The sequence below is a fragment of the Daldinia childiae genome (genome assembly GCF_008694065.1).
Source record: "Daldinia childiae strain JS-1345 chromosome Unknown Scaffold16, whole genome shotgun sequence".
In the NCBI taxonomy this organism is placed as follows: Eukaryota; Fungi; Ascomycota; class Sordariomycetes; order Xylariales; family Hypoxylaceae; genus Daldinia; species Daldinia childiae.
In genome coordinates this window covers 77,465-184,616 of record NW_022984657.1, presented here as the reverse complement: position 1 = coordinate 184,616, position 107,152 = coordinate 77,465, and the positions used below count along the sequence as shown (strand labels likewise).

Below are 107,152 nucleotides of genomic sequence, written 5' to 3'. Positions count from 1 at the left end.
AGTCGGTAATTACTGAAGGTCGAAGAGGGTTTATGTTACTACTTGTTGAGTCTCAAGGTCGGGGTCAAAGAGTGCAGGTGGTGCCTGTGGTGCCTGTGGTTCCAACCCCGTGTTACAAAACTTGAGGCGCGCCGTCTGTACCAATGATCGGGAGAGGATGGGGGGAACAGGGTCTCGAAGATGCGCGCCGGTACGAGTAGCGATCCTTGGCGTTACCGAATGGTGCACGGTTGATTCAAGATTGAAGATTGGTAGCTGGCGTTCCCATCGTCGGATTTTGTGATTGCGTGTGAGGGGTAAGGGTTAAGGGTTAAGTGTTAAGGGGAAGGAAATAAAATAAAATAACTCTTACCTTTAGATTCAGATTTAGTTACCGCACGATTGGAAAGCGGCAAGTGGAAGGCGTCGGTTGGGTTTAAAGTTGAATAAAAAAACGACAAGAGCTTTGGAACGAGCCCCGCCTTCTGAGATAGAAATAGAGGTTAGATACCTCCCTCGTAGGCAGTTTTAAGTACCTAGGTAGGTACTTTCAAGGTAGGTAGGGATTATTTCAGATTTATTACGTGATTCGTACCGAGTAGAAAAGAATAAAAATAAATAACTAACTAGTTAGTTAAAATAGAAACGAAACTGTTTAGTTACCCCAGGTGAGTTTCGTATAATAAACTAGTCGGGCAATAACAATAATAATAATAAGACGAGGCAATCGTATCAATAATACTATGAGGTATTGTATGTGGTAGAACCAACAATTTAGATGCTCAGAAAAACAAATAAAGTGAAGCGGGTGCGAGCGGGCAGGCAGGCCGGGCGGGGGGCAGAGATGATGGGCAAGAGATGTCAAAGAGCTCGAACCCAAACCCAAACCCAAAAAAGGAGCTGAGCCGTTACAATGGCAGTGGATAAACCCCTTCGGGCCCCCCTATATTGGTATGTATGGGTCGGTGATCTATTGAATAGAATCCCGCGCTGGGTGGACTGTGGGACCTCAATAATGCGACGGCGACAAGACACTAGGAAGTTCTAAACGGATGGGACGGCCTCTTAGAACTAGTACCAGATAATGAATCGTCGTTTAAGCAAGCGTGTGTGGGAACAGCAGCCGTAGAAGTGACCCGATGAAGGAGACTAGGAGATATGTATGTATGTATGTATGTATAACTAGAGAAGAAATGTTAATAAAAGACGAGATAAATGTTTGTGCAGTATTTATTTGTTATAACCAAATATGTCTAATAAGCCTCCTCTTTTCAATCTCTTCGTTTTCAAACTTCCTCCCCCCTAATGATCAATCATGTAGGTAACTTTTATCTATATTGATGTATCTAAGACAGGTACTTCCAAGCGCCCCTAAGACGTTAGTCCCGGGTAATTCTCCACGTGGGATCTAAAATCAGGTTTGCTCGGTATAAAAGGGGCAGGTCTAGTATAAGTTGACGATACCAAACTTACCTAGGTAGGTATGTACAAAAAATCCAGTTCAGTCCAGTCCCGAGGAATGTTTTAAGTTTAACTCAAGACGGGATGAGCGAAAGTGTGATATGTAAGGTAGGTATACATAGAAGCGCGATGGGCGAGGGGGGGGGCTTGGGAGCTAGGAGAGAACCTTAAATTGATAGGAGAGGATTGGCTAGTGGGGTCGGAGGGGTAAGGGGATGTTTGTGCATCGAGACACACTTTCTCGCGGGGTCTTCTTTTCTAGGTACCTATTATAGGTACCTATTATTAAGGCAGGTACCTAACTTGTTATCGTCACACGTCAACTATATCAATGTACATAAACATGTATATACATTATACATTATACATAATACATTATACATGAACCAATAAAATATCATCTCTACACCTTCATCTTCATCTTCATCTATAAACAGTCCTCTAGCCCATTCCCATCACGCCACAACAATATTCGACCGCCGATAGATTTCAACCACACACGCTAGGTCATCCAATAAGCGTCCACCGTAAGCGCCGCACACTGTAGCCCGGCGCGTGTGTTTTAAACCCCATCCCGACAGCCTCCCCTGTCCGTTTCATGACTGGTTGACACCAACCCCAAAGATATCACCAGGGATCTGAAGCACCCCCCTCGGCACCGGCTGCCTCCCGGCCACTCGCTATGCTGAAAATTCGTCCCGTCTCTTGCCCGCCTACCTTGCCTACCTACCTGCCACTTTTACTTTCCCTTACCAGAGACCCTGTAGAAGCAATGAGGAAAAAGGGAAAAAGGTCAAGCCAAGTTACCGCTCCAAATCCAGTCTTACATAGACCTAGGTTCGGCTCTGTCAAAAGAGCCGAGGCGCTTACGATATAACTACCTACCTACCTACCTACTTATCCGCCGCAGCGCCCAATGCCCAGATTGCCGGGTCCAACAATGATTTATGACTGGTTTGTGTACCGTGTCTTCGGAGAAATGAGGGTAACTTGCCCACACCATTCCCGCAATTTTCGGCTCCATCTGCCAACCGGGTCTGATCTAGTCGATCCGGGTGCTGCATCTACGGCCGATAGAATATCTTCCATATGCATGTATCACATGTATCTCATATCCTACGTTAGGTACTGTGGCATTGCCGCGCTACTTACTAGACCAGCGAGATCTTGTGAGACTGGTAAATCGGCAAAAACACTGGGCAGATGAATGGGCACGCATGTTGAATTGCTGACATATTAATGATACACGCGGACAATACCTGGCGGAATGTCGATCACCCGTATCACTAGCATCTCAAGACATCGGCTCGAGATTCCTTTTCACCAAACGGGATTGTAATTCGCTAGCGGAGCTTTGCTTTCTACATGATAAGGCACGTAACAGGTCCGCAGCCCACTCGGTCACGTATTAGACCTAATTCGGCCGTATGAAACGGATCTGAGAACAAAATCGACCCACTGACTTGAAATAAAGCCCGCTGTAAGGCTTATTAATGCTATTTTACTTAACACGATGTGAGGCGCTAGTTGACATGTCGCCAATTCCAAGTCAATGACTCGCTGGCGTTACTTCGATTTACTTCCTTTTTCTCCAAGGCCTTTTCATTTGTCGGTGAAGTGGTTGGAACTCGTCTTGCAAATCCTCAATGCAGTTTGAGGTAGTGGTGATACTACTGCACAACCTAAAATAAAAATAAGCATAAATGCTATGGGGAAAAATTAGGTCATCAAAGCTTTCTCAACTTACCTTTTCTCTCAGCGTTCCCATCCACTGACCAAAGCTCATCCCTTGGTCTGCCCGGTCTTCTACGAGCAGCGTCTGCGCCCAGAGCTTCAGGCTTGGTTCGCCATCTTCCCGTACGATATATAGATGTGGTACGATGATGCTACCAACTCCGCGTGATAGGTGGTCTCTACTCTTTTGAATCACGGCTCGGACGCGTTCGTTGAAGTCGTTGTCAAGCTCGGGAATCGAGCCTTTGCCGACACGTAGCTGAGTGCGATCCCCTACGCCGAATACATCCGTCAAGAGCTGGGGTACTGCATCCCTACCCACCCATAGGAACTGCGTTTGGCCGTCGTCGATCAAGTATAGCCCATAGGTGACGAATCGTTCCGACGACAAGTTTAATGGCGGTGGGAGAACAATCTGGCTCGTTTCTGGATCGGGAACTCCAGCATTATCGGGCATATCATGTAGCGAATATAATCGAGGGTAAATGTACTGCATTAGAAGCGGCAGAGGTAACGTAGATAGTAGGCACAGAGCCGCTGACCTGAGATCTGACGGGATTTGCGCTGACTTGCGGAGGCCGACGTGCTTGATCAAACCTAAGAAGAGCACTGGGAGGCCGCGCAGATTGGCAGGGAACTGTAACCCACCACCGCCCATGCTTCCACCCCCTAATTCCTTCTTGAAGGTCTGGAGGAGCTCAATAAGCTTGCTCTGGAGAGCATCGCGGGCGGCGTCTAAACCGCTACTGAGAGCTCTCTCGACAGCCTTGTGAGTGAAGTATGTCGTAATTGCACACTGGTCCGCCGAGGCATAGACGTCGGCGAGGTTGGTTGTTGTGGGGATTGCGAGCGTCATGACACGGATACGCCGTTCACCATTGCACGTAGTGTACAAGACACCGGCTTGTAAACAAACATAGTTCTTCTGCAGAGTCTCGTCGATAGCCACCTCGACCACGTAGCATTGATCGCGGGGGAAGGCCGGGAATGCGCAGAGATCCGAAGACCTATTGAAGAAATTCCCGTAAAACGTGCTCATGCGCAAGCCCGTCGTGGCTCGTACTCTAAGCACTGCTTCCAACCCAATTTCCGAAGATAGGAAGTCGCTAAACTCCGTTGCAAACTTGACTGCATCCTCAGCGCGACCCGCATTCCATCCGGGATAAAACCAGGTTTGGCCACCGGTATATCGGGGAAGGTTGCTAAGCGAGGCCACATCTTGGTATTGCGAAGAGAAAAGGAACATGTCGATGGAAACTTGATTCTTGGAGCACTCGACAGCAAACGACTTATAGAAACTGTTTGCGGTCTGGAGGAGACCGCTTTCTTTAGACGTACCCAGCAATTTTTTGTCCTCCCGCATCTCTAACTTTCCTACTCCCAGATTCGGCAACGAAGCGCTGAGCACCACGATCTTGCCACCTAATGGTGAGATGAGCTTGTGGCCAGCCCTCAGGGCAGATCCCATGCACGAGTTATTGCTCTGGTTATTCTGGAACATGTCGGGAAGCTTGGCTAAAAAGTTCTCAATGCTGCTTCGGCTTTCTATCAGGGGGACCAGGAGATCCTGGGGAACTGGTAGGAACGGCTCGTCTAGGTCGCTGATAACTAGCATAGATGTCTCCGCATTTTCGTCGTCATCCTTGGGCACAGAAAAATAGTGCAAGCTTGAGTCGACTGCGATGAATCCTAATCGGGTTCGTCGGTCGGCATTAGGTATCCTGTTGAGGCTGTCTAAGATAGTACGCGCGCTTGTAGCAAGAAGACCGGTAGAGACGGCAGCGTAGCTAACATCGAAAAGGAACAGATACACCAACGGTTGCGGAGGGCGCACCATATACTCCTGAGGCGCAACAAATTCGACAACGGAGTGGTTTAGTTCATACCTATCCCATCGGTTGACGCTCTTCTGAGCGGCAGCATCCCAGTCAAAGGCTTGCGGTACGTCGTTGGTAAGATTACACATATTACACCGCCATCTGTGACCTTGGTCGAGGAAGATCACGTAAGGGTTGATATAAGTCCTACATCTTCGGCATCTAGCTATCACCTGATCCTGAACAACGGGCACAGCATCGTCGATGTCGTGAAGGGCGGCATACGGCTGAATGACGAGGGCAAATGGCAATTTTGACTTCTTAAGCAAGGAATGCGTAGTAGGGACTGCATTCAAGGTCGACCGGATATATTTGGGAGGGCAGTTCGCATCGGGAGACTGGGTGACACTGGCCTATTACGAGAATTAGCCATAGATATAAATACGCGAAGAATATTTCCACGGAACTCACATTTGGTGGTAGAATACAAGGGGGAGGGGGTAAATCTAACTCTGACACGTTGAATGGTTGATTTAGCAAGTCGGTTGGGTAAAGCTGGTTTAAGGCGACTCGAGCTTGCTGAGCAGGTTGCTGAACGGCAGGCTGGGAACCAGGCCCCATGTTCATACCAGCCATTCCTTGAGTTATGCCGGCGACTCCCGGAGGTGGCTGTCCAACTCCCGGCTGGTAGTATGGGTCGGGAGCTTGGTAACCACCTAACCCTGGCTGAGGAGCACCTGTCTGCTGGGGAGCGCCGTATGGTGCTTGGCCGGGTGCGGGAGAGCCATAGCCACCCTGTTGAAAATCCGGGGGAGGATAGGCACTACCAGCCCCGTAACCCGGAGAGGGTTGAGGACCCGGAGCAGGACCTCCGTATCCTGGTGATATACCGCCGGGTGTTGGGCCAGTAGCGCCAGCGTTCGCGCCGCTTCCAAACTCGAATGCCTGGGTGGCATAACCTCTCTTCTTCTTTTTTCCATCATGGTGCGATGCGGCCTGAGGAGGGGGAGATGCCTGACCTTCGTAACCGGTAGGCTGCTGGTCGGAATATGGCGCCTCCTGGTCGTACTCCTGTGGTGGGTATTGGCCGTAGCCGTCATTGGGAGCAGCCATGTTGGCGCAATGGATCACTGATCAGTGATATTCTCGTTTATCGGCCTGTCCTAATCCTGTCTTCCTCCTACTTGCGTTCAAAGATTTTTTTTTCTTTCTGCGGACGTTCTAATGACCCAGTGCGCGCCAGATATAAATTACGTAGAAGGAATATGTCGTCGTGTCGAAACGTAGATGTGTTGGTGGTGAGACTAGATACCTAAGGGCTCGAACTTGTGGACACGAATCGATAGAGGATGGGGTGGTTCTCGGAGGCCACGTTTTTAAAAAAGCAGAAACGAAAAGGGATGGAGACTGCTAGCGGACGTGTATAGATGATGGAACGAAGTAGGATGGGGAAAAAAAGGGAAAGGTGAAAAAACACGAGGCGTAAATATTGTGGTTTACAAGATCATGATTTTGGACTATATCGGCGATGGGATAGATGTTACCCGAATTCAGCAACTTGTCAATTTCACAAGCCAAATGACGCTGTGATTCGACACTGTACAAAATGGTGGGTGAACCTGGTGGCGGGCTGGCTGGCTGGCTGGCTGGCAGGCCTTGCGGGTTAATGCTAACAATGGGGTTTGATGATATTCGAACTTGGTCCAAGCTTCTTTTTTCTATGCCAAGGTCAAAAGATGGGAAATAATATGGATTTATGCTTATGTAAAGATCTAAAGCTTATTTCCATAATAATTGCTATGTACCTATGTACCTTTCAATTCTAACGTCCATTTCAGAGGGGAGACCTACCTAACCCCGAGATCCCACTGTACCTAACCTAACCTAAGGTACCTCATAATACATGTATTCTGTAAGCACCAAACCCAATCCAAATCAAAACGTGCCGAACTTCCAGCTCGATCCTGCTATTTCCCTGTGAAATCAACCTCGATTAGGCAGGCTAGACTCTTCCCTTGTACTACCATATGGCGTATCTACGGTACATCTACCTAATTTTAGCATCTCATTTAGCGATTGCGTTACGATAGTAGCACGTTGGTTATGAGATGGTCCCTAAAAGAATAAATGATTGCTTTCAGCTGAGACTTCCATACCTACCTCCATACCTTAGGTACCTAACCTACCTATAATAATATATATAACATGCAACTCCCGTGTCCCGTGTTTAAACTTAAGGTTCCCTTTCCCATTCTATCTAGATCCCTTTTTTTAGATCCCGAGGGCCGTGATACTTGAAAACTTATAAGTCCTCTGCCGATCACTACATATATACCTACATATACCTACATATACCTACATATACGCTATACCTTCTTCCTAAGTAACCTAATAACTACTCCTCGTACTAACACAAGACTGTTCCCGCCACCGGTAAATTGGACGCTACTTTATTTTCATTGTAGTTTCTTTCTCGTTTTCTCTCTCTCTCTCCAAAAATTGCAAATCACCATATTCCATATAACCATCCAGGAACATCACCAATTCGACTCTTACAAGCAGAAATCATGGTTTGGAAGAATAAATCTCACATCCCAGTCGAGGCCAAGTCCTCGACTTTTAGGTACTAAGCCTTATCTCTACCATTGCCGTTATTATATACCTACCTACCTACCTCATAACGATCCCCGTTCTATTCGCTAACGTAAGCGCAATCGCTTCCTCCCGTCGCGCAGACAGTTACTACCTCTCCTAATCCTTCTCGTCGTTCTTGGCGGCGTCGCCTTCGTCGGCTACCAAGTATACCTCGGGGCGACCAAGATCCGCGACAGCACCGAGAAGCGCATGGCTCGGAAGAACCTCGTATTTACCAAAGACGGCCTGAAGGTCGGCGTCAAGCATGTCGAACAGGAGAAATACGTCGATGCGACTCAGAGCTGGGTCGTTAAGGCTTGGAATCTAGGGAATTCTACGCCCCCCGTCAAGAGGAGGTAGACGTTTGGAATCGAGATACTGCGCATTTCATGAGGCAGGTTCTGTTCGCCTAGCGTATATGATGTAGACGACTTCGCGATTCCCTAGAGGCGTCTAGTGGGCTTATACGATTTGACGGCTCTTTTCTTATTATATTTGTTTTACGTGTACTCGCTACTTACACGGATGAAATCGCGAGCTCCAAGAAAATGAATCAGCTGGATACGCATGGTCGATTCAAATCTACCACCTGCCATTGCGCATGGATGGGAGCGAAGGGAAACCTGTACGAGATATAATGATACCCTAGCCGATTAGTAGATGGCTTTATATAGGAATCGCGAAGACGAGAGAGTTTGGCGTTTGAATTCTTTATTCCAGCTTTTATTAACTATTCGAAAGATATTTGCAAGTTTATCGACTATATTTTTACAATCTCCATGAGACTGCGTTGCCCATACTCCTTCGAGTCCATCCTATCCCTTATTTTACGCAGTCCTACCGAGGGAGAAGCAAACTCAAGTTAATCTACACCCGACACATTTCTAAGAACCCATGCAGAAAGCCGTGCTTATACGAGTTGAAGTAATTCAAATTCCCCGTCCCTTACTTATCCCCATATCATTAAAGAAATACGACGTATTACCGTATCCGATAGGTAAAATAGCCTCGCGGTCATAGCTCCAGTAAACCCCCATAAACTGTTTTCCGCGTATAAAAAAGTACAAAAATACTAGAATGATATATAAACCCTTATTAATTCACCTAGAAACCTTATACATGGATATCTAAGTCCTAGAGTCCTAGAAGTGGATATGAATATATATCAATGAATATGTCGCTGGTTGCCGCAATCGAGGCCTCCTAATCCACCTTCACCCTTGTGAGCGCAGCGCTGATCAACGACCCCTGGTATCGACCATATGGGTTCGGTTAGAAGGATAGGATAGGATAGGATACCTAGGTATCATAGCGTTGCGGTACATATGTAGGCTTCGAAGTGTCAGTGCCAGTGCCGTCTCATCCGGCTTCGGATATCTATCCGTCTGACTATCTGCCAAGTCGTTTTTATCCTATCCGTCTGGTCTTAAGTAGATAGGTGGTCCCTAGACCGTGCTGTCTTACGGATTAGATTTTTATAGTAGGTAGCTTAAGTAGCTGTAAGTTGTGATCATGAAAGTCGAAAGTCGAAAGTTGACCCTCCCTATTAACCCAAACACCAATACCAACACCGATATCATCAATACCAATATCATTAACATCGACACCAACACCAACACCAACCCATCACACAACCAACCACCGCTGCGCAACCCACTTCTGACTCTCCCCCGCATCCTGCCCTCCAGCCGCATGCGCCAACAGCTCCGCGCGATGCTGCTCGAAGTGTTTCTTCCGCAGCGCCTCGATATACTGTAACGGGCCATCATTACCATTATTAAGACCGCTCTCATCATCACCCTCACCCTCATCAACACCACCATTATCACCACCACTCCCACTCCCACAACTCTCCCTCAACGCCGCCTGTCCAACAAACGCACCCGCCGACAACCCCGGCGGCAACGGCGGCGCAAACGAAGCAGACCGCAAGCATACATCCGCACTTAGACTCACACCCATCTGCCCCTGCCCCTGCGACCTCCCCACCACCACCCTCAAGTAATCCTGCTGCGCGCGCGCGCCGCTAGCCTGCTTCGCCATGAGCGCGTCCCGGCGGATCAGCATGCTGGGCATGCGGATCCGCAGCTGCCGCAGCACGTGCGCGTATTTGACGCCCAGCTCGTCCCCGATGAACCGCAGCCGCCCGTGGATCCACGCCCGCTGCGCGTCCGTCGTGTAGTCCTGGCTGTGCAGGCATATCAGCGGCCACGTGAGGAAGTAGCCCGCGAGCGCCTTGGGGGAGGATTCTGAGCCGCAGGGGAATCCGTTTTGGGGGGTTTGGTTTGGGGGTTGATTTGGAGGTTGGTAGTGGGGTTGGTAGTGGGAAGAGGGAAAGGAAGGGGAAGAGACAGGGGAAAGGGAAAGGGAAGACGGGGGGGAAAGGAGAGAAGGAGGCGTATAGTACTGCTGTCTGCCGTTTTTGTCGCCCGGACGCCACCCCAGCTGGTACGGCACCGACGCGATGATATCGGTGATCGTCTCGACGCAGGTGCGCGCCGCGGTCGCGTACTCGGGCGTCGTGCGGTAGTCAACCGGGCTGCAGATCCAAGCGGCGCAGCGCACGACGAGGGAGGCCAGGACCAGACGTGCGGTGCGCGAGGTATTCCACACGCTGGTGATCCAGAAGTCGTGGTAGACGTCGACGCGGCCGGGAAACACTTCTGCCTTGGAGTAGTCGCCGTTGGGGACGTGGTCCTCCCACGTCACGGTGCGGAAGCGCCATTCTTCGGGCACGTTGCGCATCCAGGCGACGACTTCTTGGTCCACCGTCTGTATGCGTCGGAGCATGTCCGTCATGATTTCGATGTTGGACGGGGTTCGCGCCATGCTGTTCATCAGCCGTGTTACTTCGGCTCGGCACTCTCCTAGTTTGATCATGAGCCGGTGACATGATGCTGCTGTTTTATCCCTGATCGCGTCGTCGATCCACCATTCTGCGCCCATTATAGGAGTTGTTCCCGCCGTGAGGCTGTGGATAATCTAGTTATATTTTTGTTAGTAGTCATAGGTAAGTTAGTTGTATGCCGAATAGAAAGTAAACATACCATTTGGGTCCGAACGGCGATGAAGAGACCTAGGCCGATTTTAGTCTTTAACTGCTTTTTGCCTCGAGCTTTGACGAGTTGTATAGCCCCTTCGGTATGTGAACCCCAGTTTAGCATGCCGATTTGTTTGGCTGTAATACTCTATATATATAAATATATGCCATATTAGAACTCCATCGTAATAATACACGACACTCTAATGGAAGATAGACATACCTCGAATAAGCCCAGCAGTAAAACAGCAGCCAGTGTCGTATCCGCCAGCTGCGTCTTTGGATTCCTCAAAGCGGCATTTGTCCCATTAAGCGCCTTCGTATATTCATACAGTGCTCTGTCCGAAAACCTATTACACACGCCTCCTCGGTTGTTTAGAAAAGCGATTGAGCACGCATTAAAGGCGTTTTGTAAGTGGCCTTGCGGATGCTCCTTCAGCAGCGGGATAATAAAGTCCATGAAAGCTCGCCCGCTTCCTTCTCCGGGCATTAGGATGAAATTAGAGACGAAGCTACAACTAGCTTGTTGTTCTATGGGGATGTTGAGCGGACGAATGACCGCTTGCTTTATGGATGGTATGGCGGTGTTACCAAATACCAGGGACACCTTCATGTCTCTAGGCGTAGAGTCTGGTTTCCCTGTGCTTATCGCCAGCCCCTTTTTGCTAGCCTTCCGCGCTCGCCGCTCCGTAGCTTGCGTCTCGTTACGGAAGATTAGATCAAACTCGTCCTTATATCCAGGACATTGTCTGCGTGATTTGGTGCATTGAGTACACGTTGGTTTTGTCTCGTCGCACTATTGCTTGGAGAAGAGCGCTGGTTAGTCTGCGAGGGAATATAAGGGGATATGTTGCCTGTATGGCAGCCTACCTTTATTCTCCTCGTCCTACACATCTGACAGCCCTTTGAGGGTTTCCCGCAGTAGACCATATTCGCGAAGTTAGATAGCAATGTTTTGTCGTCGCACCTTTGAAGCAATTGCGGATTGGTCAAGTTATATAAGTTAAACAAACCACCGCCAAGATCAGTACCTCCTAAGAAAGCCGATCTTTGATAGTCCCTCCTATTGTTTCAAAGATTATCGTCGAACCACTAGGACCCGAAAGAGTGGCGAGCCTTAGAAAGCTATTGAGCCTTAGGTCAACCGAAGTACGATACCGAAGTATCAAGCTCTAAGGTTGAATAATGTAGTATCTTGTTAACAGGCTCTCATTTAAGAAGGTAATACTTAAAAAGAGGGCGTATGCGTTAAGATCCATGAGAAGTTCCAGGTTGACAATGAGCGGGGAGGAATTGGAGAATTCGGGTTCTAAATGGTCGAATACGAGGTTATTCTCATAACTTGCAGCTTAAATCAACCACAGTAGCCAGCCTCAAAGATAATAGATATCTTCTTTTACGAACACATTGACATGTGGCGTGTTTCGTACTAAAAGAGGCCAGTGATGTAAGGTTATTTGAACGCCTTATATGCAGGCTGTGTATCAGCAAAGCCGGATTCTGATTATTGCCGACGTCTCCGTTTCAGGTGTGTACGTGCCGTGCGTGGCCCAGATAAAACTATTTCGCCCGAGGATAGATGGGATTCGTTGATCTGGGGGTAGCCCTGGCTGACCGAGAAACGTGATTGGTTGAGAAACCCCTGAAAAAGCTACAATTGGTAACTCGGATTGTTTCCGTGTCCCTCGTCATACGATCGTCTTTAATTCTTCACCGCGGACGTTATGTATTCCAATAAATAGATAGGTGAGTAGAAAAAGAAAGAGAGGTCAACGAGATAGTCAAGCATAGAAGAATATCAGAAACCCGATGTGATTAATAAATAACCCCAGGGCCAAGGATGAGCCAAGTGGAGAATGAAAACGCGTCGGTAGCTGGTAGAAGCTTGTAACGACATTCAAAGCAGGGGAACAGGGGAACAGGGGAGACGACCAGGACGACTAGCCTCGAGAGGTATAGTAAAGCCATTAGTCTCACCAAAATCCGCCATAAAGACACTTCATTAAGGCGTCACTATTGGGGGGGTCTGGAGAATTCCGCCTTCCCGAGATACTATATACTATATGTTATGTTCTCTACAAAAATAACATATCATTTTTTATGATTTATCTTTCTATCATCTAACCAGGTGAAGATACCAGCTCATAAATTCGACGACAATAATACCGCAAGTAGGCAGAATGTCAAATAAAAGACACCCGTCATACTATCTTAACTATACGAGTTCTAATAGCTAACTTAGGTAGTTATCTAGATATGAACTTTTGATAAGTAGGTATCGAGTCAGTTGACAAGTTGATCTTCCATAAAGCCGCCGGATGTTGAGCCGTTAGCTCCAAAAAAGCTAAGCTAAGCTAACAACAACCAGAGAGGAGGAGGAGAAAAAATCTTCCCGAAAGACTCGAGCCAGCCTTAACCATAGGATGAAAGTGTAGCCTCACGGATAAATAAAGCTGGCTAATGAAAAAAAAAAAAACTAGCTACGTGGAGAGTTCGCCGATCCCGCCTCATTTTTAACGAGGAAGTTAACCAACCGTTAGTGTTCGGAAGTGTTGATAGTTACTATTTTAGCAATAGCTTATTAGTCTAGTCGTGTAGGATATCTGCAGTAGTTCGGCCACGATAGGCACTAAGACTCAAGAGAAAAGAAAACAAATCCACAACGGGCGCCGTCGCGTAGATCATTGAGATCTTAAGGGTCCCAAATAACGACCCTAACTATTAAAGTACTTATACTATGTACATAATAGGGCGACCTAGGCTAGCTATCTTGCTTAATATCGTATAGCTGAAGTAGGAATATTTCGATCGGTGGTTCTCGGGAGACATCCTATTGGAGCAGTACGGCCTGGTGCGAAGATAGATTATAACGGATCGTATGGGATGCGACGATACATGGCCTCGGGGTCTATCTGTCGGATAGTAGTATACCGATAGTAGCCTTGGCTATGAGACCCGAGGACTTGGGGCGCCTCGCGATGAAGCCTTGGCATCGAGCTAATCTCACCCTTGTTCCTTTCACGTGAAAGACCTATTACGTCTTTATACATGGTAAAAATAGGAGACATCAGTGTTTTAGCCTTGTCTACGCATACCTAATGATTCGATCGGTCAGGATAAACTCTAAAGATGAATATATACGTAATTATACTAACGTACCAAGAGATTCGATGTTCGACTATGCTCCTTTTGCCAACTTCCTATAACTAGAGTAATAAGCCTCACCCAAATCCTGGACCACCTCTAGTCAGAGACCATAAGCAAGCTTCATAGATCACAGAAATACCTCCGTCTCAGAATCTCCTCTTCGCCAACGGCATATACCGCAATACTAAAAGACAATACCCCATAACCAACCACTCCTATCTATATATCTCCTCTGCCGACCTCAACTCCCGAACAACCACGGAGCTATACGGAGCTACCCGGGCTAACGGAGTAGTTCGACACCGGGGCACCCGACACGCAGACTAGCTATAAACTAAAAAAAAGAGAAAAAAAGAGAGAGGAATGAGCAAAAAGAAAATGTTAAAAAATTAAATAAATAAAAAAGCAAAAAAACATACAACACCGGGGATTCGCTGGTCGTCACCGACCCAACTACTGGTCCGGCGGTATCGGGTTTATCAAGGGGAGAGCGGACGGGATCCCGAGTTTTCCAGATCCTATGGTCGTATGTGATTGAATAGGGAGTTATTACAACCTATATACCCAAGTACCTACCAACCTTAGGCAGACTAAGTACCTAACATAGGTCACTCGCTCATAACTTGTTACCCCCTTGAATTCCAATATCTCCAACTATACGACTACACAAGGCATAAGACATAAAGAACCGTTCTTGGATATATCCATCTTAGAACAAAGGTATTCAGCTCACCCTCAAGCATCATATCGTGCCCATCCTAACCTAAAAGTACCTGAGGTATCCAACCCCACAGTCATACACACATAACGACAATCTCATGTCCTGGGTTTACAATAGAATCACATTTTATATTGGACTGCCATGGCAATCCTCTCAGCAAAAGCTGTCATCCTACCGGAACGCCATGCTCATGCAATGCCCCAACAGCCGCACATAGCTGTTCCTCCCCGTCGCTCTACATTATTTCCACATGCTCTTCATATGCGGCCTGTTCGTTCCGCGTGACCATGTCCATGTCCAATGTCCAATCCTCCTCCGCCAATTCGATAAGATACCTAGGGAGCCTCTTAGTATTTAAGCGACTTCTGACCCTTGTCCCTACCAATGGGATCCAGTGTCGAAAAAGCACAGTGCTGATCCTTAATAGCTACCACCTCGTACGTGCCCTCCAAGTTTGCCGTGATCACCTTGCTATGCTCATAGCTGATATCATGTCGCGTCTCTAATATCTGGCTCTTCTGTCCCTTCCGAGCGTTGGTACTACGAGTATATGTGAACTCGAAAGGCGGCGTACCCCAGAATTCAAACAAGATCTCGACCTCGCTTCCTTCGTGGATATCGACTTGGATGACACGCCCCTTGCTAATCCTGACGCTCGGCATGGGGTGAATAGACTTAGTTAGATTAACGGCTGCCCGGCACTCGCTTCCCTTATCGCTAATACTATTGATCGTGAAGTCACCAGGCGATTCGGCAATACGACGGAAGCTGGTGGTTTGGGATTTGGCCTTCATCTGTTTGCCGGAAAATTCGTAGTGTACTTCAAAAGGAGGTGTGCCCGAAAGCGTGTAGGCGATGCGCTCACCGACGCAATAATCGGATCGCTGCTCGAGAGGGTAGATAGATGGCGCTTCATAAAGCTGAATATGAACCACTCCACCACCGCCTTCCGTCTTCTGCTGGCAACCACGGGCATCGCGTACCTTGCGGATTCTAATCTGCTGGCCACCAAGCTTTAGGTACTGCCTGGGGATTTCGATGGCGTAATTGTTGGTCTGGATGTTAGGAATCCTGAATATCTCGGGTAAATTCCCAGAATGCTGTTTAATTTCGACTTCGACATAGAATGGTGCTTTGCCTTCTAGCCTAATGGGAATCGATTCTTGCGGGCTGTAATCAGACATGCACATCTTGAATGTTTGACCGGGTTTGACAAAGGAAGCGAACGGCTTCGGGTTAATCGTCTGCTCCAGTGTGAGAGGCTGGGATTTTTGCTTGTCGTTGTAGAGATTGTCCGACAGGCCAGAAAACGTGTAAGTGTATAGTCCGGCCTTAGCTGTGTCTAGGGCGATGGATGCCTTCCCGAGAGCAGCGTCGAACTCTTTTCGGGCCACCGAGCCCGAACCTGCCCTCGGCTTATGTTTGATTTCGTATTCCACATGATACGGAGGCGAGCCTAAGATCCACGTTAGCATAATTCAGGGGTTATAGAAACATAAAAGTAGCTTACCTTTAAGTGAAACTTCAAATCCATCCACGTCGCCCTCGCAGACGTCTCTTTTGATGAATTTATTTTCCTTATCTGCGGGCTGGATCGATTCGCTGGGCGAAAACGACAGCTCGGGACGCGGATACCACTTAACTTCAAAACTACTAGCTTGGGGATTAATGATACCACTGCACCCATGATCCCTCACATCAATAATTTCGTAGATGCCTCGTTCCTTAGCTTCGATGAAGTCGTTGCCAGTCTTCGCAATGCGGACTCCGGGTTCCTCAGAAGTACTGTTAAGATTGCGATAGCTCACTATCCATGGCCCATCACCGGACAACTTCAAGGGAAGACGGGCCGCAGCGGCTTCAACAACCGTAGTTGTCCTCTTACCATCAAGAACACCAAATGCTGCCCGCGGTCGCTGGCGTCGCACGGAGATCTTGGCCTCTTCCTTGAGGAATATGCGGCATCCTGTCTTATCTCGGATACTCTTAAGAGCCAAGGTGTACTCGCCACCGGTCGATAACGGAGCAGTTTCGATGGTGAAGGTATCGCTTTCGATGCCAGTCGCTTTCTCAGACCTTCTTTTACCTTCGTGTACGAGCTCCCACTCGAGCGTGAAAGGACCGTCTCCGAGAAGAGCCACGTCAAGTTTGACTGGCTGATCCAGACAAGCATTGATGCTACGGCGGTCTGACTTGAAATACGCTGTCGCAGGCGGCTTGACGTTCTGCTCCAAATAATATTCATCCGACAAAGGTAGGGGAACAGTGTAAATAGCATCTTCGATTCTCCTAAAGCGATATTGGTAGCGCCCGGCGTTCCTAGGCAGAAGGTCGATCTGTTGTCTGAGGCCTCTGATCTCAACCGTCTCCCTCCTATTCTGTCCAGAATCGCTAGTCACGGTATATGCAACTCTAAAGGGAGGAGTTCCGATCATATCCAGATTCACCCGAAGTCCGATAGAGTTACCAGCACACTTGTCTGGAATCTCCTCGGCCTGTATCGATAATGTAGGTTCAAGAGGGTTGAGCAGTAAGCAAGATGAGGGTTCCTCAATCTCTCCCTCACAAGAGTCACAAGACACAGATTTTAGAGTATACAAACCCGGCGCACTGATCTTGGGTTGATCGTCCACACTCTTGGCAGTAAAAGTACCTACCTCGACAACGTCGCCATGATCACCACTCTTAGTAAGCGTGTTAATTGGCGAGAAATGCCAGGTCAGAGTGTGGGAAACACTATCCGGAGTTTGACCCGGGCGCCCAATCTTGACAGGAAGCTTCGTCGTCTTTCCCTTAGCAACCTTGAGGGGGTTACTAGTGTCGCAGCCCTGGATAGTAGCTCTGGGGCGTTCTCGCACGACGAAATTCTGAAATAGGTGCTTGGGTTTAGGCTTCGCGTCGGGATCCTCAGGTTGAGGATACTGGATAACGTTGCCAAAAACGTCGTGAACTTCGTCAATGGAGTACTGCCACTCCCCTGCGGAATTCATCGACTCGTTCAGGCCTACCTCGACGGTCTGTAACCTGGCCCAGGTATAGTCCTCTTCTCCTAAGGGCATTATAGTCGATCTCTGAGTAAGCAGGGGAGATACGAACCCGTCGGGCTGAAGACTTTGAAAATGGAAACTGTGATCTTTTCCATTGATGGTACGGCTATAGACGATCTTTAAGGGCGGCGTTCCGTAAACATCCAGAGATAAGTTGGATAGATCACCGATACACTTCGTTGCCGACTGCGCCGTACGAACCCGGGCTCTCGGACAAGGAACAATGTATGTAGGCTCAGTAAGTCTTTGAACCTCAAGCTTATACTCATCAAGGACCTTGTTTAGCTGATAAACACCTGGCTTCTTTATAGCAATGTCGTATCTATAAATCCCCAATGCTCCATCTTCGATAGATTTCGCTGACTGCTTGCCGATTTCCCTAATCTCTTTACGGTTGAGTTTCAATACCTCCTGAGAATCTGATTCCAGATCGAAACGAAGAAGTTCGACCTCGACGGGAACTGTAGCGTTGAAGTAGATGGGTACAGTCGCTACATTCTGGCCTTGGCCGAGACAGTAAGGATTCTTTTCAGGATTAAGAAGGGCAGAGCTATCATAACGAGTTAGAAACGATCTACTATACGTACGTAGCACGGTTACCAAGACTTACCCTTCAGGAAGGATATTAATGATCTGCTTTCCCATGATAAGAGAGGAGTTATGCAGAATGCTCGAGACTTTGACATTGTGCTCAGAGATAGCGAGTTCCTTGTCATAGAAGACCTTAACCAGACCGAGAAGCCAGGAATGCCAAGGCACGGGAATGTTAAACATTAGAAGCCAGTTAAATACTAGATGGCCAAAGAAAATCATAGAAACTGTCGGTGCGGCCAGCTCCAACCAAGGTATACGCATCGAAGGTAAAGAGAAGAAGAAAATAAAGTCAAAGATGACCCATTTACAGAAAAAGTAGAATGAGCCGCCATTATCCTCTAATATCTGTATCCAGTCATAGAAGCGCCACCCTAGAAGGGCTACGTAGATGGCGAAGGCATAGAATCGCTGGGTCGGTGCGTCGATAATGGTAGTAGGGATTACCGGTTGACTATTCGGAGCGGAAGTAGGTTGGCTTTCGGGAGCAGTTGGTAAAGAAGTTCGAGGCTTAGCATCTTGTGCCTGACGTGATCTTTGAGTTCTAGCAGCCGGTGTTTGAGGGAAACCTCCAGCGCCCACGCGCGGCGTCCCAGGATTCATTGCATACCGCGATGGTGACGAACCATCAGGAGCGGAAGAAAATATCGACCAAGTTGGTAAATTGGTTGATCGATTGATTGGGCAAATGGAATTTTTTTTGGTTGGGAGAATAGACAAAGTGTCAAGATATATTGACTTAAATTCTACCAGTAAAGGTGTTTAATTAAGTCAAATATATGTTGTTTTTAACTTTGTCTATGTTGTCGAGCCAGCGCAAAAGAGTGAGGTATGTAAATACCTTGTTGAGCTCGTCGAATAGGCGAGTGGGCAAGAGTGGGCGGAAATTTTAGGGTTGATCTGGCAATAAATACAAGCAACATCACGACGCGGGCGCGTTTAGAAATTCAGAAATTCTAAATTTTTGAATGGTGCCAAGATTTTTTAACTGTCACATGCAGCTGTTTGCCAACCGTTAGCATTTCTCGGAAGCTCCTTTTTTCCTTATCTGGAGCTATGACCTTCTGTCAATTGAAGGTAGCAGTTATAGTGTAGCACTATTATAGCGTGGGGCAGGTGGGATAGGTATCCAAGTAAAGTAATCCGTACAGACGGAAAAGTTTAGACGTTTTAGAGCTTTGTAGGTACATCCACTAGTTAAAAGTGGGTACATAACGTTGGTAGGGAACGGGTAGCTACATCATAAGCTATAGCTACAGGTACATGCAACCAATCTTAGGTACTCCTATACCTATTACTCCAGTGTTGCATTAAGTACTAGCACATATAAACAATCAATTACACAGTCAAAAGACTGCTATGGACATCATCCATCAATTCCCTTTAATCCAGATGTATTCCAACAGTAAAAGTGTAATCAATTGATAATATGAAACTGTTTAAAATATAATATTATCAATAGATAGTCGGAAATTATTCCGTTACATCAGCTTCATCCCCTCAATTTGATCACATCACAGGTGACATCGACACAGCTCAACCATATCTCAACCTCTCCTAGCCGAGCCAACCTCAACAGATACAAAGAGAACAATGACTAAAACAGGTACCTATTAATCTATACGGTGAATACGAGCAGAGCTTGTATTATAAATGAATTAAAAAGAAATAAGAAGGAAAGACGCAGGGCATGCCACGTATCAGGCATGTGTTCGTAGAGGTATATCAAACCACTGCCTTTGTGTTTCCCAACCTTTAAAACCCCTGAGTCATTTATGCAAAGAATACCTAATTAACATATCCAGCTCACAGCCGGTATAAAAATACAGCAGGATGGGGAACATAATCCCTGATAAAAACTCATACTGTTCTTATAGCCTTACTTGAGCCTCAACTATCCTTGGAGCCAGTGGATGTAAGTCAATGTTTATTTTTTTTAACCAAGAAATATAGGTATACATACCTTATCTATATGCATACATAGGTATATATCTTACTGATAAATTAAGTACAGGTCTGCATAAATAAATAAATATTTTTGCGGTTGTCGTTTCCTAGATTGTTTTAGTGAGGCTTAAATTATCGTCCACAACATCTCCGCCATCTACATTTATATCTAACATCTCACTGCCACGCCTTATTGCCAATTAATATCCACACTTTACACTTTCCTCAACACAAATATCTACCTCTTAATCTTATCGGTTTAGGAATAAGATCCCCGGAATTTATTTCGTTTGAGAAAATTCCTAAAATCCATACTCAATTCCTACAAGGCATTTTTTGACGGCTTGCCTTATCCAGTCTTCTCATTACACCACTACCAAGCACATCGCAGTGCCATCTACCATCTTTGCTCTTGTGTTACATAACACTACTTTATCAAAAGTGAGGGCTCGGGTTGGATTATTTTACTATATTAATGGCAGAACCTGAGCAAGTTGGGACACCTCCCGTGTCTCCAGACAGCGTGCATAGCAATGAAGCCAAGAATACCGACACGCCCAATAACGGCACGCGTCGTTCAGGTAGAGCGACAAAGGCACCTACCAAGTATGATGAGGAGTATGTCATTCCTGCTTATAAAACACCTATCCAGCCTGCTATTCCATCAGCCCGCCCAAAGCGCAAAGCAGCTCTCATTGCGAAAGAGAACATCATTCCCGAAGATCCTCGTCCACTCCTAGAAGCAGCCCTAGATCGAATGTCCCAGAACGAGCGGAAGGAATATGGAGGTTGGGTAGAACTTGAATCTGAGCCTGTAAGTTGTGTAGCCAATAGATTCGTCCCTACTTGTTTAGTTGACCTATCTAGGGATTCTTCAATGCCATTCTACAAGAACTCGAAGCTAAGGACTTCAAAGTTCAAGAAGTGTACAGTCTGGATCCAGATATACTAGAATTCCTACCGTAAGATTGGTACCCCATATCATCGAGATGGCAATGCTAACCAGAGCAGTAAACCCGTTCATGGTCTCATTTTCTTATTCCAATATGATGGATCTGATGAGCCAAGAAATGAGGTGAACCGTCAGGAGTGTCCTGACTATCTCTGGTTTACTAATCAGGTATGTATTTCTCCTTAAGCCTTTGGACTATATGTCAACTAACAGACTTATAGACGACGGCAAATGCTTGCGCTACCGTAGCGCTCATGAACATCATAATGAATGCTCAAGACGTCACCCTCGGTATGGAACTCCAGAAGTTTAGGGAGTCGACAAAAGAACTACCACCTCCCCATCGAGGCAGCTCCCTCGACAAGAATGACTTTATCCGAAGTGTCCATAATTCCGTTGCAAGGTACAACTACACCTCCTGTTTTTTCTTAAAAGTTATCTAACCTAATCTAACCTAATCCAACAGACGAATTGATCTCCTCTCCGAGGATCTATGTCTTGATAACAAGTATGAGGAGTCAGTAACGGTGAAAAAAAGAAGAACGCAAAAGAAGTCTACCCGTGCTGCACGCAAAGGGCTTGTCGAGACAAACTATCACTACATCGCCTATGTTCCCGTAAACGGCCAGGTGTGGGAACTCGACGGCTTTGAAATGAAGCCATTGTGTCTTGGTATGTCCTCTTGTTAGGAATAAAACATCTCAACTTTTTACTAATTAATGATAACCATAGGTCCTATTTCGGATTCATGGATCGACACCGCAAGCACGGCGATTAAAGAGCGTATGACGCGCAATTCAGAGATCCCAGATTTCAGCCTCTTAGCCATCTGCCAATCTCCTCTCCAGACTCTAGCCAAGGAGTTTGCTACCAGCCTAGCCTGCTCCCATGCTTTACACGAGCTCTACAGCGGAAATACCAACTGGACCGTCCAGGACCCCTTCAAAGCTTTCCCCGCCTCTCATCTCGCCCAGCGAAACCTGACACGTGAATATATCACATCTCAAGAGCTTCCGGATTTGTACAAGATCAGGACAAGCCACCCGGATTTCAACTCAGATGAGGCGTCAAAGCTAGGGAAAGAACTAAGAACGGAGCAGGATTCGCTCGACGCCCAGTACGTTGCTGAGTTGGCGACGGTTGATGAGGCGGTGGATATAATACGTGGACGGCAGCGGGATTACACTCCTGCGATACACCATTGGGTGCGGGCTCTTGCTGAGAAGGGTGTGCTAAGGGGGCTGATCCAGGATATGGGGTCATGATAGTTAGTTGAATAGGATTTGGTATGCAACGATTCGTTGCTAATACGGACGAAGGGGGGACATATGAGACTCGGTCCGTTCTTAGATTACTAGCCCGATGATACTACGACTATGAACGCCAGCATTATGACCAATACATACTTAATACAGGAAACGTAGGGATTTATTATGGAAGATAGGAACATTAATTCAGAGACTACGTATCTCGTCACGAATTCACAATGTCCTCCACCGTAGGACTAAGACATATATGCAGCTTTAGTGAAGAAGACGATAAATGCCATCCCAATATTGAGCTATGACTTGCTCCGAACGGGCGTGTTCTTTAGATAGGGGGTAGGTAAGATCGGTTGAAGAGATCAGGTACTCGAGTCGCATAGATAATAAAGCAGATATAGGGGGTAGCTATGTTAGATGGCAAGATTACGAATACCGAACCTGCAAGTTGTGCCATATACCCCTTTATTCTTCTTTTTTACGTATGCTTGGTTTTATCCAGAGGCGGTATATCTCAGTGCATATGCCCAAGTAACAGGTACCTAAAACAAATGCAGTTATATCTAACCTAGATATATTTCCTTAGCTGAAATTATCTTGTATGGGTGCCTAGTATAGAGGATATTTATTCTCTTGTATTTACCTACCCAAGGTATATCCAAACAATATCGAGCCAATCAAGCAAGCAATCACATCGTCAAAATACACCAATTATCATAAAACAAACGCACTCTTATGTTATATTCTGCTCTGCCGTCTACCATCATCGTTTCTATACGTATGCTCGTCTGCCTATGCGTAATAAATATATGCGTGATATCTCCTATCTTCCCCTCCCCCTCCCCACTCTCCTCTTCCTCGTGAAGCAGTAGTTATGTTTCCTTTCTCCCCCTCCCCCCTTTTCCCCGCTAGCCTCATGGCAAAACACCTCATCGATTAACAAATAAGTAGTAGAGTAGGTATCTATCCTCCCCCGACACTCCGAGCCGAACCGGAAGAAAAAAAAAAAGAAATCTAACCACACGAATTTACCCTTTGCCGTCTACCTGCTAGTACAAGGTAGAGAGGGAGAGAGAGATAAGTGATAGACGGTTATTAGGGCTTAGGTACGTGTAGAGTCTTACTGCACATCAGGCACCCGTGGATCAGGAACATGGCGACAATGGGGTGGACTTCGAAGTTGGTGCCCGCGAACAGCGTGCCGCCGGGGACCTGGTCAAGAACCCAGCCCTTGCTCACCCACCACGCCATCAGTGCGTCGATACCCAGTGTCGTGGGAATAGGAGTGCCCTCGAAGTAGCTGGCCTTTCCGCTTGCGTCCTTGGGGATATCACCGCTGTTCGCTGTGACGTTGAAGCGTGCTAGTCGCGTTAAACCACATAATACGAATGCGGCCAAGAGCACCTGGTCGAGTGTTGTTCGCAGACCGATGCTAAACGCTACGCAAGCTGGGGCGAGACCGAAGGAGATCTGTAGGCACTCAAGTTAGTCAACTGGTTCAGACACTATTGTTTTTCTATAGCTTAGAGTAACTGCTGTAGTAGATAAAGCAGGATCAAGAAGTCTCCGTAAAGTAGGGGGGTAGACAAAACATAACAATATAGGGTAGAACAGGGTATAGAAACGTACCAAATCTGCTAGCGAATCCAACTCCTGACCCATCATACTGCTCTTCTTCCGCCACCTTGCAACCCGACCATCCATGAAATCGAAGAATAGCCCCAGAGGCAGGAACGCAAGCGCAAGGTATACATTTGTCTTGTCCGCGGGGTCGCCAAGGCAGTAGCGCAGGGAAGAGAAGACGGATAGGATACCGCAAGCACCTATATAGTGAAAATAACGATACTCGTTAGTAACGATTCTCTGCTAGCATTATAATATCGTTTGGTTTTATTATAAAGGGGGGGGAAATACCATTCAGCTCAGTAATGTAGTCCGCCATATGCAAAGCCTTTAGCAGGGAGAAATGGCCCGTAGACGAGAGAAGGTCTTTCTGCTTTTTATATGCTATGCAATGACAGTGTTAGTATCAACATAATCCGATAACACACCCTAGAACCGGGTAGATAACATACAAGGCTCATCCGCAACGCTCGCCTGGTTGACCTTGGCCGCAGCGCCATTGCTCGCACCGCCCGATCGTTTCGACATGCTTTCGTCTGTATCCTTTTATTCTAGCAGCACAAAGTCCCTTATCTCCGCTTCCCTATCCAGTATAGGTACCTAGGTATAAAAGCCCGTGGAAGCTTTTATTCTCCTATTGCGAAACCGCCTATCTATCTATCTTTATCTTCTTTTCTTCACCGAATCTTCGTTGCGAGAAGTCGACAGCGTGGAAAAAAAAAGTTCTCGATAGCTCGGAAATAAAGCTATAAAGTACGGCAAGTATCGATTTACGTGGGTATCGACAGCGGCGAGGTGATGACTATTTGAGAGGAAATAGTAAATAGAGATTGTCGAAAATCTTGGCAGTAGAAAATGGGAAACTTTTGAATCATATGGGCTTTATTTTATTTTATTTTTTTGCTTCGGCAGGCGCAGCATCATTGATGCCGTCATTTGGACACGTTCAGGTCCCGCTAGTCTTTCTTGGGACAAGTGGTTTCCGCCGCGGGGAGGAATAGCGAGCTCTTTGTTGAGGTATCTTTTGTGCTACATTTACATACATGGAGTTACATAAACCAAGGTAACACTAGACCGACATCACTTAATCATCTACTGTTATACATTAGTACCTTATATGTATATAGGCCTCCTGCTAGGTACGTACCTACAATATCTAAATGTAGCATAGGACAAAACATGATCAAGATCTAAAGTCGTCATATTCAATATCTTAGGTTAGTGAAAAGCAAGTTAGGATTCATCAAGTTTCAAGTATTTCCAAGACTAACAATTACCAGGTCGTTTACTATTGACTCGTTTTGAAAAGGAGATAGCTATGTAATTGTTAATTGGCCATGTAACCTCCACCATTCACGACCCAACACGACGCATCTTTCGAATGGCTCTCTTAGAAGCAGAGCACTTTATTAGTTCCTAGGGTTGCTGACTGCCTACTCTATGTACAATGATTCGGACAGTAGCCCCGTCATATCCGTCTCCGTCTCCGTCTTCGACCCTTTACCCAGCTTGACTAATGAAGGCTCTTGTATAAACACTTATTATTTCGCGAGACAACGGCCCCTGCGTGTCTCTCACCTTTGTATGCCTGGAATTGTCCAAATAACTAGCTCAGCCATGGTCCATAAACCCAACCGTCTTGCTTACACCAGAATGATACTGGATAACCCGTCCGTCTTGCTATGCTCACTGAATCAGGTCCAGTCCTCGCCTTGGACGCAGTAATTATGTATGTTTAATGCGAAACGAAGAAACAAAAAGGCCAAGTCGCAAATCCTGTATGCCCGGGGATATAATGCTACGACAAAACGAATATGCAGATGTGGGAATCCGTCCAACCTACCATAGGGGGATTCCCATAGCGATAGGCTGGTATTCTATCTCTAGCGAACACAGCCTCTTCTGTGCTATCACCTTCTGATATCTGAGAAGGTCCTGTATTAAGTATTGTGGTTACCGAGCGATAATAACCGAGAAGCCGTCGATCCATGCTGCGCATGATCCAGAAACGCCACAGACCGTGTAGCCGCGCGGCGGGAGGAGAGTATGACTGATTATTATTGTCAGCAATCTTAATTAGACGTTAAAGAGGGTTATATATAACGTACGGAGAGCCACCGTGCGCATTGCCGTAAATTGGCGATTTTCTTCCAAGACTTGTAAGGATCTGGATGCCGTCTATCCACTGTCCCGACCGTACGAAGAAGCCAGTAATATACTCGCCACGGCGAATGTCTAGGAGAAGTCAGAATTAAGAGTCAACGGTGAAGAACTGTACTAGAACCTACCCATTTCGAACGTATCGCCGCCAGGTTTACCTCCACGTTTCCCAAACAACTGGCTGGATTCATCGTCGTAGAAAAATTCAATACCATCTAAAGCAAACCCGTGATAGACCACGACGCGGGATAGCACTCGCGTTTTTTGTGTTGCACTTGTAAAAACTAATTCTTGCGGTTGACTTCCCTCCATTTGTGAAAAGCCGAGTTTGTCACCACGATAGGCTGATTTGCCGAAAGACAGCTTTAGAGAAGATGCTTTCGAGCACAGGCTATGAAAGTCGTTGATATCGAGGTTTCCGCCGCCATGCGATTTGATGCAGACCTTCATCTTCGAGCGTCGCTTATTCTCGGGTAGTCTGTCGCGGAGCTCTTGTTCTGTAAGAGTTAGGTTACGCTGTACGGAACCGTTCTCTATCGGATATTCGATCCACGTATGGCATAAGTCATCGCCCTCCGGGTAGATTTCTATAAATGAAACTCCTGTAGCTGCTGTGATTTGAACATGTCCATTCTCAACCGGCCAGGCCTGGACACTTGCGTCGGAGTTCAAGATGGGATCATTAGGTAGCTTAAAGCAAGGGTGACTGCGGAATCGAAGGCAATCAAGACGGTGCCAGGTACATTCGTCAGCCTGAGATACTGGCCCTCCCTTCGACTTAGTCCGAGTAGAGTAAGCCTCACGAGATATGAATGAACGGTTCAACTTGACATAGTCTCTTAGCATGACCCCGCTCTCCTGATGCGGACATCCGAAAAGGTGGCCGGTTTCGTGGAGGTGGGCGCCGATGCCAATATTGGCAGCTTCCCAGGAGCTTCCAGACTCGTTACAGTCGTTTGCAACAAATTTGGTGTCAGTAGGTGTGCAGTCGGTAAACGCTGGTACGACCTCTTCGAAACTTGTAGGGTAACTCTGTAGACAGTGAGAGCCAAAAATGGCCATGTGCAAGTCGCCAGCATTCCCTCCTAAAGCTGCATGACCCGTGACGACCTTCGAATTCGTATCCCAATGAGCGTCTAGAAGTAACACTGAAACATGTTGAGTTTGTCCTGGGAGAGGCTTGAAGTAATTCTTAAGCGCGTCAGCGGCAATGCCATAAAGGTCACCTTTTTTAGTCGCCTTAGAATTCTGTTGTGCCAAGTTAAGGTCCCTGATTTCGGCTAGGGTCTTATCTGATCGAATAACGTGAATACGTGCTTCTGATCGCATCGCGCCCGTTTCTCTATCTCGATAGTTGCAGGTGCCTGTTGTCCATTCCTCTTCGAACCTGAACACCCGTCGGCCGAATTTATTTCTCCACATCTGCTCGGCAGTAAATGCTTGCCAGAGGTAAGCAGCCATACGGAATTTACGAACGGCTGCATCGATATCATTTCCTTCCTTTTCAATCCGAGCAGGGACAGCATCAAATGTACCGGGAGAGTCTTTCGCGAGTAAGATGGCAAGCTGTAACGGCGGCGAGTTCATAGGAGGGACCATGTGCACGGTGATATAAGAGGAATGTATCGGGTTTGAAGAGCCGCTGTTTGCGAGTTTTGGGCTCGAGAAGTCGAGACGTAATCTGTTTGCGCCGGGCATGAGATATACCAACGCTTTAAACTGCGACTCACAAACCGGCCAATACGTGGGTGGGAATCCATCGTCTAGTCTGCAAACTGTAACAGTCCCTTCCGGTACCCGTTGACCTGCTTCTCCGATCATACCGTTGATAAGAAGGATTTTCTGCGAGACCTGCTTTTTAATTAGCATAAATAGGTATATAAAACAACATCCGAACTAGAAATCTGCTTGATTCTGCTAATTGATGAGTTCGAAAACGCTCAAGGGCATTTTAATTTTAAATAAATGAAATTTCACCATACCCAGGTATTTTCCCCAATGTTAGTAATTCGAGGGGCATACTGCGATACGGGGAGTGAAGATTTGCCGTTGAGCACAGGAGATCCCAACCCAGCCATTCCTGATACACTATATCGGTTGAAATTGGGCTGAGGTGGTGGCCTATTAGGTGGAATTGGAGGAGGTTGCTGCTGGTCTTTTGGTTGCGTGGGAAATCCTGGATCGGATTGAGCTGTTATCGAAGGGGGAGTGACAGAACCGTTGGTGGGAGTTGTATTCTGACTCTGGTGTTCCTCGTAGCTTGAACCGTCAGTAGAACGATCGGTACGGAAACTAGCTCGCGATCGTCTTCGAAATTCCTTGAAGGTTAAGAAAGAGGGCGCCATGACTGGCAGCTTAACCTCAGTGACCGCCGTATAAGACAATCAGGAGATGCCAATTGGTATAGGACAAATTTTGGTAACAGAGCTTTATCTCGTCGGTCGGTATAGCTCGTTAAACTGCCAAGGTAGCCTCGTCGGAGCTATTTTAGGAAAGGGGAAGCAGACAGACGCAATTAGTCTAACTAACGAAGGCTAGTGAGCTTTCCTAGAGCGAACGAATAAACTAGTCAAGTTGATTAAAGTAGAGAAGAAAAAAAGAAGGTAGGTCAAATATTCACTCGGAGGTAATGAAGCGAACGTTGCGTGGCTGGGCGAGATAAAAACGATAGTGGAATGTAGATAGATCATCAAGGATAGGCTATTGTGAAGGACATTAGGAGCTTGGACTTTTGATGATCAAAGAAGTTAGAAGTTACATTAGCCAGGCTCTATTAGAACTATTCTTTTCAAACGTCGATGGGTATAAAAAAAATAAGTTGAGTTAAAACGTATCGTATCTTCTGCCAACTCTTATGACAGAAAATAAGTTGTTTCTAAGTTGTAGGGCCGATTACTTGGGCCAACCGTATCCTGGTGGTAGAACAACAGGCGGGTTGGTTGTGTACAGAAGTTTTGGGTTATGTTAAATGTAGGTAGTCAGGTAGTCAGCTAGATTGGATAGGCGATCATTTAGCGATCATTAGCGATCATAGCTTTTGTAGATTGTAGATTGTGGATTGACATGTGTGTGGTCCGCGGGAGGGACACGGGCGGGATGTTGACGAATTGACGAATGATGATGACGTCGCGGCTGATAAGTGGGTAAGTTTGGGTAAGTTTAATACTGGTTTGGTACAGATTAAAGTGGATTATGAAACTAGTGGGATTCTTTTGACTCCCTGCATGTTGGAATTGCATTGAATTTGCATCGGTCCATACCTTCCAAGGAAGGCCGCTTGGCCTATTTGGAAGTTGAAAAACTTGGATACGAGAAGTTGCTAACCAAGAACCACTGAATCAACCCGTAACTTCCATGTACCGGTAGTCATAATGTTACATTTTATATGTTTATGTCAGATACGTATTTCATACATAGTTACATAAACCTACACTCATCCGTATCAATGATAGACAACTTTATAGGTACCTAACGTTAGGTACACAAACAACAACAAAAAAAAATGAGAAACGTTGAGATGGCATAAGCTGACACGCGTACTTACACCTCCGAATATTGATATATATGAGCAGCCACGATGCATACTTCGGGCTAGAAGAAGAGGTTTTCGGAACCCTTCGGACTGTGCTACCCGTAGATAGGTAAGTGGCACAGTACACTAATGCGCATGTTGGTGAACAAGGTCTACTTAGAAGAGCCGGGCCAAGGTTGTAGTGCATTACAAGGATGTCGATATAAATATATTCTACTAGTTTTTATTTGGTGATAGGGCAAGTGTTGATGATTTTGTCTAATCTATCATCACGAACGATGAACGAGACCTCTAAATCATTACAAGACATTTATATGAAAGCGATAGATTTAATCAATTAGTTGTCGGATGTTTTTGATATATGGTCAAGTATTACAGATCTCCAGATCGAAATGCGAACTACAGCGATTGATGGAATGATTATCTTGTGCGCAGTAACACTTAGAATAACACTTTATAGCGTAGTTTTTATACTATTAGAAGATGCAGCCAGCCGGTGATAGATTTTGACGGGCTGCAGCTGCAAAATGCACATCGTATAAGATGAGGCAGGCCGGTTAGCTGTTACGAAGGCAGGAAACCGTTTAATATAAGAATTATACAACTTTACTAATTGCTTGACCCATCGTTTTGATTTGCATTGATTCGCAATAATTCTACTATCATAGTGGAGAGCCTTTATTTGAAACCCAACATATAAATTGATCTGTAGTTGATATCGCGAAGCCAAGAGGTTATCAGAATAAGAGCATGTTAAGAGATTATAGGCTTTAAAAGGTGGTGGTTGGTATGCAATAATCGGATATTCGACCCCCAGCAGCCCAGCAGCCCAGTAAGCAGTATCAATTAAAAGCTTCGGTGTTCCGCATCTGCTTGTCCGGCCCGGCCCGGCATAACTCAATCTTGTAAAGTTGCCTTTCACATGGCGTCTCATATCTGTATGTCAATTCTCAAAATACTATAGATACGAGTATAGTCTTTAATTTCTCACTGCACTTTTAAGTTGATACTTATTGAAAGTAGAAACTCGGATGCTCTCTCTCCAAAGATAGGCACCCAATATTTTGGGCTCTAAACGGAGTATACCCATATGTTCCCCATGATCTCCGTGATCAACATCGCTGCATGTCCGTGGCATGTTTACATGCCGACCTTACAATGTAACCAATTAGTCGAGTTGGAGATGAATGCGTTTCATCCGACAAAACTCGTATTCTCTATTCTACCGTCCCAGCCCACGGCGAATTCGCACTAGTTATCGTGTCAAGACTCAAGACTTCGTATCACGCGTTTGCTATTCAAATTGACAATGCAAGATACGAAGTTTTCGATTTTCTCGAATACTTAAAAGTCTACACGGTATCTTTATGTGCAGGCTTTGAAGAATTTAGTAAGTAGATAGATTGCGATTGCTCCATTATATACTTACTGTATCCCATATATTGATCTTCAATAATCAATCATTTATAAGACTCCTTATAGCACAAGCGCAAAACTAAGACTATTCAACAACTTAGCCAAGTGTTTGATCAATAGAAAGATTATTTGAGTTGATGATTTGTGAAACAAGAGAGAGCAGACCGTTTTGTGCTTTGAGACGCTTTAAGTGCTTGCAGCAAAATGCGGGTTTGGCACGTTTTCGTAGCATTTAGCCTCGCTTTTGTCTGACAGGGGTTTAAATTGGCTGCCATTTTTGGATGAGCGGTCGCATGCCACGAAGCTCTCCATCTCCTATGTTCGATGAGATCAGACCATGATAAAAGCTCGGCCATTATCTTAGAAACTTTCTTCTTAATTTTTTCCCTCCTTGAAACCTAGGCACGGAAGTTTTCATATGGGTCTTTGATAAGAATAGGAGAGCCCTATGACATCGACATACCTAAACAAAAAAGGGGTCTCGAAATCTCACATAAAATCCTTTTTTACTAAGACAGTGTTGTAAATCCCACCATATCGAGTCTATATATGTTTTATTTCCAAATATCAAGGTAACCCGGCAACTGACCGTACCTATTGTACAAAATAGGGATGTTATTAAGAAATGCGATGTCTAGAGAACGTTACTATATTCGTCCTCACCTTGTCTAATAGGATATGTGAACTTGCTATCTCATTCCGATCAGCTTATAGCAAAGTTGTCCATATGAAGCTTCTCTTGTTTGTTAGCCTTGAACGTTTTCTACCGTCCCCTTTTTAAGCTTCGCCTGTTTAAACCCAATCAAAAGTGAGAAGACAAAAAGGGCGGACAAACGCTGGTAAGCTTGTCTATACATAGGCTTACAGCATAAACGCCAGCCTATATACTTGTTCGCAGACCATCTGCAGCCTACCAGGTTGTCGCAGAAATAATTGGTTGTAAAAGATATATATCCTAGTTGCTTAAAAGTAATTATATTGGCTTATGATATCTAACCGGTAGATTAGTGGTCACAATAAAACCCCTAAAGACGTAGCTTACCGTGTAGTGGGCGCTGCATCAGTGCATCGGTGCATCTGGCCCTATGAGATTCCGGATTTGCGCTGAAAGTTAGTGACCTAACAGTGAGCTCATCCCAAGGCAGCCATGGGGTATCCTAGCTCCTTTCACTTGGAAATCAAGGGAAGCTGAGCTCGGGCTTTAAGACTTCCTAATTTCCAATATTGCATCAGCCGGTTTCCACGGGGAAGGAATGCCATAAGTTAGCCCAAGTTAGCCCTGTCCAGGTTAGCCTAGCTAGCATAATTGGCTTAGTCAAGCACTTTAAGCAACAAAGTACCGTTACTTTGTACCTTATGTAGACGGAACTAATTGCTCTTTCCTAACTTTTAGTGCAATTGCCTATTTTCCTTGCGGGTATCCAAGATCGTTCGTACCTCCGCCAACATGAACTAATTAACTTTTTTTCCCCTACACACTTCATACGTACTTACCTCACTGTTGTCGTTCATTACACCTATTACCACAGTATACAAACTATACTTTTTTAGTTCTTCTTCGTCACCCCAGACTTTTCATTGCACATATCGACTTCGAGAGCTATCTTAATAAAATTTTGAGACTCAGACGAATCGGTATACTAATAATACCTAATTCCATTCGTTCACGTTCATCTAAACCGTACATACCTATCAACATCCTCGATCCTTCCGAAGCAACCATCAACCCCCCTTCGCTTACACCAGCAAGCGCCTGGCCTACAAGTCGACCCAATCATCCTTACTCCCCGCAATATTTTCTCTACAATCACTTGACAAACGTCACTTACCACTCAGGGGGGAAAATCCAGAGAGAAAAAAAAAGAAAGCTTACGTCTGGTCCAAGCAAAATAGCATGTCGTCGCCGTTGAAGAAACAGCCTGAGGCTGTAGCAGATAAAGTACTCAAGCGAGTGGAAGTTAGCAAGGTATGTTCATAGACTTGGTTCACCTACTGGATGAGCGAAGAGAAATCATGACCTAACAGATTTTTTTTTTTCACATTGATAGATCGCCCGAAGATTACAGGGTCGGTTGGCTCTAGCACAGTTTAAGACGAAGCATGGATGGGAGGACTTGACACTCGATACGATCGAGCCCAAGATCGAAGAGGAAATTCGACGCAGACGCCTTGTCGACGGCGATGTACTCTCCGACTCCTCGTCCAGCACATCAGAACTGCCTTACCCTAGCAGCAGAACTACACTGATGAGCTCCCCGCTCAAGGCCCCTCTCTTCTCAGATGCCATTGGATCTAGCAACGGCAGCACCGGTCATCGAAAACGCACATACAACATGGCTTCGTTTGATATAACCATGTCGAGTCCAGCCAAACGATTTCGTACCTCGCCTACCGCATACAAATCTTTCGAGCCTCCGCATAAGTCATGGAAAGCACATCGTCAACTCACCCAATCTTCTCCTATCAAGCCACGAAGGCAACAGCACTTTACAACTTCTACGGGGCCTGATGTGTCATTTTTCCAAGGTTCTCGCCGCCCCTCTGTGGATTTTACTGCACAAAATTTTGCAGCACATTCAGACGATGACGACGACCTATTACCCACACATTCATTTATGATTAACCATGGCCATGGTCATGACCACAATCGGACATCACCTCCTCGAACACCGCCTATGCGTAGTAGATCGATAAATCGCCGAAATAAGGATAGGGGTATGGTAAACGGTGAGAAGCCGGAAGATGGCGCAGATCTGTTGCTATATCTAGCAGCATCTCCCTCACCGGCAGTACATTCGACAAGGACTCGAATGGAGCCTCCCTCTACGCCACCTCAGAAGAAAGACCTCGCATTGCCGTCTTCGATGATGACAACGCCTGGAGGTGGTACCCTCTTCCCCACAACACCAGGCCAACCCTTTGACATGTCAGATTTTGTCAATATCACACCCAGCCCTGCGCAGAAGCCATGGAAGACACCGCTGTCGCTTAAGACGCCTACAGCGAAGACGCCACTGAGCGGGGCACGACGACGCTTAACGTTTGATGACCCAGCACTCGGGCTATAAAGCTGCCTCAGCTAAATATATGCCCAATCACTTGCAATTTACGTCGGGATAAATATGTACCTACGAACGACGCTACATTCCTTTTTCACTTCTACATCTACACCTTTTCTTCTCACCTTGATGTGCACACGCACACATGACAATACCCGGCTTTCGCCATGATCACTTAGTATGTTTCCCAAGAGGTATGGATGGATGGACAGCAAGGGCTGGTATGCTTGTACAACACATACAGGACACGGACTACGTTTTTTTTTTTCTTTTCTCCATATTGTTGTCTTTTAATCCCGAGGTCAGCAACGTGGAATGCGTGGAGTCTATTGGTCACGGCACCCATTGTTTTTTCGGTAATGCTTCGCACGATATTGCGCTTCACACACCCCGCGTACGGGTATTTTTGTTGTTGTTTTTGTTTTTTTCTCCTGCGAGATAAAGGAAGCTATTGCGTATGCGTAGTTTTCGACGATAGTTTGATGGTATGGTATGGATGGACGGCATGGAAGGACGAACGGGCAAATGAAACTACGTAGCAAGCTGGTGTAGTGTGGTATAGGTAACTCACTCACAGACAGACAAATAAACAAACAATGCGAGTCTTTTTTTGTTTCTGCAAATCCGATCCGGGGAGAGTAAACAATAGAAAACAAAACAGTAGCCATTCAATTGATCAAGTAATTGGTCATTGAAAGTAAAAAAACATAAGACTAATTCGTTCTGTTGCAGTAGTGCTGGTGAATTGTTCGAGTCATGTAGGTTGGGAGGTAGGTAGGTATGTGATGTTATGGAAGGGATGCATGTGACGACAGTAGGATGCCTTTTTTTGTACGGGGCAGACGCGTATTGATGTTAATTGCGCGGCGGGAATTTTCGCGTTTTCGCGTAAGGGAGGGGAGGGAAGGGCCAATGAGATTGGGAATTGGGATGGGGAGGGTACTTAGGTGAGGTACTTTGTGTACCTAATGTACATTTGGGAGTTCTAAGTGGTGTGGTGGGGTAAGTTGGATGAATGGATGGATGGATGGGTGGGAGGGTTGGTGGATGTGTGTGGTGAGAGATGGAGAGCGGGGTATACGTATTGAGGTAAGTAGGTGGATAGGTAAATAAGGTACCTATGCTTAAGAGATCCTTTTATGAGATGAGATGAGATGAGATGAACGGTAGAAGGAGAGAGATAGAGGGTTACTTTGAGTTGGGAATTCTCCGTTTGGGATGGGGAAGCTTTGAGATTGGCTTGTATTATATATAGGTGCTTATATGAGGTACCTATTATGTTTATATGTAGGTAGGTAGTTAAGTAGTTGATGAAGATGTCGAAAGCTTGATGTATTATTTGTATTGTATTTATATAGATGTATCTACGGTTTAATGAACAAATAGTAGGTACCTAAGTAAATATATCAGAGGTATATACCTATAAAGAACAGTGGTTAGTAGAGGTTTAAGGCGTTAGATACAAGATGAACTACATAAATATAACCAATTCTTCCTTACAATCAATAGCATATGTACAATTATTGCTGGCATCAATAAAAAGTACTAAGAAGTACCTCTTATATCTAAATACAGCTGTGTTACATAATACCAACCCATAGGGTCTTCTTTAAGGAGACCTGACTAAAAGCTCTTCATCTCATCCCTATAATAAACAATAAAAGAACGAATATTAAAGCAATTATGAATTATCTAGTTTACCATCTCGGATACCTCATATGAGAAGCAAAGCTAAAAGACTATTATCATATAGTATCCCATACTCATGTTTAAATACCTACTAACCTCACCCTTCCACCTACTACAACAGCAGAAACAAAACCTCATTACACAGCACCATCCTCAAGCCAAGCGTCTAACGTCAAAACTTTTGATTCGGCTACGCTATATATTCTCATCAACACAATATACCCAGGTACGTACTCCATCCAACTAGCTATATATCGAGCCGTACGTGTAGGCAGGCCTTGTAGTAATGTACACTCATCATCTCTTAATTCCCTCGCTTGGGTATATGGGACGGGGAACAAGGATCCCCATGTCGAATAGCAATAACAATAAAAAAAAAGAAAACAGATTCTCTCTCTCTCTATATATATAGGGGTTAAGTAGGGAACACGCCATTTCCTTATCCCTTCCCTATGGTATCATAAGTGAGTGTGTGGTTGCTGGGTATCATGGATCCCAACAGGAAAAAAAAAAAAAAAAAGAGCAATGCACCGTCAAACTCCGAGCTACCCTTTTCGATAACTATGCTATAAGGTGATCAAGCTGCAGCGCTTGCTTCATGGATCGTCATCTAACCCTCTCCCCGTTCTATGCTATACGCTATGTTTACTGCGTCTTTTATGTTTTAGGTAAAGGTATGCTGCTATAGGGCCTTGCCTACGCTACCCTGGCTCTTCCCGCTTTTTGTATCGGAATCCCGCCGCTCTAGTTGGCTATTATTTGGGCTTAGCGTATATCGCCCAACTACCGGACCAATATCTGGCCCCGGTTCGCTCCAGCCTATGTTGCTCACGCCGCTGGAGTACTTCGATGTAAAGCTTGGGTTCCTCACATGGGCTTGTTGCGGAGCATTAGGCGCGCTCCCGATATCAGTGCTACTGCGGCTGGCTCTGCTGGCCCATCCCGCGGTAGCATCCATACTAGAGTTGGCGCTCCGTAGAAAATCCGGGCGATCCAAATCAAAGGGGTCGGAGCGGAACCTGTTGCGGCGAGTACCGACGGTGCCCACGCTCGTGCGGTAGCTAGCGTTGCTCGTCTGGCGGCTGATGCTACCATTCACGCTGTGACTGTGGGAGTGCTGGGAATGCTGCACGTAGGTTGCGATCCCTCCATTTACGGCAGCCGTTGGGGCCCTAATAGCGTGAGAGTCCGAAAACGGATTATTGACGGCGGAAACTACTAGAGGCGTAGCCTTGGCCGTATTGTTGCCTATAGCGTTTACATCGGAAAAGGGGTCAGCTGAATCGAAATCTAATGCTAGGCCGCCGAGGAAATGTTGTTCGTTGCCCATGGATGTTGAGCGGCGTCGATTGCCGTTTGCACTTCCTTGCCCCTTTTCTAATTCCCGACCGGGTTGTAAGCCCAATGTAGGCCCAGTGTTCTCCGACTCGCGACGTAGTTGCCAGTTAGAATTCTCATCCTCCGTTAACCGACTCCACCAATCCACGGGACGGCCCTTGTCAGTCGGTGGTACTGTGTTCGAATTATTTCGGCTATGTGCTGGCTCGGGTAGACCAAATTGGGAATTCCCGCGGTCAAGGTTAACGCTTGGGCTCGGACTACTGCTACGCGCCACAATATTGCCAACCCGTCCACGCAGTCTTCTATACCTAGCCTCGACGGTCGCCCAGAGCTTCTGGGGAAGCGGTGTCGGACCTAAGGACGTCCGGCTTATGAGATAAGGACCCTTCTCATTACCGCGGAATGTTGCCCTCGGGGACATAGGCGACAACATACTATTCCTCCGTTCTTGCCTCCTCTTCCGCCAGAACCACATAATGAATGCTATGAACGAAATTGCCATGACCCCACCAGCCACCCCAGCAGCTATAGCTATCGTCTGCTGCGTAGTGATAGCATTGCCAGTTGCTGCCTTTTGGGTGCTTGGTAGCCCTGTCCCTTTTGTCCCCGTCTCTGCTGAGGAACTGGAAGCTTGCGTTATCCCTATCGTCGGTAATGAGGTATCTTCAACAGAACTAATTAATGAGGAAGAGTCTACCGGCTGTTCAAATAACGAGGATGTCGGTTGTGCAGGATCATCATCCTGTCCCGCTGAACTCGACACTTGCGTATCTAGTTGAGTAGGGGATGGAGTAGTAGCCGTGTCGATAAGGAGAGTAGCTGAAGAAGAGGTTTCATCGGCGCCTGTTATGGCTGGCGCGGGAGGCGCTGCTGGAATAGCCGGGTCTGCCGACGGCTGCGCTGCTATGGTACTTGTTGGGCTTGAGAAGATTTCCGAAGGGAGCGGAGTTTCCTGTTGGACCGGGTTCGCAATTGCGGGTGGAGTATTGATCACATTCGAACTGGATATGGAAGAGGATGGTAAGGATGATGATGATGATGATGATGAAATTGTAGTTGAAGTTGAAGTTAAAGTTGAACTCGATGAAGATGTTTCCGATGTTGACGTTGATGTCGATGTCGATATCGATGTCGAACTAGGAGCTCCAGGTACTGCTTCGATATGTACTAATTTCGGCACTGCCGTACACCTCCTGCCCTTACGAGTCGTAATGGACGCCATGATCGTGAACTATGAAAAGGCGATACCAGTCGCAAACCGATCACGAAATAATTAGCGCCGCTTTGGGCAAATGAGGTATAGATAAAATGAGGCTGTGAGAATGAGAATGAGAAAAAAAAAGGAGACGGCCGTAGCGGCCGGGCTACGATGATCAGATCATCAATAACGAGTTGAAAAGAATAGAAAAATCCCGTCTTTTCCCCTAGGGAAAACAGAGTGAATTTGGATTAAACGCTCTACGTAATAGTGATGTCTAAGAATGAAGTTCGGAAAGAAAAGCACCACGCCTTGTCGGAAGAAAGCGAGAGAATAGCAAGATGGATGGGGACTACGGCTCACCTGTAACGACCAGGTCACTGAGAATACTATGACCCCCCCTGGATTTTTACCAGCTCCGAGATAACCACATCGCGGACGTGCACTACTACTGTGCTAAGGGTTTGCACGTCCATTAGATTCTGTTGCAAAGGTCATGTCCCTGTATAATATGTTTGGTGGTAAGGATATGGGGAGACAAGATTGGCTGATGTCGACGTTGAAGAAACAAAAACGGTGGAGATGGGTTGGACAAGTTAGACAGGGGTAAACCCCAAAGCGCCGTGTAAAGCAGCGTAGAGGCTCCAATAAGTCGCTTAAGGAGAGTTGATAGCCGTTGATAGCCTCAGAATTCCCTCTTGAGGATGTGGGGTAAAACGCTTGAACCCCTGACTTGTAACAAATCTGAAGCAGCGAGGGGTTTACCCTTCAGCCGCATCGATAAGCCACACCATATTATAATACATAATACATACATGTATCTTATAATACTATTATATAGGAGGTACCTATTTAGAAGATATTAGTAAATTTTGAACGAATATTGAGGTTTTACTTAACATTATTTTTTTAGGTACATTATATTAACGACTTGGATATATTAGTACTAGTGGGGGTTAAGGACTTGTCTCATCGATAATAACCAAGTAGTATTTTAAATATATGTGGATATCCGGGGCCGGAGGCGAGTGAGCTTGGCACGGGTTGAATTGTTAGGGAGTTATAACGTTTAAACACACTAGTGAACCGAGGGTAAAAGATAAATGTCTCCTTTTTCGTTTGTTTGAGAAGCAAATTGGAAGAAAAGAAAACATATCGAACGACTCCGAGTTTCAAGGTAAGTATGATGATATTAGTCGAGTCCCGACAAACGAGTAATAGGATCGGATCTGATGTCCTCCCGAGCTGCCGAAGGGGGATTGTGTAGCGATGTAGTAGTATTCTTTGCATGGAATCCACTTAGACAACTGGATCTACCGAGTATCAAACTTGATAGATTACTGTTTGTTTGTCGATATCGATAGGTAGTTATACTTAATTCCCAACTTTTACTCAAATGTGTATGGCATTTCTTTCGTTTACACGGTAATTAATATGAGGTAGGTATATGTAATGTAAGAAGGGATAAGCTGGTCCACTTTAAAATAACCAACGAAAAGATAATACCCCAATTGATGCCCCAAATTACCTTACCTAATAGAACTATATACAGACAATCAGCCAATAAAAATCCACACCAGTAGTCAACTATTGGTAGTATACATACATATTAATTGATTTGCTCCAACACAATCTTGATGCTTGTCAGGAAGGTACAGTTACAAAGCACATGCTCAATTTGCATAAGGTAAAATGTAACATTAAAAAACCCTTGGAAGCTACACCTCCCTATGTATGCAAGCTATGCACTATGCAAGTTATGCAAGTAAAAAAGAAATGCACAGACCAGATTTGACTAAGAAAATGATCAAGTCAGGTTAATTAACTAGAGCCAAAAAAAAAAAAAAAAAAAAGAAAGAAAAAGAAAACTAAAACTAAACTACGAAACTCCGCGCTCTAAATCTCAACCGATTACAACAGGGTCTTTCCCATCATGTCTTTCCGGCTCTAGTAAGCGTCACGAGCAACCACACCTTTCTCGATTCCTTTTCGGGAAACCTGTCGTAAACTTTAGCGGAAAACGGAAAACGGAGAACTTAGCTCTATTAGTTTTAGTTCTTAGGTTCGAATAACATCTGAAACAATCACATCGATTGATTGACTGGTCAAGCTACCGCCAGCTTTTTTGGAGAGTTGTGTCACCCATAAGCCCATAAGCATCATTCTGGACCTACTTACTGAACCTCTTATTGTCTTATTGGGACAGTGTACGTACTATTATTACTATAGTTGATCTTGTACACGCCTACCTCTTTATATACGACAACCTATCCAAAAAAAAAAAAATGTTGGGTTCTATAGTCAGTTTCGGTAAGTCAACTCTTAGCGTCTATTTTCTCATTTATTATCGTCAAGTATGCCGTGGAACCAGCTGAGATACAATGTATATGCAGCCAACAATGCATTTTAAATTATAAAGCTGAAAGTCTTGTATGAATATTCTTCTCTCTTAATAGTTAACTTATGAAAATCTTGGAAAAAAAAAGAAAAAGAAAGAAAAAGAAAAACATAGTTCATCTTCATCTATCTCTCTGTTCATCATCTCATCTATTTATTAGTGCCAAACGCGCACGAAATCGGTCCGCCACCTAAGGATGTTCCGCCAGCTACTCCTATCAGATTGCCGCAATACAAGCCTCAATCATCTGACGCAAATTCTCACCCATCCCTTGTCCGTTTTCTGCAACAGCTGCAACGTCCTAATGAGCTTAACGAGTCTCACTTCGCCGCTCTTGGCGTTCAGTTACATTCTGATGCCCCGCCCGAGGACGTTGTTCCGGACCCATCCTTCTTGCCTATAGCCTCCGAATGGGTCGGCATCGACTTAGACGAGGCCCGGCGTAGGGATCCAACTTTCCGACGTACCTTATCTAATGGAAGGCTTTCTCCTGAGGCCCGTGTCTTCATGGACCGCCGTACTGAGCTTTCTATATCAAATCAGGCCGCTTTTCGGACCATTCGTCGTATCAAGCCCGAACCAGGGATTCAAGCGCCGCGACTCGGGAATTGCTATGAATTCTATAGGCAGATGGAGTTGATGGCGCAGTACTGGGATGACACCTCCTTACCACCACTCTCCACTGATAGTCAAGAGGAGTCACCACCCACTGACCCAAATTCTGAGCCACCAGCTACTGGTGCTTCGTCCGAGAACTCAGAAGCCCAACCAAAGGCCCCTGAACGAGTTACTTACCGCACCAATAGTGGCTCTAGCATGCCGGCCGAATTCCGTCATAATCTAATCTCGTCTTTCGTCAAACTTGTAGCCTACGACTTCGGCTGCAATGTGGTCCCGCCGAGAGCTGAGCCTCGTTTACAGCTGTTTTCGCCTCCGTGCAAAGTGATTTCAAAATCAAAGGTGCAATACTACCCTCAAGTAGCATCTTACTTTCCATCCGGATGCGTGTTTCTATGTAAGGCGCCGATGACCCGCGAAGCCGCTCGTGCGGGTATCGTCGAAGGCCCCATAGCAGCGGTGTCGGCGCGTAACACGACCAGTTTTCCCACTTCAGCGGAGGCGAATTTAGACTTCGGGCGGGAGCTTGTCGCGGCATTGATTACTGCACAACACCGCTCTCGCGAAGGTCAGCCTGAAAAACGGTTCGGCGAGGGCAAATGGTGGGCCACGCAGAAGCGCTGGGGTGGAGGCGAAGGTGGTCCCATAGGACGGGAGATCGACGGCGACTCCATCGTAGGCGATAAGGATTCCACTAGATCCAACCCCGAGGAGTCCGACGGTGTGAAGCCGGTGCCGGTGCCGGAAACCACTAGCGCTACCAGAGAGGTAAAGGTAGGAGGAAAGACGGTGCTCATCCCCATGCGCGGGCAGCCCGTGAGCAAGAAGCCACGGAAGAACCTCAGCATCTACGATAGCTACCGCATGGTGCGGCTACCGTCTTCGAACTGGGACAAAAAGACCAAGTACACAGCTGTCGGTAAGATTAAGGGCGTCGACTTCGACGACGTATTCGTGCTTAGCAGCCTGTACCACCACCTATGCGTGATCCGCGTGCGCGTACCCAACGCCCTGCTCGAGGTGTTTTCTGGCGCACCGGACGGGAATGTCAAAATCGAAGCGGGAGGAGAGAAGTTAAAGAGCTGGGGCAAACTAGAGGTGTGGCGCAGCAAATGGTACGATTTATTCATCGTCGACGAGCGGCTCGAGGCCATGCGCCTGCTCTGGGGGATGATGGGATGGGTTATGCGCACGGAAGATGAAAGCGGGAGCGCAAACGCGGGCGAGGATGTTGCCATGAAGAATGCTTAAAGTCTAAACTCTTTAATTAAGTTTGGAACACTCTGGATGAGTTACTCGAGCGCCATCCTAGGTATGGTATGGTATGGTATGATATGGTATGGGAGTCACAAGCTCGAGTTTACGAAGTCAGTTGACTAGTTACTTATTGGATCTAGAGTATGAGGTGGGCTACCTACGATGTCTAGCACCCGCCCATTCTGATAGACATGAATGAAGCATATGATGAATAGTAATAGTACGAAGACTACGTTCCTTTGTTTTAGCCTTCTTTATAAAAACATAGTTACATATAATTAAAACAATTGCTTGGGTACCTACCTACTTAGGTACAAGTACTGACATGAACATCTGATGTTCTCAGTAAAAAAGTAGTTCTACACAATTCGATAGTTACTTACCTCATATGTTATTGGTTTCTGCAATCTTACACCGCTAATACATTACATTTAATAGTTGACGAACAAGTGAATCAATTAACTAAGCTGTAAAGCGAGTATACGTTTGCAGATCTGACGTGAAATGTAGACTTACTTTAGGTACTTATGTAGTTCCATACCCTCGGCTACCTTTAGGTATATTAGGTAGGTAATAAAAACCATCAGGTGACCTTTCGCATATATCATGTAGATATAGGTAGGTACCTATGTAGGTACCTAGGTAATAAGTGATATCGGGCAGCAAGTAAGCAAGCAAGCAAAGCACACATGATACGCGCAGCCCCATTCATTCATTCATTTGCTTCGTCAAAATTTATATCTTTATACTTTATACTACCTATCTTAGGTTGCTAACATCAGATATAAGATAATCAAAAAGCTGTATAGAGGTTTGAAGTATGTGTCGGTGTATAAGGGGCTGACCGCCTCCCGTCATCCGCAGCGTGTATGGATGTATGTAATCTGCTTAGCTAACTATGCGTAGGTATGTATGTATGTATGTCTGAGGTAGGGACATATCGGTAGGTAGGCATATTTTACCTGCTTATTACGCACATAATGTTCTGACATAATGCATACATACATACATGCATGCATACAATTCGTGTTGTAGTTGTGAGAATTTGGGGGAGGAATGGCGGTAAGGGGCAGGGGGAAGTATGTGCCGATATGTTTTATTTCTGTAGATAAGTACTACCTATGATTAATAAATAGGTAGACAGCTTTTGTGTATGTCAATACGCATACCATAAGTGTGTGATAATTGTATTAGTGAGTACCTAAAGTACTCGGTAAGTAGGCTAGAAGCAGACAACGGACCGAAGAGGTCGAAGGGGCCGGAAACCTAGGTGTATTAATAAGTCGGGGGGCATTGTAAATACCTATGATTAATAATTCGTCAGTTTAGCTATTAGGTGGTATTCTTTTACTATGGCATGCTTCAGGGGTTTCGGTGAACTGGTATACTTCGGTTATCAAGCAAGCCTACGCCGAGGGAAAGGAGTTGTAAACTATTGTGCATAGCCTTCTGTATCCAAGGGTTATGTTTACAGTTAGTTAGTAGTTATGCTTGATAGGACATGCTGAATAGTTCTATCTTCACGATCATCCCTTATATTTGCCTTCACGAAACACTAGACTGCATACGGCGTATTATATACGTCTAAATACGTGTGTATGCATATCCGGCTCCGCAAAGTAGATGCCGCGGGCAGTATCACGGCCCCCAATATCAGCACTTACATGTCTGTTGCCGTTTATTCTATATTGCGAGTCAGCTAGCCCCCCTAGGTAACCGAAATAAGGTAGACGAGGTGAGGTAACCAGAGGTTAAGCGACAGAGGTGAGAATTGAGTTATGAGGATGGCTTCAGAGTCTCGTTCCTATAGGCCTGAAGCAAGCGTATTGAGCAGGCTTAGCTTAGCGATATTGAAGAGCTCGGCTATCTATTCGGTAGAATAGTCGTGGCAACGTACGACTTAGACGCGCTAGGCGGGTGTTGTGGCTCGCTCTTCGATATCATTGATCCAAATGCGAGCGGCTTAATGAAACGTCCGGCTATAAATATACGGCAACGTCGGCGCTAATCCATCCCCAGGTTTTATCGAACAGTGCGTCTGTGATGCGGAGTTTTGCCGCCAGCCTTGGGCACGCGTACGTCGCGTTCCGAGTGGCGATGCTGTCTCCTTTCGAGTAGCGTCCGTTTTAATCCTTGATATGATATTCCAGCCTGCATGTATGCTATGTATGTTATCTCGTATCTGTACGAGATACTTTGAATCTAGTTCGCAATAGTTCCATGATCGTCTTAACTTTACCTTTGGCTGCCTCACCAGCAGAACGACTTGGATCACGAATATGGAATATGACGTAGTGAGATCGAAGACCACGGACCACTTCTACACAACCCGAAACCTCTCCGTGCCCTAACGTAAGACATGCAGACCTTGGCGTAGATTAGGTCTTAGATGAATTCGACGTTGTTGATCTAACGTCCTCGGAATCACGGGAGGACCCGTAACTCCACGCTTCGCGCCTCATGGCCTAGCACTGATTAGACGGGGTTTGAGTCGAACACGTTGAAAAGGCTTAGTATCTAAGATACGTAGCAAGGAAGATACAACGTTGCTTTCACATAGAAAAGTCTTTTTCTACCAATGAGATAGAGACTTCTTGGGCTGAGATGTAAACAACTCTAAAAAGGAAGATGAGGCTCGAAATATGTAACTCGGAGCTAAAGATAGCTACAGCAGCTGTATCGCCTCAATCGCCTCGTTTTGGTAGCTGAGCCGCCTTAAGCTAAGGTAGGGCGACGGCTTCGACCTATGCGGAAGGTAGAAGAAAAAAAAGATAGAAAAGATAGAAAGGGTATAGCGTAAGACCCTTCTTGCGTATTGTCAAGCTGAAGCGAGCTTGATTTAGGTGTGAATTAGGTGAATTAGAGTAAAAAGTGTTGTCATCCCGACGCACAACTAATCGATATAGTATTAGCATAGCCTCTAAGAGGGTTACATGCAGTAACTCCCGGCGGTAAATAGCTGCATGCGTGTGAGTGGATGAGGTGGCTGGATGGCACTGTTAACCGATACAACCGATACAACCGACAAGCTACACGCTATACCTTACTTGAACATTGACAGCACGTTATCAGACCGTTGATTCGCAGAGACAAAAAAGTCCCGAGTAGGTATGGCGGTATGATATCTATCAAGATAGGGCTGGTATTTCCTGGTCCATGCTGTCCCGAAAAAATTTTGGACCTTGCAGAAGACGTGGTAGAATATTGCGGCTGTGCTGCTCGGCTTCACCTCGATTGGTTCCTCCACACATTCTTTTATCCCAAGGACCTGGGAAGTGTCTAGGGACGATGCATGTGGCGTCTGTATGAAAGATGAGACGAAATTCTCTGACACCTTGACACCTTGATACCTTGTACCTGAACCTTGTACCTGGATGATCTACGGTAATGATTTTTGTTTGGTATTGTTTAACTATTTGTTAGTAGGAAACGAAACTTTGATATTCGGTGATTGTGTACGTAAACTGTCTTTGATTCCGTTGGTTACCTCTAGTCTTCTAGTCTCTGGTTACCTCTGATTATTAAATTGAGGAACGTGTCAAATTTGACTAGCGGAGATCCCCGTTACTGTTACCAAGACTTTTACATACGAGTAAAATAGGTAGTCTTCCAAAAATCAAGACCGAGAATTATTATTCTGAATATCCGCGGAACTGAATTGTTGATGGATGCATCTCCGGTAGATATTCGGAATTCCGGGTATGATGGCATTTTTTTACATTGAAGTCATAGCCTCATAGCCACGATGATTCTGCAGTTTTGCAGTTGCTTGCATTCGTTTGCATTTGTTTGCATTTGTTACGTTGTAGTAGATATGCAGGCTAGGTAACGCATGCGATGCGTGGTGTAAGGAAGCGAAACTCGGTCCAGATAACCGTCTAATAAGATCCCCACGTATTGCAGAATCTGCGGTGTCCATGCATTAGGTACCTACCTAGGTATGTACTTTACAACCTACGTAAGGTTAGGTAGGTACAGGTAGGTAAGTATAGGTATGTATGCATATGGCAGCCACACTAGGAAAGTATAGGCGCGGTTAAACTCTGGGCCGGAGAAGCTGGAAGTTCTAGGTTCGGAGCTGCTGCACGTCAGCCACCATGTTCGGGTATCCCGAGCAGTTCCCATGTTGCAGGTGCATATCCTAAAATCGCGGTCGGCTTGTAAGGTCCGGATAATTCATAATTCCCTTGCCGTTCCGTATTCTCAAGACCCGTCACTGATAATCAGATAACCTAACATACATCATACCTCATACATCATACATCATACATCATACCAAGATATATGTACAACGTAATGTACAAGGTAATCTTCATGCATGCCATGTATGTATTGACTTTCGAGGCGGCTTACGGCGTTCGACGCTGGTAGCATGGAATTCGCTTAATGTTTTGATATGTAGGTAGGTTATGTAGGTACCTAACTTAACCCAACCTATACTTACACTTACACCTACACCAATATGCAACGCGGCTGATGAACTTTAGTAATATGACGGACATCGTCGTAGTGCCATATAACGCCATACAAGACGGATTTCGCCGGTGAAGAGCTTGTTGTATAATCCTGATTAAAGACATAATTGTAACTAGACTTATGACAAATGTATAACTAGAATAGTGAAATGTTTGGGTATTTGAGCTTATTAGGTCGCCGATTGGGTTTGCGGTAACAAGGTAGCCCAGGATTCTCATTCGCCCGAGGAAGACGCTCTAAAGAAATTGCGTTGTAACAGTACTGACGTGTTCCACTGTACCGAGTGCGTTTAAGAGCCGCAAAGGCTATAGTTGCTATGTTAATGCCCAGACACATTGCCCAGACATATTCTATTGTATAACGGAAGACGGCGATGCAATCTTGGACTGTCTTCAGCTCCGAGCTTGAACGTCGAGGATTATTTTCACCTGATGGCCTATAAGTGTCGATCATATAGCAGGTATCAAGGGTTTTTTTTACGCTGCTGAATAGTAAATAGGTAAAAAGAAAAGTCTAATCCTTGATGAAATCCTTGGTGCTGTGAATCCATTGTTAAACTATTGGATTTTGTTGGCTATAATGTTGGCTTAAAGGACGAGGGGTACGGAATATACGAAAGTACGAAGATAAATTGATGCTGTGGATGGAGCTATGAAAAAGAAGAGAGAAAAAAAAAAGAGAGAGAAGCCGCGGTTCAATCGCCGAATTGCTTTTTTCCTGTCCATTCGGTTTCTGTTTGTTCTTTCGAATCCCTGCGATAGCCTATTTAGGGTTAGATCTTACGATTATAATATACTACCCGCGTATGTAAGTAAGTATATTATGATGTATTTCCATGTGGCTAGACCCTTGATGACGATAGCTTATTACTCCTTACGGTTACTTCGCTAAGTACCTAACTTATACCAAAATACACTATGTAGAAGAAGTTTGACACAAAAATCAACAACGACCAAGAAAACCCCACACTTATCGGCATGTCGGAGTTGGAACAAGCGCCAAAGTTTCCCCAAGCAGTCTAAAGCTAAACCATCTAAACCACTAAATCAAGCCAAAAGCCTATGACCGCACTTGAGTAATCGTTATATCGTTATCCTATGGTCCATATCCTTATCTACTAAACTCCGCACATCTTTAGGGTCGCTTTCGTCCGTCTCCTTGTTGCATTCAAGACCCAACTTTTCTCAAGCCCACGCCATTTCTACGCTTCTACCTTCCCCCTGCCTCTCTTTTTCTCTTACACGGCTACTCGGGAAGGTTACTTGGAAGACTTATCATTTGCGACATCTCCGATTATTTAAGTACATACCTTATATTTGGTATATTTTTGGAGAATATTAAGCTACCTTAATACCTAATCCCTGCTTGCAGGTGAGTGTGTCTGTGTGTGATGCGCACTTGGCTGCTTGATCAAGGTGATCAAGGTTCCCTGCGCCGCAACGCTTGACCGCTGTGCTGGTATGTATATTTTCTTTCCCTTGCTAGTGTGTAAGTGTACACATATTAATGTATATGGACATTTATAACTCAACTTGGTAGTTCTTGGCATTACCTATAATTCTTTTTGAAAAAAAAAAAAAAAAAAAAAAAACAACGAGGTCATAGTAGTATCTAAGTTACATGGGGCTGCGCTTACATCCTTACATTCATCCACAATAGATACATAACTACTTTCTACATAACTACTTTCTACTTTCTACACTAACCAGCTCCGATCAATAGGTACATACATCATACCCAATTATCCATACGCGAGACGATATACAAACGATATAACATCGTGAACACATCCCGTTCCTCTCTTCATGAGATTGAGGTCTTGCCTATAAGAACCTACTACCTTGTCCACCCCCCTCCAACGGCAAAATCCTTCACCTGCCTATACTCGCCTATATACACTCCCCCCACGAGTTCATATCACGAATTCCTTATTACGAACCTAGCCTACCAACTCGCAACCCGCAACTCGTAACTCGTTCGCTCATCTCGCTAACTACTCGACCCGACATTACGGATAGTTATACACACAGCAGCTTAGCTTTTTGATATGTCAGGTTACGGTTACCCGGGAGGATACGGTCCGCCGCAGCAACAGTATCACGGCAATTATTATCAACCGTATGATAGCTCACCAATTTCTCATATCCTACGGTCACGAGCATCGCGACGGCTGCTGACATGGCCCTAGTCCACCCCAGCCATATAACGGATATCCTCCTGCCCAAGGAGTTCCTCCCGTTCCCTACGGATACCCACAGCAACAACAACAACAACAACAACAAACCCCTCCTCAACCTTACGGATACAACCAGGTGAATTTATATATTATATGAGTTATAGGCTCGTTTATAGAGCCCCATGCTGACATAGCATCGTCAGGGCCCACCGCAACATGGCGGCTACGGCCAACCTCCGAGTCAATATGGTAGACCTGGTAAGACAGCTTCTAGGCTTGCCTTTCTTAGGTGTGACTTTAACAAAGAGGTTTAGGACTACCTACGGCGAACTCGAATTCTTACAACCATGGAAATTATAGCGCTCCTCCTCCCCCGCCCTCTGGGCCCCAACATTTCGGTCACGGTGCCCCTCAAAACTACGCGTTTCAGTATAGTAACTGTACCGGTCGAAGGAAAGCTTTACTAGTTGGCATAAACTACTTTGGCCAGCGCGGCCAACTTCGGGGATGTATCAATGATGTCAGAAACATGTCGCAATACTTAGTTGAACACTTTGGCTATAAGCGAGAAGATATGGTCATCCTTACTGACGACCAACAAAACCCAATGAGCCAGCCGTCAAAGCAAAACATTCTACGAGCCATGCATTGGCTCGTGAAGGATGCGCGGCCCAATGACTCGTTATTCTTCCATTATTCGGGTATGATGACGCTCGGGTTAGCTGTGTGGTGATATCTAACAGTTTCTTAGGACATGGCGGTCAAACCAAGGATCTGGATGGCGACGAACCTGATGGCTACGACGAAGTTATATACCCTGTCGATTTCCGGCACACTGGTCACATTACCGACGATGAGATGCACCGTATCATGGTTAAGCCGCTGCAATCGGGAGTACGGTTAACGGCCATTTTCGATTCATGCCATTCCGGTACTGCGCTCGACCTCCCGTATATTTACTCCACTCAAGGTATTCTCAAGGAACCAAACTTGGCCAAGGAAGCTGGCCAGGGCCTTCTGGGTGTCATATCTTCCTACAGTCAAGGCGATCTCGGAGGCGTTGCGAACAACATCATGGGTTTCTTCAAAAAGGCTACCAGCGGAGAGGACGCGCACCACAGGGCCATGGCGACCAAGACCTCGGCAGCAGACGTTATTATGCTTTCCGGAAGCAAAGATGACCAAACTTCGTTCGTCTACCACTTTATTTAGATTATCCCTTCTTTTTGTTTCGCAATTGATGGGCAATGTATCATGGAATTGCCTAGTGGCATGAAATATGTACACTTTATCATGTATTTTTTTAATGACGGCTTGGTTGTTGGTGGGGTATGAGATTTATACATTGGGGTCTGAGTCTAGAGGAGGGGCTATTTGTATATTATTTTTTCCTTTTTTTTTTTTTTGAACGCTCTAGATCAAAGCACAGCTATTAGTGCTGTGGCTTTGCATCTGGGGCGGCGGGTTACGTTCGATCGGCTTATGAACACCCCCTCCCCCCCCTTTTTATATACTACCAGTCTGTTATTATAGTAGTATATGGGTTACTAACTAAGCTTATAGGGCCGATGCAACAATTGCTTCTCAAGCTACCGGTGCCATGTCGTGGGCCTTTATTACCGCCCTGAAGAAGAATCCTCAGCAAAGCTATGTACAACTGCTCAACAGCATCCGGGATGAATTATCTACACGGTACACCCAGAAACCTCAGCTCTCGTGCAGCCACCCTCTGAGTACGTCTGGATTTTTGGTCTCCTCTTTTCCCAGGCGATGACCACCGCTATCTGCTAACATACTAAACTCTTATATAGATACTAACCTGCTATTTGTGATGTGACAAGACGGAACGGGACGTTGACGGGCGTCTCCTAGGCAGACACCGAAATGAAATGAAATTATGCATGGGGGTTTTCTGACGTGTAACTACGATTGCGTTTGCGTTGCGTTGCGTTATTTTATCTATTACTACTACTACTACTATGTAGTTACCGCGTTTACGGTTCTGGTACAGCATCCTAGGCTCTTGGGGGAAAGGGCCGTTTCTTCTTACTCGTTCTTCGAATTTTTTTTTATGACATAAGGCTCTACAAAAAGAGGGAGAACTGAATTGGGTTACGTGGGTGTTCTTGGTTGCCTATCCTTTTTTTTTTTAATGAAGTTGCCGAAATATGTTCTATCGCTTAGGTACTTAGCTGAATTGATACCTGCGGCTGTATGTACATCTCTGTTGGGATTTTGTGACGTCTGCGGTGCGGGTTGGAATATGGGTTTAATGGTTAACCTATCCTATTTCTTGGATCGTGAGATTTTTATGTGATACGGATGATAGGGGTTCGGTGATGGGGAAAGAAAAAGAATAGTTTTTACTGACTGGTTCATAGTGGTTAAATTGAGTCTGGTGATTGGTTATGGTTAGGAGTTATGCAGATAATAGTATAGAATGTGTAGAATGTGTTAAATATATCAATCTAACGAGTTAATAGCCCTTTTGACTCACGTCCTTTTTACTAGTTCCGTGTATTCTTAGAAACTGAAGAGTTACCTAACCTACCATCTTAGATATACGTACATCAGGGGTTACTTACCTACTCTACTCTCAAGCTAAAGATATATCGAGAAATCTACTCGTACTATTCAAGGATAAATTATACGGTAAATTATACTAGTTCGACTACTTCATCTATACGGATTAGGAACGTATATATATAACTGAGTGTTTCTCTACTCGAGAATAGATATAAATATAGATATAGATCCCTTTATTATGTGTGAGTATAAATACAACCCGGACAGGACTTTAAATGCCCATCCAACCTTCTCGCCCGATATGTATCTCACGTCAAAGCTTTTCTGGGCTATGGATTTACTTCCTGTGGAACTAGGGAGAATACTATACCTACCTAACTATAGCAGGATGTGTTTAATATAGGTACCTAACCTATGATTACTCGTATCGGCTGATACGAGGAATAGTCCTGTTGGAAGTTACTTCTGTATCCTTCCTATGTAATAACTAAGATTAGGTAGTTATCTACCTAGGTATCTAGGTAAGAAGTACGACCCCTTACCATAGTATTCGTGTGGATCGAGTGTATACACTCTTGGCTCTTCCCTATTACTTCAACTGATATACGATCGCTGGATAGACCACATTCGCAAACATAAGGGTATCAACACACCCCGTAAACACTAGCATGGCTAATGTAACAGTCCTCAAAGACATCTCACACAACACTCACAAATCACACAGATAAACATACAACAGACAAGACACAAGGAACGTAAATTCCATTTCATTCATTCCACTCTCCGTCCCCTCGCTTGCTCATAAAGCTTCACTTTCTTTTATCTAGACAACCACTCCATTCAAAACGATCAGAAAACCAACCAATCGCACATATCATATCCTTAGAAAGGTGCCTGCCTAGGTATTCAGGACCGTCCCTCCCTCCCTATGCCATATAACCTTCCCCCCTCCCCGGCTCCTTAGCCCCTATCCCAGAAAAAAAAAACACACAGAAAGGCAGATGATAGGTATCAACGCGCAAACGCCCAACCCGTGCGTACACGAGCTATGCTAGCTAAACGTAACACAACGTCTAGTCCAATCCCACGAGAAAGAGGAATATGCATAAAATTTGGAGCCAACATCAACGAAAGCGGGTATAAAGCTTATATCAGCTCGACCTCCTCCTCTTCTCTCCTCTTACTCTCCTCCCACGCATTAACCAGCTTCTTGCGCGTCTGCTCGTGCTGGCCCCATTGCTTAGCGCCGATCCGCATGCGCGCCACGGCTCGGAATACGCTGGCAAAAACCTTTAGTTTGCTTGGTTCCTTCTTGGCCGATTGCTCGCGTTTTCGGGACGAGAGCAGTGCGTCTGGTGATTTGATGCCCAGCTGCTTGTGGATGTTGCTCAGGATGCGTAGGTCTGCCTTGTTGCTATGGGATTGTTAGTTGTTTTATTCATTTTTAATATGGGGGTAAAGGGGTAAAAGGGATAAATAAACTTACCAAGCCTCAGCAATCTCTAGTTGTAGTGCTACGAACTTCTTGGCGAATGCGGCGTCATTTCGTAGCTTGGCCTCGCGCTCCCATCTTGCCTGCATCCACTGCATTTGCAATGCTAGGCCACGGATCTCCTTGGCATGTCGTTTCTCTGCCGCGTCCGCTGCGCGGATCACGGCCTCGTGGTCCCGTTGGTCGACCACGTCCATCACGATGTCGCCGTACCGGAAGCTGGCTTTCGTGCCCCTCTTGTTTATATGCGGTGTGTAAGATATAGAAGAGCCATTAGGCTCAGAGTTCTTCGCCTCGATCCAAGCGAGTGCTTCCTTTGCGCCCTCCTGCAGCCGCTCGCAGTCGGCCCGGAGCTTTTCGGTCGACGCTTTATAAGCGGCACGTTCGTTTCGTGCTCGGTCGAGCTTTTGGCGGAGTTCTTTGCATAGCGGGCTAGCGTAGTCTAGATCCTGCTTTGCTAGTTCAAGTTGTTCGCGTAACTCCTCGCACAAACGATTCGCCTTCTCTGACTCCCTGGTTGCTCGGTTCAGATCTCGCCTGAGCCCTTCGGCAACACGATTGGCCTGCTCTACTTTCTGGTCCGACTGTTTAGACTCGTGTCGAGTAGCACGCTCCGCTTGCTGCTTTAGACGTTCGCATTGGCGTTCGACGTCGCGCAGCTTTCGATTCGCGTCTTGGAGTTGATGTCTAAGGTCTTCAGAGATCCGATTCGCTTCTTCCAGCTGTTCCCCGAGATCCTCGGCTCTCTCTGACTGATTACGTCTCGCTAGTTCAAGCTGCCGTCTGAGGTCTTGACAAACTTGGTCAGCTTCGTTCAGCTTTTGGGCAGCGTCTTCCGATTCCTCGTCCAGAGTAGCTTGAAGAACTTCAACCTCATCCTCTAAGGCCTCGACCTTTTCAGCCTGTGCTTGATAGTCCAGCTGACTCTGCCGAAGGTCCTCGCGAACAGCAGCAACCTCGTTTCGTAGTGCCGTTAGAGATGATTGCCGTGTTTCTAAGTCTTGTCGTAGATCGTCTATCTGGCGGCTGAGTGCGGCCTCCTCGTTCTTATGGCGCTGCGCTTCGCTGTTCAAAGCGTCTTGTAGCTTCATCTCTTTGCTAGAGAGCGTGCCCTCGGCGTCGCGTAACCGGTCGATAGTCCTTTCAAGTCCAGTGGCCCGCTCCTCGAGGCGATCTCTTTGCGCCTCCAGGTTACGCCTCTCAGACTCCCACTTTTCGCTGTCGTTGTTATAGAGATTATCCTTTTCGCGAATAGCGGCGTGAAGTTCGGAAATATCATCGTTGAGACGGTCAATTTCAGATTTAAGCTGGTTGCGGACATCCCGCTCAATCTGACGACCATGACTCCTTTCTTGATCTAGATTGAGTTCTAGATCGCCAACTTGGCTCCGTAAACGAGTGATCTCTCGTTGTAATGAAGTGGATTCATCTCCAGAAGTGGATTGTCGAACTCGAGCATTCGCCTTTTCGTGATCAAGATTTGTCTCAAGTTCTTTGACGCGCTTCTGCAGACGCTCCATTTCTCGCTCCAACGATGCAGACGCTGATTGACCTCCCGTGGCTTCCCTACGGACCCGGGTGATCTCATCCTGAAGGTCGGCAATGTCTTCGTTAAGGCGGTCTACTTCTTCTTTATGCTTCGTATTGGCTTCGTATAGATTCTGTAGGGCACGGGCTTTCTCTTGGCTTAAATCCGTCTCTAGTTCGCTTATGCGTTTTTGCAATCGTGAAACTTCTCGCTCCAAAGAAGCCGAAGCTGACTGACCACCGGATGCTTCGTCACGGACTCGTTGAATCTCATCTTGAAGGTCTGCGATATCGTCGTTCAGCCGGTCAACTTCGGCTTGGTGCTTGCGGTTCAAGTCGCGTTCAATCTGTGACCCGTGCGTCCTCTCCTGATCCAAGCTGAACTCAAGCTCGTCAACCTGCTTTTGGAGTCGTGCCATATCCCTTTTTAGAGAAGTCGATTCGTCTCCTAGAGCATCATGACGCAGCTGTAGAAGGTTTTTCTCATCCGTGCGCATATCCAAGTCTTGCTGCGCGGCTTCTAGTTTCGACATGAGAAGTTTCCGTTCGTGGTCCCAGGACTCCCGTTGTTGCAGTAGTTGTTCAGCCCTGGATTTTACTTCTGTGCTGAACCTATCCTTCTCAGCTACACCCTGCTCAAGAGCTTCATACTTCTCCTGCCAACGGTTCACTTCGATCTGCAGGCGGGTAACCTTCTCTTCAACTTGACGAGAGAGCCCTTTAGTGACGAGCGACTTGTTAGACATTTCTTCCTGGAGTTCCTCGAGGTCTGCTTCGGCTCGGTCTTTATCTGACACTGCAGCTTCAAGTTGTTCTTTCATGTCGTTGAGTTGCTGCTCGAACTGCCGGACGTCAGATTCGAGGTCTCTGATGGTGCCTCTCGCTTCGTCGAGCTCCTCGCTCGACTGGGCATTCTCCTGAAGCTCAACTACTCTTTCTTGGGCAGACTTCCATTTCTCTTCTGCCTGCCCTAGCTTCTCTTCTAAGTCGTTCAATTCTTCGTCACGATCGTTGATTTCCATATCCTTTTCTCGTAAGTCTGCTTCTAAGTCGCGAATCTTGTCCTGTAATTCTTCCAACTTTCCTAGGTCTTCAGGGGACTGCGCCTGCGCCTCAAGGTCGGCAACCTTGTTTTGTGCAGACCTCCAGTTCTCTTCCACCTCTTCTAGCCTATTTTTTAATCCATCCACCTCCTCTTCGCGTTCGTTAATTTCTCGGTCCTTTTGACGTATATCCGCCTCGAGGTCGCCGATCTCGTCGTGTAACTGATCAATTGTACCTTGATCCTTACTTCCTCTTTGCAGTTGTCGTTGTAGGTTCTCGATCTCTGCATCCTTGTCCTCTAGACTTCGCCGTAATGCTTCGATCTCGGCTCTCTGGTTCTGATCCGCATATTTCTTTTTGGCCTTCTCCTGAACTTCCAATATTTGTTGCTGATAGGTCTCGAGGTCCTTTTCTGCTGCGGCAAGGTGTTTCTTGTACTTGTGAAGGTCCCTCTGCATCGTGACTTTATCGACTTTGAGTTCTGTGTTTTCCTTTAAGGCGGCCTCACTAAAACCTGGTCCAGTTTTCCTCAATGCTTCCTCGAGAAAGTGAATTTTCAGCTTCAGTCCAAAGTTTTCCTTCTCGATCCTATCGATCACGTTCTCTTGCTCTCGAAGCGACAATTGGTTCCCATCCTGCAAGGGACCCTTGTTTCCACCGCGTCGCGGTAATACGGCTAGTGGTGTGGATGCTGCGCTGCTATTTTCTACCTGAGGTAGAGGCGTGGACTCGACGTAGGATTCTCCTCTCGAAGGACCATATAAGGAGGTCTCGACAGGAATGTTAGTCATGTCTATGTCCTCGTTTATCTTGCTTAAGGTGGGCGTAGATACGCCATTCGTATTCTCCTTGCCGAACCGACGTGCACTATTTCGCGTCGCAGACTTAAGCATAGGTGTGAACTCTGCGCCCGCTATTCCAGCTGGTAGGTTTCTCTTGTCACCTAAAGGCGCACGACTGTTCCCACGTGGTGTTCGCAAGTTGACGCCGCGGCCATTTCGTAATTGTTGTACAAGATTATTATCTTTAGTTGGAGAATGAAAAGAAGATTCCTGTGTCATATCGAAGTCGGGAGGTGCCCGACTTAGGTAAGTGGCATCACCTAAGTTGGTTCGGGGAGTATCCATCTCGACGGCGCGAGAGGTGGGATGAGTATAATAGTGCCGTACAAGTGGGATCGAATATCGTTATGTGCCGACTTGCAAATTTGATTAATCATGAGATAGTAAATAATAGTTAATCAGGTATGATATCTGGAAGAGAGCATTTGAATTGAGAGTGGAAGTCGAATGTTGTATTGTTGTATAGTACAAGATTTCTTTAAAAAGAAAGGTTGATACTTTCCCTTCAACACGGTAGTTTTCCTTAACGACGCGTTTTGGCCGTGTTTACTTTCGTAGTAAGGTTCAAAGTGGTTCGGAGCTTAAACAGTCAAAGAGCTTAAAAAAATACTTAGGTACCTGAGGTACTATGCTAAATGTACCAAGATTCTCTGATGAAAAATGAAAAGATTAAAATACACTAAACTATAACCGCGTTAGCCTCATGCATTATTGTGTGATAACCTTCTTTTGGACTAGCGCATTCTACGAGAACCCTGAGGGACCAGTGACTAAAGGTGGGGGATTGAGACATGGATTCCGTAAATGTACTAGCGTCACGTGTTCCACTAGAATTACCGCCTCTTGCTTGTTATTGACGTATCAGACCCATTGAAATTCACATTACATCTTTCTCTCATCGCAGTTGGTTCGTCGCATTAAGACTCGCATTACTTTCCTTTTGTCTATAAGTCTACACAAATTCCAACTCGGCGCAAACTTGTTAGCTTCCCCTCCGTAATAACATATGCGCCACTATTTAACTATATTTTCTCCTCTCGAAGACTTGAACAAGTTAACTTTCTGCTTGGACGGGATCAGACCAGACTCATAGTAAAACATGGCGTCTATTAATTCTTTACCGGACGAAATCGTCCACCATATTTTACTTTACGTACCTCCGGAAGAGACTTTATCTAACATCGCACACTTATCAAAGCGTTTCAACCGAGTCGCGCATGAACCTCTTCTTTGGAGATGCTATTGCGAGCATAATTTCAAATACTGGGAAGCCAGTCATCACTTTAAAGAGAGGTTGAAAGGCTACTTACACGATACTGACTGGCGCCGACTATTCCTGTTGAGACTTGGACGTAATGCCTATATCGCACGCCTCCTTGATGGGATTGTCGCATCTCGCGTCTCCCGACTGCAGAAGATGGAACAGATCTGTCTATACGGTTACGATGCAAAAGATTATCTTTTAAGTCAGTGCCAAGCTCCAGATTCGGTTGAAGATGTTTTGGCGCGAAGGTATGCTCGTTTAATCTACAATGCATATATTGAATTGTTGAGTCTAATAGAGTCGCGTTTAACCCAAATTATAGATATTATTCGTGCTCTGTTCTGGATAGCATACATCGGAGCCTTGCGATAGAAGAATGGGCTAAGTATCAAAAGTTTGCAGCACGTCGCATTGACGAAGATACTCCGTATAGCGAAAGATTAAACTGCGGCATGCGCCTCGAGCGCGCTCTTGGCGCCTTTGATATGTTCATGCTTCACGATAATGAGGGTGATTTGGATGAGGTTTGTTTAACTATCCTATCTTATTTAAGTATGTGACTGACCCTGTATACTTGTAAGATTACCGAATTGCTAGATGATATTGCAGACCGGTTTCGAAGTGCACACCCTTACTTTGACGAGTTGACCACCCGTCAAAAGGCTATCGCTTTGACTCGATGGTTGCGCTCGAACAATATGACGGGCTTGAACGATCCCACAGAGCAAACGTATCGTTATCTCCGTAACTGCTTAATCGGCAGGGCTCTTCGAGATGAGCACCACCCATCATTGCCAATCATCTCTGCTGCCATCTACTCCGCTTTAGCATCACGACTCGGATTAGAGGCGTATCCCTGTGCTTTGCCTAGTCACGTCCATGCTACAGTTTTGTCACGACCGGGCATGACACTAGATGATCAACCCCTCGTCGAAGAGCTGTCCCAAGTTCAAGATAACATGTTCCTAGATCCTTATACTGTAGAAGATGAAGTGCCTATGGATCGAATAATCGACTTCCTATATAGGCTCGGCATCCATACAGGCCATGATAATTTACTAAACCCTACGGCCACGGACCTCATCGTGATGCGCACGGCGCAAAACATACGGGCGTCATTCACTAGTTTTCGAACCCACGAGAGACCTTTCGCCCAGATCATCCCCATGATTGAACTTAACCGCGGCGACTGGGCCCGTAATCTGCAGCCGGCCTTGTACAGCATGATTTGGGCGAGCATCATGATGGTCCCCGTGCTGCCGGAGAGCGACGAGATCCGTTGGGACTGGCAACAAGACGTGCGCGACCTGCTCTCGGCCTTCTACGAACATTTCCCCGAGGATGCGTGGCTCGTGGAGAAGTACGTGTGTCCCATGTACGACACCTTTGCGGCTCCGTCGCGTCGCCGGAACAACTGGGATCTTCCCTCTAAGAGCGTCCGGGATCAGATTAAGAGTATGAGACGCGTGGATGCAGCAGTGATGCCCGCCCGACGGCGCAGCGAACTCGCCAAGGGTGTGGAGGTCAAGTATCGCGTCGGCCAGGTGTTTAAGCATAAGCGCTACGAGTATCACGGCTTGATCCTGGGCTGGACCCTCGAGGGTTCTTCTCTCGACGATCCCTTGTCCCCAACCCAGAGGCCATGGTGTTATTACACCCAGCCGTATTACCGGTGCATGTGAGTTTATTCTTTATTTAATTTCTACTATACTATGTCTATCTTTATCCTAACACAAACGCAGGTCTGGCACCGATGGGTTAGACCAACACCTCATCGCAGAAGACAACATTGAGATAGTCGATTTCCGTGGCGGCCCTGAGATGCTGCCGCCGGAGATCAAAGATTTGATGCCCATGGCAGGCAAATTCTTCAAGCGCTGGGATGGCGAGCGGGGCGTCTTCGTCAGCAACATGAAGGAGATGTACCCCGAAGACTAACGGATGATGACTTACTATTACTTACGTTTTCGATCGGCTGCTGCTGACTTCGTATATTCCTAATCCTGGCTATCGCCTATTCCCCACAGTATTGGGGCACGGCATCTCCAGACGCTTTTACATATTTCTTTTTTTACGACTTAAACTCTAATAATGCTCAAGCCCTCAACGATACGGCTTCGAAGATACTCCCCCATTTTGCGTTCGAATTACTACTACTCTCACCTCAATACTAATATGTACCGATACGTTGGAATGATAACTACCTAGTCTGCTTGGCTTGCCGTAAACGTGCGGGCGTTTTACGGGAATGCTGGTATGGATTGAAACAATAGTTATGATGTACGATAGGAATGATTTTTATTATACGAATGAGTTTGTGAGCATTTACTACTTATATTTAATGCGTTTTCTGATGGTTGGTGATATATGATGATGTGAGTTTACCTAGGATGTGTCTAGGCTAGGCTGGGCTTTGCTAATTCCGAGTTTGTCGGCGCCGAATTACATATCGGGCTCGGCCGTCGATTTCGAGGTTATTGGGGCCTGGACGTTTGGGTTATTGCCTACGTAAACTACATGTAGGGAACTGATCTTACCAGCTAGTCGTATTCCTATGTACTGTCATGTGCCGAGGTAGTTGTAATATGATGTCTAATCTTGACTGACTGACTGACTGACCGACCGCATACATAGACGGAACCTAAGAGTATATAAAGGCCTATAGCTAATTGATTTTCTGACGTGACCAGACGAATATCCCAATCTACCTCCCTTCTTATATTAGTTCCGTTACTTAAAACTAGTGTATCGGTAATAGAGGTATGTAATTCAAAGTCATTAATAGTGGGAGACATACCGTTAAACAAGCAACATAAATCAAACTCATCTCCTTCTCTTTCCCTCTACCACTTAATGTAAAAGCACTATTAATAATCCACAACTTCCCACGTAGAAACCTATGAAAAAAAAAATACAATCACCGTCAAATACATCAAATCAACAAAGCGCATGCATGCATGCATGTAAAACCTATCCAGACACTCCTGGTATCATCCATCAGCATTAACGCCCATCTATATGAGTTACCTAATTTCTATATGCAAACCATACCTAACCTAACTCTCCCGCCACTTCACCTTTTTACAACAATGCATAGGCTAGGTTAGGTACCTAGTTATAGTATATGTCAACTACCTAGGCTAGGTGTCCAAGTTACAAGCCAGCTAACTATTCCCTAACCACCTCAATCTTCTCAATAACATCTCCCCCCACCCGCGCGACCTCCGCAAGAATAGCATTCCTGTTAACCTCGTACATCACGTTGCTATCCCCATCAGCATCGCCAGACGGCATAAGCGAACACGGCATATGCGCCGTAAACGCGCGCGCATGCAGCTGCGGGTTCCACAGCCCCCCAATCACCGTGTCGTCCGGGCCGCCGTGGAAAAATAGCAGTGGGCTGGAGTACATCGCGTTGAGCTGTCTGAGAAGACTCTGAGTAGGCGGTTCTAGCAGTGGGAGCGCTCTCGTCCCTGTCTCCCCGTCGAGGTTCTTGTATTGCGAGCGCCTGGATGCGTCGCCTCGAGAGATGTTCTTAAGTGCTTTCGAGGACAGATGCAGTAGGACGTCGTAGTCGCGTAGCGGGGATTGGAAGAGGCTTCGCATGCCGAGGTCGACTCCCTTCTCCTTGACGGCCTTGCACGCGGACCGCGCTAGGCTGGTCATTCGTGTAGCAACGACCTTGGTCGGGCCGTCGTGAGTATATGCGACGCCGCTTACATCGTGAGACGTAGCCACGAAGAGGATTGTGCGGTTCATATTGGGATCGATTTTTCGCCATGCCTTTAGCCGAGTACCGATTTCTAATCGTTGCGAGGTAGAAAGGGATCCTGCCGAGTCGACAACAAGGGGTTCGTCACGCCAATCCCATCTCGATAGCAACAAGAGCGTTCGTAGAAACCCGGTTATCGCGCTGGAAGGGGATTGCCAAGGATATGGCTTAAGGAATGCTTGTAGAACAAACAGCTCTATTACCTCTTCGTTAAAGTGGCATGATAGCTTGTGAGAGTTAAACCAGTGCTTGGTGAGGCGTATGGATGAGGATAATGCAGGGAATCTAGTGCAGAATGTAGATACGGTTTGATTGTGGAGTGGTAAGTTGGTATACATCCGTTTGTACAAGGCGAGAAGCTCGGCAGCTTCAGTACGAACGTGACGCTCAATTGCTTGATCCTTCGTGCGCCTGTCAAGCAGGGCCTCCTCGAGATCGCTGAATACGCGGAGTCTAAAAGAGGCGCCATCTTCGTAGACTATGTCCAAGAATGCTAAGTTTTCGTCGTCGCGGATTGTATTCTCTAACCCGAGATGTGTCTTGACATCTTCCTTGACTTCTTCTAAGGAACTGGCAATTTTCAACAAGAACGCAATCTTGGCTCTCTGAATAGCCGCTAAGTTTTCAGGCCATTTGCCGGATACCTCAAAAGAAACCACAACCTCCATTGGCTGTAGTAAAGGCTTTCTGAAGTTGAATTCTGGTGCGGATAGTGATGTGCGCCGTAAAGCTGTGCTGATAGGTGCTACTTGCTTCACATGCAATGGCAAATCCTCCAGATTGCGAATATCTCGCTCAAGATTCTCGAACGCTTGCTTAGCGGTATCGAAGGCCACCTTCTCCGAGGGCGCAAACGATATGACTTTGGGCATATCTTGTCCGTAGAACTCAAGATCGCCATCGCCTACCTGGAGCCGTAGCTTCAGGATGTATCGTATAATAGCCTCGCATATTCCGGGGAAGCCCAGGTAGCTATATTCTGTCCAGTCAAGGCTCTCAACAATATTTCCATCAGGAAATTGCCAAAGATCTGCCTTTTCACCCCAGAACTCACGGAATTTAGTCGATTCTTTCTTCTGTTCATACGGTGGACCATAATCACGACCCTGAGATGCCTTCAGGGGATCTATGATAACCCCAACGAGGAGGCTTGCCTTTTTCGTCTTCGGCATACTTGCCGAAACTGGCCACGTCGCCGTCTCTGGTATGCTAACGTGAATCAACTGTGCTCGCTCGCCTAACGCCTTTTTTATCGTGTTATATAATTTCGTGCTGAAATCACAAACAAACCCTTTACGATCGACCGATTCAACCCCTTCCTTCGAGGTAGGGAGTTTGACGCTCAGAAGTATATCGAATGTCTGCAAAGGTTGGTCGGCTTTAACAATGAACAAGGGATCGAACTGGTCATTTGGGGTGTCGTTTATTGCAGATAGTGACCACTTGGCTTGTTCGGTTAGCATGGCTATAGACCATGGTGTCATTTTGTAGAGGATGTTTATTCCACGAGCTGTATCATGTAGGACCGGCATCGCCTGACGAAGAGAGTCTGTATCGATAGGATCCTTGCCAATAACCAAAGCCTTTTTCTGCAAGTTCGCCGAAACGATGTATTGCAGAGTCGCTTTGAATAGCTGCGTGCTATGTAACGAAGGAGAAAGTACTGCTTCTCCTTTTCGGCCTCCGCCCTGCAAGAGAAGAGCCATCAAGACTGCCCATTCGAAATGACCAAACCCGCCACTGCTGATATTACCGTTGAATCCGCGCTGCTGGAGCCATATACGCCCTAGAACGCATGCATCTTTAAACGTAGAACAAGACTTCACGGTTCGATATAGTAACCGCAAATAAGAGGGGAATAGGCCCTCGGCTTTGAGAGTTGTGTTATAAAAAGGTGTAGGCGTCTTCTTCTCCTCATTTCCTTCGGATTTTCCTGGCCGTATAGCATTGCTGACTGCCGTGAGTTTCCCTGCTGGGAAGTAATCTTCTGGAGCGCATGGGATTATACGAATCGCCGGGATCGATTTTCGACGGGAATTTGACTTCTCTGAACCATCATCTTTGCTCGTAGTGTTTTTTGGTCGAGCAACCAGTATAGGTAATAACATGTTCCCATGCATGTGATCGAAAGTAAATTCAATAGCGGTACCCAACTCTTCGCGAAGATCAGCGGCAATATAAGCCAAATAATACGCCCTTTTATAGAAATATCTCATGTTCAAGTAGTCTTTCTCCTGGAATATGGAGGAAGGCATAACGACGATCATATCAACTGCCATATCCGGTTGGGATTTTATGTTGGTCTTCAGAATCCAGCTGCCGGCTACGTTGACCTCAGCTGGTTTGTCGAAGGATAGCTTATACGGGGCATCTTTCGCTGGTTGCGGATTGGGATACGGAATGGTAATTCGATTTGTCTTTTCAAAATTCGCTGACGCCTCACTAATCTAGAGGAGTGAAATAGGCATAGAAGTTAGATATGCACGATTTAGCTAGATGGTCTCTGTAAGGGATTGGACTTACGGGAAGGGGCTCGTGAGGTTCTGAAGCTTCAATGACATCTTTAAGCTGTCGCAAGATATCCTCGACATTAGAAGATGTTTTGCTATAATCAAATTTCACTTCCTTTAGTAATTCTTCCGTCTCTAAGACGAATGCGCTTGCGCCAGAAGCACCCATGGTTGAAGCTGTCGCATTTACGGCTTCAAAAGTTGGACCACCGTCTGCATGTTCCAGTTTGCGTCGCTTTGCTGTATTGGGCTCCATTTCGTATTCAAAAGGGTCCGAGATCCGAGAAGTGAAAGCGCACGGATCTTGTCGTCGAAGTTAATTCTTCGTATCCCCTGACCAATTTTTGAGATTTTGACAGCACTGGCCCATTTTCATGTTCAAGTTCCCATCCCAAACTTCAAAAAAATTACTATAATTTCCGTATCGATAAAGACCCACGTTGTGGCTTATTTAGGTATTACCTATTGATTGTGGCTAAATATATTTGATAGGTACCTATGTACATGTACCTATCCATAGATCCTACGGTTGACCAAACAGCTTGTCTCGAAAAGTAATGGCGCAGTCTTGGCATTTTTTTCCAAAAACAACACCATATAATATATGTAAAAAAAAGCACAAAAGAAGATAATGAAAAATAGAAAAAAATACCTATTGACTTTTTAGCTTTTATTGTTATTATAAGTATTTTTTATAATTTTATTGTTTTAAAAATAATGGAATTATAAATATATTTATATGGTATATTAAAACGTTATTAAAAATATATTTTTAAAGTTATTTTTAATGTATTATTATTTTAATAAAAAAATTAAAATGATAAAAAAGTATAATAGCCTTTTGTAAATAAAACGATATATATTATAATTTTATTATTATTTATTTTATTTATATAATTAATGGTTTTTTAAAAAAAATTAAATGTTAAAACCGCGCTATTATTTTTCGTTTTAAATTGCCAAATAAGTTATTATATTAAAATGAAAAAAAAAATCGCACATTAAATTAAAATAAGTAAAAAGTCACGGGCCACAATTTAATATATACTTTTAAACTTTATACGGTTATTTTTATAATATAAATATTTAATTAATTAAAAATAAACGTATTTACATATATTTATTTTTATATCCATATATAAATTTAAAAATAACTTTATAAATATTAATTTAAAAATAACATGATATATATCGTTAAATAGCTTAAATTAATGCGAAAATAATGATATTAATTGTAATATTATATAATACAAATTAAATATTAAAAATTGTTTTATTAAAAAATATCACGTGTTTATTTACGAAATAACATAATTTAATTATATTTTATTTTTATAAAAGTTTAAATAACATGTATTTTAAGTTATTAAATAACATGTATTTTAAATTATTATTTTTACATTAATTAAAATTATTTATTAATAGTAATTATATTATTTAAAATTAAATAATAATAAAATTATTTAAATTTATATATATTTATTTAAAATTTTTTAATAAAGTTAAAAAAATTACGTGTAATATGTTAAAAATTAATCATTTTATTAATATTTTATATTTTATATATACATTTATATGTAAAAATATTTATTAATTATATTTAATTAAACAACTTTATTTAACATATTTAATCACCCTTAAAATAGTCACGTGATACCTTTTGTTAAGACAATTTTTAACATAATATTATTAAATAAATTATATAATATTTAATTTGTACCATATAATATTTGATTCGTACCATATAATATTGCAACTAATTTATTTTAATGTGTTAAAACTAAAGATTTAAAAAACGGCAAACTTTGTTTACCTCCGTTTTTTGCCATAAAACTTATGGTCCGTGTGTTTATATTTGTAAATTATAAAAAAAACGTTTTTTAAATTTTAATCTTAATTAGTTTTATATAATATAAAACAAATTAATAAACGTTTAAATTTTTATTAAAATTTTTAATAAAACTATATTAACAATAATATAATAAATAACAACAACATATAAAAAATATTTTATTTTAATTATTTGGGGTTAATCTTTTGTTTTTATTACCTTTTTATTTTTTTTATATGTTTATATGATATCGCGTTATAATATTATAAGTTTTAATGTTTAAATAACCTTAAAACGTTATATTTACGCGTTTACATTTACAATTACCTATAATTTATCTCAGTTAATTTAAATTAAAAATTTAAAAATAATTTGAAAGTTATTTTAATATATTAAAACTAAAGATTTGAAAAGCGGTAAGTTTTACCCGCTTTCGCCTCTTTCATTAACGCCATAAGCGTTATAAAACCTTTAGTTTATATATTTATATTTGTAAGTTATAAAAGAAACGTTTTTTAAATTCTAATTTTAACTATTATTTAATATTTTAACCATACCTAATATACATTTTAAAAGTTTAATAAAATTATATTAACAATAATATAATAAACAATAATAACGTTTAAAATACCTTTTATTTTAATTATTTGAAACTAATTTTTTACTTTTACTACCTTTTTATTTTTTTTATATATTTATATAATATTACGTTATAATATTGTAAACCTTAACATTTAAATAGCTTTAAAACGCTATATTCACGCACTTACACTTACACGTTTATACTTATACACTTATACCTACGCGTTTATACTTATAACTATTTATAACCATATTTAAAATACCTTATATTCTAATTATTTAAGGTTAATCTTTTACTTTTACTACTTTCTCGTTTTTTTTATATATTTATATAATATTACGTTATAATATTATAAATTTTAACGTTTATTACGATTATTACGTTACAACCGGCGTTACAACCGGCATTACAACCGATATTATAATTAATCTCGACTTTAAAACGTATACGTTTTATATATAATAACCTATTTAAATAATTAAATTAATATTTATTTCTTATATAAAAATTTTATTTACTTAAAATTAATATTTTTAATTAATTTAATTATTAATATTTTTAATTAATTTAATTATTACTATACTAAATAAAAAAAAAATATTTAAAATCACCTTAAACTAAAAATTAAAAAATGGTTTAAAAGGGTATACCAAAATGTAATTAATTGGGAAAAAATATGGTTAAAAAAGGTATTTCCCTTTAAACCATTTTTAATTTCTAGTTTAAACTCGCTAAAATAATTTGAAAAAAAGTACCTTTTTTAACCACAACCCTCCCCAACCAATCACACCTTAACACACCCCCCCAAAAACATTTTTCAATCTTTAATCTAAAACAACTTTAAACATTTTCCCCACACATAATATTAATAATAATTAAATCAATTAAAAACATAGTAAATAAAATCTTTATATATAAAACAAATATTAATTTAATTATTTAAATAAATTATTATATATAAAACATATATGTTTTAAATTAAAATTAATTATAATACCAATCGCAACATTAATCGTAACATAATAACCGTAATAAACATTGCAATAAACGTTAAAACCTATAACATTACAACATAATATCGTATAAACATATAAAAAAAACAAAAAAGTAATAAAAACAAAAGATTAACCTTAAATAATTAAAATATAAAATATTTTAAACGTAATTATAAATAGTTATAAATATAAACGCATAAATATAAACGCGTAAATATAAACGCATAAATATAACGTTTTAAAATTATTACATATTTTTAAAATTATTACGTATTTTTAAACGTTAAAGTTTATAATATTATAACATAATATCGTATAAACATATAAAAAAAACAAAAAAATAACTAAAGCAAAAAACTAACCCCAAATAATTAAAATAAAAAATATTTTAAATATTATTATTACTTATTATATTATTATCGATATAATCTTATTAAAAATATACCAAATACGGTTAAAAACCCTAAACGTCCTTAAGACTAAAATTCGAAAAACGCCTCCCCCACGCCTTACAAATACAAACACACAAACCAAAGGTTTCGTGGCGCTTGTAACGCCAACGAAAAAAGAGGCAAAAAACGAAGCCCGCTTTTTAAATTCTAGTTTTAACACATTAAAATAACCCATAACCACCCACAACCATTTATAACTACGTTTAAAATACCTTCTATTTTAATCACTCGAGGTTAACTTTTTACTTTCGTTACCTTTTTGTTTTTTTTACATGTTTATATAATATTACGTTATAATATTATAAACTTTAATGTTTATTATAATATTTATTACGGCTATTACGTTACGACCGGCGTTACGACCGGTGTTATAATTAATCTTAATTTAAAATATATACATCTTTATTTAAATAATTAAATTAATATTTATTTTTTATATAAAAATTTTACTTACTTAAAATTAATGTTTTTAATTAATTTAATTATTATAATTATTATTATATAACCGTTTAAATAAAAAATATTTAAAATCACTTTAAATTAAAAATTAAAAAATAGTTTAAAAAAGTATGCTAAAATATAATTAATTAAAAAATCATATAGTTAAAAAAAATACTTCTTTTTAAACCATTTTTAAATTTTTAGTTTAAAATCATTAAAATAACAATTAATATCATTATTTTCGCATTAATTTAAACTATTTAACGATATATATTATGTTACTTTTAAACCAATATTTATAAAATTATTTTTAAATTTATATAAATATAAATATATATAAATATAAATATAAGATTTTTAAATACAATTATATATATTACGTATAAAATTATAAAATATGTATGTAAAGGGTATAAGGCTTTTTGCCACCTTAAATTATAAAGTACCGAGCTAAATGGATAAATCCGTGTTTAACTACCCGTTTAAACTTAATTTTCATATTTTTTTCATTTTGGCACAGTACCCTGTCTGGTCAACCGTAGATCCCTCAATTCTTACATGATCTTCTAACGTCATCTACCGAATTACTGCTGTACCCTGTGTTTACATAATCCTTAAATAGCAATTGTTTGCCGCTGTTTTCCGAGCTGAAAATAAGCATCGTAAAGCCGCAGAACCTAGTTTCTCCAGTCGATTTTCTTAGGTATAATATAACGATACTAATATAACGAAGCTAATATAACAATGCTAATATAACGATGCGATGCGCGTAGATCCAACCGGTTTCCCCACGCTCCGCATTGCCCGCATTGCCCGCTTTGACCTTGAACTGCCGCTGGTTACCTCCGGCGCATACAATCGCGGAATCTTATTTACCCCATCGGAATACGCCTCTTTTTCTTCATAACTAACCGTAAGCGCATACAAAGATGATTAGCCCGTGGATAATATCGAGTAAACCGTGTAACTATCTCTGTTAGTCGTGAGCGGCGTAGTTGAGTTCATCCCTAGCCGAGCACTGCCGAGCGTGGAGACCAAGTAAAATACAAGGGGCGTGCCTTTTCCGCTTAGAATAGAATATTCTTTTAATTCTTTCGTTTAATTTATTATAAAATACTATTAGCGAGTTCGGCGATTTTGTTGCTATATGTACCTCTCATTCTGAGCCGTGTTCGACGTTGCCCGTTGTTCATATCGCTGTCACGTAGACGATCATACTGAATACTTGTTGCAATGCCTTCCGCAGCTATGTGCATGAGAACGTTGAGAGCATATTCTCGCTACGGCTCGAATGTTAGTGAAGCAACTTATCCAATATCTTATAAAAACATCGATTAATTGGTCTCTTAGCATGCTAGGATACTCGCTAGGACCTTCTCGGCGACGTCTAGACGCGCCGAGATTAACAAGGTGTATCCGTCTGTCACTGAAGCTTTAAAAGATATGAAACCGGATTCTACATTATTATGTGGAGGGTTTGGTCTTTGCGGTGTTCCAGATACATTAATCAATGAGGTTTTAAATAAACCCGAAATCACAGGCATTACAGCAGTCTCAAATAATGCCGGAACTGATTCTTCTGGATTAGGTAAACTCTTAAAGACTAAACAGATTAAGAAGATGATCGCCAGTTATATAGGCGAGAACAAGACGTTCGAGCAGATGTACCTTACAGGTGAAGTTGAACTGGAACTCACGCCTCAAGGTACTTTGGCCGAACGATGTGCCGCTGGCGGTAAAGGTATCCCGGCTTTCTACACTCCTGCAGCTTTCGGCACCGTAGTACAAACTGGCGAACTACCCTTGAAGAACAAGAGCGACGGAACTCCCGACGTGTTCTCGTACCCGAAAGATGTGAAAGTTTTCAACGGCAAGTCTTATCTTCTGGAACACGCTATTGCCGGAGACTACGCCTTCGTGAAGGCTTACAAGGCAGACAAGCTCGGAAATTGTCAGTTCCGCCTTGCTGCTAACAACTTCAACGGTGCTATGGGCCGAAATGCCAAGATGACCATTGTTGAAGCCGAACATATCGTCGAGCCTGGCGAGATCCCGCCCGAGGCTGTCCACTTACCGGGTATCTACGTCAAGAGAGTTATCCAAAGCACCGCGGAGAAGAACATCGAAAAATTCACCTGGACGAAGGATGAAAACGACGCAGATGCTAAGAAGGCGCTGGGCACAGGTGACACGGCAGCTAAGAGGGAGAGGATTGTTCGCAGGGCAGCTAAGGAGTTCAAGAATGGAATGTACGCAAACCTAGGAATAGGTATGCCTATGCTTGCGCCCGGATTCGTGGGCCCCGAAGTCGAGGTGCAACTCCAGTCCGAAAATGGTATTTTGGGTCTTGGACCATACCCAAGGCCAGGCGAGGAGGATGCCGACCTTATCAATGCCGGGAAGGAGACCGTAACACTAAAGCCAGGTGCTGCCGTCTTCGGTAGCGAGGAAAGCTTTGGTATGATCCGTAGCGGTCGTATCAACTTGACGATATTAGGAGCTATGCAAGTTAGCGCTACGGGTGATCTTGCAAACTGGATGCTGCCCGGAAAGGTCAAGGGCTTCGGTGGAGCGATGGACTTGGTTAGCAACCCAAGCGCAACGAAAGTTGTTGTCACAATGGAACACACAGATAAGAAGGGTAACCCGAAGATTGTTAAGCAGTGTGCTTTTCCCTTGACGGGTCGGGCTTGCGTGTCTAGGATTATTACGGAATTGGTAAGTAACTGGTTTACATCCCTAATTCAGGCTGTATGGTTTTGCTAACGTTTTTATTAGGGAGTATTTGATGTTGATTTTGCACATGGCCTTACGTTGATCGAGATCGCGGATGGCGTGACGGTGGATGAGATAAAGAGCAAGACTGAGGCGCCATTCCACGTTGCGGAGGATCTTAAACCGATGCTATGAAATACGGGGATACATGTATAAGTGTAAATATTAGTGCAAAATGTATACCATGGATTTCTGCAGAATATCTCTAGATTAAGTACCTCTGAATAAATGATGGAAGTAACGATTTGGGCTTAGAAGGTGGGGGCGACGTGAACTTTACTATATATACGAAGTAGGTACCTCTTAAAACGCGTATGCAATTGCATCCACAAACCTTTAGGAGGTAGGTACCTAACCTAAACAAAACAACAATATTCATTTCAATAGCCAGTTTACATTATGGCCATATATGTGTTAGGTACGCAACTACGGCTTTAATAAAATATTGGTATACAATACCAAATTCTTGTCATTGAATTAGATACATATTCGGTATCTGATTACGTTATCATTGCTGCACCGGTAAACACTTCATCAACATCAACATGTCTCAACTTACAGGGTCTGGTCCTGCGTATACCTACGACAACCAGGCTGGGGTGGGATTTCGTCATTGGGAAATACGTCCACTAAAGCATGTTGGTATCGAATGGCACCGCCGTCCTCCTGGCTCAAGGTTGATTGGAACGACATCAACTAGAACGAGGTCAGACAGTAGTACAAGTAAAAAGGGGATCCGCAGTTTTCTTGATATGATAATCAGAGTCGTCGCGGACAATGCCGCTGCTCTCGAGATAGGACAATTAGATGACATCCCTTTTCGAATAATATGCCGCATTTGGGACCTCCTTGTTCGAGACCGCCGGTAAGTCTACTAAGTTCGGTACCTAGTTATGTTACGCTTCTCTAGTTAATGCTAACTACTCATTACCCTAGGCCTATACCGTTGCAATCATATATAGTCCTCGCAACCTGTCTTGCTAAGCAACACCGGGAGGACGATATATCTCGGTCAATGCCGGGAAGTGTTTTTCGCTTCAATCATGCCGTGTCATCTCCGTTTGAGTCCTTTCACTCCTACTTAAAACCACTTACGTCCAACTCTTTCGACTTCATCGTACATCTTACTTTTTCCCATTGTAACACCTCGTTCTCTGAACATGATTTCCTATCGCTGACACTTCTTAAAAATCTGGGCGTGCTGGAAATATTGCAGCCAAACCTTTCGAGTATCCAAATATTCCCTCGTATAACTGACTCCATAATCAGACACTGGTCCGAGGTGCCAAACCCGTTCCCCGTCCTTCGGGTCTTAAGAATCTGGGGGTATGATTTCACCACGTTTAGATCGTTAACTTACCTCTCAAAGTTCCCCTCTCTTGTCGTTTACGACGTCGCCGGTTGGCGTAGAGACTGGGGCCGACAACTTCAACTTCCAAACTTTGATTGGCACTGTTATAGAAATTGGTACACTGCCGAGCCACGCGATTACGTTTTTAAATACTTGAATGCGCATTACCCAAGCCCCATCCCACTCAGAGAGCTTCATGATGATCCCGAAACGGGAGGTTCTGTACTAGATCATGAGGTGGGAAGTTATGGGATGCTAGACGACGACGACGACGACGACGACAAGAGGGTTGAGGTTTTAAAAAGGGATCATATACCGTCTCGACCCGATACTCTGGTATCAGGAACGCATAACCTAGGCCCAAATATTTGTCTTCACTATTTAGCATACGTGCTTTATTGCCAGATTGGCCGATTATGGTCGGATAGGGACTTGGCTGCACAGGGCGTGAGCGATACTGATAAGGCCTTTGTTATAGATAACTTTCGTCTTATTCCACCCAGGCCTTACATCTCGATAAAATTTGATTCGTGCTGCAGTCATATGAGTAGGCAATTAGGGGAGGGGCCCTATCCTAGCCTGGATACATCATGCCGTTGCGAGTGCGATGTCTCTTTATTTCAGGCACACTACACTTTTATACGAAAGAAGGATGACATGGGGAAAAGCGAGCATCAGTCTAGCTCAAGCCACGAACTATCCGGTAACGACGGCCCATCTGGTAAGCCAGCTTCCAATCCAAGGCTACGAAAGAAACGGAAGATATTTTCTATGGAGGATCTTTAGGTTAAGGTACGCCTAGACCGAAGTAATCCCAAAGATCAATGAACAGAGCTCTAGCATTATTTGATGATATTCCCAAGAGATGGAAACTATACGGCTAAGATGGGGCTTAAGAAGCTATTAGCTATATGCATTAATGCCACTAGATAGGCTATAGATATATAGTGCTATTGTACTAGGTATTTATAAAATTTAGGAAAACGCATGCACTCGCAAGCTCGCGCAAGCGTTTTCACGTGCTCGCAGGCTCGCACGGTAGAATCTGTCGGAAACATCTAAATATCTTGATGAATTTCAACCAATTATTTTCTTTATTAGCTTATCAATTTCTTATCATTTATTGAAGAATTACTTATCAATTACTTATCAATTACTTATCAATTACTTATTAGTTTCCCATAATAATTTCCAAAAGTTTGAGCGTAAAAAATGTCTCCGACGGATAATGAAGCCGGTGGGTTATAGCTATTGTGCTATCAGAAGAATACATTCATAGTCCAGCATGTGAACTAATGGAATGTATTAAACAACCACAACTGAGGACTTTTATCACTATTTCCCTGTGCTACTCTTTCATCTCATCGTATTTTTGCCCTTCTTAGTGTCTTCGTTTCTAACCTTTTTAACGGCTACCTAAGTTTTGGCAAGAAGAGACTGGAAACATGTATTATACTAGTTATGCTTCATTTACTCAAGTACATATTATCTTCATATACACACATAAGTCAGGTCAGGTATGATATCCCATATCAAGAACCAGCATACTCAATCATCAGCCCAACACTCGTACAATTCCACCCGTCCACAACCGCCGTCCCGTCCCCGTCGCTCGTGATATCAAGCCCTAACCCGCAGCCAACCCAGTACTCCTTGGCTCCTTGCGCACAGGCCAGCGTCGAAGTCCCGTTAGACGCAGACGCAGACGCGGACGCGGACGTGGAATTCGTCGTGGTTATGCACTCGAGAGGCGCGTACCATCCCTGTCGGTCGTTGTCTATCTCCGCGAGCACGTGCGGCTCGACGAAGTATACGGCGCTGCCGGAGAGGTCGGGGCGCGCTTCGGCGATGGCGATGGCGATGACGGCGGTGGTGGTGGCGTTGGAGGATGTGTTTGTTATTTCGGCTGGGGTGTCTGTTTCACTGCTGCTGGGTGTTGAGCAGAGGTATTGGTGGTGTTGGCTAGAGGATGAATTCGTATTGGAGCTGGAAGAGGAGAAGGAGAATCGAGAGGCGAGGCTTGATGTAGGGGTGAAGAGAACTCCTGTCCCGCTGATTTGGAGGTACCAGCTGTCGTATATGCTGCCGGGTTGGGAGACGCGGATGGTGAAGGGGGAGGTGGGGGAGGAGCAGAGGGGGGGTTGAGATGGGGTGGGTGTTGGTGTGGATAGGGATGTGGGAGAGGTGGTGGTTGTGTTGGCGAAGAGGATGGAACTGGTGGCATTGAGGAAACGTGGGGGAGCGGTGGTGCTGTTGGTGCTGTTGATAAAGGGGATGATGCGCGTGGAGTTGAGGAATAATGGAGCGAGAGTGGTGGTGTTTAGGGTGGGGGAAGGGGTGCTTGTTATATTCATAGACGGAGCTGAGATGGTGGCGTTGGATAGCTTTGTTGGGCCGGCTGTTATGTTGGCGGCTGCGGTGTGGGTTGAGTTTAGGAATGGCGCTGAAGCGGCGGTGATGTTCGGGAGGGTGTTGATTGTGCCGGCTGTGCCGCTGTGGAAACCCGTTACGCTTGCTGCGGTAGGTCGAGGTACGGTATTGGTTGAGTTTAGGAATTTACCGATGCTTGTTGTTGTATTGGAAATAGATGAGAAGTTTGTTGTCTTATTGAGTCCGATAGTGCTGTTGATAGCAGCGAGTGAGCTTAATGCGGCTGATGATGTGATGGATGCAGCATTGACTCCGGTTTTAGTACTTGACGTATCTTCCGTTACGGATGGTCTCTTTAGTCTGTGTTTGTCGGTAGATGTCGTCGAGTCGATAGATATAGACGAAGAAGCGGTGATAGGTAGTGAGATGCTCGAGCTCGGAAGCAACCCTGAGCTTGTCACGTTTAGAAAAGGTGCCGTTGAGTTTCCAAACTTTACACTTGTTGAATTTCCATGCAACGATGAGCTATTGACGTATCTTGTAACGTTGTAGATAGCCGTAGCCGTTGCGGTCTTCACGATCCGGACTACATGTGTAGTACTTGGTGTTGGTACAGTCGTCGTGACGGGAGTGACACCAAGACACGAGCACGCTGACTCGTAGGCTGCGGACGAAGCGCATAGAGAAGCGTATTTTGGGATTGAAGTAGCCTTGGTTGTACTTGGACCCTTGTTGCTTACGGCTCTACCGAGTAGCACATCGACTACTTCGTGTCGTTCCAGCCATCGTTTTGACGGCTCTGCGGAACTAGTTATAGTTTGCGTAGCTGTCCTAGTTGTAGTCCCAGTTGTCGTGACTACGACAGTACTGGAGATAGTACTATTTCCATCGTTAGTCCTCAGCTACATAGCTTACATCTCCTTTGGGTTGGTAATAACTACCTAATAGCTGGAGTTACTGTAACTCGTATGAATGACTTGCAATCATCTTCTTGCAGCGATGGAACTGCCTCCTGAACAGCTAAATTGTTAGTGTTAGTTAATATGATATAAGTTGAGGGCATCTAAAACACTTAAGACGTACCTTGGAGACAATCGTCAACTGTACATTTTGCAGTAGCTCCCGTTACTAACGCCACCGCGACGAAAACATCCAAGACACGCATCTTCTATCATTTATCTACCTAGATTTTGGTCATCAATCCATGTTCGCGTTATACATACATACACGAGAAGAACGTCGATCATTGTGACTTTAGCTAAGACCCGCATGACAGCAGCTATTCCTCTTTTTATGTAAGGTACCTAAAGTTCTCAAACTTCGAAAAAACTTGGAAGACAGCGTCGCATTTGAAATTGGACTTTCATGCGGAATGACGGTCTCGCTAGCTTCCCCGGGGCCAATGGTGTGAAAGTCTTACCCCTAGTCTAGGCTTAGACCCTTGCGACTTATAAGTGATATGTTATTAATGAGACTCGATCTGTTATTGAGATCGGAACTCATCGCAGCACTCGTCATTCTCATTTGAGATATCTAACATGGGCAGTTTTATGAATTCTGTAGAACACCAAAAACTATTGAGTCTTTGATTTTGCGGAATAAAAAGTAATTAGCGGCTTATAACAACTTACCATAATTTATTACGATATTGAATAATAGTTAAAGCCCTGCTATACTCTTTTATAAGAGAATGCTTATACTAAAAACACCACAACGATATCAAAATTGTTTCCATCAGAAAATCATATAGGTACTTATATTATAAAGATTTATAAATGAACATATCTACAAGAACTTGACCTAACATAAACAAGGTATCGGCCTAAGTCTCACAACGAGACTCATCATCATCATATATACCGTATCTCCATCTACCATATATCACTTCCTCATCTTCTACCTATACCTCTCCTCGTAGTACTTCACACACACACACACACACACACACACACAGAGACATCACACCTACCATTTATATCTTACCTTACCTTACCTTACCTTAGCGAAAACAGTCCAACCCCTAAATCTTAGTCCTCCACCCCGTCCCCATCCTCCTCATCCTCGCAAACCGCGCACCAGACAACAACATGGCGCCCACAAGCAGACTCGCCCCCGTGAACCCCTGCGCGCCCGCGTACCTCCCACCCATGCTCCCGATGATCGCCCCCGCGATCGGATTCCCCGTGAGAACGGCAAAGCTCACGATCGTAAACGCCATCCCCATGCGCGTGCCCTGCTTGCGCAGGTCCGTCGTCAGGCTGCCCAGGCCCGCGGGGAACAGGCTCTGTATCGCGCCGGCCACGATCCCGTACGCGACCGCCCACCCGTACAGCTGCGACGGCGTGCGCACCGCCATCCACCCCAGCACCGTGATCCCGCACCCCACGCACGCCGGGACCATGAGGTTGAGCGGCCCGAAGCGGTCCGCGAGATGGTTCGGCAGGAGGCGGCCTAGGATGCCCACGCCGTTCAGGATGAGCAGCAGGTTGAGCGAGTCCGTGTAGTCCAGCGTAGGTGTGATTTCGGACCGGCTGAAGGCCGCCAGGTAGTAGAAGCCGAAGTACACGCCCCAGAAGTTGAAGAACATGCCGATGGCGTAGAGCGTGTACTCGGGTTCGCGGAACGCCGCCCATTCGACCAAGCTACCCGTGCGCCGCGGCGGCAGCCGTGACTTCATGAAAGACACGGCGAAGATCAGCGTGGTCAGCTGTACGAACCCGATGGCGCGGACGGCCCATCCGAAGCCGACGGTCGGGAGCAGCTGGCGTGCCATGGCTGGGAAGACCAAACCACCGGTCACAGAGCCGCTGGCCGCGAGACCGATAGCAAGGGAGCGCTTCTTGCTAAAGTAAGTCGACACGGTGGAAATGAACGGACAAAATACGCACCCGCTGCCGATACCCATGCATAAGCCTTGCGAAAGGATGAGCTGCCAGTACTGCGTCGCGACGGAAGTGGTGAAGATGCCGAGGGTCATGAAGACGATGCCGCAGATAGACACGGGGCGGAAGAACCCAGCGTCGGTGAAGCGGCCGGTGAAGGTACCGATGAAGAAGGTTAAGAATACTTGGATAGAGCCGATCCACGATATATCTGATGGTGGGCGCCCGAGCTGCGCTACGTAGTACGCTTGGAACACGCCGAACGAGTTGATGAAGCCCCAAGTGTTCATGATGGCGAAGTGCCCGCAGAGACCTGATTATAGTTGACGTTAGAAGATCAATCCCAAGCAATTAGATACTCTAGTAGCTTAAAGGTGAGAAATAAATAGCAAAGGAGGCTTACATGCGAGCCACGCGACTTTACCACCATCCGGCGGCGGCCCAGGATTCCAGCTCGATTTCGTCGACATCCTACTAAGAACTCGACCTACGGCTCCGGCCATGCCATCGGCATCCGGGTTAAGAATATCGGGCTCGGGCTGTATCTGCCAGTCCTCCACCCCCTCGGCAGGACTATCAATATTTATTTCTTCATCCTTGTTGTTCTGACTAGGACCTTCAATTCCCGCAGGAATAGGCATCGCCTGCTTCTCGACATCTACCGGGAGCTCGCCCTCGCTGGAACTAGGCGACAAAGAAGGCGCCATTATCGCGAGCGGGCTAATTGACGTATCGATCGGTATGAACTAGGATTTACTTTGTCTTGCTGTAAAGTCCTTATATGCAGAACTCATCTTAAGACGAATAAATATATTAAATAGAACCCTTAAGTTACCTCATGAATAGATACCGTATATATTTACTTTCCTAGATCGCTAGCTAGGTACTTTATGTATAACATAGCAGCAGCCCGCGATGAGTCAACCGATATCGAAACAAGAATCAGAAGATCAGAGGGCACCAATCGCACTGAAATCTCGGTAAAATCTACTTAACAAGAAGACCTTGTTCACCCGGGCGCCGCCGGCTATCGGTCTTACACCGCTCGGGTAGAGGAGTGAGTCTTATACGACGGGGTCTAAAGCGGAGATGGCAAAAACATTGCGCGCCTGTAGACGGCGTAAAATTAAAATTTTAAACTAGGCCTCGCCCTTGGGTCGGCAAGGGAGCGGCGGCGGAGAACGGGAGAGCCACCGAAATATAGCTTCTTTAAGATAAGCTTCAAGTAGAGTCCCGAGCTTTGGTTCTCTATGACTACAACATATATATTTCCGCGGCGCGCGGATACGCTCGACTCAAAATCCTTCAAATAGTATTTATAATCCAACTTTATTCTCCCCTACAATTTTACGTGTATCACTTACGATAGAGCCGGCCTCCCGAATTCCTTACAGTGTCCAATTATCCTGGTAGTCGTATATGGAAATAGTCTACCATCTCGTCCAAGATTGTGAATTATTCCCGAAAAGTCTATCTCACCCGCCCCGCACTCAATTTCCCTCCACTTAAATAACTATAGGTACCTCTCGGTATGTCATGGAAATGGCCTGAGACCCGAGAGTAAGCTAATGGTTAGTGTAGAGGCTCAAACGATCATGAACATAACGTGGGTCTATTACCCTATTTTCCTTCGTACTACCTACTACGTAAATATTTACATATCATTATACACATATTTTTCCGATGTCGCTGGTGATTCGGCTATACGCGTACCGAGGTAGCTTTGAGTCTATGGCTACGTCTTCTATCATTCTAACAAGGCACGATGTTCTCATCTAAATCGAGGTTGGGCATCACATCATGCTCAAAGGAATAGCTCATTCACTACATAAGATAAGCGAGCAAAGATGGATAGCGACTGAGCACATGAAACTGCATTTGTTAGCCTCGTATCTAGGCGAATATGTCTAGTGACATTCCTCCCATCTAATGTAAATGATTAAGTCATGATAGTACATGAGGACAAAGAACCGACCAAAAATGCCACCACGTTGGACTTCATCTCTTCCATCTCCTCCCACATACCTATTATCCCATAGACTAGGGCAATAACCCCATCTACAACTGGGCTCCTGTTACATCTCAAGAAACCCTCCTGGCAAGTAGCAAACTAGGACGAATATTTAAAGGGGTGCCCACCTGTGGCACCATAGTGCGGCGATTCAACCACGGAACAAAGCAAAGTCTAATAGCCTCGATCTTGGTTTTCGACTACTAGAAAATCCGTCACGTTTGCCAATAGAATCGCGGACTTTCGATCGGCAGATGGCCTTGTCGCACTGGTTATCGGACCATCCAAGGGCGAGATCATCTGCCCACCAGACCTTGGCCTTCTCATCCTCCTTGAGGGCGACTTGGACTGATGTCAAGTTGTCAAATCCCTTGAACACAACTGGAACAAGTTCGCAATGGTCTGTGCTAGTACATGCTGGGACATCGACCGTCAACCAAGACACTTCCTTCTCCTGCTGGGACTCTTGGTCGAATCGCAGTCCCGTGAAGTTGAAAACGCAAGGAGAATCCTTGGAGTCGCAACCAAGACTGAAGCCGTTAAGATTGAATGAGAAGCAGGCGGACGAGGCTTGGGGTCCAACACTAATCTTCGCTGTGTCTCGGGGCACACCGGGGTCAGACAGGTTCGACATGGACGATGGTGTAAATTGGAGCATCAGATTTCCAGAAGATGGTACAAACGGAGTGGGAGGTGGGGGGAGGACGCTGAATCCTTGCGAGAAGTAGAACCGATGGTGTGGGCTCAACATTGGCATCGGGCTAACATCATGAGGGTCTACACCAGATCCGACTCCAAGGGGTGGGAGATCATCAAACTAGTTACAGTGTTAGTCATTATGTGACACCATTTGAAGATAGGATACTCGCGACTTACATTGAGCGTAAAGTCTCCCACATCAGCTTTGTTCCCGCAAGCAGTTGACGAAGGAGCCTCACTGCCAGCGGTCGATCTGGGGGCTAGGCTAGGCGACCTCACAATGACTGTTGACAACGTAGAGGGGACAGGAAGTTCAAAGTTATCTCGGGCAGAAAAGGCGTAGCCTCCAGAATTGGGAGTCTGGGTAGGGGCCGCGTTTGGCTCTATTGTTGCGACCTGAGCACACCATGAGAATGTCCTCGAAGACATCGTCAGCGTAGTCATTGATATGCATTCGACAGTAGCACCGGTAGGGAGCTCTGATGCAACCTCAGAAGCTGTCGCGGCGGGAAATGACTCCGGTGGTGCGGAAACAGGCGGTGGTAGATTGGGCATGGGCGAAAGGGACACCGTAGGGACGGACTCCGACTCGGTGCATGACGTCGAAATGGCTACAGGAGAGTCAGCGCTAGATGCAGTTGCGTTCCACCCATTGGTTGGCACGATGGACCATGGGGTTCGTGAAGAGGTGAACGTGCCAGTTGGAAGATCTCCCGACCTACCAGTGCCAGAAGTCTCATCGCATGGAATGGAGCCGCTATGGGCCAGAGGAGTCCCGGTTTCTATAAGTAACATATTCAGCCGTCATTCTATTTTCTGTCCCCAGGGGAGCTTGAGAGTACGAAAAGAAATATGGGCATGATCTTACCTGTTGCTGATTGTTCGGGAAGTGTCACAGTGTGGGTTAGGACGCCTGGTTTGGTTGATACCTTGGTGATAGTCTCCGAAGGACTTGCCCCTGCGCCAGTGTTCGAAACCCCTTGTCCTCCGGCTCCAGCCCCAGCTGATCCGCTAGCTTGAGGCGTAGGATGGCCAGCTCCGTATCCCCCAGGCGGAACTGAGTCAGTGAGTGTAGCAGTACCAGAACCTTGACCGGCACCTTGACCAGCACCCTGACCGGCACCAGAACCCTGACCGGAACCAGGATTGACCGAAGATGCACCAGAACCTGCGGGTGGCTGTGCTGAAGGGTTTCCTCCATAGCCTCCTGGGTTTGTAACAGTAACAGTAACTTCACCAGACCCGACAGGAGTGGCATATGACAAAGACGGCGAGTTAGAAAGACCTTGGCCCCCCGCACCACCATTCGGTCCTGCTGATGGGGCGGTCACGGTAATTGTAGGCGGAAAGCCACTGGCTCCATTACCTCCATTGCTGCCGCCGCCGGCTGCAGAGGACTGCGGCGATGAGCCACTACCACCATTGCCACTACCAGATCCCTCCGATGGACTTCCAGGTGCTGTCACAGTGATAGTTTGGGGAATACCCTGGCCACCCGCACCTCCTGATGGACTTGCGGGAACAGTGACGGTGATTGCTGTTGGTGAAGAGCCAGCACCTCCATTGCTTCCACCAGGGCCGATGTTGGTGCCGGTGATAGTGGTAACATACGGGTACGAAATTGAACCGGATTCTCCCGTGGTGCATGGTGTTGTACCCTGGCCATTGGAACCTCCGGGAGAGCCTCCAGGATTACCTGCCGATGCGCCTGGCGCTGTCACAGTGATGGTTTGGGGAACGCCCTGACCACCTGCACCTCCAGGCCCGCTTGCAGAGCCGCTTGGGGAGTAACCTAGCGCTATTAGTAGGATGTCTTGCAGGAGGAACTGGGTGGGTGGTTCTTACCTCCTGAGCCTCCGGATCCTTCGTCAGTGTTGCTTGGTAATTGTCCTGGTGTTGTCACGGTAATAGTGTAAGGAATACTCTGGCCACCGGGACCTCCGGATCCACCTGCAGGGTTACCTGACGGTCCGCTGGGAACTGTAAAAGTAATGGTTTCTGGAGCACCTGGAGTAATTCCGGTACCAGTGACAGTGATTACAAAGGGAGCGGAACCTTCTCCTGTACCTGATGACTCCCCAGGAGCTGTTAGAGTGATAGTATGAACGTTGCTGCCGCCTCCTGAACCTCCAGAACCGCCAGGTCCACCAGAAGGATTGCTAGGGGATCCTCCGGGGGCAGTGATGGTAATCGTTGGAAGTACCGTTGAAGGGAGACCTTGCCCACCTGGACCTCCAGCGCCACCACCGGGAGCGTTGCTTGTGCCGGTAACTGTAACGACATTCGGGTTAGAAGAGCCGGATCCACTTCCCTCTGGGCATGGAGAAGTTCCAGAACTACCAGGCGATACGCTCGGGACTGTTACTGTAATGGTTTGTGGAACACCTTGTCCACCAGGACCGCCAGGACCGCCAGGACCTCCAGAGCCTCCAGAGCCTCCGGAGCCACCTGCGGGGCCAGTTGGTGATGCTACAGGTGCAGTAATAGTGAGTGTATCGACAAAGCTTGGGCCACCAGAGACTCCAGGTAGGGTTAGGGTAACCGTTTCGACGGTGCTTTGGCTACCAAAGCCCCCAGGACTTCCAGGGCCTGACCCGCCGGCAGAGTTGCTGGGTGATCCGCCTGGTGCAGTCAAAGTGATGCTCGGTGGAATGCCCTGGCCACCTGCGCCACCGGAACCGCTACCAGTCTCAGAAGGTGCAGCCCAAATGGTGGTCTCGGAGGGGACGCCTTGACCTCCCGGGCCACTTTCGGATCCTGAACCTCCAGCACTGCCAGTTGATTCACAAGGGGTAGTGGTAGCAGCTGTTGGTGAGATACCTTGGCCATTTGGACCACTTCCGGAACCAGAACCAGAACCAGAACCAGAACCTGAGCCTGAGCCCGAGCCCGAACCTGAACCGGAACCACCGGGACTTCCGGCAGTCTGTGAAGGGAAGACAACAACAATTGTCTCAGAACTTTCTGGGCCATTTGGTCCTCCCTGGCCGGCACCACTTGGTGAGCCCCCTGGAGCTGTAATTGTGATCGTAGCAAAAGGAGTATTCCCAACGCCTCCAGAGAGAGTCTCAGTGTAAGTGGCAGGATACTGGCCTGGAGAAGAAGAGATACCAAATGGGCCCGGAGGAATAGTTGAGACTCCAGGGCTGCCTCCTGTCGATTTCCCACCTTGTCCGCCTTGTCCACCAGCACCACCACCAGGGCTGACAATCGTGTAAGTAATGGGAACGCCGGGAACCGTGTTGCTAGGAGCAGGGGGTAGAGTGATGGTGAGGAAATCAGTAGACCAGGGAACAGTGCCAGACAATTCAGTAGAACAAGGGATAGTGATCGTTCTAGACGGAGACCAAGCCACAGGTGAAGTAGATTGAAAGACATTGGTACCAGAACTCGAGCCAAAGCCACCAGGACCACCTTGGCCAGGAGTGACAGTAGAAATAACAGTAGAGATGACAGTAGAGACAACAGTGGGAAGATTGGCCGGAGTAACAGTCACGAAGATAGTATGAGCAGGACAAGTTCCAGCGCCATTCCCACCTCCATTGCCAGTTCCGCTTCCGCTTCCGCTTCCGCTTCCGCTTCCGCCTGCAGCGGTTGAAGAGGGTCTTCCGAGACTTGTTAGCATCATCGACAGACAAATAGACATATCACCAAGCTAGTCAATCGATCAATCACTCACCCGTTTCCGTACTCTTGGGCCGTGGCTAATCTCGTGAGCCCAGAGGCCCCTAGGACCCCAAGAAGGGCGTTTCTTCGCATCTTAATGTGATCTGCAGTTCAGTTTATGCTGGCTAGGTTGGTAAAGTGGTGGTGAATGAAACGATTGCTAGTAGAGACACAATGAGGATGAAAGATAGAGGCGAGTTGAAGAGACGAAAGATTGAAAGATTGAAGGGTGAGAGAATAGAACAGAAAGCTAGGAGAGTAAATTGTTGGGTTGGGTTGAAACACTACTTCTGGTGTGCCTTCCCGACTAATATGGAAATCTCCCTCCTATCCAGGAGAGGGAAGGAAAGAGCTGATGGCTTAGCATCATATTGTGTGTCATAGTATGTCAACTTGGCAGTCTCGATGGCAAGTGGAAAGTATGTTCGGCATGTCCCATGTTAATATATGTCTGTTGGGCTTGCTTCTATACTGTACTTGCCCTCACATATACTCGACTGCTGAGGGCATGTAGTACTCTATGAGACAAAACTTTGGTCTAGATGTAAGTAAATATAGTAGGAACATCTAGAGGTGATCGATGTTTACTTTAACACTTCTTAATTACAAGTGTCTCTGAGTGCTCTAACTTGTCACATAGCTAGGTAGCTATATATATATATTCAATTTAGATGCCCAATCTGAGTCTGTGTATATATCTGAATCGTATAGATAACGGGTTGATGAGAGAATATGAGTAGTATAGGCAATGGGAAGGTGCCTTCATCTCCACCCAACATTTCTGTTTGAGTGGCGTGGATATGACGTGATAGCGTCAATCGTGACTTCCAAGATATCGAGGTTTTCGAGGCATAGTTTCTTCAATTAGGAAGGATGCCGTAATACTATACTATGTAGACTTGCTTAGGTAGTTGGTATGTAGGTCCTTTCCCAAAGCTCTAAGTTTGAAGAAACTTTAGCAATTGGTATGACCCCACATAGTGCGGAACGAATAGGGAGGTGCGTAGGTAGGTATAGTATAATTGGTGTAGTATTCTTCAGGAAGTTGATACCTGTCTGTGTGGAGAAATGAAAACTTGGTGGAATGGAATCTTCGACAGTGAAACTGTTGAGTTAAATGCTGGACATCAGCAAGCACCAATGTACATACTACTGGTACAATCGGACTGGTGAGTTCCACTGTGCCATCTCTTATTTCTAATGCAGATATATATGTAGAATATAATATTGGATATAATAGTAGACACCTAAGTTGGACTGGTTGAAATGAGATATTTTAAATCCGAATTATTTTCATGAAGCATATGGCAGCTAGGTAGTGAACTCAGAAGAGAACTCGGGGGTACTTTACATAGATACCTGTCACGCCAATGTAAGCTGGTAAAAGCCCTCTTATTCTATATAGGTACCTAGAAAGCGGCGCATTCTTTAGGTGCTCTATTGAATAGTTGCAAGGTAGACATAGCAATCTTAGTTAGGGTTAATTAAGCTTTAGTGAGATCCTCAATATGAATGAGTTGTACTTAATGTCTATTACCTCTAACTACAACACCAACTCAAAAAGAGCAAGGTTAAGCGTATAATTCCTCATAAAATTATCATTAGTCAACGTACGCAAGTCGCACATAATCATACAGGGTTATCCACATAGGGTGGAGGAGGCTCATCAGGATCGTACTCCTGTGGGTCTCTCGGCGGTGCTGCAGTAGAAGAAGTTGAAGTAGCCGCAGGGTCAGGGGCAGGTAGTCCTCTTGCCTGCTGTTCGAGCTTCGCTGTCCAGATCGCAGCACCCGCTGCCGAAGTAAGGAGGAAGAAGAAAGATAGAATGGGTATGAGCTGGAGTATCATCGCTATGGTTCCGAACCATGTGTACTCCCACCTTCTACTCCTAATCTCTTGCTTTTGTTCTTTCTTCGTCAAGCCTCTTAAGTCAAACCATCTGTAATGCGCGAATGTTCCTAACCGGGCGCCCGTGATTATAATGAAGGCCGGGGTACCGACCTTTGGGATGAGATTGAGTGGTAGGAATATGATTAGCTCGACGATCTGGATTAGACTCCACGGCTGGTATACGGCAGAACTTGTTGGTTTCCCCAATTTCTTGACGGAGCTGGGTGCATCTGGGAATAGTAGTCGATGCGGCGCAACGAGGCTCTCGAGATCTTTGTCGAGAAGGGTTGCCTGATAAAAGTTAGCATTTAACATTTCCAGGTTGACAATAAATATCCATGTGAATCTATGCGGGGTATATCAACATACATCAAATACATCTACGCGACATTCATCGACGAAGAAGCCCTCGAACAAACCCTGGATAATGACTAGACCCTCGCCTAGCACCAACACTACAGCATTGATCCACGCACTCCAACCGTGGAAAATGGCTAAGAATGCATACTGAGGCAGAAATGCAAACGTAAAGAGGATCGTATAGACTAGGAACGAGATGATTGAGAGAGGAAGTAGTCGACTGAGGAATAGAGGATAGTATGCCGGATGACGTAAGAAGTAGTAGATGCCTTGAAGAGGGTATGAAGCCGCAATTAGCCCTCTTAGAATATAGGAACCAAACCTTTCTAGTGGTCGCATAACTCGGGGGGGGCGATTTTGGGACTCCATGTCATCGTTATTCGAGGTATTGTAGGATGAACAGGCTGAAAGGTGATCAACTCTACTTGGAGTTTCACGTCGTAGACCGTAAGCTAACTATATGCAATAAAGCGAGAGCTGACGACACTGCTGTGACACACGCTAAAATACACTTATCGCTTATCGATAGCACACTTGTGGGGTATCTTACGCATCTTATGGTACCTGCATCCATGCTTCATGTCATCCCCTTAACGTCAGCAGTTTATTTGCTAATAACTATACGAAGTTATCACAATCTCTGGTAACTCTGAACTTTTTCCATTTTATCATTATTTAGGAAAGGTACGATAATATTTAATCTAACCTGACTTCCAGGAAGAAGCCATTTCTTACAGCATCGCCTAAATTTACTACCTAAAGCATAGAACTCATCAAGTATCCCATACGAAAGTAATTTCATAAAACAGAGCAGTTCTATTGTCAGATATGTGTGGCTAAGAACCCTAACTAGCATCATGACGAAATCATTGTCAGCAAGACTAATTTTGAAGTCATACTCCACGAAACAAAATGGCCTTTTCAAGTAACTATCGTATCCATCTGTTTTTCGGAATTTTTTTCATAATCCCTAACGCCATGCATAACGCGAAAACTCAATTGCACATCAACCTACTAAAGAGAAAAAAAGGGGAAGTACCTCAATTGGGCATATGCTCCCACCCCCTATCCCTCAATTGATTGGGGATTCGCAAAAACGTTGTTCGGATCTATAACCCTTTTTAACTGTTTCAGCTTCTTGTGAAGTTCTTTTCCATAGTATAGATCATTTGCTTCTTCTCTTGGCAGACTCGGATCGGTATAATTAGAGTACGCTCCGTAACCCGGGAGGCGCGCTGTCATGGCGCCCGCCAATCCGTTGACGAAGTCAAGACCTTCCGGTGGAAATACTTGCTCGTTGTCAACATAGCCGTATAGTTGGGTGACCCACAGAGTATTACGGTGTGCAAAGGCGGAGAAGCTCAGATCTTTGGCGTTGATCTGGCTGTCGGCACCACCGTACAAGTCGACTAAGATGAAGTACGAGATAGGTGCTCGTGCGCCTTTATCAAGGAGGTATGTAAAGAAGTCCGTCAGCGATTCGGTAGTAAAACCCGGCTCGGGTATGGTAACGCTCTTGGCGAAGAAATTGGCCTGCTCTAAGGAATCTGTCGGAGAGTCTAGTTCTCGGCCTTGGTTGAGTAGCTTGAGAGACGTTGCCCAATCTACCTGCTTGACTTCGATGGTTGGAAATTCGGGAATGCCTTCTAGCAATGCTGGTATGACCTTTCGTACGAAATCATTGCGAGATCCCAAGTAGGCACCCCCTACTGCGAAATAGTCCGATGACAGAGTCACATTGAGCCCCAGCTGGCGGTCGACGACAGAGCTATCGTGAACAAATGCTTGGATATGCTGAAAGGCTCTGATGGCACTCTCGACGCTTTTCGTTGCATCGCTGACCTTAAAGTCCCAATGTATGACAGATTCGGGCGTAGGCACTGTATTAAGATAAAAGGATACCGCGATGCCAAAAGAGTCAGCCGCGCCTCGCATCGCCTTTGTTCAAAGTAACATGGTCAGTTAAAGCTCACCAATTAAGGAGGGAAATGCATCAAGGATATTAGGACTTACATAGAACAGTTCAGGATTCTGATTTTCATCAGCAAGAACCAATTGACCGTTTGCTAATACCACCATGATCTTTGCTATGCGATCCATAGCAAGTCCCCAAGCACGGGAGAAGAATCCATATCCTCCATGCGTGAAATGCCCGCCGACTCCAACGCTTGCGCAAGTGCCATGAGGAAGAGCGCGTTTCCAGCCCATACGTTGGTCAATAGTTTGAGCCAACTCGCCTAATCGCATGCCGCTACCAACTATAACACAGTTGGGGTCCTCTGAAGCCGAGACACTTCGGAATTGAATTTCCCTAAGGTCTATTACCACAGAACCATTCAAGCCTCCATTGCTGTAGGATGCATATGAGTGCCCTCCAGATCGGACCTGCACTTTGAATCCATGTTTGCCTGCAAATGTAACGGCATTGCTGATATGTTCGATCGTGGATGGGACAACGACAACAGCAGGAGTGACCGGAAGGCGTAGATTATAAGTTGATGAATACGTAGCCCAATCAGGATCTGTTGGTGTTTTGAATGGAATGCCTGATTTAGTTAGCTGTCCTATGAAGGAAGCGACGTCGGCAGAAGCCATCTTGGCTATTATGAAAGGCGACAAAGAAGTGGTAGAAGATGGTTCAAAAGTGTAGAATAATTGATATAATTATTTAGTTATGCAAGTCGTATCCCGCGACACGTTCCTACCTCTTTAAAGTCTGCTTGGGTCGCGATAATCATTAAGCAACAACGCGCGATTTGGGGTGAAAAATACTCCTACTATTTCACTAGATTAGATTTAGTCGGCCCAGTTCGAAATGGATAGAAGACAAACACTAGGTACATTTAGAGTGATTTTGTGAGGCCATCCGGTTGGATTGCTGCGGTATGTTTGGGTAGGTGCCAAATACCTAGACCTCGTGATTTACTTACCTCTTACGTCTGCAACAAGCATCTTGAAGTTGACGACTTTTTCATAGTTAGATTCCGTCTACAATGGTTCTAGCACCTGCCGTATGACATTCCAACTCCATTCACGAAGACTGGCAAATAATTGAGTGAATTTAGTTTAGTGATATATGCAAACATCATGAGATCTACAACACAGGTACCTAGCCAATGACCAATGATCAATTTACCTAGAAAATTGTTATTTATATGGTAAACTCAAATAATCGGATGGTAATTATTAGACAGAAGCCGCTTGGTTATTTAAAGACAGTATCGTTTCAATCGAACCGTCACGTCTAAACTTACCCCTATCTAGCCCCTTTTTTAACGTTATCGCCAGCTCACGTAAGAGTTGATTATAGATATATGTAGGTATGTATTACATAAATACGCCCTAACTTTTTATTCTCTCGTGATGAGGTAGTTTATTTATTAAACCCGACCTTTGGTTTCACAATAGTTATTTAAGTTAAGTTTTGTACAACTTGCAATGGGTTGCGCGTGTTTTACTCGACGTTTTACAAAACGGCCCGGCTTATCAAAGCTTAGACTAACAAAACCCCCTGTGCCATTACATTCACCTGCAAATTACCTAGAGATATTGAATGAAGTTCTATATTTGGATGTCATCTCTACTTTTGTTTCGGACTGACCGAACTATAATCTATTGTTGCAGTACTAACCATAATCTTCTTCCTAGTGTTCTGAGATTGCCTAACCCTATGATACAATCTATCTAAATAAATCAATGATACAGTTGTAATATTATGTTCGTCAGCCTTTCTCAATAGCTCATTTCTTCAGCTTGGCGCCTCCTGCGTTGGGTAGGTCCCAATAACGCCCCGCGGATTAGTGTTCTTCCATGTTCGTTGTTGCTGTTACCCTGTTCAGGATCAATTGTCCTCAGTCGCTTGAGGGATTCAAATATTCCTTTTATTTCCTGGTATAAAAGTTGGCCGGATACCGCAATGGTCAAGACGATGGCGACGAGTAAGAAGACCCACCAGTGCCTCCACGCACTTACACCACCTCCGATTTCTTTCTTTGCGAATTCGAGCGCGTTACTTCCAGAGATTGTCTGTGGACGCGTGTTATAGTCAGGGTTATGATCTGAGATGTGTACATATGAGACGATTGGGGACTTACAGCTACTACGGTAATAGGAAGGAAAACCATTGTGACTACAGCTATCTTTCTGAGTGAGATGCTGTCATCTCGAGTATTCTCAGCAATATCGAGGTTGAGTTTAGTATCATTCCGAGCAGCGAAGCTACCAAGCTATATTCAATCAGTTTATTGTTGCCCTCGTCTATTATATATGTGTTGATCTGGAAACACTTACAATTTCCACATATAATGCTGCGCACTTTTCCACTCCTTGTCGTCTGTTTTGGCGTAACCCGGCTGCAATTTGTAGGTCTTTATTCCTTTCGTGGATCACTTTCGACTCGGCGTGTGAGCACTGGGGCATATACTGCATGTCCTGATACGCCACCATTGTATCCCGAGTAAAGCGAAGTGCCGATAATTCAAAATTAAAGGCGTAGTCCAGGTTTACTAGTTCACGTCTTACCATATTAAAGCCATGAACCGAGTGGAATACAGAGAGGTTACGATCAGTGTAGATAGTATAACGGTCTCTGCAGAAACCATCCATCTGATTTTCACAGATCTGGAAGCTGCGGCGACGCTCGTCCCAGTACATTTCATTAAGCCTGTCTAACTCCCCGCAGAATATGTTCAGCACATGGAGAGGACAAGTTCTTATCAGCCAATAGTCACGCTGGAGGGCCCCGGCAATGGTATTGGCTTTGTCGAGGTCGCTTGTAATGATAATGCATATTGCTGAGTTTGTCTGCGCTGATATCCCTAGAAGTAGTGAGAAGGGTGCTACTATAGGAGACTTAGTCTCTAAAGACGGGGTCTGCATGGATATATCTGGAAAAATAATTAGCTATATCAAGATGACATATATGGTTCTCTTACATAACGAGGTGGGAGGCTCTTCTGGAACATCATGGGAGTATTCGACTATAAGGGAATGTCGGCCATCTCTATGAAATAGAGTTCCTACGGAGGATATTGGTATGTTGGCCCTTTCAAGTAACCATAGAAAATGTGTTTGTTGGACATTTAGATGTGTGCGTCCGTCGACATCAATTTCCTCGGCTTCTAGTAGTCTATATTCTATCAGCGTTAAACTAGCATTGCTCGGTTGATAATTGCGTACACCATATCAAACTGAAAATCGTGCGATCCTCTAGATTCTAGCTGGTCCTACAAGGCGTTAGTGGATCATACCATGAAGGACATTTTGATCGTACATTTCTCCTTATACAATTGACTAGTTGGTTGTCGACCCGCAGCCACCCATCCTTGTCGTACCAAAGGGCTTCGGTGGACTGCTCGAAGTTAATGTCCGCCAAGTACTGCTCGTTAGATTGGTCTTGACTCATTATTAAATCTTGATCTGATGGATCCTCAAAACTTGACGACTGTGGGGGGTGATGTCTCAGCAACTGGATCCTCGTTCTGGGATGGGAATTTATACCAAATGAATATTATATGTTAAATGGTATATAGCAGGTGACTGGGATATTCGTTACCGGACGAGGCTGAGGGATTGGGGCATAGTAGAACCCTGGACTTTTGATGTTATTCGCATGCTGATCCATTCTCGATATGTCATTTCATCGGTAGGTAGCTCATCGTGGTATTCCAAATAACCACCGGACAATGGGGCAACGTATTTCATGTAAATTATGCCTAGTCTGCTAGTTTAAATCGTATCTTGGTTGTTGTGGATTAGATCGTGAAAGAGACATGGGGGTTTTCTGGTAGCGAGCGTAAACTTTCGAAGTCATTGGCTAAGGTAGTGGATACAATATTTGGCCCATGTCCGGCTGTCAATGGGATACTACGATCTCCAATTCATAGTCCTGCCACGTTAAATGGACATCTACTATGTAGTTCTTAGTGTAAGGCTGATGCACGTCGTATTGCTCCAGAAGCATGTATTGAAGCATTGTTTTCCAAATCATCGCTTTATGCGTTCGTGCTGTTTCTTGTCGTTGATATATGGAAGGAATATGGCAATTCTAGCACAGCCTCAGTACTCTTAAAGCTGTTACTTTGGGTCATGGAGGTGATTACTGGAACTAGAAGTACTCGGTAGAGGTATATACGCTTTTATGAGATGTGTAGTAGGCGGTAACTAGTGAACCCTTAAGAAATGGCTGAGTTTGCGGCAACCAAGGGATGACCTCTCGTGGATCGGGGGCGTCAGCTTCCTCACCACCGAACCCTTGAACGAATCCCAGAATGTTACCTAGTACAAGGAGCGGAGAGATATTCTATAAGGGCACGATGCTAGTAGTTAAAGGTTGAACAAGCCATTGGTAATGTAAGTTCGTCATGTAAATATGCAGGAATATACTTATGCAGTAGCCAAGAGTAAGATATGAGTTGTCAAACATGGATTAGCGGGAGGTGACAATGCAGAGTTACGTCGAATCGCTTTATTTCCTAACTGTACATACCTATTCCTCGTTGCAAGGAGAGGCGAGGATTGTGTAATATACAGCTTAATGCCGGCAATTGCGAGTGAGCTGAAACAAGGCGGTCCTATAGAAGGCATTTGGGACAGCCACGTCGCGTGGTCCAAATAGCATATCTTACCTTGCAAGTTGTATTACGTGGTCTATACTCGGTAGGGCTGCGGTTCTTACCATAGGGGAAAGTCTCACTAAAGGTATTTCTTTCCTAACCCTTTTTGGACCGAAAACCCGCCCTTACCGAAAGCTGTAAGTAACTCTTATACTTGAGGTGATGCTATCGTTATTGTTTGAAAGGAATATTCCGAACTGGGCGCGAATTTCTATTAAGACTTCTTTAATTGGGTACTTCGGCCATTCTCAAATGTATATTTTCGGGGTTTATATTTTTTCTAACTATGTATATAACGGAAGTGACCTATCGTAAAATTGTCCAACGCACGGCTTTATTTCGTGTCAGCAGATGCTCGGTAACACCGATATGATCTGCTTTTAGAGAGTATCATTAAGGGGTAAGGTTACACACATGCTCCGTCAAACAGTTTAAGCAGATTCGACCAATGATTAGAAGCATCGCATGCAATAGGTGCCTAGTTGCTATCTTTAAATTAGGCTTCATCTACTAAAATATTAAGTAATCTCATCTTGTCATGGTAGTTGCTGGTAAAAATCACGTAGCCTTGCTATCCTGAGGAAAAACGAGAATATAAGCTTAAATTGAATAGCTTTTGTACTGGAAGATGCCGTATGAGGCTTTAGTATCTCGCAGAATATTACCTGATTTCTCTATTGCCATGCCCCCTGTACATCCGAGATATATATAAATCGATTTTATTTACAGTTCGAAGTTTAACCATTCTTGTGGGGTAGCATTATGAGATACGCGAAAGAAGCTTATAATCTGTCAACGAGTCCTTGGGCAGCATTATCAATATTCGCCCCCCAAGTTTTAGCGGTACACTGTCGGTAAGTTAGCATGGATCTACAAGGTATGTAATTCTTTCGACAGTGTTCCGGCCGAAGCCAAGAAGATCCATGAGTAAAGAAGGGACTTACTTGGAGATATAAAACGCCGTCTTCGACCTCACACTCGCAATATGAGTCATGTTTAAGCGCGTCTACGATCCGGAATGCGATCTCGCCTTTCTCAACAGCCTCGTGGAAGCCCTCGCGTAGTAGCTCATCCTCATCAAACTTCTGGTACTTGAGCTGGTAGATGAGGCCCTCCCAGTAGAGTCGCGTGAATGAACCTAAGAGACCATCCCAGTCTGACCGAAAATCAGCCTTATTCGCCTCACTTGCTTCCCGTAGCTTTGCGAAAGTGTCGTCGAAATTGGGGCTGAGTTTAATATCAGACTTTGACAAGATATTCGCAATCTGTGCCCTAATATCCTCGGCCTTAGGGTCATATTCCTTGCTGATATCTGACCGCGCCGCAAAGCTTAGGGTCGCCACCTCTTCTGATGCAGGGGTAGGAGCCTCATTCAGTGCCTTAAGAAGGACTTCGCGGTCGAGTGCGTAATCAATGTTGGTTCCTAGTTTGCCTGGGGCGAACAGGATGCGTAGCTTGCCTTCGTGGATATCCGCGCCGCAATATAAGAAGCGGCTAGCATCATCCAAGTCAATGGTTATAGTGTGAGCGTAGCAAATGGTGTTTAGCTCTTTTAAGCCATCTTCCCCCGCATTATCTTTGAATTCTTTGAGCCTATATATCGCACCGTTTATATATCTGAATAAGAGTAAGCATAATATTAGATATAATACCTCCTTTCTTTAACACTTACTCTGCGATGCAACTGCCAAGGGACTCCTTCGCATACCCTTCTTCGGCGTAGGCATATAGTTGATTAGGGTTCACATCAACAGTCCAAGGGGCTGTTAGAGTATCTGAGAGCTTCTGTTCAAGATCCGGCTTCTTATTGTCCCATTCGTCCCGAACTAAACAGGGTCAGCTTTGATGAAGGGAGGTGGATAGCATGCCGACTCACTGTTCTTGCGTAAGACAAGAGGAAGCTTCTCAACAGGCGGTAGCTTAGACATGTCGAATATTGACAATTGGTATTTTGGAGAGTTTAAGAGAATTTGTGAGAGAATATGGTGTGATGAATTGCGTGATATAGTTCTTAGGAGACAATAAAATCAACTGGGTGGTAAGGTCTTATATAGGTAGTATTAATTATCACCATCTACTCCTCTCTGTTATTGTAGCCTATTAGGAGTTCATTTTCGACTAGGTTACGACTTGATTAAAGAAGTTTCCTTGGACTAACGCTTGCAACGGCTACGCTAGTATCGACAGCTTTCGCGTCACATACTTACATACCTCGGCAATACGACACTCGTAAAGTATAGATTCAGCCCTGAGGCATCAGGGCAAACAGCTGGCCTCCGATACGGAAATGAAATCGAGCGGTCCACATCGTTAGTTGCTTCGCTAAGTACACTATTGACTCTTAAGGTTCGTCGTTATTCAGCCGCAACTATTTACGGACCAGTCCTGTTAATAGTGGATATATGTCAAAAACCAAGAGAAATTTTACATCAATAATAAAAAAACAAGAAATGTTACTATATTCGAAGTTTCAAATCTGCTAGGATATGTGAGTAGATAGACAATTCCTTACGAGTATAGTAAACGCGCATCGTTTTTGAGACAAACGCGTTGAGGTTGTTAAACCTATGAAGATCTGCTGACGTTCAGCTCGGCTTAACAATATCGTCAAAGGTGGGGGTATCTCGATAAAACTGAGATGGGTTGTGCACGTACCCAGATACGTACCGCAAATCTATATCGTATTAGGAAGACAATTGCGGATATGATTGGCTAATAGCCCCGGAGACAAACAAAAAGCAGGGATCATCTCCGTAACTCCAAGCTGCCGCCTACGAGACGCCTTGCAGTAAGCCTGAGCTGTCTTACGTACCTAACATAGGCTTCAAATGGAGAGTGACTAACCCCTATATAGGTGGGGGCGCTGTTAATTCTTGTTCCCCGGAATCCGTGCCTGAAGAGCTGAAATTGTATGACATGAAAATTCCTGTTGATCCATTCTTATGAGTTCTAGGATTGGAGGTCAATGTAGATTTATTCGTTACCTATAACTATTGTTAGCAGGCGATCCACGTCACTTGGCACGATTAGGGTGTTACATGAGTAGGGCACCAGACTTGAAAATAAACAACGCATTTCTCAACCTTTGACCAGTCTACATATATATATATATATTTCATCGAGTCACCATGGCATCATCAAGACTGTAGGTTGATTAATATCCCCACCTACGAAAGAAACTTCCAAGTTATTAAACTGTTCGTAGACCCCTGAAAATTCGGGTTGGCATTCGTGACTACTGGAATAACGTCGATGCACCCCTTCAAGTGGCACGGTCTGCCTTAAAGGAGACTCTTGGGATCGACGTAATACTTGAGATTAACTGGCATGTTATCTTTTCCCATTTAAGTGCTGACTATTCGGACAAGTCTACATTTGTTCCATTGATCGCGGCTGGTGTCCAGGCATTCCTCGACGGACTGCAGGAGATACTAGATGCAGATTTGAACCCAGAATGGACTGATACCCTTTTTGAGAATGCAAATGGCCGCTTGAAACTTTTAATAGGCGTGAGAAACATTTAAAGGTTGACTAGAGAGATTAGTGCTAAGAATTTGAGATTAGGTCTCTAAGAAAGAAGAGCCAACGGTTCTTTGGTCTGCAAAAAGCGAAGGCTTCCAAGTCAACCTCCCCAAGGGCGCAATGCCGTCGGCAATCCAGATGCAGTCCTCATTCAAAACTCAACTCATTAACTGTTTTGATGACCCACAGCCTTCATTAGACGACTGGGCGGACATTTCCACAGAAGCCACAAGGGAACGTCCAGCCATAGCAGATGGGCATCAATCCTTTGACTTACTACCAAATATCAGCGTACTACCATGTCCGGATGACCTACTTCTCAAGCCACCATATCATCTAATTGTCTATGGCGGTGGTAAGACTACAGTCGAGGTCCAGTGTAGTCATAGCCCGACATTAGAGCTTCTTGCAGAATATCTAAAGAAATGGTGCAAGATCAATCATCAGGATACACGACATGTAAGTGCTTTCTCCCAAAAGAGTGACAGCGTATATGCAATGTCTAACGAACAGCGAATTTGTACAGCCTCCCGCGGTCGAGGTCGAATTACATCAGTCATCCTTTGGATTCGGTCTTACGTATGACCGTCTGACAATGTCTGTCCAGAACCGCCACCCACAATTCTTAGTATCGCCTATGATTGTACTGCCGTTTGTTGAAAGTGTACTAGGCTACAAGAGCGTCTCAGTTGATGGGTCTTCTTGGATATTTCGGAGGGATATCGAGTTAAAGAAGTCTAAGAGATAGATATTGTTCACAATATAACCCGAACCCTAACCCTATACTACTACCAACGGTTTCCGCAAGTCAATAATGAAACCCGAATGGCAGAAATGTCTAAAAGATAGGTAGTTACAAATATAGTCCCCAGGTGAGAATTCTGAATTAAGTGTGTATCTCGTAATTTAATTGAGCGTCTAAAAAGGGGGTATCCTTCAAATCAAAAGTGGGTTGGATTATAGTGACACGCAATATGGTAGATAGGTACCTTCAATATCAATAGCTAAGTGACTATCTTAGATCACTGGTATATACGCTCAACCTCAAGCAGATTATGAAGCACAATAGTTTATCCCATAAAAAGAGATCTAGTTTGAGTGCCCAAGCACCTATCAAGTTGCCAAAGTTATTTTTATGTCAAACCTTTTGCACCTAAATCATCAATTAATGCCTGTATTGTAATTTCATCGATACCATAAAATTTCTGCGACACTGACAACATCTCCGCTTCCGACAAGGGAACCCTAATATTTCTCTCCAATTGCGCAGCAACCTCGGGTTCGTTAATGTTCTTTAAGTTCCAGATGCGAAGGACCGAATCCATATATTCAGCATCTGGTAATTTATTCATCGTTTCGTGGAAAACGAGGCACCAGTCATATTCATCAATTTTTCCGATCAAGAATACATAATTGATGTTCTTCGCTCGCTGTGGCAAAGTAAGCGCCACTACGACTGGGAAGGGAAGTAAAGGCCTGTCCCATGTTTTCCATCGATTCATAATACGAATAAGCTTTGTTTTTTCATTGATCGTAGTTGGAAGAGATATAGCGAATAAATGCGAGCGACATAGCGCAGTCATTTCCGGGTGTTGAGATAAATGTAGGTTGATAGTCGTCCAGCTATGAGAGTTCGGGATAATAGACGTATGCCGAGTTTCAAGATATATTTCTCTCCACGTGGCATTGCCTGTGTCGTTGATCTGTGTCATATCGGACTGTCTTATATAAAATAGATGGGGTTGCCTATAATGGGCAACTTTACCTGTGGGTCGACAGATCTGTAGGAATATGAACAATGGGCCATGGTCGTCATCATACCAACACCTGGTCCAAGCTAGGGAGAATCTGTTGTGGACTAACTCCAAGCAGAGGAGAGCAGCGTGCACTCCTCGACTTGTAAGAGCCATAGTTATATAGCCGTTTTTCTCCAAAATCGGACCAGCTATCGGAAGCTCCGTTTGATTGCGGACCTTTCGTAAATCCATTTTGATAGAGTGGTCGTTATAAGTAATATTATCAGATGTGGCTTCATATATGGGTTCATGCATAATCTGGCCGGCGAAGTCGGCTGGACTTTCAGCTAAGAATATGTCCCAGTTCGAACCGTTAGATAGAAGAATTGTGTAGTCTTCATATTGGCGCATGATTTCTTCTTGTAGCCGCTTGAATGCCTTAACGCCTTCTCCATATAGTAAGGGCATGTTGATATCAAAGATTCCCATTAAGCAATATGCCATGTCTTCCGTTCTTGTCGTGAATCTGTTTGCAGCCCATGACATCTTTAAAGCCACCGTGATATCGGACAGAGCAGTATATCCTAGAAGAACACCTTCGTTAATGCCCGTAATTTCTATGATTATTTTTCTAAGAGTTGTTTTTGTTCCCAACCCGATCCAGTCTTGATTGTAGAACTCAATATGTCGCGGTGCTATAAGTTCCTGGAGCGTCCAGCCCCTACGATACCACCTGCTTCTCTTAAACTCGTCGATAAACTTGTTGATACAAGCCTCTGGGACTAGTTGTGTGCCTATTCCTGGTATCAGAGAGTCTGTCGTGATATGAAAGGATTCGGTTGCGCGTAAAACGGCCTCGAATCCTTTTATGTTTACACTACGAACATCTGATAGGTAGACATAGCAAATATCGCTCTCGGCATACCATGAATACATGGAATTGATAGCTACCTATTAATTAGCCTATATATTCCGTAGAGAATGAAAAAATGTATATAATTGGAAATTTTTCTCACCCTCAGATAACTCAGCACTACTTGATTTATCTATACAACATGTATCTATCCAAATCCATTCGTAGCCATCCTTGATTGCTTGATGGCAGCATCCGGTAACCTTTGCATAACCATGCCTTAACGAAGCAAGGCCATCTTTGATGTCTTGGAATAAGACCTCGTCGTATTCCCACATATGGGAAAGGATGGCGTAGCTTGGCCGTTCTTGAATAAACTCTACCACCTGTAATGTGTGCGTATTCAAGAGTCGCATCTTTCTAGGGTCAATATTTATTTCATTACACCTGATTGGTTAAGCATGACTCCTCGTTGAGTAGAACACTTGAAATAAAGTAATAAGCGCGCGTTTTGATAGTAAGATAAACTTCCATTATCAAAAATAGCGAGTATATAAGCTATTCTAGGTATACATATATAAGTTACTCCAAATGTACCTAAGGTATCTCCGTATATTGATCTTGACAGCCCAGTGAGGCTGATATCGGGGCTGTAAGCATTATGAGGGGTCAGATGCCATATAAATCATGCCATCATCGGGAGACTTATCTGTGCCGATTTTTGCCTCCTGCACCCATAGGGTGTTGCGTTTCAATTAAGAAATCGGCCAGTTATTAATGACTGATCTGAAATGCTTCCCCCCTATTTCGCAGTATGCTTAGATGTTTGTAACCTTTCATAAAAGACGCGTCCTTCAAGAATATTGTAAGGTTCGAAATAACCTCTTATTGGCCCTTCTATTTTTTGATAGAATGATCGTCGAAAGTTTTATTGTCAGGGGTCAAGTAAAATTATCGTCGAAGTCAGCTGCATTGATCGAAGAGCATGTCCCAGTTTAGACCTAAATATATAGTAGGATTTATAATCTTTATATTGGCGTAGAACTTTTCCTTGCATCTCTTTGAATATCTTGTAGCCCTTCCTTCTATAGTAGCAGGAGTTAATGCCTACCGAAAACCCCCATTTAATAATATACTTAGTAGGTAAGCACCTATCATGTATTCTCCGTTCTAAATTTAGTTGCAACCCAACCCGTCAGCTATGCCTTATAAGCGCCGAATTTTATAACTAGCCTAGTCCGATTTGGGTTTTATTCGAGCGGTGTCGTGCAGGCAACAAGGGCTGATGAACCTATATCGCATGGTTATACTTAAGGCGCATCACTAGTTAACTACTTGGCATTGTCACAAACTACCTATCTAAGGTATTAAGAGTATGTTGCGGCTATAAGCAGTCGAAGAAGATCTCTTATATTTCCTTTCAAGGACATAAGTACTCCAAACCCCTACTCAAATACGACCCCGCCAACTATCTATCCTCTCCCATATACTTCGGCAATCATGCTATCTAAAACCGAGATACGGATCCTAGACTTGCTGCCTTCTTCGGGTTTAAATAATAGCGATGTCCCGATAAAATGCCAAACTCGAGTTGTTCCTTTTCCTACGGATATTGAATTTGAGACACTATCATATGTATGGGGAACGGTACAGGATGTTACAACTATTAGTGTCGATGGAAAAGATGTTCCAATTACAACAAACCTTGCGGCCACTTTGAAGCGCATTCGTCTTTCAAATGAGATTCGGACTATTTGGGTGGATCAGCTATGTATCAATCAGCAGGATGAGGAAGAGAAGGGTAACCAAGTCGCTCTTATGGGCCGCATATATTCTACGACAACTCAATGCCTGATTTGGTTAGGCGAGATTGGGCAAGATATTTCAATCTCTGATGCTCAAATTGCGCTAGACTATATTTACTATATCAGCGAGGGCAAGCGAAAGCAAGAGGGAACTTCGGAACTGAGTGCTTCCGTCGACTTTGACTCGGTGGAGGCTCTGCGTGAGCCGATGCGAGCGTTGCATTCGATCGGCTTGAAGAATAACCCATGGTGGACTCGAATGTGGACGTTGCAAGAAGCAATTCTCCCCCCTAAAGCCTGCGTCTTGTGGGGTCAATTATCTATACAATGGGAATTACTCGTTTCCGCAGCGCAAAGGTGGGTATCTTTTCCTTATTATGACCCTGTCATATACGCCTATAATGACACTCTCTTCAATATTTTCTCACAAGTAATGGGCTTTGTTTTCGCCAAGGAAAATCGTCAAGGACCTTTAGACACGGCGTTTCGCTGGAGTTTTCGCAACGCATCAAACCCCCTTGACAAGGTCTATGGACTTATCGGGCTTTTCCCAGCCGGAACTCTCCCCCGGGTTCGAACATGTGATTATGGACTATCCAGAGCTACCCTCTATGCTATGTTCACCGCGGATCTGATTGAATATCATCAAAGCTTACATCCCATCGCCTTACGATGTTTACGCAACCTTCCAGAGAGTACGCCGGACATACCGCGCTGGGCTTTAGACATGGGCGTGAGTCATATTCAGTTCTCAATGACTTTCGATGGTAATGACTGTGCCTGGTACTTAATGAGTACCTACGACTGGTATAATGCCTGCGGCGAAACTACCATTGATTGGTCCCGATTCCGATATGACCAGATATCGAATACTTTAAAGTTGACAGGCTGTATGATCGATTCTATAGCAGTGGCTGGGCCGAGGGCACGCATCGATGAGCCTGGCACTTGCAATATTTCACTTGCTGGCGTGGTTCGGATGATTAAGGACTGGTATCAAATTGCCGAAGAATTCTATCGAGGCCAGCCACCGCAAGAGTCAGTCTACGGCACAAATTCATTCCCAGAGTCTTTCTGGAAAGGATTATTGGGTAACGTCAAAGTCGATACGGAATTTTTCCCCGATTGTCCAGCCACGGAGGAGGATATAGCGTTAGCAAAGGAGTTTGTTCAAACCGGTATCAAAAACGATGTATACTGGAGCATATTTGGAAACCTTGCTCATAGGCAAATGATTATCACTAAGACTGGTTTGCTTGGGTTTGGCCCTCATCATGCAGAAGTTGGAGACCAGATTTGGATCTTGCATGGGGGAGATATGCCGTTTGTATTGAGACCAAGTGAAGGGCAGTCGTTGTCAACCAATGAGTTTCTTTTCATTGGATCTTCTTATATAGATGGAATAATGGAAGGCGAGGCAATGGAACCCGTTAAGCCTGCTATTGATATTGTCTTGAGGTAAGAATTGGGATGGTGGCTAGCCTATACTCTGTCATTGTCTGTTGAGGAAAGAAAATGGGAAAGGTGAGGTAGTCATGGTTCTACTCGGGGTATATAGAGAGTTCATTTACAGGTAACATATGATTTCAAGCTTTCTATAGGGGCGGTCTCAACGTTTTTAGTCATTAAAACGAGCAAATAACAGCACGGCTCTGGTAAAAGGAATTCTATTTTGACACTGGTATAATCAAATTAATCTTCAGACCCAGAAATCTATTGTGGTCAGTAATGAAATATTAAGTCTATATACAATATGCTGATACAGTCGTCTAAAATAGCTTCATAATTTCGTACATAGAAGTTGCCATACGTCTCCATTCTGTTTCACTCCAGGGGAGTGTCGTCTATAGAGGTAAACATAGGAAACTTTCCATCTTTCCAACTCTCCTATCTCGCGATCATTCTATTTATGCTAACTAACTGAGAACGCTTTTTATCTTCTTCAGCTTCTGTTGAGATACTTTCGTTGTCGCTACGATTACGAGAGCGTGTAATTGGGAGTGTCGCCATGTTTACAAAAGGGCGGAAGAATCGGTTATAAACGATGAACGTATCATGATCCCCCGCAAAAGCATTCACCGGAGTCGCCATATATATGCTCCTTCGTCTAATTGCAACAGCGTCTTCGGTAATTGGTCGGACTTTCGTGTACTTGTAGATAGCACTGAGAATTGGTATTGAAAGGCCGTGTACTACGATGGAGAATAGGACGAGGAAATATACCACTGCGGAATAAATCAGTTAACTTGTATGGATATGTTAAATAAGAATAACTGACCTGGACATATGGCGTCAAGGAGTTCCCGCTCCCTCGCACTAGCTGCCTTTTCCTTCGGGAACAGCAACCGTGTATGTTGAAGATAGTATACCGCCCCAACGCCTATCGGGCCAAAATATCCCATGAATAATGCTTCCCTCCAGTTTTTTACAACTGCTGGCATCGTCTTATATGTAAGAAGTAAAGCAGGGATTCGTCGAAATAGGAGAACGAGGATACCTAAACCAAACAGACGAGGATAGGTAATGCCAGTAGTAGCGGGTTGATGGAATTCCTGCCAAGGTATAGCAATACCGATATACATAAAGCCGCCAAAGTTGAGCATAACGTCAATGCACGAGTTAACTTCGTCATGGCGACGTTCTGTCTCTGCGAGGAACTGACCGTCCCAGTTTAATGCGCAACCTGCGACAAAGCAGGCAAGAAGATCACTCGTACCGATAGCTCCGCAAGTTCCAACAATAAACAGCTTTTATGCTTCATCAGTATCACTTAAATATAAGATAGGGGGATGTTAGAGGTACTTACACCCAATGCTGTCGGGAAAAGTAGATAGCTCTCTGAATCGATCCATCTTCGAGATAGTGAAAATCTAACCCCCATTCTAGCACAATACCCCACGACAGCCCCGTACACGACAGCCAGCAATACGATGTAGATAAGAGTTTCGATGACCCAGTTCCCCAAGGCAATGCCGACATCACGCGTATCCTCGCCAACACCTCGTCCGCGCTCCACAAGCTTTTCCTCTCTGTTCTCCGTAAGGCGTAGGAGGTTGACAGCAAGCATGAGGAAAGGGGAAGCGAAGCCATCGTTGGCGCCAGCTTCGGCTGAAATGATCTCTCGGAGAGGCCGAGCCACATACTTGTCAGCAAATGGGCCTTTGGCGACTGCTTGCGAGAGGATTGGGTCTGTAGATGTAACACATGCCCCCATAACAAGAGCTGCAAGTAACGAAATCTTCGGGATCGTTGCGAGTACGCAAACGGAGGTTGCCAGCCACATCAATGCCATGATAGGAACAAGGCAGACGATTAACGCTTTATGGTGCAGTTGAAGATATCTGGCAGGTAATTGGTATCCCGCAATAACTCTATAATAGTAGGAATTAGAACCCGGTCAGACAAATGCGCTCGTTCGACTGGGCCGAATACATTTCAAAGGAAAAGCATTTATATCAAACTTACAATTGAATACCAATCATAACCCTCATCACACCAAGAGTTATTGCATCTTGTTGGTCTGGGGTAGCTGATCCCCATCGTTTCGCGTCTAAGAACCTCGCTGCGATAGGTCCCAAGATCGTACCGACGAGAACCGCAGGCACTGATGGATAGTTAGCAGTAGTTAAACATATATATAGTGTATTCTAAGAAGCGCACTAACATGCCTCCCCAAGATACCAAACACCCTTTAACTTGACAGCAACCAAGCCGTATATCACAGTGAAAGCGCCTAAAATAAGTCAGAATTATTAGCCTACAAAGGTTTTTGAGGACTTACCAAGCACAGAAACGACTATATTCAACTCGCTCACATCTAGGGACGGCATCGCGATGTCTAGCGTCGTCGTAGTCGTAGGTCGATCGTATGTGCGTAAAGAAGGACCCAGAGGTTTGGTTCTAACTTGGATCCTTGATATGGAACAACCAGGGGGGCGTGCCAAGGAAATACAACAAAGTAGGCAGTCACAAGCTAGAATGAAATAACGATGTACGTGTAGATCTACGCCCGCTGGTAAGGATAATGTGCGTGCAAGTCAGTGAAATCTCCGGCTTGGCAATGGTGTACCGATCCATTCCAAATTGAGGAATGCATCTTCTCTAGATGGTAGTTCTTCAGCCACCATCCCTCGCTAAGAAGCACCTAAGGCTCTCTGCAAAGACCCGGTGAGCACATATCTGTGTGCTCCCCCTTTTTAGTCTCAGACATGTCTTAGCTGCCCTTAAAAACAAGCATCAACGAGTCTGATCGACTCGATATTCTGTCGAACGACTCGCAAGAAAAGCATGTGTCGCTACTTGGCAAAGTCATTGGAGGGATTTGTGTGTATCGAGCAACTACATCATGCGGAGCGAGTAGCTGACGAAGCAAGTATAACGGCAAGTAATGGTTGTACAGGGGTCATGGGTATTTCCAGAGCAAAGATGCGATAGTTAAGGTCTGATATTCTCAAGGGTCTATAAGAGACAAAATGCCGAGAGTATCACAAGGCGTGCGTGACGGGTGAACAAAGGGGGATACAAGATCATTGTACACCTTTCAAATAGGGTCGGTTCTTGGCAGTACGTGGGGATTTGAGTGATAACTGACTTAGAATAGATCCAGTCAACTGGTGAGCCATAACTTAATCAGTATGGACTAATATGAGTATCGACGAGAAAAGGTGGATGGCGACTCATTGAAAGACTACCACCTCCTCCTGTCCTGTTAAAGTGACTAACTGCCCAAGAGACCAAGTCCCATGTCTATCGTGTCGAATGAATCGGCCTCGTCTACGTGATGACTACCGTTTATACATTAAAAATAAAACTATCAGATGCAAAAAGTAAAATTCTTAGGCTAAGAGATTATAGGGGGAAATCTTCATTATAGACACTTAGAATCAAAGCGGGTACATGATAGACCAAGGCTAGGAGTGATATTGGAATAGTTTATGACCTTTATGTCCTTCGTAGGGCAGCATAAGTAATACGAAGAGGCTTCATATTCTAGACCATTGGGGGTAGACTGTCGCATCGTCATAGTGACCTAACCTACTATACTATGCATCACATTCAATTATCTAATAGCAACCCAACTATACCTAAGTTAAGTAAGACAACTATTGTTCAAACTTACCCAAGCAGCCGGTGAGTTTCGAATTGGATTTTGAAATTGTGAATGCTTTAGATAGTCCTTTGAGGACATCGTTAATACCTATAGCAAATAATTTTATTAGTACCCCCACGACCAATCAGATATTCAGAATCATCTTGCAGTTAGCAACTTTGACTAGCCAATTAGAGGCCAGACTCATATGTGGCGTAATATTTTGTTACAGGCCGGTTCTTTACCTCGTAAAATTCATCCTATACCAGAGAGCATAACCCTTGCAGTTCCTTCTGATCTATATACATATAATTCCAACTTTAGTCACCCTAGCTATCGTGATCCCCATTCCCCTCACTCGGCTGCTTAGACCCATAGGTCTCGAGATTTTCTACAATCGCCAAAAATGCAGTTAAATGACCAATATATGACTATTTCAGCTCTTTCGAACGAGCTATTATTATGCATCTTTGACAATTTACTACCTACAACACTGCTTCAATGTACCCTTTGCTGCAAACGATGGTCACGTTTGGTTTCCTCTATATTATACAAGCACATTGCATTAACCCCAGAGACCTTTTCTAAATGGACCAAGAACCCTTCCGACTCGAATGATGCGGTTATTAGTACATTCACTCTACACATAAACCTAGCTCGAAGCAGGCCAGACGATAAAAGCGATGTATTTAACCAACTACATGACGACCTTCTGAAACTTCCCTCGCGACTCGTGAAAATGGCCAACATCAAATCTTTTTCGCTCACTACGTCGTATGGTGGGTTTGCCAACTTATGGGTACCGAGGAGATTAGTTGCTCCGATCATTGATCACTTGCCCCCTACATGCATAAGCCTGGAAATTGATATCACGAGTACGAACTACGAGACGTATCCCGAAGATGATCAGGTACATTTATGTCCTTCTATTCGTCGAGTGCTCCCTCAGTTACAATTCCTACGACTAAGCTTCCC

At 44.8% G+C, this 107,152-nt stretch overlaps 23 protein-coding genes across 23 annotated transcripts; 8 read left to right on the top strand and 15 right to left on the bottom strand.

The window, feature by feature from the left end:
- Positions 1-3,110: 3,110 nt before the first annotated feature.
- Positions 3,111-6,104, bottom strand: GL218_09143 (Protein transport protein SEC24; the record flags this gene model as incomplete). Its single annotated transcript, XM_033585969.1, has 3 exons — positions 3,111-3,122; positions 3,188-5,404; positions 5,463-6,104. The coding sequence occupies 3 exons, from the start codon at positions 6,102-6,104 to the stop codon at positions 3,111-3,113; spliced, it is 2,871 nt and encodes a 956-aa protein (XP_033439873.1).
- A 1,454-nt stretch (positions 6,105-7,558) lies between these two features.
- On the top strand, positions 7,559-7,985 carry GL218_09142 (uncharacterized protein; the record flags this gene model as incomplete). The annotated part of the gene is made up of 2 exons (XM_033585968.1): positions 7,559-7,614; positions 7,727-7,985. 2 exons carry the CDS (start codon positions 7,559-7,561, stop codon positions 7,983-7,985), a joined length of 315 nt encoding a protein of 104 aa, XP_033439872.1.
- Positions 7,986-9,251: 1,266 nt separating this feature from the next.
- Positions 9,252-11,595, bottom strand: GL218_09141 (uncharacterized protein; the record flags this gene model as incomplete). The annotated part of the gene is made up of 4 exons (XM_033585967.1): positions 9,252-10,607; positions 10,673-10,813; positions 10,889-11,461; positions 11,536-11,595. 4 exons carry the CDS (start codon positions 11,593-11,595, stop codon positions 9,252-9,254), a joined length of 2,130 nt encoding a protein of 709 aa, XP_033439875.1.
- Positions 11,596-14,880: 3,285 nt separating this feature from the next.
- Positions 14,881-18,774, bottom strand: GL218_09140 (uncharacterized protein; the record flags this gene model as incomplete). Its single annotated transcript, XM_033585966.1, has 3 exons — positions 14,881-15,989; positions 16,044-18,130; positions 18,191-18,774. 3 exons carry the CDS (start codon positions 18,772-18,774, stop codon positions 14,881-14,883), a joined length of 3,780 nt encoding a protein of 1,259 aa, XP_033439874.1.
- A 1,819-nt stretch (positions 18,775-20,593) lies between these two features.
- Positions 20,594-22,335, top strand: GL218_09139 (Ubiquitin carboxyl-terminal hydrolase isozyme L5; the record flags this gene model as incomplete). Its single annotated transcript, XM_033585965.1, has 6 exons — positions 20,594-20,932; positions 20,986-21,080; positions 21,130-21,238; positions 21,292-21,473; positions 21,537-21,742; positions 21,803-22,335. 6 exons carry the CDS (start codon positions 20,594-20,596, stop codon positions 22,333-22,335), a joined length of 1,464 nt encoding a protein of 487 aa, XP_033439911.1.
- A 1,092-nt stretch (positions 22,336-23,427) lies between these two features.
- Positions 23,428-24,483, bottom strand: GL218_09138 (CDP-diacylglycerol-serine O-phosphatidyltransferase; the record flags this gene model as incomplete). Its single annotated transcript, XM_033585964.1, has 4 exons — positions 23,428-23,802; positions 23,962-24,155; positions 24,247-24,339; positions 24,408-24,483. 4 exons carry the CDS (start codon positions 24,481-24,483, stop codon positions 23,428-23,430), a joined length of 738 nt encoding a protein of 245 aa, XP_033439912.1.
- Positions 24,484-25,908: 1,425 nt separating this feature from the next.
- On the bottom strand, positions 25,909-28,460 carry GL218_09137 (uncharacterized protein; the record flags this gene model as incomplete). The annotated part of the gene is made up of 4 exons (XM_033585963.1): positions 25,909-26,005; positions 26,064-26,190; positions 26,244-27,966; positions 28,098-28,460. The coding sequence occupies 4 exons, from the start codon at positions 28,458-28,460 to the stop codon at positions 25,909-25,911; spliced, it is 2,310 nt and encodes a 769-aa protein (XP_033439913.1).
- Positions 28,461-32,957: 4,497 nt separating this feature from the next.
- Positions 32,958-34,131, top strand: GL218_09136 (uncharacterized protein; the record flags this gene model as incomplete). Its single annotated transcript, XM_033585962.1, has 2 exons — positions 32,958-33,029; positions 33,112-34,131. 2 exons carry the CDS (start codon positions 32,958-32,960, stop codon positions 34,129-34,131), a joined length of 1,092 nt encoding a protein of 363 aa, XP_033439914.1.
- A 2,362-nt stretch (positions 34,132-36,493) lies between these two features.
- On the bottom strand, positions 36,494-38,374 carry GL218_09135 (uncharacterized protein; the record flags this gene model as incomplete). The annotated part of the gene is made up of 1 exon (XM_033585961.1): positions 36,494-38,374. One exon carries the CDS (start codon positions 38,372-38,374, stop codon positions 36,494-36,496), a length of 1,881 nt encoding a protein of 626 aa, XP_033439915.1.
- Positions 38,375-40,635: 2,261 nt separating this feature from the next.
- GL218_09134 (uncharacterized protein) lies at positions 40,636-42,617 on the top strand (the record flags this gene model as incomplete). Its single annotated transcript, XM_033585960.1, has 2 exons — positions 40,636-40,660; positions 40,909-42,617. 2 exons carry the CDS (start codon positions 40,636-40,638, stop codon positions 42,615-42,617), a joined length of 1,734 nt encoding a protein of 577 aa, XP_033439916.1.
- A 6,529-nt stretch (positions 42,618-49,146) lies between these two features.
- Positions 49,147-51,112, top strand: GL218_09133 (Metacaspase-1B; the record flags this gene model as incomplete). The annotated part of the gene is made up of 7 exons (XM_033585959.1): positions 49,147-49,217; positions 49,288-49,411; positions 49,479-49,533; positions 49,590-49,976; positions 50,027-50,465; positions 50,839-51,008; positions 51,087-51,112. The coding sequence occupies 7 exons, from the start codon at positions 49,147-49,149 to the stop codon at positions 51,110-51,112; spliced, it is 1,272 nt and encodes a 423-aa protein (XP_033439917.1).
- A 1,835-nt stretch (positions 51,113-52,947) lies between these two features.
- Positions 52,948-56,991, bottom strand: GL218_09132 (Spindle pole body protein pcp1; the record flags this gene model as incomplete). The annotated part of the gene is made up of 2 exons (XM_033585958.1): positions 52,948-53,215; positions 53,288-56,991. 2 exons carry the CDS (start codon positions 56,989-56,991, stop codon positions 52,948-52,950), a joined length of 3,972 nt encoding a protein of 1,323 aa, XP_033439971.1.
- Positions 56,992-57,805: 814 nt separating this feature from the next.
- Positions 57,806-59,908, top strand: GL218_09131 (putative f-box domain-containing protein; the record flags this gene model as incomplete). Its single annotated transcript, XM_033585957.1, has 4 exons — positions 57,806-58,218; positions 58,293-58,494; positions 58,552-59,648; positions 59,713-59,908. The coding sequence occupies 4 exons, from the start codon at positions 57,806-57,808 to the stop codon at positions 59,906-59,908; spliced, it is 1,908 nt and encodes a 635-aa protein (XP_033439918.1).
- Positions 59,909-61,138: 1,230 nt separating this feature from the next.
- Positions 61,139-64,508, bottom strand: GL218_09130 (U3 small nucleolar RNA-associated protein 22; the record flags this gene model as incomplete). The annotated part of the gene is made up of 2 exons (XM_033585956.1): positions 61,139-64,189; positions 64,266-64,508. The coding sequence occupies 2 exons, from the start codon at positions 64,506-64,508 to the stop codon at positions 61,139-61,141; spliced, it is 3,294 nt and encodes a 1,097-aa protein (XP_033439919.1).
- Positions 64,509-69,787: 5,279 nt separating this feature from the next.
- On the top strand, positions 69,788-71,464 carry GL218_09129 (Succinyl-CoA:3-ketoacid coenzyme A transferase 1, mitochondrial; the record flags this gene model as incomplete). The annotated part of the gene is made up of 3 exons (XM_033585955.1): positions 69,788-69,847; positions 69,905-71,272; positions 71,333-71,464. 3 exons carry the CDS (start codon positions 69,788-69,790, stop codon positions 71,462-71,464), a joined length of 1,560 nt encoding a protein of 519 aa, XP_033439868.1.
- Positions 71,465-77,070: 5,606 nt separating this feature from the next.
- Positions 77,071-78,639, bottom strand: GL218_09127 (Riboflavin transporter MCH5; the record flags this gene model as incomplete). The annotated part of the gene is made up of 2 exons (XM_033585954.1): positions 77,071-78,245; positions 78,336-78,639. 2 exons carry the CDS (start codon positions 78,637-78,639, stop codon positions 77,071-77,073), a joined length of 1,479 nt encoding a protein of 492 aa, XP_033439867.1.
- Positions 78,640-80,094: 1,455 nt separating this feature from the next.
- On the bottom strand, positions 80,095-84,401 carry GL218_09126 (uncharacterized protein; the record flags this gene model as incomplete). Its single annotated transcript, XM_033585953.1, has 6 exons — positions 80,095-80,760; positions 80,820-81,424; positions 81,511-82,434; positions 82,488-83,111; positions 83,208-84,247; positions 84,322-84,401. The coding sequence occupies 6 exons, from the start codon at positions 84,399-84,401 to the stop codon at positions 80,095-80,097; spliced, it is 3,939 nt and encodes a 1,312-aa protein (XP_033439888.1).
- Positions 84,402-85,937: 1,536 nt separating this feature from the next.
- GL218_09125 (uncharacterized protein) lies at positions 85,938-86,897 on the bottom strand (the record flags this gene model as incomplete). Its single annotated transcript, XM_033585952.1, has 2 exons — positions 85,938-86,489; positions 86,568-86,897. The coding sequence occupies 2 exons, from the start codon at positions 86,895-86,897 to the stop codon at positions 85,938-85,940; spliced, it is 882 nt and encodes a 293-aa protein (XP_033439866.1).
- Positions 86,898-87,623: 726 nt separating this feature from the next.
- Positions 87,624-89,153, bottom strand: GL218_09124 (Reticuline oxidase; the record flags this gene model as incomplete). The annotated part of the gene is made up of 2 exons (XM_033585951.1): positions 87,624-88,496; positions 88,572-89,153. 2 exons carry the CDS (start codon positions 89,151-89,153, stop codon positions 87,624-87,626), a joined length of 1,455 nt encoding a protein of 484 aa, XP_033439865.1.
- Positions 89,154-93,954: 4,801 nt separating this feature from the next.
- On the bottom strand, positions 93,955-95,100 carry GL218_09123 (uncharacterized protein; the record flags this gene model as incomplete). Its single annotated transcript, XM_033585950.1, has 4 exons — positions 93,955-94,020; positions 94,117-94,789; positions 94,845-94,998; positions 95,049-95,100. The coding sequence occupies 4 exons, from the start codon at positions 95,098-95,100 to the stop codon at positions 93,955-93,957; spliced, it is 945 nt and encodes a 314-aa protein (XP_033439864.1).
- A 3,637-nt stretch (positions 95,101-98,737) lies between these two features.
- GL218_09122 (Vegetative incompatibility protein HET-E-1) lies at positions 98,738-99,699 on the bottom strand (the record flags this gene model as incomplete). The annotated part of the gene is made up of 3 exons (XM_033585949.1): positions 98,738-98,748; positions 98,802-99,377; positions 99,447-99,699. The coding sequence occupies 3 exons, from the start codon at positions 99,697-99,699 to the stop codon at positions 98,738-98,740; spliced, it is 840 nt and encodes a 279-aa protein (XP_033439863.1).
- Positions 99,700-100,783: 1,084 nt separating this feature from the next.
- GL218_09121 (Heterokaryon incompatibility protein 6, OR allele) lies at positions 100,784-101,859 on the top strand (the record flags this gene model as incomplete). Its single annotated transcript, XM_033585948.1, has 2 exons — positions 100,784-101,783; positions 101,837-101,859. The coding sequence occupies 2 exons, from the start codon at positions 100,784-100,786 to the stop codon at positions 101,857-101,859; spliced, it is 1,023 nt and encodes a 340-aa protein (XP_033439862.1).
- A 1,116-nt stretch (positions 101,860-102,975) lies between these two features.
- Positions 102,976-104,918, bottom strand: GL218_09120 (Na(+)/H(+) antiporter 1; the record flags this gene model as incomplete). The annotated part of the gene is made up of 6 exons (XM_033585947.1): positions 102,976-103,313; positions 103,367-103,835; positions 103,895-104,459; positions 104,554-104,692; positions 104,753-104,821; positions 104,870-104,918. 6 exons carry the CDS (start codon positions 104,916-104,918, stop codon positions 102,976-102,978), a joined length of 1,629 nt encoding a protein of 542 aa, XP_033439861.1.
- Between the last annotated feature and the right edge of the window lie 2,234 nt (positions 104,919-107,152).